Source organism: Taudactylus pleione, unplaced genomic scaffold, assembly GCF_031769625.1.
Source record: "Taudactylus pleione unplaced genomic scaffold, aTauple2 ptg000887l, whole genome shotgun sequence".
NCBI classification, from domain to species: Eukaryota; Metazoa; Chordata; class Amphibia; order Anura; family Myobatrachidae; genus Taudactylus; species Taudactylus pleione.
The window spans coordinates 1694541-1809884 of NW_028285288.1; the positions used below are offsets into that span (position 1 = coordinate 1694541).

Genomic DNA, 115344 nt, shown 5'->3' on the forward strand with positions numbered 1-115344 from the left:
CACCACAATATTCATAACTGGCTTATCAATTTTTACTACTGACCGACATCCAATAGGTGCTGCAGTGCTGGTTAGCTGAACCTAAACCCTGATCCAGTGCAAACACTGCAGCCTGCATAGAAAGTGGTAAACTAGATTTGCCACCTGCCCCAGGGGCGTTTCTAGAGAGGAGGGGGCCTGTGTACAGTCTCCGACACGGGCCCCCTTCTCTCCGCCGGGCGGCCGTCAGCGCACTGAGTTGTAAGCGGCCAGCGCCAGAGTTATAGACTCTGGGCACTAGAGTGTGCCCAGAGTCTATAATGAATGCACAGGTCACCGGGAAAATGGCCGCGACTGCCATTTTCCCTGTACTGCGCATGCACAAATGATGGGAAAATGGCCGCCGCGGGCAGTTTCCAGTCATTTTACAGCGCCAGACGCCAGCGTGGGACTCCGGAGAGGTAAGTAATTCTATGGGTGCAGGTTGTGCGGTGCGGGGCCCCTGCACCCATTATAGATACGCCCCTGACCTGTCCCCAGGTCTAGCCAGGACAGAGGGGCAGCCCTCGACAGACATTGGAGCCCCCATCACCTGTGTCACAATAACAACCACTGACAGACTAGCAGCACAGCCTCTTACATTAGGGGGCACTGATGGGGCAGTTTGGGTCACTGGAGTGGACGATCACAGCGTCTGAGGTGAATAGCTGCGCCCCCTCCATTACCTAAAATGTTGGCCATGACTCGCGGCAAAGCCACGCCCCCTGCGCGGTCCGCGTTCTTGGGCATGGGACTTTCCCGCAGCCAGACCCATCAGCAGTGTGATCAGCGCTGCCCGTCGCTGATCACTCACTACACAGATGGAGCCGGCGGATACATGCCTAGCTACGGCTCCGTCTGACTGCATAGAGCCAGAGCGGGGGTTATGGCAGCAGCGCCGGGATACCCAGGAGCCTACAGGGACGGGGTCGAGCCTAGCGCTGCCCGCCGTCCAGTAAATGCAGGGCAGGGACGACGGCCATGTTAACAGCCGCCGCTGTGTCCAGCTGCGCATGCGCGCCCGCCACCCAAGGCCTAACACACACCAGCGTGCGGCGGCCGTGGCATGGACTGAACTGCAGGCGCAGCGCTAAGAGGCAGCAAATAGCAGAGATGTTGCAGGAAGGGACAAAGGCCCTCATTCAGAGGCGGTCGTTAGATGCAAGCGGTCGCACTGAATCAGGGCGGCCGCTTGCAACCTGAACGGCCGCCTCCTTGTCGGTCGTTAAGCTGTGGATTACCACCCACAGCTTAACGACCGACCCGGTTGATGGTCGCGATGGTGATCACCATCGCGACCATCGGGGCTTACGACCAGACCCTAAGGTTGGGTCTGGGCACTCGTAAGCCCCAGTGAGCTTTCTGCTCTGATGGAGCATGAAGCTCCCCACTGACATCACTGATGATGTCAGTGCGGCCGCCCAGAAAACGGTAGGCATTCGTAAAGGAACGCCTCCGTTTTGGAAACCACCCCCCTGGCCCACCTACCAAACGGGGGAAGCTGTCGATCAACATCGACAGCAGCCCCTTTGGTAGCGAGCTCCGGAGCGACAGAGTTTCTCTGTCGCTCCGGGGCTTGCGCACGCGCAGTGCGGCTGCTGAGCGTGCGGAGGCCTAACCATCGAGTCGATTACAAAAGGCGCTCGCGACCGATTCTGAATAAGGTCCAAAATGAGGGAGGTAGTAAGAAAAAGAAGGGTGGGGGAAGACAGAAAAAACTGGGAGAGAAGGTCGAGGGAGAAGAAAAATAGAGTGGAAGTAGAGGAAGAGATTAGGAGAAAGAAAAACAGTAAATTAAGACTTATTTAAGGTAATTAAGCTGATAAAGTGCACTTCTCTGTCCTGGCAGAAAAAACTGGAACAAAGAGGCAGATTTCCATACATCACTCCATTATATACTCTTAGACCACTCCCCATGAAACATTCATTGGCTGCATAAGACCAGCTAAACTTAAAGGGGCAATATCCAACACATTATTAAACTGGCAACGCTCAAAACACTTGTGGTTTAATGTCCCTCATGTTTACATGTCATCCTTCGGGCTTACATAGGCTGCAATTAGGATTAAGGTTAGGATGTGGTTAGGTTTATATGAAAAGGGTAAGGGAAATCGCATTATCGACATATCGACTGATGTCATTGTGAATGTCGACATTGGCTAAATATATCACATCACACCCTTCCTCTGCTAGATATGATTGTGTTGTACAACCCATGTCTTATCTCACGGTAACACAAACTAACAACAAAACAACAAAACCTCATATACATGCATAAAGCTCTGTATGTTTAGTAAATTTTGCAGGAAGACGCTCACAAGCCAAGAAAATAGTTTCTGATGGTTAAATAAAAACTCCTTTATGTTTTATCACAAAAAAATAATTTATTTTCCCCCTGGCATTTTTAAAGACCTGGGTGTCGATTCTATTAGGCGCCAAGTAGTCGCATCTGCGAGTAAGTGCAGCTATATGCACTTACAGTGCCACCGCCGGACTCATGGATTTTTGTTAGCTGCCCAATAGGGGCGAGATCAGGCTGCGAGGGGAGGCTAGTTGCGGGGCCATTTGGCGGTGCTTCCACGCTGTGGCAACTCGACCCTCTCCCATCTGATTGAGTTCACCCCCTGCACTTTTGAAGATTTTTGAATAGAAATGATCACAAAATATTTTTTAATTTACACCACTTTAGAGACGTCACAAACCATTTAAACTAAATTCTGTACAGATTTTTGTGTATATGTATCAAAGCTTGATGTGAGATAAAATTGTGAGCTATACATCACCAACCAATCAGCTTCTAACTTACATTTTGCAGGCTGTGTTTACGAAATGATAGTTTGGAGCCGATTGGTTGCTGATATATATTTCACAATTTTATCTCACACCAAGTTTTGATACATAGGGCCTGATTCAGAGCCGCTCATAAGCGGCCGCTCATTCGTTCCGAGCGATGTTTGCCCAACTGCGCATGCGTACGGATTGTACTATGCATGTGCGAACCAGTCAGTGCGGCCGAAAATCGTTTGTTCGCTAAATAGCGAATGCCTGATAATATGGGTGACAGGAGGAGGCGTATGTGGGTGGTAACAGGGGAAGGTGCTTGAAAACGGGGAGTGCGTGCTTAAAGGTAAAAACGGGCGTTTTATGGGTGTGCATAATTAATACAGCAGCGTCACTGACCACGTCACTGGGTTATTTTATAGCCAGAACTGCTCGCAAGATTGCGGTAGGAAAAACCAACCACAAGAATAGCGAGCAGTTCATACGCTGGTCGATGTACTCGATTAATCTAATAAATAACGGACATGACGTAGGATGCGAGCGGCCAGGGGGTGTAGTTATCCAAAAAACGACCGCAAGTTTTGTTTGCTCGTTCAGACATAGAGGCGTGAACAGACCGCAAAGAGCGAACGGTTCATTTGAATAGCCACCCCTTTTTTCTGAACGAACGACCGCAAATAGCGTCCGGCTCTGAATCAGGCCCATAGGCCCCTTATACAAAAAGATGGACAGCTTGGAAGTGAAAGAGGGAGAAACAGTAGTCATATTGGAGATATTCTTAATTCTCCCCTCTGTGCTGTGTGGCCAGTGAGTCATTGCTGAGACCTATATAGTAACCTATCAATTTAATCACCTATCCTTCTACGCACATTATTTTAACAGATATGGCTGGCCAGGGACTCTCTAGCTGTTGTGGAACAACATGTGCCATAATGCCCTCCCAGTACAGAGCTATGGATTTTAATGCTGGCATGATGGGTAGAGTTGTTTTGATTCACCACAAGCTGAGACAAGTATTTCCACACAACTATAGCTAGAATATTTCCTACCCTTTACTGCCGGACATCTCACAGACTAGAGACATAGGACCTGATTCAGAGCCGCTTGCAAGTGCTGTGCTCTCGCAAGCGGCCCGATGGCATGCGAATGCGCATGCTTCGTTCTACGCGTGCGCAAACTACTCTGTGCGATCGCAAACCGCTCACTCGCCAAGCAAAGACAGCCCAGTGAAATGAGTGACAGGAGAGGCCGATTGTGGGTGGTGACGGGCTGGCCACTATAAATGGGGGAGTGGAGCATACTTGCCGACAATCAGCTCCAGCCTTCCGGGAGGGAGCTGATTGTCGACTAATAGCGGGGGCGGGGCCGGTCATTGGGGGAGGGGGCGGGCGACCATTTTGGGTCACACTGGGGGCGGAGCCGCACGATCGCGTCATCATGACTCCGCCCCCTCTTCACAATGCCGTGATTTTCGGCATTGTGAAGCAGAGGGCGGGGCCACGATGACGCGATTCTGCGCGAATCGCGTCACCGGGCCCCCCGCTGCGGGGATTTCTGTTTTTTTCAGGGGGGAGGTGGGGAGGGTGTGAGACTTCCGGGAGGCTTGCCTGCCTTTCTGGGGGGCCGGGAGCGGCACCCAAAAATCGGGAGGCTCCCGGCCAAATCGGGAGGGTAGGCAAGCCTGGAGTGGAGGTGCGAACGCAGGCGTGCCTGAGTGTGATAACGCCGTTTCTAAGGCGTGCATAATTAACAGGCAGCGTCATAGTACGCGTCACATGCCTGTTTTTTACACCGAAGTCCTCGCAGTGCTTGCGGCAGGGTAAGGCAACCACAAGCACTGCGTTCGCTTCCGATGGTCCTCGATGTACCAATGTTTTAAAACACTTCCTGGAGATGACGTGCGCTAGTGGGCGTCTCAACATATATACGGTTATGGGTGTCTGCATACACAGAGCGATCGCTCGCACAGCCAAAGTGGGCGTGCTAATGCCTTTCCGAGCGAGCGCCTGCCATGGCGTCACTTTGACGAATTTGCATATGCTGGATGCGAGCGATCGCAACTGGCGAGCGGCTCTGAATGAGCTCCATAATCTAAGCACTTTATTAGATTGCAAGCTCTTTAGAACGGAACTATCTTTTCATTATTTGTGATCCTATTTAGTAGAATCTATTTATTGGTATTGATATACTTTTATGTAACATTTTATTGTTGTGCCCCCACGTAAGGCGCTATGTACCCCTTTGTGGGGCTATCCGGCAGATGGAGGACGAGGATTGGGCCCCTGTAGAGAGAAGCCGTATTATTGGCACCACATTAAGCACTAGCTATGTCCCCTAATTACCTGAGTAATGAAATGTGACAGGTGGCCCGGTATTGCAGACCCAGCCTTGTTCTTGGGGACTAGCCCTGTCGCTCTCTGTACGTCAGGAGATTTATCAGACACATCCTTATACATAATAAGATTGGAGACTGGGACACTAATGTAAAGTACATGTCTCAGGTTTGCTATATTTAACCACGGTTGGTTTATCAGGCTGTTCCATTAATCCTGCAAGCAGCTTTCCCAGATACCTGGGGCTGGGATTAGTCCCTGCGAAGATTGCAGCATCCCACAACTCGAGATGATTGTGGGCGACGGCAGTTACTTCCCAATACTTCAGCTTTAAGTGGCTCCTATTAAAAAATAAAATAAAAAAATGTTCTGCCAAGTTGCATTCCAGCTAACCCAGTCCTGGAGACTCGGAATCCCATGATGTCACCTGTCTCCCCATTTGTGGTTCTTACATATGTTCCTGTTTTTAGGAACAAACCCACAGCTGACGCACAGCCCACTCCAAATACACCAGAACACTTTGTGCTTTCCCTAAATCACGTACTCATCAGAGTTTACTTATATATCTATACTTTTATTTTAATGCACTATTATATTTTGGGTTAGGCACACTGGGCATACACCTAAGGGCATCTAGAAAAGGGGGGTTCTCCTGTCCCGGGAACCACAGCTTGTAATAATTAGTTTACCATACGCTTTGCAACAGAATAAGCAGCCGTTATTGCAGTGAATGGCGCATTATGATTTGCAAGCCTCCAGTGTCAACAGCCGATTCAAGCATCCATGCACGCTTGGTGACGGGTCTGTCGGCGCATCATATTCAATCTCACGAAATGCTCTTTGTCCAAGAATACTTTCTGCTGCACTGTCTAATGAGAGGCAACGTCTCCGGGGCCTCTCATGCTCAAAAGAGACATACATTACCCTTAAGCTCAGTAATATAATAAAACAGTACATTACATACAGTAATCTAAGGCACAGTGGTCTATTTACTTTGATGACGATAAAGGCCCTCATTCAGACCCGCTCGCAAGTGCTATGCGCTCGCAAGCGGGTCGATGGTGGGGCACTGCGCATGTGTTGTGTGTGCGCAAGCCCCGGCGCAAGTGAGAAATTCACTCGCTCCGGGGCTCGCTACAAACGGGGCGGCTGTCGATGTTGATCGACAGCTCGCCCCGTTTTGTAGGCGGGGGGGGTGGCTGGTCAAACGGAGGCATTCCTGAAGGAACGCCTGCCATTTGTGGGTGGCCCTACTGACATCACTCGTGATATCAGTAGTGAGCTTCCGGCTCTATTAGAGCAGGAAGCTCACTGGGCTTGCGGCAGACGAGACCCTACCACAAGGGTCTTGTCGCAAGCCCGATAGTCGCAATGGTCGCGACCATCACCTGGTCGCTCTCAAAAGCTGTGGGTGGTCACCCACAGCTTAGCGAGCGGCGAAGAGGCCGGCTAAAAAAAAAGCGCCCGCCCTCATTCAGAGCGAGTGCTCGTTTTTTTTTTTAAAGTACCAGCCAACCAGCTCCTGTCATTATTCAAACACAGCTTGTGACATGCCAGCTAGGAGCTGATTGGCTGGTACATTATCTCCATTGACTTTATCTCCATCCTAGGCTTAGTAAATAGACCCACACAGACATCTAACTGTAATAACAAACTGGCTGTAGCTGGGTGCGCTTGCGTTGTCGCCGCCCCAAAACCGCCAATATTCACGGAAACAAAGCCGAGTGTGGCAAAGTCATGGACAGTAGACTAAAGCCGTGTAGCAGCGCTCAAAGTAAATTCATCGCTCAGCGTTATCTGTGAAGTTATTCAGAGCTTTTGAAAGCGGCGTTAATCATTATACCACCTTGAGATTTTATGGTGAAGAAAGTTCTGCAATCTCAGGATCACTAAACTTGTAACATGCTAAATATACATCATACTATAGTCAAGTGACTGGCCAGGATTTACAGCCCTTATATATATATATATATATATATATATATATATATATATATATGGGAGGTAACAATTTGTATAAAATGAATTGCCCCAAGAACTGATGCTGATCCGGGTGACTGGGAGTATTGGAGAGTAATAAACGCGGCTTCCCACATACGCAGAGAGCACATGGTCACTTCTGTGTTTGCTAATGTCAGAGAGGTTACAGTAGACTGTGGTTTCCCAATAATTACACAACCCGAGTTTCTGACAAATCAGTGATATATTCCAGTGTTTTACAGCATATGAAAACGAGTTGTGTCTCAATGCTCAGGGCAGAAAACCTGCCCCATTCGTTTTTGACTTTCCCAATCCCATTCCCGGCAACATATCAAATGATAAAAGAGGGAACCTTTAAAAAGTAGGAGTTTACGGCTTGGGAAATCTTGCAAATAATTCATAAAGCTGCAGAATTAGTGAACCCTCTGTAGACTCGTCTGATTGTTTCGACTGTGAAACCATCGGTAACAGTGAGTACCATCGCAGCCTCACGCACACTTGCACAAGCTCTGACCTTACTCAGGAATTGCCGTGAGTACTCAGGCTGCGTAAGGCATCGCAGTGGATAATTTATGCACGCCCCTGCAACGGCGTTCAAACTCCCTGCACGCATGAGTTTTGCCGACGACTCCCTCCCCCGTCAGCTCCTGCAAACGGCACTTCCTGTCAATCACTCTGCGATAGGTCTGCGTAGCCACTGCAATCGCTATCCCAATCGCAGTGGCCAGTTTGCGCACGCGCACTGCGATGCATACGTATGCGCAGAACGCGACAATCATCTGACTGCGTGCGTAATCGCAGTTGCGATCGGTAATGACTCAAGCCCTATGTGCAGAACAGCATATGATGCAATTACAATATTTAAAATGTTTTGGGCGGGGCCACGCTGCGTGTGAAGATGGCTACATGTAAGCTGAGCAGGACGCAGTCTTTCCCCATTGCAGCTAGAACCACCCGCCATAATAGCTCACCCAGATACGTGTGGCCCACTCACAAACCCAGTTATCAGCCCTGGAAGCGGATATATTAATTGTTATGCGCTCATCACTTTGCGCGGTGAAAGGTGAGAGACCAGTCTGAGTCATACTTGGCTACTCTCCGGGGAACATCCAGGAGACACCTAAATTTCGGGCAGCTCTCCCGTGTGCCAATAGAGTGCACCAGTCTCCCAGATCCTGCTCACCTCCCCAGTGAAAGGAGCAATTAGAAAGCTTGATGATGCGTTTGGCAATGAACTGTGTTTTCGTGGTCCGGGAACCTTGGGGACTGGGCGGGCGCAATGATGCGATTTACAGGGATGTTGTTTGGAAGCTGACGGTCTAAATCGCGACCGCCGGCTTCCAGACGTTCTAATCCCAGCGTGGTACTAATGACAGGCGTCTAAATCTAGACGCCTGTCATTAACCAGACGCCGGAAAACCGACACCCGGCATCCCGATCTAAGTGATGCTGGGCGCCGGGCGCGGACAGCCACGCGGGGGGGGGAGGGTTAAGTTTAGGGCTCCCGGGGGGGACAGGGTTAGGCACCCCCCTGGGAGGTTAGGGTTAGGCTAGAGGAAGGGGAGGTTAGGGTTAAGCACCCCCGGGGGGGACTTAGGTTTAGGCGGCGGGGAAGGGGGGGTTAGGTTTAGGCACTTAGAGGGGGGATTGGGGTTAAGCACTTGGGGGGAGGTTAGACACCCCTACGAGAGGGTTAGGGGGGAATTAGGTTAGCGATACTTACCTTAGGGACGATCAGGATTTTCACCCTTGCCGAGTTGCCGCTGTTGGGATTGCGTCCGGCGGTAATATCTACTACACCCAATTTACAGTGCCATATCCCTGCAAATCCCACCAAGACCACCTCCTCAGGGATCTCCCAGAGGATGCCTTTCATATTTGGACAAGTCTGATCTGAGCAACTGAAAACCAAGATGGAGGAACTTTGTTTCTTGTCATGGCTGCCCGACAGCTGCACTGAGGGGACAGGAGCTGATACACGAGGGGGGAAATTGATAGAGCCAGGGTAAGGATAAGTTACGCAGTCACAACCTAAGGCTGCCGTGTATCCCTGATACAGTGCAAAGCTCAGTTGTAAACACACGTCAGCGCCCTATTCAGAAACCTCCTGCCTCAAATGTCAGGTCATGAATAAATGATACACCGAATACTAAGAGCATCGCCACCTCACAGAAGGTGACCCCCACCCTGCATCGTCCTGTGGAGACTCCATTCCTTTCATATAAGAGAGTGGATCATTAAGGCGGCATGCCAGGCCTCAGAACTTCCCACATCTTTCCCACTTTACCCAGATTATTTTTTATGGTCACTGCAGCCTCCCAGGAAGCAGGAATGACGTACAGTACATATGGGGGTTTCCAGTAATGCGTCTGGTGCAGAGAAATGTCCGCTATCGTCACCTGAGAGAAATGATTTATGATGAATATGTCTTATTCTTTTCCCATATGTGATATCACTGATTTATTTTCTCCCTCCGGGTTATATTCCTGGATGCCGTTGTCTTACTCACTCCAAAACTTCAAATGTCATCTGAGGCAGCTTATTACTTCATTGATGTGTTGTATAAACAGTGAGGTGTAGTTATATTGTTGGCTCTGCTATTTATCAAACACGAGAAGAAATATCAACAAAGAAATAAATGCATTAAAGTGTTATTGCTCAGGTACATGAGTCCTTGTTCTTAGTGCAAAAAGTCTCTGCCCACATGCCACTCACCATACTGCCTACATGCCACCCACCTACCAATGGTGAGCCAAATGCTAAGGCCCAGACTATCCCCCCTTTCCGATTACAGCAATGCATCTGTTTTTAAAAAATATGCCACATTGCGAGTCTATAAATTATAGGGATCCACGATCCCTACACTTAGGTCAACATTTCATTCAACTTGACGTGAGCAAACCTAGAAGGGGCATTTGTATGCCAAAGGCCTATCTATTTTCTCTTAAACATTGTCATATTGATTAAAACGGGTTGGGTAGGGTATGCTGGCGCTCAGGAACCCGGCGGTCAGAATCTCGGCGTCGCCATCCAGTCAGGGTTAGGATACCAACAACCCTCCCTTCCCACTGCCTAAACCTAACCCACCCCCCCAGTGCCTAAACCTAACCTCCCCCCCGCAGCCTAAACCTAACCCTCCCGCCCTAGTGCCTAACCCTAACCCTCCCCTAGTGCCTAACCCTCCCCCTAGTGCCTAATTTCAGAATATCAGGTGGCTCTCCCAGACTCCTGACAAAGATGGCCCGTCTCATGCATGCCGCCCACCTCCTGGATGAGTTGGGCGGCACGAGGGTTGAATGAGGTGATTTGCATTGAATCACGTCACTGTGCACACGACCCCTGCAACAGAAATCAGCAAACCCCTGGATTTGAACGGTGTGAGGCGGAGACACCATGATGTGATTGCGGCACCACACACCCCAGCTCATCCAACATGGCTGCCCTCTCAGGGACTGTCCTGGAAAGGGGCCAGTAAAACATTGGCAGATACGCACACTTACATCTGAGGAGGCGTAATTGAAAGTCACTGGCCGTTCTCACATAGACGAAGTTCAGTGAGGGCATTGACGCAACTGTGGGCTATGTTGGGTTGGGCATAAGAGCAGATATTCCCGGCTTATTATTTACTTTCAGTATAGGTCTGGTGCAAGTGCGCACTGGTGACGGGTAGCAAACTCTGCATACGGGAACTTTTCCCATGCACATAAAGCTGAAGCAACATGCGCACGACTACCATCCAACATCAGGTCCACAGTCTGTGAATAGAACTCATTAACATTGATTTGTGCAGCCATGCAGCGTGGATCTTACCATTGACGTGTGCAGCCATGCAGCGTGGATCTTACCATTGACGTGTGCAGCCATGCAGCGTGGATCTTACCATTGACGTGTGCAGCCATGCAGCGTGGATCTTACCATTGACGTGTGCAGCCATGCAGCGTGGATCTGCTCATTGACTTGTGCAGTCACGCAACATGGATCTTTCCATTGACTTGTGCAGCCATGCAATGTGGATCTTTCCATTGATTTGTGCAGCCATGCAGCGTGGATCTTTCCATTGATTTGTGCAGCCATGCAGCGTGGATCTTTCAATTGATTTGTGCAGCCATGCAGCGTGGATCTTTCCATTGACTTGTGCAGCCATGCAGCGTGGATCTTACCATTGACGTTTGCAGCCACGCAGCATGGATATTTCCAATGATTTGTGCAACCATGCAGCGTGGATCTTTCCATTGATTTGTGCAGCCATGCAACGTGGATCTTTCCATTGACTTGTGCAGCCATGCAGCGTGGATCTTTCCATTGATTTGTGCAGCCATGCAGCGTTGATCTTTCCATTGATTTGTGCAGCCATGCAGCGTGGATCTTTCCATTGATTTGTGCAGCCATGCAGTGTGGATCTTTCAATTGATTTGTGCAGCCATGCAGCGTGGATCTTTCCATTGACTTGTGCAGCCATGCATCGTGGATCTTACCATTGACGTTTGCAGCCACGCAGCATGGATATTTCCAATGATTTGTGCAACCATGCAGCGTGGATCTTTCCATTGATTTGTGCAGCCATGCAACGTGGATCTTTCCATTGACTTGTGCAGCCATGCAGCATGGATCTTTCCATTGATTTGTGCAGCCATGCACTATGGATCTTTCCATTGATTTGTACAGCCATGCATCGTGGATCTTTCCATTGACTTGTGCAGCCATGCAGCGTGGATCTTTCTATTGACTTGTGCCGCCATGCAGCGTGGATCTTTCCATTGATTTGTTAATCCATGCAGCATGAATATTACCATTGATTTGTGCAGCCATGCAGCGTGTGTCTTTCCATTGATTTGTGCAGCCATGCAGCGTGGATCTTTCCATTGAATTGTGCAGCCATGCAGCGTGGATATTACCATCGATTTGTGCAGCCATGCAGCATGGATCTTTCCATTGACTTGTGCAGCCATGCAGCGTGGATCTTTCCATTGACTTGTGCAGCCATGCAGTGTGGATTTTTCCATTGATTTGTGCAGCCATGCAGTGTGGATCTTTCCATTGATTTGTGCAGCCATGCAGCGTGGATCTTTCCATTGATTTGTGCAGCCATGCAGCGTGGATCTTTCCATTGATTTGTGCAGCCATGCAACGTGTGTCTTTCCATTGATTTGTGCAGCCATACAGCGTGGATATTTCCATTGATTAGTGCAGCCATGCAGCGTGGATCTTTCCACTGATTTGTGCAGCCATGCAGCGTGGATCTTTCCATTGATTTGTGCAGCCATGCAGCGTGTGTCTTTCCATTGATTTGTGCCGCCATGCAGCGTGGATCTTTCCATTGATTAGTGCAGCCATGCCGTATGCACCTCAGCTGACATCTCTGCGATTATCATCCGGATGTTGCCACGTTTTCACAAGATATGAAAGGTTCCTCTTTGCCCCAATAATGTAATCTTTTGTTTTGGATCAATGTACTCACTGATCACCAGAGCTGCTGCTTTGAGCATATTCACAGATTCACAGATGACTACAAGGTGTAGCAATGACATCCCAGCGATTAATCCATACTGGAGCAGTGACTGCTTTATTCCCAGGGAAGGGGGGGGGGTTTGGTGCTTGTGAGCTCTTGACCCACCTATGACATGGGGGTAGGAGCTATTTAGAATTTGGGGCCAGGTGCATGTTGAGAAGTGACAGTGTGATGTCAGTAATTCCAAACATCTATTGGAATGCTCCGGGTAACCAGAAGATGGATTGTTTGCCTCCAGCCTCATATCTGCATTTAGCACTTGCCATCGGTGGAATTTGACTTTACGTGTTCTCAGTTCTATCTCAACCTGACTACACAGAGCAGCACATTCATTGTCACGGCCCCAGGTCTATTCCTATAGACTGTAAAGTCTGCAAAGTCTGTATTTACAAAGACAGGGAAGACGGACAAGACAAAGCGGAACGTAGTGATTTTGTCGCCAGAATTTCACACCTCTATAAAACCTCCGGTTCTGCGCTGAAACTGGATTTGCGTTCGAGTTTGTGGTGATTTCGCTCATCTGTAAATTTCAGGCATGGAAGACGCATCTGTTTAAGTTGCTATGTACTAATTTAAACTAGACGTGCACTTTGATGATGTTAGCAGCTGTGATAGCTAGTGCATCCTCTGCTGAATAAGCCCTGCGACACGTGCCTGGCATAAACCAGACACATACACAACCGGAATGCATCTCAGCCCCTGCTTATGGACTCTACTTTGCGTTTACTTCATTCTAAACATAACCCTCTCCTCCCCTAACCCTCCCTTAGTGGTGCCTAACCCTAACCTCCCTTTCCTGCACCCTAAACCCAACCCTACCGGGGGGGTGCCTAGCCCTATCTCCCCCCAGTGGTGCCTAACCCTAACCCTCCCCTCCGCCTAACCGTAACCTGCCCTGGAGGTGCCTAACCCTATTTTTCCCATGGGGGTGCCTAAACCTAACCCCCCCATCCCCGGGGACAATGCGCTACTTACCTCCATCTGGATGTTCGGCATTCCATCGTTTGGGATGCCGACACCGGTATCCTGATGTCATTTGGGATAGCGGCGTCGGCATTTTGCCAGCCAGTATCCTGTCCGCCTGCATTTTAACTACATCCCGTTATGGTCAAAGTCATCTTTCAAAGTACCTCTTATGGAATCTCCATTGGTAGAAAGCGTGGTAATGAGGTCATTCTGCAGATATAAAATTATTATTTTTAATGGGTTTTTGCATATACAGATGGGGCCCCGGGGTCACCAGGCCGCGCTCAAAATGTGCATCTGATTCCAACAAATAAAACATCTGGGAGCAACGAAACTCCATTGCTAGCTTACACTTAGCAATTTGATGTGTGACGTTTGTACATCTGTGTGACTAAGGGCCTGATTCAGACCCGGACGCTATGCTGCACTCGCTCGCATTGAGCAATTTTTCGCAATCTGCGCATGCGTATGAGTCGCAATGCGCGTGCGCGAACCAGTCATTGCGATGGGAAAGTGCTCGCCTGTAGCCCGCAGTCGGGCCGCTATTTTGAGTGACAGATAGTGCCGTTTGTGGGTGGTAACAGGGGAAGGTGCTTGAAAACAGGGGTGTGGATGTGCGAACACAGGTGTGCCCGACCGTCAGAACGGCATTTAATGGGTGTGCATAATTAGCAAAGTAGCGTCATTACACACGTGACTGGGTTGTATTTTAGCCACAACTGCTCACAATGTTGTGGTGGGAAAAGGCTACCACAAGCGCTGCGAGCAGCTCCGATGGCTCTCGATGTTCCCGATTAATCCTACAACTGCCGGAGATGACGTGTGTTGCGAGTGGCAAAGGGGCATCTTTATACAGGTGCGAGCGCATAGTGCGGCCGCTCGCTATTATTTAGTGGGCGGCTTTACGCGACGCAGTGCGAGCACATGATTTAAATAGCCGGCCCCTTTTAGCCAGCGAGCGGACGCAAATAGCGCCCGAGTCTGAATCAGGCCCTGAGTCTGAATTTATGCAAAAAGGGCTGCCGCCACTTTTCGCCGCGCCAAGTCCCGTTGCGCTTAATATGCGACTTTGTACATATGTAAAACCAATTCCTGTGCATTCAGCGTCTCTAGTACACTGCGAGTGTCTTTACACTGTGCCTGCGAATCGATGCGTATAAGATGCATATTTAAAAAAAAGTTTGCTCGTGGCATCTTGCGCAGTATGGCGTATGGATGCTAGGCCGCGTATGAGGACACATCTGTAGAAATAAAATCATCATTACTCTTATTATCAGTATTTATTTTATTCCAATAATACCAGGAAGGTTACTGACCCTGCCCAGCCTCTGTGCCCGCCCTATGCTGGGTGTAGCATGCCCCTGAGCGGATGGAAGCATTGCCATGACACAGTTGGAGCCAGAGAGGGGGCACCGTATCCTCCTGATGAAACCAGCAAAGGTCACAGCCTGTAAACTTCCTGAGATAGCCGGAGAGTGAGCAGGGCAGAGGAGGGAGCAGTGAGGGAGTTAATACACAAGACAGGGGGTGGAGAGGCGACCGGTATGGGTGGAGAGAATGAGAGATCACACAGGCTGGGGAACTCCTGCAAGAAGAGGCTGGTGATGTACAGACCCCCTGGCTGAGCAGTGCCAGGGGTCTCCTGGGGCAAGGGGCAGCACCTCTGGGTAAGTACCGCTGCTCTTAGAGAGAATGTGGCTCTGGCTCTGCTTCCAAGCCAGCTAAGGGGTTAAGTTAGGAAATAAATAATAATAGGTCAGAATTTGTGCCCCTGTGTATAAGTGCATGGTTTATATTACTTGGATTGTATGCGCATTAAGTTGTTTATGTATTTATTTTACTGTATGTGCAGCTTCTGCGACATCATGTGTTTGTGTGTTGCGTGTTTATTATTTTACTTTTCTGTTGTCTTTTCTGTTGTATCTAGTTATTGGAGTGAGTACGCTGAGAACTGACACTGACATCCCCATCTGAGTCATTGATTGGGATGCTGTATGGGAGGGGGGCTGTTTTACTTGGCCTCCTGGCTTGGACCACACTGACAAGACATCTGTCCACTAAACAACCCCCACTTCCCATAATGCCTACCACCGTAACCCAATATCCATTATTAACATCTATTAACAACTACTTATATAGCTCCATTATATTCCATTGTACGTGACAGCGTATTTAGCGTTATGCGATGTTCCTACAGTGTCACTACTCACTATATACCGGCAGTCTATTCGTATATGACACAACGTTACATGTCTAATGTCTCAGGTATGTACCCGCTCTCTGTGTATTATTATAGGTGTTACCAATGTTTTACTATGTAGAGGCTGCCGTATGGATGAGTAACTTCACACGGGAACTTATAAAGAGGAACTAGGGTAAAGTGATTAAAGCAGGGAACCTGTGTATACTGGGCCTGATTCAGAGCCGGACGCTATTTGCGAACGGTCTTTCAGAAAATATTTAAATTGAGCGCTCGGTCTTTGCGGTCTGTTGACGCCTCTATGTCTGAGCGAGCGAAACATGCGCTCGCTTTTTTGTAAAGACGCCCCCTGGGCGTTCACATCCTACGTCATCTCCGCTATGTATTAGATTAATCGAGTACAGCGAAAGGCGTCTGAACTGCTCGCAGTGCTTGTGGTAGGATCTACTTCCCGCAATCACTGCGAGCAGTTCAGGCTAAAAGACAACCAAGTGACGTGGTCGATGACGCTGCTTTGTTAATTATGCACACCCACTAAACGCCCGTTTTGACCGTTTGGCACGCCTGCGTTCGGATCTCCACTCCCCGTTTTCAAGCACCTTCCCCTGTTACCACCCACAAACGCCTCATTCTGTCACTCAAATTAGCAGCCCCTCGCTGTTTTGCAAGCGCACGATTTCCGACCGCAATGACTGGTTGGCGCATGCGCATTACGACCCATCCGCATGTGCAGATGTGCGAACATCGCTCGGAGCGAGCGAGCGGCCGCTTACGAGCGGCTCTGAATCAGGCCCACTGTGCGCGCTGACCATGATGGATTTATATCCTTGCTCACTATTTAGAATTCTGAGTGTAATTAAATGCTATTCACCATCCAGAGCCGAATCTGCTCACATTGTGGGAGACCCGTGCTCACATTGTGGGATACCCGTGCTCACATTGTGGGATACCCGTGCTCACATTGTGGGATACCCGTGCCTTGTTACACTACGGGCCTGTTCCAGAAATAGACGCTTAATGATTTTTAAACAGCTGAGAAACCGAATTGCAGCAACTTAGGTCAATACATTTCCACCACTGTCTGCCTATGGCAGGTGCAGTTTTTCCATTAGTATCACCTGTGCGTCTTGAACGCAGCTGCTTATAATGATGCACCCGCGTCGGCTTCGTCACCCCCCCTCTATTACCTCACATAAACGCACAGTAAAATACTCAGACCCTGCATCCGATTCATTGCTGCATCTCTGCGCCCAGACAATCGGGGCGCAGACGCGGTGCGACTCAGACGCATGAGCAGTACAAAACAACATCGTTCAACTCCGCACATGTCTGCCATCTTTGAATCAGGCCCTTTGTAAGGGAGAATTGTCATTAACATTTAATAATATAGCGTCAGTTTATCCCCTGACACATGACGATTGTTTTGATGCTTTAAGAAATGATGTAATGTGATAAAAATAAATTCAGACATGTAACAACCGCATCCGATCGTGTATATGGCCGTCGCCTGCCGGTTGTCATGGTGCCTGGATGATGCGACTGTTCGGCTCCAGCACACAGGACTCCCGGACAGTATTGGGCGCCATAGTTATGCTATGTGTATGGGGAAACTTTCTTCGGAATACACAACTTTTGATATATTAATGTGAAATAACATTGTTACTCAGCGCCTGATTCACAGGTGACGCTAATGAATGCGCGGCTGTGATGTCTTTCGGGTCCGCTGCTGCGATAATATGGCAAATGCTATTCTCAGGCTTCCCCTTATGAAATTGCGAGCGCTGGGCAGTGATAGCCTTGAGGCGCCCCCTTTCAAAGTTCGGGGACAGTGGCAATCGGCTGGTAGGCTCAAACGATCACCATCGACACGACGCCCTATGGCTTCTGACTTACTCTAATCATGGCCTCGGTAGCTGCGGCTCGGGACACGCCTGCGCTTGTCTAGCAATTCCCCACCCCTGTTACCTCCCATAATCGCTCACTAGCTGTCACTCTCTCTGTATCTAGATTCTCGGGACCTCATTCAGAGTCGGTCGTTGCGGCCGCACGGTCGTACGCCACCGATGTTCGCTAAACTGCGCATGCGTAAAATTCGCAATGCGCGTGCACAAACTAGCTATTACGATCAGAAATTGCTCTCTCCTTCAACTTGGCCAGGTCGTTAGTTTGAGTGACAGGATGAGGCGTTTGTGGGTGGTAACAGGGGAAGGTGCTTGTGAACGGGGGGGTGGAGATCCGAACGCAGGCATGCCTGACTATGCAAACGGCGTTTTATGGAAGTGCATAATTAACTAAGTAGTGTCATGCCACATGTGACATGGGAGGTTTTTACACTGACTTGATCGTAGTGCTTAAGAGACGGTATGGTCAACCTTAAGCTCTACGAGCAGCTCCGATGATTCCCGATTGTCTTGATTAATCCTTATATGCCCGGAGATGACGTGTAATGCGAACGAAAAGGGGGCATATTTTTAGTCTTACGGCCGCATCCTCCCCTCGCTCGTCCAGCTAACGATCTCATCTTAACGACGCAACTTGCGAGCGCTTCATTTGCATATCCGGCCCCTTTTACCTTACGACCGTGCGGCCGCAACGACCGACTCTGAATGAGATCCTCAGTGTGGTCATCAGTCGAGGCGCAGGCGCAGTACTAAATGAAAACCGCTAAACTTCCCCAAACATCGGTATGTCGTTTACCTCAGAATCAGGCCCACAATGCCCTAGGCCTCCGTGATGTCACTAACTCCCGGTGAATTGATAAGCTGCGTGCTCGAGATTATTGGTTCAACCATAAAGGGCAGATTTCACCACAGCCTCCTTGATGGTGCTATGGGCCTCGATCGTACACCTAGATGGCGGCGTTAGCAATTAGGCGGAAGTTGACCTTGGCCGATGGATGGACCTGGCAGAGCGATAGCATTTCTTGCGCAGCAATAAGCCAAGTTTTACAGCTGGTGCAGAAACAAAATGTAAATTTTGCTGGGTGAGGATTTTGAAATCAGGTAAAGGGGGGGAGAGGGGGCATTGTTCAGAGCAGCTCCTTATGGCGGGGAGAGGCGCCCAGCTACAGTTATGGGCACAAAAAGGGCACTCAATCCTCATCTGGCGGCATTACATACTGATTCCCGTGTCATCCATCTGTATACATGTGTGGCCAATTCTGAGAGTGTGTGGCCAGCTTTAGTAAGAGCACAAAACTTTTAAATTGATCCTTTCTAGTGGTATAGTTACTTTATGTAATGACACCAGGCTGAAAGTGCTTTATACAGTTATATTTTTTGCTACAGTATGTTGAACATTTGCGGAATCAGTCATACAGATGTGTTCTCAGTCACCTAGCATTTTTGTGCCATATGGTGCGGGATAATATACTTGGCACGGTCTAGATGCTCTACCATGGGTGGCGAGTCTCATAGTATCATACTTTTTCCTGAATGTTGTGTCTCATTCGCATCCTACAATGTCGCTCACAGTGTATCGCGGACACTAGATTAGTACTTTTGTCTCAAGGGAATTGGTATAAAGTCGCGGATTACGCACAAAAATGCGTGCCGTGAGTTATTGCGCAGGCCACTCATAACGGAACTCTGGGGGTCATTCAGACCCGCTCGCGAGCGCAGGACGCTCGAAAGCGGGTCGATGTTAACCCAATGCGCATGCGCACGACGGAGGGAGCTCCGTCGTGCGCATGCGCGAGACCCGGACAGCGACGGGCTCTCCGTCGCTCCGGGTCTCGCACCAAAGGGGGCGTGCTGTCGATGTTGATTGACAGCACGCCCCCTTTGGTGGGCGTGCCGGGGGCGTTGCTGCCACACGGAGGCGTTCCCATGGGAATGCCTACCGTCTGAAGCCAGCCCCACTGACATCAGTAGTGATGTCAGTGGGAGTGATTTTGGCTCTGATAGAGCCAAAATCACTCCAGGGCTTGCGGCAGCGAGACCCTACCGCAGAGTCTCCGTCGCAAGCCCGATGGTCGCGATGGTCTTGACCATCGCGACCATCATCATGGACGCTCGCTATAGCTGTGGGTGGTCACCCACAGCTATGCGAGCGTCCAAGAGGCTGCTCCATTGTTAGGTAGGAGGGCCCTGATTCAGAGCGAGCGCTATGGTCAGAGCGTCCGGCTCTGAATCAGGCCCTCTGTCGATACATGAATGGCATCATTTGTATTTAGGGTACCTGTGCTTTGTACTTTAATTATCACATTAGAGACGCAAATAAGACCCATATTTTGTGGAATACGGTGGGACGTATGGCGCACCTAAGCTGCAAAGTCCACAGCGTGCCAAATGGGGCTCTTTCATGCGATTTGAGGAAAGGTTTATGAGGACACAACGGCATAATGGGATAACAATGGGTCAGTTAATTCGGGGGCCTATTCAACTACACTAAAATAACGGTTTTAAGGACATATTTCTTTAATTACCTTTTTTTTGGGTATTCATTAACACACTGATATCTCCTGGTTAAGTCCGTCTGCGTTACTTTCCACACTCCTTATACATTATTATGGGGATGTAGAAATGAAGCTATTCATCAAATTCCGAAAAATTATGTATTATTGGAATTTGATGGTGTTACTATTATTATTATCATCATTTATTTATATGGCGCCACAAGTGTTCCGCAGCGCCTTACACAGTACATAAACAAATAGGTGACCAGTGACTTACACTACAATACAATATAGGACATAGATAATATACATTGATTGCTACATTAGTGACCATAACACCTAGATATGCAACAGAACATAAGCAACCAAGTGTTAGGTGCCCTGGTGGGGAGTAAGAAGTAGATGAAAGTAAAGTAGGGAGAAGCACAAGAGGGTAGAGGGCCCTGCTCGTAAGAGCTTACATTCTAAAGGATACGCCACTCTCAGGTGGCGTACAGCGTGATATACTTACCAGCTGGGCAGGTCCTCCTCCGTCTCGCTCCGTCGCGCCTGGTCCCTCAGTCTCCGGCTGTGTGTTATCCCCGCCGCAATGCTGCTGCTGGTGCTGCCGGGCAGCGTCTCCCCCCTCTGTTCCCCGATGGCACTTGTAAGTGCTACTTCAATTACTATAATCAGTTAAATAAAGAAGCACTTACAAGTGCCACCGGGTAACAGAGGGGAGGGGAGACGCTTACCGGTAGCAGCAGCAGCAGCAGCAGCAGCATTGCGGCGGGGAACACAGGGTAAAGTTATATATAATAGAAAAAAAAAATGTACAGCTGCATCCCGACAGCCGGCCAGGTATCTGGGGGGCGCGGGGACATAGAATTTTATGTTCAATTACCGCAGCTGTAATCAGTGCTGCGCATGCGCTGCTTCTGTGAGCGTAACGGCGCATGCACGGCACGGATTCCAGCTGCGGTAAGTTAGAGCAGAGAGGGATAACTATCTATTTCCTGAAAAGCTGAAATCGCCAAAATGACAGCTTTTGCGGAATAGATAGTTATGGAGAGGAGGAATGATGAATCCTCCAGTACTTAGGTAGAACTCCATGCGAGATTTAAACCTAATTACCTCCATCGATTTTTTTAGCAGTGATGAATAGGCCCCTGTGTATGGTGTGATTGGGGTAGGACCAAATTCCATCAGCTAGAGGTGCAACATTTTACAGCCAGGTGCGTAAACTTTTTGAAGCTTTCAATTATATCTATTACTCAGCAATGCAAATGTTCTGCTGACTGTATGAATAGCTAATGCAGGCAAAGGCAGCCTGTGGCTTGCCGGGCAAGCTGGGACCTGTAGTACCACAGCAGTTGATAAACCACAGGTTGGTCCGCTGTAGTCCGCTGACTTTAGTTCTGGATTATAGTGTGTCTGGATTATAGTGTGTCTGGATTATAGTGCATTTCTGATGATAAATAGGTCAGTGTTCTAACACTGGCATTGGTGTCTCTTGTGCAGAATTGGCTTTGGCAGTTTAGGAAGAGGCCGGGGGGAGGATGGGAAGCCACCTCTGACCCTAATTCCTCTGTCTCCTCCGTCCCTCCCCCAGCTGTGCCGATCCCCTGGTGACCTGGCAGATAGTACCGGGAGACCTATTTGTAAATATCAGTTTAAAGTTCATAGACTGAGCTGCCGGCTCTATGACACGAGAGAAGCTATTTGTCTGCACACTGTAAATGATCGCATCCATTCCATACTCCAGCGCTGGGCGGGTCTGCGCCAGGTTATTTTAAATAAATTGGAAGAATGCAGTCTTCATGCGAGAGGCAACTCGATTTAACGCGATTTCATCGCTCTTTGCCCTGCTGACTCTGCGCAGGGGCTCGGTGCATGTGTGTGTCTGAGAGCTCGGTTTCAGCTTCCAGTTTCTATAAAAGTTTTAATTAGGCTTATATTACACCATTTCTATTATGGGATGCTGGCGATTGGGATCCCGGCGGTTAGAATCTCGACACCGGCATCCCAACAGGGTTGTTGGTAAGTCTCCTAACCTTACCCCTACCCTTACCTCTAAACCTAACCCTCTCTGCACCCTAAACCTAACACCCTTCCATCCTAGTGCCTAACTCAGGGGTGGGGAACCTTTTTTCTGCCGAGGGCCATTTTGATGTATATTACAATATTTGAGGGCCTGGTGCAGGCCACACCCCCTCTGTGTGATGTCACATGGGGGCAGGGCCACAATCACTGATGACTACAGCAATGCCCGAAACATCCTGAGGATGCTCCGGGGAGCTGTAAGGGCAGCAGTGTGACCATCTGAAGCGCCCAAAGGATGCTCCAGGTGGCACTGCTGCATAGATTCTGGCTGCCGGGTGCCATTCTTAGCACCCTGCTAGCCAGGTGAGGCTAGCAGCAAAATGCTCCAAGGGCCAGGCCAAATGATTCCGGGGGCCTTATAGGGCCCCTGGGCCTGAGGTTCCCCATCCCTGGCCTAACCCCTAACCCTAAACCCACCACATACCGTATGGATGCCGGTGCTGGGATACTTACTGGTTTCGGGATTTCGACACCGGCATTCTGACCGCCAACAGCGGGAATTTCAACTTCCTCCAACATTCTTTCCACCCACCTCAATAGCGCAAAAAAAAAAAAAAAGTGAAAGTGCCGGCAATCGACAAATTCATTTATATCAACAAATGATTCTTTCAGTCCTCTCTGTTAGCACCGCCCTAGACGGCGAAAGGTGGCAATGACGACTTAGCTTTTTGCGGCTTGTCTGCAGTCGCTATCATGTAGACTCTTCGCCGGGACAGACTCTTATCGGAGCCACTCTCTCTACGTTAGTTTATTAAAAAACGAGTCAGGACTTTATTAACCTTTTATCTCTGTGTGTAGAAATCCAAATCCACCCGAATTTCGTGAATCCGGGTAAATCTGACTCGCGGTCCTGATCTTTTTCGTGGTTCGGAATTCAGATTTTAAATCTGAATTTCTGGTTTTGGATTGCATAAATTACATGATTTTAGTTTTTTTTTTTAATAAAAAAACTTTATATCTATTTAAAAAGGAAAAAAAAAATCCAGATACAAAACCGAAACCAACACACTTAAGGGTGGTTTTGCACAACCAGATGAATCTAAATCCAAAACCAAAACATGGGGGTCAGAGCACATCTCTAGCGAATAGCAGCTACAGCTGATGATAACGTTTCTGCAACCTTCCATAAATAGGTCCCTAACTTTTAATCTGAGTCACTGCAGCAAGAAAGATAATTGTTACATATGTTTATGGTATAAAAACTATTGTTCTACAAAGCCATTAAAATCAAAGGTATAGTTAATAGCACGTGCATCGTGGTATTCTGTAGAATGGCGGTATACTGTTTGTAGTGGGAGGTATTCTTTAGTTTAATAAGATGCTGATGTTTGCTGTAGTTTGCGTGGGCAGTTTATTACATACCCTACATTATTCAATTAGCAGGAAGTGCTACCTTTAATTAAAAATGTATTTCTGCTTCTAAAAGAAGAATCTATGGCAGATAGGCTAGGGATGGCCATTGAACATGTTTGAAAATTATCTATGGTTTGCCACCGATAGTCAATGGTTTGCCATCGATGGCGGAGATCCGATGGTTTGCTAAGGCCCAAAGGCTGCCATTCTGATCAGTAGTTCTACAGGAACAATAGGTCAACAGGTACAAATGGCAGATACACAAAAGGTTGACATGGGAACAAAAGGTCACCATTGGAATGGTCGACACAAACATGGGTGACATTTTTTTCTTTACAGTTAGTAATAGGGTTAGGTAGTTGGAGGGACGGTTAAGGTTAGGCACTTACACCAACGGTTAGGGTTAGGTACTAGGAGGGACAGTTAGTGTTAGGCACCAAAGGGGGTGGGTAAGGGTTAAGGTGACGATTAGGGTCAGGTAAACAAAAAACCCAGTGGTCGACCATTTTTTTGTTGACCATACCCATGTTGACCTTTCAACCCTGTTGACTTTTTTTTACCTGTCAACCTACATCCACGTCGACCCTTTGTGTGCCGACCTATCCCTGCTGACCTATTGACTGTCGGCCTTTTTCTTATTGTCGATTTAATGAACCACACCAGGTTGTAGCATATGGGTGAAGTATAGAAGATCGACAGTATCTACAGTAGATAGAGACTTAATAGATCAACACCAGATGGTAGACAGGCATTAGGTCCATATGGACTAAAGGTTGACAGGTACATATGGTCGACATGCACAAAAAGGTCAACAGTGTCACATAGCTGACAAAAAAAACAGTTCTACTTTTTTTTGTAATTTATGCCTAATCTTCACCTGGACTCTCCCCTGGTGCCTAACTCTAACACTCTCCCAAATGCCTAATCCCAACCCCCCCTCTGGTGCCTAACCCTCCACCAAGTGCCTAACCCTAAACCTCCCCCAAGTGCCTAACACCAACCTTCCCCTTCCGCAGCCTATCCCTCCGGCCTAACCCTAACCTTGAAAATGTTGAAAGTCGACCTATTGCCTGTCGAACATATAGTGTCGACCTATCGAGTGTCTATCTAGACACTGTCAATCTTACATTCAGGTACCGTAGCATACCCTGAGGCTTCTAGCAAGGCAGTTTATGTAAACTATGGCAATTATACAGTCACAGGCAGTGATAACACACAGAGGAGGCAGCAAATAAAAAAATGAATTTAAGCTATTATATATATATATTTTATCATATATCTTGTTTTTGTTTCATACGATGTGTAGTGAGGCTAAACTTCAGTGTGACTTACCAAGTGTTCAGAGCTATTCTCATAGCCAAGGAAAGACAGGGTGGCAGAATCAGCCCTCCAGTGACCATATCAATGCCACTCTACCAGGCTCTGTACAAGCAGTAACTGATTAGACAGGATATTTGTAAGTTCAGTCTTGCTCTGCCGGTTACCCATGCATGTACAGATTGGGCCACGCCGGGCGCTGGCTGCCATTCTCACATGGACAGTTTCCATATTCATGTGCCAGTCAGAGAGCCCAGACAGAGCTGTGACATGGGGCAAACGTTTGCTTTTCAAGTTTGTCAAATAATATAAAGTCGATTATAGGTATTAAATATCTCTTGTGTTTCTCTTTCACTGGACTTTCTTATCTATTATTCGTCTGCTTTATTATTCTTTTATAACACACGTAACAGCGGTCAGATAGTCGTATTGTGCCAACTAAAGCGTCATGAATAGAGCTGGGATTTTTGTATGTACGGCAATTGGGTTCCAGTTAATAGATAATAATTAGATAGATAATGTCTAGATCAGGCATGTCAAACTCAAAATCCCAATTGGGCCAAATCATCAAGGTCTTAAGTCTCATACACACTTAACGATATGCTCCATAAGCGATATCGTTAAGTGTTTCCCCTGCATTGCTGGGCTCAATGTCGTTAACAACATTGAGCATACACATGGAACCATATCGTTCAGTGACAGCACCCACCCTCATGCCTGTTCTTACAGAACCAGGCGATATCGTCAGGTTGCCCTGCAAGTGTGGGCGATGAAAGACATCATTAACGATCCACGGGAGCGCGCATCGTTAACGATGTCTTGCATACATACTGGGTGATATCGTTAATTTCGTCCAACTTATCGTCTAATGTGTATGCGGCATAAGCCTGTGTGGGCCGCAAAAAAAAGATAAAGTCTTATATGCAATTTGTAAGGTTTATTACAAAAAAACAACAATAAAGTTTAACGTTTTCTTCCTGATACTAGACATCTCCTCTCTGCCACCAATTGTTCTATTTCAGGACAAATCTTATTGGATGTGGTCATTTTTGAAACTGAAGCAAAATGAGTCTGTCAACTGGACCTTGCAGGAGCCTTGTTCTCACCTATACAGTGCTTAAAGTGGTCCAAGAGAAGTGGTGGAACTCACCCCCACCCACACCTCGTTTTTTTTGTTTTAAAAGGGTCAACACGCAACATATAAAGGGGCGTGGTAACACAATAGTATTCCCCATTAAAATTCCGCCACACAGTAGCACAATCTTGATTCACATTACACCTCACATAGGGCCTGATTCAGAGCCGGACGCTATTTGCGGACGGTCGTTCAGGAAAAGGGGGTGGCTATTCAAATGAACCGTTCGCTCTTTGCGGTCTGTTCACGCCTCTATGTCTGAACGAGTGAACAAAACTTGCGGTCGTTTTTTGGATAACTACGTCCCCTGGCCGCTCGCATCCTACGTCATGTCCGCTATTTATTAGATTAATCGAGTATATCGACCAGCGTATGAACTGCTCGCTATTCTTGTGGTTGGTTTTTCCTACCACAATCTTGCGAGCAGTTCTGACTATAAAATAACCCAGTGACGTGGTCAATGACGCTGCTGTATTAATTATGCACACCCATAAAACGCCCGTTTTCACCTTTAAGCACGCCTGCGTTCTGATCTCCACTCCCCGTTTTCAAGCACCTCCCCTGTTACCACCCACATACGCCTCCTCCTGTCACTCAAAATAGCAGGCATTCGCTATTTAGCGAACAAATGATTTTCAGCCGCACTGACTGGTTCGCGCATGCGTATTACGATCCGTACGCATGCGCAGTTGGGCAAACATCGCTCGGAACAAACGAGCGGCCGCTTACGAGCGGCTCTGAATCAGGCCCATAGTGCCCCTGATTCACATTACCCCACATAGTAGTGTCCCTTATTTATGCATGACACATAGCAGTACCCCTTTTACACAATGCCCACATTTGTGCCCCTAATACACATATTGCCCACAGTAGTACTGCCCCTTATACAATGCCCACAGCAGTAGTGCCCCTTACACATAATACCCACAGCAGTAGTGCCCCTTATGCAATGCCCATTGTAGTTGTGCCCCTTATGCAATGCCCCCAGGAGTGGTGCCTCCTGTAGTAATGCCCCCTGTAGAAGTAATGCCCCCAGTAGTAATGCCCCGTGCGAGCGGTGCTGATGCACTGACGCAGAGCTCTGTGGGCAGCACCGTCGCTGCCCCACGGTCCATCGCTGCTGCGGTGCCGGTTCTGGCGGGACAGTCCCGCTATTCAGGGACTGTCCCGCCATCCCACCCGTGGGCCGCCGTGTCCCGTGGTGGGGAGGAAGTTAGGGGAAGTCACTCTCATGCCGAGCATGCGCACTACATCTCTTCACTGTGTGGGGAGAGCTTGGCGGGCAGCCTGGCATCTTTGGGTGTGCTGGGCTCGTCCCCAGAGTGCTGAAAATAAGGGCGGCTGCAGCTTGGGTGGACCGCGTGCAGTCTCGTAGAACGAGATCTGCACATGCGGAGTGTGGCATATGCGCATTCGCAGATCTGACACCATCAGAGATAAATGTAAGCCATCAGGTTGGCATACTTCCCTGCAGGGCCGGATTAAGGTCTGTGGGGGCCCCTGGGCAACAAACATGTGGGGACCCCTATTACGTGCCCTTTATGCAGTGCACCCAGTAGTAGTGCTCCCAGGAGTGTTGCCCCTTATGCAGTGCCCCCTATGCAATGCCCCCTGTAGTTATACCCCCAGTAGTAGTGTTCCCAATAGTAATGCCCCTTGTATAAATACCCCCAGTAGTAATACCCCTGTAGATGTGCCCCCTGTGTGTGCCCAATAGTAATGCCCTCAGTAGTAATACCCCTGTAGTTGTGCCCCCTGTGGTAGTGGCACCTGTAGTAATGCCTCCCCACCGAGTAATGCCCCCAGTAGTAATGCCCCCCCGTGTAATGCCCCCAGTATTAATGTCCCCCCCGAGTAATGCCCCCAGTAGTAATGTCCCCCCGAGTAATGTCCCCCCCAGCAGTGGAAAAGCCACTTGCGCTAAAGAGAAAAAAAAAATCATACTTACCTGCTGCCTTCTGATCCGCTCGGCTGGCGCTGCTCCTCTGCACTATGGGAGAGACGCATGACGTCTCTCCCATAGTTCACTACCTGAGCCAGAAGCCGGAGCTCATGAGTGAGCTCTAGCCTCCGGCTCTGGCTGCCGCTGCGGGAGGGAGCTGGGCGCCCGCTGAGATTGTAACAATCTTAGCGGGCGCCTGGTGTCTCCGTGCGGCACCGGGGTTATGTGTCCAGAGGAGGCAGAACTGGTTCTGTCTCCTCCGGTTCACTTTAACCATGATGGCTGGGGGGCCCTTCAGGTGTGGGGGCCCAGGGACAATCGCCCCTGTCGCCCCCCCTTTAATCCGGCCCTGCTTCCCTGTATCAGGCCCTGTGACTGAAGATGCCCTAGATTAGTGTTTGTACACCCAACCTTCCCATTATATGAAACTTGTATAGCAGAACCTGCCTGCCTCAAAAGGGGGCGTAGCCACATCACAGTGGGTGTGGCTCCATCCCCGGGTGCGTGTCCGGTGTTTCTGAAGCAATATAAAAAAAGTTAAAAGGACAAGTGTATAAAATGGACAACAGAGAGGGTCCAATAAACTGTCCAAACACAACTCGATATCTATCCACACTTATGGGTGGGCTTACAGAAAACGGACCATCCATGCTGGCTGGAGGGGGAAATTCATGACCGTCACCTCTCAGTGCATTCCTGCCGAGGCCGTGGATACGGCTGCAACAACCCATAGCGCCAGGGTCTCACCTCGGTCTTTAGCCAGTGCCCAAAGACAAAAGGACGAGAGCCGGGCGTACAGTAATGTAATGATGCCCGGACCTGATGACTTAGGCCCTGATTCAGAGCCGGACGCTCTGAATCAGGGCCGGGTTTTTTTTATTTTTAGAACGGCCTCCTGGCCGCTCGCATAGCTGTGGTAAAGCCGCGTAGTTTGCGGACTGTGTTCTCTCTCTCTCATTTCATCACCCTCTTTCGTGCGATCGTTTCATATCTAACCTCTCACTTCACAAGTCGGTTTCTATTGTAATAAAACAAAGGAGATCTACAGATTACAGCTCAGCAGTTAATTATTAACCGTATAAAAGCTAATCAGCTAAAATTCTGTAAAAACTCTACTCGTGACTTCTCGTGTGTGCACATCTTATCTGACAGCGTGCGCAGGAAAAGTACTCATGTCAATATAAGAGACATATCTCAAGCACTTAGCCCCACTTTCATCTAGATAAACTCTTCACAGACTCTACAGAATAACCCAGGTTTATCACCGAGTGATGTTCTTGTTATCACTTGTTATTGGTGCTCCAGCCAACCAGCTCCTGTCATGTGTTTAAAAAATGACAGTTAGGAGCTGATTGGTTGGAGCACAATTTAAGATGAGTAACGAGTGGTAACAAGCATTAACAGTCGTTGATAAATCTGGGCCTAAGTTTGTCACGTATTTATCTCTCGCTACGTGTAAATCGCAGATGTCTGTTGCAAACAATTTAGTTCCACTTGGGACTAAAGCGGTTCACAGCTGTCATTTTCCTGAAGATAGAAAATAACCCATGATCAGGTCCTATATATGCATGAACGTTGCTTCAGGTCGAGGCTCATTACATGCTCGGCTTACTGGGGTCAGGAAAGATGTGTAGCCCCTTTTATCGCCGATGTGTACTGTGTAAGTGCCCAACCAGACTGGTACCTATACACTAGTATCACAGATATCTCCTGCTTACCTTTCTCTGGCGGAATGGCCCACTGTCCCCATACACTAGTATCACAGATATCTCCTGCTTACCTTTCTCTGGCGGAATGGCCCGCTGTCCCCATACACTAGTATCACAGATATCTCCTGCTTACCTTCCTCTGGCGGAATGGCCCGCTGTCCCCATACACTAGTATCACAGATATCTCCTGCTTACCTTCCTCTCCCGGAATGGCCCGCTGTCCCCATACACTAGTATCACAGATATCTCCTGCTTACCTTCCTCTCCCGGAATGGCCGCTGTCCTCATACACTAGTATCACACATATCTCCTGCTTACCTTTCTCTCCCGGAATGGCCGCTGTCCTCATACACTAGTATCACAGATATCTCCTACTTACCTTCCTCTCCTGGAATGGCCCGCTGTCCCCATACACTAGTATCACAGATATCTCCTACTTACCTTCCTCTCCTGGAATGGCCCGCTGTCCCCATACACTAATATCACAGATATCTCCTGCTTACCTTTCTCTCCCGGAATGGTCCGCTGTCCCCATACACTAGTATCACAGATATCTCCTGCTTACCTTTCTCTCCCGGGATGGCCGCTGTCCCCATACACTAGTATCACAGATATCTCCTACTTACCTTCCTCTCCCGGAATGGCCCGCTGTCCCCATACACTAGTATCACAGATATCTCCTGCTCACCTTTCTCTCCCGGGATGGCCACTATCCCCATACACTAGTATCACAGATATCTCCTACTTACCTTCCTCTCCCGGAATGGCCCGCTGTCCCCATACACTAGTATCACAGATATCTCTTACTTACCTTCCTCTCCCGAAATGGTCCGCTGTCCCCATACACTAGTATCACAGCTATCTCCTACTTACCTTTCTCTCCCGGAATGGCCCCCTGTCCCCATACACTAGTATCACAGATATCTCCTGCTTACCTTCCTCTCCCGGAATGGCCCGCTATCCCCATACACTAGTATCACAGATATCTCCTACTCACCTTCCTCTTGCGGAATGGTCCGCTATCCCCATACACTAGTATGGGGACAGAATTTACCAAGTTCCGAAAATATAATATTTTCGGAGCTTGACTGTGGGAGCCTTCGCCATCTTCAGATGGCGAATGCTCTTGTTCCGGCATCGCAACCCGACCCTTCCCGGTGTCGGGGCTCTTGTGCGCATGCTGAGCTGTAGGTCAAGCTTGTGCACTCCTGAGAAAAGGAGCAGTGAAGCGGCTCTCGGGGACAGCCGATTCCGCATCAGTTGTTGCCGCGCTGGAGCAATGATGAATTGCTTTGGTAACCGCGACGAGTCAGAATATTAATTATCAGGGTCCGTTCAAACCCCTATAATTAACATCATGAATAGGCCCTTCAATCTTTCTCATGTCTGTGAGCTCTATGAGTTAAATGGGGTTAAAGGGATCCTCACAAACTAATTATTGAAACCCTGTCTAGTGGCTATATTTACTAAAGTGCAGGTATTTAGAAGTATCAGATTCTACTTATCCTTTATCTAGCACCTTCTAGGAGATAATAGCTAGAATGTGAATGGGCAACATCTCCACTTCTAAAAACCTGCACTTTAGTAAATATACCCCTAGATGTTATTAAGTCACATGTTTATCTGATTCACAGGTTTAACACAAGAGCTGACACTCCTTGGCTCCAGGATAGTCACTCTCCCTTTCGACCTCTATACTGGCTACTCTGAGTGTCCTAAAATAGGATACAAAATGATTCAGATGTGACATTTTACACAAACTACACAAGTGTTAGTGACATTAATGACTGATTACAATTAGCAGATGTTTAAAGGATCACCAGCTTGCCGCTGTCAGTGTGAGGCATCATTACATCAAGGTTCCTATTTTCTGAAACTCCTTTGTTGAACGTTTGTTCCGTATAATATTTCTGGTATTTGTGGTCTCAATGACTGTGAAATACAATGAATAGATGACACAGAGCTGCTCTGTGCACCTACTGATAACATTGTGTTGGTTATAGGGAAGTATCATCTATTTGAGAATTTAGTTTCATTGTTTAATTAATGATCACCTATAATTACCCTTCCCTATGGTCACAATTATTTTGTCGCACCAACCCGGTATTTGTTCTACACAAGCAGGCACAGCACTATGCAAGAGTGACTAGTATCTTGGAGAGACGGATATTTCCAGCGACAGGAGTACTGCTGTTTAGTTAACTATATCTAGTGTGAATGCTTTCGTTTCACTCATTGGGAAGTGGGCAAATAAGCTTCTATAAATAAAGTGGCTCATTTGGTCTTGAAGTGTTACTTCTGCAAGATTATAAAGTTCCTTCCTTCTTTTGCACATCAAGAGTGCCTCCTGACATCTGATTTGCATTAACACGTTGATGCCCCCTGATTAAGGTTATTTCCTAGGCGAAATGCGTTGATTAATTTTAGAAAATTTTAGAAATCTTTGGACACACTTTTGGGCACTTTTATAGTAGTTTTCTCATGGATTCATGGCAAAAGATTTTTAGATAAGCTGATTTAGCTATTCATTAATGTACGTGCAATACATAGAGGGCTCTATTTATTAACATTATTTTTACTAAAATAAAGTGAAAAAGGGTGTTTTCACACCCTTTTCACATTATTTTAGTATCACCTATAGTTATTACAGGGCAATTGGAGTAAAATTCATAAAATTCTACTCCAACCCCTAAGTATCACTTATTTTTAGTAATCAGATTGCATTTCCCAAAGTTACTAAAAATAAATTGTAAAAAAATACCGGGGAAAGCCCTGTGATAATAACGCCACCTGGAGGTGGCGTTATCCAGGGTCTCCCACGGTTACCGAACTTCTGCCCTGCTCTAACGGGGAGAGCAGAGCCGGGAGTCGGTCCCAGTAATCAGCTGTGTGGTCTAAACAGACCACAAGCTGATCTCTGCTATAAACAAAAGTAAAAAAAAAAAATTTACTCACCTGACTCCAGGGACCGGTGGTTGGTGCTCCGGTGATGTTCTCCCTCCGGTCAGCTTGTCTCCCATGGTGCACTGCGGCCAGGTCATCAGGTGATCGGGTCCCAGTGCAGTATGGGATATCAGCTGACCGGAGGCATGGAGGACATCACCGGAGCACCGATGACTGCAGGTAAGTGCTATTAAGGGAGGGGGGCCGCGGTGGGGGCGCAATTGCGGGGGCGGGGCTTAACAACAGGGGCGGGGCTTAACACTGGGGAGGTAGAGGCGGCGGCCGGACGGCGCATGCGCGGGCACTTTGTCATGGTATTTTTTGTGAAAATACCGTGACTAGTGTGCGGAGGGGATTCGCAGGGTCAGAGCTTTATCACAAGCTCTGTCCCTGCAAGGGATTTGTAGTAAATCCCTGTGATATTGCCTGAACTCACAATGCGAATTCAGTAGATAATATCACACTACAATCTGCATTACAAATGCGGATTGTAGTAAATAGAGCCCTTAGTGTTTTATGTAAATAAATATTGGTTTATCCTTCCATAAACCAGGTGGAAAAAAAATCAATGTGGCGAACGATGTGGGATATCTCATACCCCATATATACATGGGGTATATACATCACCATAAGTATACTCATGTAGTATGACAGTAATTCTGACTGTCATAACATCAATTCTTGTCCCTTAAGCTATTAAAATTAAAAAAAATAGAATAAACTATTTAATCTTTTAAAACAAGAAAACAAAAGTAAATCTATTTTTTATGAACTAAACATATACGTTTGAAAAATTGCTGCATATATGTCTTCATCCCGAAGTTGAGAAGACATTTCAAAGTCTATGAGCCAAACCAAACATAGGGCCTGATTCAGACCCACTCGCGAGCGGCTGTCCGCTCGCAAGTGGGTCGATGTTCTGGACTGAGCATGCGCACGACGGAGGGAGCTCCGTCGTGCGCATGCGCCAGACGCGACGAGCGAAGGAAAGTCCTTCGCTCGTTGTGTCTGATCAAAGGGGGCGTGCTGTCGATGTTGATTGACAGCACGCCCCCTTTGGTAGGCGTGCCGGGGGCGTGCCTCCCTGACGGGGGCGTTCCCACGGGAACGCCTCCCGTCAGAAGCCGGCCCACTGACATCACTAGTGATGTCAGTGGGAGTGATTTTGGCTCTGATAGAGCCAAAGTCACTCCGGAGCTTGCGGTTGAAAACCTCAACCGCAGGCTCCGGCTCGCAGTTTCGATGGTCGCGATGGTCTTGACCATCGCGGCCATCAAACTGCACGCTCGTATAGCCTGTGGGTGGTGACCCACAGCTATACGAGCGTCCAGGAGGATGCTCCATTTTCATGGAGGCCGGCCCTCATTCAGAGCGTGCGCTCTGCTCAGAGCGTACGGCTCTGAATGAGGGCCATAAAACAGTAAAAGTAACAAAATATGTATAATAAAAGTAATAAAATCTAAAATATTGTGTGCCAAACCAGGTGGAGTATGAGATGACCACAAGCACTTAATGCATGTGTGCTCGCCGCGCTAAACTGCCATCACTACGCAAACTGGCAGCATCGCAACTCCAACTATGCGAAACAGCAACCTGCGCACAATATTTTTTCAATTGTTATAGGTGTATAAATCTAGCTGGGACATGTCACATCCCACCTAGTACCGAAGGTTAAACATAATATATATATATATATATATATATATATATACTCAAATGTCCTGACTGACTGACTCATTAATGTCCAGCCCAAACCCTTGGACCTAGAAACATGAAAATCAGGGAGTGTATTCCTTCCAATGACGTAGGTGCCTACTAAGAAGAGATTTTTTTCTAAATTCGACTCCTAAGGGGGTGAAAAGGGTTAAAATGTTTCCTCCCCCTGTGCAATGTGCTGACTGTCTCATCGTGGCTGTAGCACAGTTCATATTTAAACACCAACTGTCACCCCAGGTGCTGCCAAACATCACTAGCAGTTGGTGTGGCTCACATATTTGACTAGTGAGGGAAGGGAATGTGTTACTACAGAGGTGAGAGAGGAAAATGTGTTATAACACAAGTGAGGGAGGGGAATGTCAAATGTGTTACTACAGGGTGGAGGAAGGGAGTTTGTTACAACACTAGCAAGGGAGGGGAATGTGTTACTACAGGTGTCAGGGAGGGGGATGTGTTACTCCAGAGGTGAGGGAGGGGACTAACTTACTACAGGTGTGAGTGATGGTAATGTGTTACTACATATGTGAGGGAGGGATTGTATTTCTACACAGGTGAGGGAGGGAAATGTTGAATGTGTTACAACACGAGCGAGGGAGGGAAAGGTGTTAATACCGAGGTGAGGGAATGTAATGTGTTAGTACACAGCTGAGGAATGATAATTTCTTACTTTAGCAGGCATGCATTTCTATAGAGGTGAAGGAAGGGAATGTGTTACTACAGGGGTGAGTGGGGATAATGTGTTACTACAAAGATGAGGGAGGGGAATTTGTTACTACAGGGGTGAGCAGGGGTAAGGTGTTACTACAGAGGTGAGGGAGGGGAATAAATTACTACAGGTGTAAGTGAGGGTAATGTATTACTACAGGTGTGAGGGAGGGATTGTATTTCTACACAGGTGAGGGACGGGAATGTTGAATGTGTTACAACATGAGCGAGGGAGAGAAAGGTATTACAACAGAGGTGAGGGAGTGGAATGTGTTAGCACACAGCTGAGGGATGATAATTTCTTACTATAGTAGTTATGCATTACTATAGAGGTTAAGGAAGGGAATGTGTTCAGGGGTGAGTGGGGTTAATGTGTTACTGCAGAGGTGAATGATGGGGATGTATTACTACAGGGGTGAGTGGGGGTGATGTGTTATAGAAGGGTGAGGGAGGGGAATATGTTACTCCAGAGGTGAGGGAGGGGAATAAGTTACTACAGGTGTAAGTGAGGGTAATGTGTTACTATGGGTGTGAGGGAGGGATTGCATTTCTACAGAGGTGAGAGAGGGAAATGTCAAATGTGTTACAACATGAACGATGGAGGGAAAAGGTGTTACTACCGAGGTAAGGGAGTGGAATGTGTTAGTACACAGGTGAGGGAGGGTGATGTCTTATGACTATAGCAGTGAGGGAGGGAATGCATTATTAAAGAGGTGAAGGATTAATGTGTTACTGTAGAGGTGATATGGAAATGAAAAAAGTAAATATCTAAGGTCTACCTGGGTGAAACCGGCTACATCTGCTAGTACACTATATACACCTTTTATTATTGGCATATCCTTGTATCGTATAGAGAAAAGTCACCATCTCACACTTTTCTAAGAAGGAGCGCCGTGATTGATGAGCGCTCATTTCTCAACGTTTGCGATACATTTCCGCATGTTTTTTTTACCTGGTTTGCATCAAGTATTACACTTTGTTTTGGAATCCTTATTATACCAATAAGGGAGAGCTGAAAAGACAAAGTTATACAGATAAGCTTATTGATTGTTTTATTTGATACAATTCAAAATGAAAAAACAAAACAAACTATTGTTTATTTATTACATTATTGCACGCTGTCTTTACATTATCTTTGACAGCACAGTCTATAAGAGCTGCTGTCCCGGTATGAATTCTCTAATAAATAGGTCCAAAAAAAAAAATCATCCCTTATTGCCGCTATACAGTATGCCGCACTAAGGAATAATAGGAAAGGAAGGAAAAACAATAAGAGATAAGTAGAAAAAAATTCTAAAAACCATTTAATGCTGCCCATGTAAAGAGCTGTTCTAGGCAGCTGTCTAGACGTCTAATGCAGTAAATACAGCCCTGACAACACACACCCAGCCCAACTCCAGACTAGGAAGAACAGAGTCTTAAACAGTAACCCTGGGTTTAGGAAAGTGAAAACTAGAAGTCACATTTTAACTTCTCTAAGACAACACATAACACACACAGATCTGTCTATGCAAACAATCTTCACACTCACACTATGGGTCTGATCCAGCAAGGATCGCAATTGCAAAGCTGCTCGCAGGCTATAGATATATGATATATGCATGCAGGTTATAGGTATATGATGTATACACACAGGCTATAGATATGATGTATGCACGCAGGCTATAGATATATGATTTATACACGCAGGCTATAGATATATGATGTATGCATGCAGGCTATAGATATATGATTTATGCACGCAGGCTATATATGTAGGATGTATACACGCAGGCTATAGATATATGATGAGTGCACGCAGGTATAGATATATGATGTATGCACGCAGGCTATAGATATATGATGTGTACATGCAGGCTATAGATATGATGTATACACGCAGCCTATAGATATATGATATATACATGCAGGCTATAGATATATGATAATACTTCATGTATTTTAAAACTTGCAACATAAAATACATTAATAGCATAAATATTATATATATATATATATATATATATATATATAATTTAAATATAATATAATATACATAATAACAACAAAAACTTAGGTACACATAATATTACCACATATTATGCCCCTCCAAACAAATATCACCTAACTTAACCATATATCATCTAACCCCTATAAATAAAAACGAAGCAAGGATTTATAACACACATCGTTCGGTTCTAAATCACCAACTATCGAACAAACTTAACTCTACCCACCACCATTACCTGCCACCTCTTGGAGGACTTTTCTCCGTATGGAGCCATGACACCGTGCAACTCACGTGTGGTACCTATCCGCTAAACTAACTAAAAAAATTGTGGTCAAATTAAATCAAATCCACCATACCTTCTGACTACCCCATAAGCCCACTCAGGGTAACTAAGACCCGAAAGGCACGGAATGGCCCTTGATACCTCCTCATAAACTTTTACATTAAAGGGGCACTCAAGCAGGAAGTGGTCCATCGTCTCCTCCACCCCTGAACATTCCTCCCGTGGACAACCACGTTCACTGGCACTCCTCCACTTGAGGTTCCCTCCAACATAAAGCTTTCCATGAAGAGAGCCAGGCAATATCTTTAAACTTTGGCGGTATCCTCTGTGAATTTAACAGAGCTAACCCGTCCGAAGCGGCATTACCCGGGCAGTCCCTCAATGACAGCGGGACATGAAAGTGAGTCTGCAAAATTCTGTTCCCCAACTCCCTCCTGGAACAGTTTTTGACTTCACTCACTTCCACACCATATCGCCTTATCACCTTCAAGCTCTGGATGACATAGATCGGGAGGTAACCACGTTGAATCTGAAAACTTTTCACTTGGCCACCATCTATCCATGGTCTGAATCCCTCTACCCACCGAGGGGGAGTATCCAAAAACATACTCCCAACGTTAAATTTTATAAAAGCTGTCACAAAAAAGATCACAGGGTTTACCATATCTAAACCCTCATCTTTCCTCGGTTTGTAGGTAATACTTCTCTTAACTATGTTGGTCCTATTCCCCCACAACAGCAGAAAGAATAAGGAGTTCAATCTAGCCCACATAGATTGAGGCAGAAAGCACACGGAACTGACATACAAAAAAATAGGGACCAGATAAGTTTTGCATAGGTCAACCTTTTTCCCTAAAAGATAACTTCCATCTTTTACAACACTCTACATTCTTGGTAGCATCTTCCAGCCTTTTAACACAGTTTAGAGACGCATAATCACCATGATCAAATTTGATGCCTAGGATTTTAATCTGATTGCTGACCTGGGGGAAGCTGTCCAGAAGGGAAAATTCATCACCTTCCTACCCCATACAAAAAACTTCACACTTTTCCCAATTTACCCTGGAGCACGAGGCTTCAGAAAATTCACAGATAAGATGCCCCATGTCACAGGCCTCTGCCTGAGAAGACAGAACCACTGTGACATCATCTGCATAGGCTACTACCCTCAAGGGACAGTCCGAGCTCAGCTGCACCCCACCTACAGTTCCACTCTCTACCCTTCTGAAAAGGGATCGATCACAAAAACATATAAAAGAGGGCTCACGGGACAACCCTGACAAACCCCAGAGCATACCTCAAAGGCAGGACCCAACCATTCACAAGTGGGAAGCTTTTAGACAGTCGATATAGTCTGTAACCAATTAACTACCCGCCCTGGAAGACCATACCATTCCAGTAAAGCCCAAATGTACTTGTGGTTTACCCGGTCAAAAGCCTTAAGCTGGCCACACATCTAAAGATTATCTGTCCAACCAGCCAACTAGTTGATTGGCTGGAATGAAAATCCGGTAAGGTATGAAAGCAAATGACAATCAACAATTTGCTCCCAAATACTGGAAAATGGACTGAAATTGTTGTTTGAGCAAATTGTTTGATCTAGACATTTAAAAACTTGTCCGAACGACCATTTTCATCTGTTTTCTGGCATTTAGGAGCAAATTGCTGATCATCAGTTACTCCCATCCGTTACCAGATTTTCATTCCAACCAATCAAATAGTTGGCTGGTTGGATGCAAGTTGGTCTAGTGTTTGGCCAGCTTTAGACTGATCCAATGCCAGTAGGTACTTTCCCCACTTCTCAGTCCTGAGCCTATTAAAGAGTACTTTCGCCAAAATCTTTCTGTCTGTATTAAGAAGGGCTATGGGGCGCTAATTCTCAATACGAGATGGGTCTTTCCCTTTGGATAGCAAAATAAGTGCAGATAACCTCATGGAAGGAGGGAGCATTCCCTCATCCAGGCTCTCATTAAATACTTCCACTAGGCGGTGAATTAGGAGGTCTGAAAAGGTCTTAGAAAACTCATATGTCAGACCATCTGGTCTGGTCCTGGTGATTTCTTGGGGTTCAGACCCACTATCGCTTTCCTAATTTCCTCTGCAGTTATATCACAAGCCAAAGAGTCAAGAGATGTATCCTGAGGAATCAGACCAGGAGACCCCCTCAGAAATGTTTCCATCCTCTCTCTAAGAAGAGGCTGCTTTCAACTGTGTTGAAAAAAATCAAAGGCCATCATACGGGCACATTCAGAAACTACGGAAGCCACATTAATCGTGGCGCATCGTATAGGAAGGAGATCCATATTTATAGATTATAAAAGAAACATGACCTTGCTTACTTTTACTTCTCCACGTGAAACATCTAACCATAAAAAAACACAACCAAGAAAACGTAACCCTGCATACCGGCCTCCGATGGGCCAGCAATCTCCACACCTGAAGTCAAGGGCACCTCCTACGTAACCCCTCCTCCACCCCATTGATCGGAAGGCCCTATAACTGGGGGAATTTGACAAAAGATTTACCTCTACAACCACACCACCCGCCACCTGACTAGCGTCCACTACTGATCCTAAAGAGGAATCAGTCACCTCCTCCTCCATCTCTAATCCCTGTGTTTCCTCTATAACATCCGCCTCCATCACCCCATCAATTTTTGAAACATTCTCCATCAACTCGTTCCTACTGGGTCCCATATCAAGTCATTTTGATCTTCTCCTGGTGATACCTCCACCTCTTGTTCTGGTCCTTTTCTCTTTCTACCCTTCTCTCTATCACCATACTTCACTTCACCTCGTTTTGTCACCCTCTTCACTTTCCTTCTACTAACCCCAGATACCAAAACAACTCACCTCCCTCTCTTACTACTTCACCATCTTCATCAGACATAAAGACATTGAAGTTATTTGATAATACTAAGGTCGTATCTTCCCCTTCCCGCTTTTTCTTCCTCGCCACCTTTAACTTTTTGAAAAGGTTCTTCCCCCACCTCTACCCTTCTCACCTCCTCCCTTCTCACCTCCTCCACTCTCTTACTCTGCCCTTCTATTACCACTTCTACCACTGTATCTTCCCTATTTTCCATACCCTTTCTCTCCCCTCTTTCCTGACGAGGCTGTCTAGATTCTGCATTGTGGCATGGTCTCGGACACCTGCTATAAGGGTGCCCTTCTTCCCCACATAAATTGCATTTAACCACATGGCAATCCTTTGAGACATGGCCTATTTTGCCACATAGCGAACACTGTACAATCACCACTGGGATGCCTAAAGTCCCCGCATTTAAAACACATCCTCGGCTGCCCAAGGTAAAAACACTGAACCCTATCTCTCCCTATGTAGGCAGCCGAGGGGACATGCACAAACCCGGCATCTGAGTGGCGCAATTTGATCAATACTTCTAAAGCCCCACACCCCCATTGTGTGAGCGGCCTTCACCATATGTGATTGCACATCACAAAACCTGGATAGCCAGAAATTTATATCCTCAGGCGCCAATGATTCATTTCTGACCAAAACTGAAGCCTTTACCCTATCCTGCTTTGTTACCAAGTTTGCAACAAACTTACTATATGGTTCTGAGGGCCTGATTCAGACCCTGTCGCAAGCGCTGTGCGCTCACAACCGGGTCGGTGGTGGGCCAATGCGCATGCGCACGACGGAGCCGGCTCCGTCGTCCGCAGGCACGAGACCCGGATAGCGACGGGCACTCCATCGCTCCGGGTCTCGTACCAAAGGGGGCGTTCTGTCGATGTTGAGTGACAGCACGCCCCCTTTGGTGGGCGGGCCGGGGGAGTGGCTGACCAAACGGAGGCGTTCCCATGTGAACGCCTCTGTTTGGGGGCGGCCCCACTGACATCACGAGTGATGTCAGTGGGAGAGATTTCGGCTCTGTTAGAGACGAAATCTCTCTGCGGCTTGCGGCAACGAGACCCTACCACAAGGGTCTCGTTGCAAGCCCGATGGTTGCGATGATCTTGACCATCGCGACCATGTTCCTGGCTGCTCGCTCGCTATAGCTGATTCAGAGCGAGCGCTCTGTCAGAGCGTCCGACTCTGAATCAGGGCCTGAGGGCCTGATTCAGAGCCGCTCGTAAGCGGGACGGCCATCTTATCACCATACACTGTCTCTATAATCAGTCTCTCTTCCGATGACACCGTGCTCTTATCCAATATCGGCATACCCGCTCACAAACCTTTGTGCTGCCTCTTGTTGTATATGTCATAGTATCCTAAGTGCCACATTTTTGTTTTCACAGTTTGCTAGAAGCTTTATTTTCACCGCACCCGTTTCATGACCTTCGCAGTCGGACAGACCACTCCCGGTTTTCGCCACCCTGCTGCCCGTATGACTGGGAGTCAGACTCTATTACCGTACTTCACGGTACAATTCAGCAAAATGGGTTCGTTCCGACGTCCCCGGCCTCGGTTCATGAGTTCTCCAGCGCTGAGTGACTTGCCGCGTTTCTACGCCAGTAGACAATCCATACAGCTCAACTCCAGCGCAATGTGGAACAGGTAACGTGCATAAAAAATAAATCTAAATATATATATATATATAGTGAAACTGTACTATTGTACTACATTCTGGCTGTCCGCTGTAGGTTACATAACATAATATTCTTGTTAGGACACTGTACCTGATTCATTATGGAGCATAGCTGCAACAGCGTACGCAGTTGGCCGATTATTGCGCACTGCGCATGCATCGCAGTGCGCGAAGGCTACTCTGCGATCTCACTGCGATTACGCAGAGCACAGTAAGCCATTGCAGAGTGAGAGACAGGTGGTAAGCATTTGGGGGTGGTGACGGGGGAGTGGTTGGAGAAACGCCAGTCCGTCTGTACACCGTTACATGGGCGTGCATAAATTAGTCACTGCTACGGAATACGCAGCTTTAGTACTTACTACGTGCAATGAGGTTAGCAATTTCTGAGTAAAGGGCGGTGTCTAGTGTGTACCGACCTCGTTAGCGATGCGTCCCGGCGGGGTGACAGAATCGGCAAGTGCATACACGCTTGCCGATGCCGGGAGCGACGGAGCAAGAGCGGGGGCCATGCTGATGATTTCGCGATGACCGTCGATGTCACTGACGATGCTCGGGAGTGTGCATCGTCAGTGACATTGAGGGTACACACTAGACGATGTGCCCGATGTGTCGCCCGATCTGGCCAGATCGGACAACATATCGTCTTGTCAGTGTTTACCCGGCTTAAGGTCAGGGCTGTTGTAATTGTGCGCGAGGTGCCGATGGTACTCTGGCCCTGATTCAGAGCCGGACGCTCTGACAGAGCGCTCGCTCTGAATCAGGGCCGGCCTTCTTGTTTTTTAGAGCGGCCTCCTGGCCGCTCGCATAGCTGTGGGTGACCACCCACAGCTATAGCGAGTGGCCAGGAACATGGTCGTGATGGTCAAGACCATCGCGACCATCGGACTTGCGACGAGACCCTTGTGGTAGGGTCTCGTTGCCGCAAGCCCCAGAGAGATTTCGGCTCTCACAGAGCTTAAAGCTCTCCCACTGACATCACTCGTCTGTCAGTGGGGCCGGCCCCAAACTGAGGCGTTCACATGGGAACGCCTCCAGTTTGGGCAGCCACTCCCCCGGCCCACCCACCAAAGGGGGCGTGCTGTCACTCAACATCGACAGCACGCCCCCTTTGGTACGAGCCCCAGAGCGACGGATTGCCCGTCACTATCGGGGTCTCACGCATGCGCACGACGGAGCCGGCTCCGTCGTGCACATGCGCATTGGGCCACCATCGACCTGCTTGCGAGCGCATAGCGCTCGCGAGCGGGTCTGAAATCAGGCTCTCTATGTTTTCGATGTGTACGCAGGACTGCAAGGTGTTACGGATGTGAGATAGTGGTAGTGGGAGGCAGTGGGCGTCTCTATGCTGGGAACGCGACGGGATTGCGGTAGCAATTATTAGCATATTTTCGCACCAGACCTGCGCGTGGTTACAGAGCTGCGATCACATTAGCGATCCGTAATGAATCAGATCCAGTGTATCTTTTTAAATATAATTTTCAGATAACCATGACGGAGCCATCCTGGCGCGTACATCCTTTGCTGCGTGTTTTATTTTATCTTCCTTCCTAAATATGGGTCATAAAGTGTCATCTTTAATCCTGCAACTAATCCCTGAAACGATCTCAAACGTTCTTTATTTTATGAGATTAGGATTGTAAGGACAATGGGCCTGATTCAGACCCACTCGCAAGCGGCTGTCCGCTCGCAAGTGGGTCGATGGTGTGCACTGAGCATGCGCACGACGGAGGGAGCTCCGTCGTGCGCATGCGCCAGACGCGACGAGCGAAGGAAAGCCCTTCGCTCGTTGTGTCTGATCAAAGGGGGCGTGCTGTCGATGTTGATTGACAGCACGCCCCCTTTGGTGGGCGTGCCGGGGGCGTGCCTCCCTGACGGGGGCGTTCCCACGGGAACGCCTCCCGCCAGAAGCCGGCCCACTGACATCACTAGTGATGTCAATGGGAGTGATTTTGGCTCTGATAGAGCCAAAATCACTCCGGAGCTTGCGGTTGAAAACCTCAACCGCAGGCTCCGGCTCGCAGTTTCGATGGTCGCGATGGTCACGACCACCGCGGCCATCAAACTGCACGCTCGTATGTGCTGTGGGTGGTGACCCACAGCTATATGAGCGTCCAGGAGGACGCTCCATTTTCACGGAGGGCGGCCCTCATTCAGAGCGTGCGCTCTGCTCAGAGCGTACGGCTCTGAATGAGGGCCAATGTTATTTTCCTGCCATTTATTCCCCCCTTTCTCTGCTCTCTCTATACAACGTTCCTCCTGCTTCCATATCTCTGCTGCTGTCGTGTACATGATTGATCTCACTCCCTCTGAATAGGTTCTAATGTTGAAATGAATATATGTACATTAGCGGCAATGACCTTGAGTGGTATACAACAGGCTGCTTCTATCAGTGGGCCTGATTCAGAGCCGGACGCTATTTGCGGTCGGTCGTTCTAAAAAAGGGGCCGGATATTTAAATTGAGCACTCGCTCTTTGCTGTGTTTTGATGCCTCTATGTCTGAGCGAGCGTTCGAAAAATGCGCTCGCTATTTTGTAAAGACGCCCCTTTGCCGTTCGCATCACACGTCATCTCCGGTATTTATTAGATTAATCAGGAACATCGAAAGGCATCTGAACTGCTCGCAGTGCTTGTGGTAGGTTTTTCTTATCGCTATCACTGCGAGCAGTTCAGGCTAAAAGACAAACAAGTGACATGGTCGATGACGCTCCTTTACTAATTATGCACTCCCATTAAATGCCCTTTTTACCGTTTGGCACGCCTGCGTTCGGATCTCCACTCCCCCGTTTTCAAGCACCTTCCCCTGTTACCACCCATAAACGGTACATTCTGTCAATCAAATTAGCAGCCCCTCGCTGTTTTACGAGCGCATGTTTTCCGACCGCAATGACTGGTTTGCGCATGTGCATTACAACCCATATGCATGCGCAGTTGTGCGAACATCGCTCAGAGGGAACGAGCAGCCGCTTACGAGCGGCTCTGAATCAGGCCCAGTGTCAGTGTTATTAGCCATCGAACAACCAACGCTGGGAAGGATAACTACGAAGTTAGGGCCTGATTCAGAGCCGCTCACTATTTGCGAGCGCACGCTCTGAATCAGGACGGGGAGTATTTTTTTTTCCTGTCCGCTCGCTAAGCTGTGGGTGCCCACCCACAGCTAGTGCGAGTGGGCAGGAGATGGTGGCGATTATCGCGACCATCGGCATTGGGAGGAGACCCTAAGGTAGGGTCTCAGCACTCGCAATGCCGAGTGGACTTCATCTCTAATAGAGCCGGAAGTCCACTACTGATATCACGAGTGATGTCAGTAGGGCCGCCCACAAACGGCAGGCGTTCTTTCGGGAACGCCTCCGTTTGTTCAGCCGACCCCCCTACCCGCCTACAAAACGGGGCGAGATGTCGATCAACATCGACAGCCGCCCCGTTTTGCTGCGAGCTCCGGTGAGAGTGAAGGTCTCACTCGCTACGGGGCTCATGCATGTGCGTGTGCACTGGGCCACCATCGACCCGCTTGCAAGCGCAATGCGCTTGCGAGCGGGTCTGAATCAGGCCCTTAATCCTGATACTCACAGCGCTGTGAAACATGATTGCACTGTATTTGGCAACATTGTAAAGGGTGGTTAATGAATGATACAAAATAGATACTGTATAGCTACTAATATGTCTGGATATTGAGTTGTTCACACAAGAACGATATATGTATGACCCAGGATTAACTGCTGATGTGGGCGGTATATTAGAGTATAAATGCCAGTATTAGAAATCACAAGCGATTATATATGATGTGAAGAAAAACTGATATGACCACTAAGCCTATCCTTATGATTACACTGATATTGTTGTAAGATATAAATATACTATATTTGGAAGTTTTATGAGTGAATAACTAATGATATAAATAGATACTATATATAGGGTTGCTATTTGAACATAAACACTATGAACCCCTGATATCTATATAGGGGAAATCTATATATAAAAGGAGAAATAGCCCAGACATTGGACTTAGGGCCTGATTCAGAGCCGGACGCTATTTGCGGTCGTTCGTCCAGAAAATAGGGGTGGCTATTCAAATGAACCGTTTGCTCTTTGCGGTCTGTTCACGCCTCTATGTCTGAACGAGCGAACAAAACTTGCAGTCGTTTTTTGAAAAAATACGCCCCCTGGCCGCTCGCATCCTACGTCATGTCCGCTATTTATTAGATTAATCGAGTACATCGACCAGCCTATGAACTGCTCGCTATTCTTGTGGTTGGTTTTTGCTACCACAATTTTGCGAGCAGTTCTGGCTATAAAATAACCCAGTGACGTGGTCAATGACGCTGCTGTATTAATTATGCACACCCATAAAACGCCCGTTTTGACCTTTAAGCACGCCTGCGTTCGGATCTCCACTCCCCGTTTTCAAGCACCTTCCCCTGTTACCACCCACATACGCCTCATTCTGTCACTCAAAATAGCAGGCATTCGCTATTTAGCGAACAAACGATTTTCGGCCGCACTGACTGGTTCGCGCATGCGTATTACGATCCGTACGCATGCGCAGTTGGGCAAACATTGCTCGGAGCGAACGAGCGGCCACTTACGAGCGGCTCTGAATCAGGCCCTTAGTGGAGTAGTGAGAAACAATATCTCGCTGATACATAATATTATGCCTGACGAATTGAAACCATATATGTCGTGGAGAAACGGGACACATACTGTTGTTCTGTATATATCCATATTAGGTGACAAATATTTTTAATGCAACGATCCCAATAATATACCCATTACGAGAGATAATAGAGGAGTAATAAATTGTTAAACTGATTGAGTTGGGCAAATAACTACATTACTACCGCTCTATGGGCCTGATTCAGAGCCGCTCGCTCACGCTGTGCGTTCGCAAGCGACCCGATGTTCTGCGTACGCGCATGCTTCGTTCTGTGCGTGCGCAAACTACACACTGCGATCGCAACAGTCTCGCTAGCCCAGCAAAGGCAGCCCAGGGTAATGAGTGACAGGAGAGGCCATTTGTGGGCAGGATACTAATAACGGGGAGTTGGAGATGCGAACGCAGGCGTGCCTGGGTGTTTCAACGCCGTTTTAGAGGCGTGCATAATTAACAGGCAGCGTCATAGTACACGTCACTTGCCTTTTTTTTTTTACACTGATTTCCTCGCAATGCTTGCGGTAGGGTAAAGCATGCATGCACATTAGACAATATGGACGATATTACGTTACGATCCGCATCAGAACGACAAATCGTCCAATATATCGTCTAATGTGTACCTAGCCTTATCTGCATTATAGCTACACACTTATGTGCTTATAATGTCTTATGTGCTTAGAATTAGTGTTTTTGTCACAAAGGAATTGGTACTGTACACACTGGTTATGCATAACGAAACGTAGCGCAAGCACGGCGCAGGTAACTCGTACAGGACCTATGTCTTTTGCCTTTTTACCCAGGTTAGTGACTAAGGGGCTGATTCAACAAGTAAGGCAGATGAGAATTCTCACACACCTGGCCGATGTATTCGCACTGCACGTGCGGCGAACTAGCCAGTGCGAGCGGGTAAGGGTACACAGACTACACGCAGTGTGTACGTGGACCCTTCCGATAATGATTGACAGGAAGTGCCGTTTGTGGGTAGTGACGGGGGTTGGTCGGGCGAACGCAGGCGTGCCTGTGCGTTGGGATGCCGTTATAGGGGCGTGCATAATTAAGGCAGTGTGGTGGCATATGCAGCCAGACGACTCGATGCACGCAGGAAGTGGCCAAAATCCTGCACGACATCAGGTCACGCTCTATTGTGCGTATGGTTCCGATGTTACCGCTGTTTTGCGGACTACTCAGGCTTTGAGTAAAGTGGGCGGCGTGGTGTAATGTTGGGCGTCTGCACCTTATGCTGTGGTTGCCGTGCGTATGCACTGATTAGCATATATTCGCAGCGGCCGAGTGTGTGTGTGTGCGCACACTTGCGTTCCTTGCTGAATCAGGCCTTAAGTGGCACATTTGTTCTTTTGCGGCATTAGTGATGCGACTTAGACGCTTATTTTGTGATACAAGTCTCTGGCGGGACACGTGGCAATACAGTTGGGTCTGTTTGAGGATAGGTATATGTGGACTGATCTGTATAATTATTATTATTATCCTTTATTTATATGGCGCCACAAGTGTTCCGCAGCGCCTTACAGAGTACATATACTAATAAGTGAATAAGAAACAAGTAACTTACAGTACTTAACAAGGACACGGTTTATATACATTGCTGCAATAGCGATTAAAGCACTCACAATAAGCAGCCGGGAGTCAGCAGTCACGTGTTAGGTGCCCTTATGGGGAGTAAGGCGTAGAAGAAAGTGTAAGGAGAAGCACATGAGGGAAGAGGGTCCTGCTCGTCAGAGCTTACATTCTATGGCTGCCTCTATGTTTCTAGGGAACGTTTGAACTTCCATTTGTGTTTATATGCTTTCATTATCCCTCTTATTTAGGGCCACTCTTCCTCCGTGACATAATAGGACGCTGTCCCCAGGGAAAAGCAGCAAATGTTTCTTACAGAATTTTTCAGATTACTTTTTTTTTTTTTTTGCCTTCGCCTCGTGTCTAACCACAATTGCACGTTGCATTGCATGTAATTACTGCCGTATTCTTGTGGGACAGATGTGACATACTGAATGTCTAGCGGTTTCCTTTCTCAGTGTGCAGAGCGCAGTCATCAACGTTTTCAAAGGAGGAGGTCTGCAAGCAAATGAGCTCTACTCTCTGAACGAGAGCGTCAGGTACTGTACAGGGTGACCCAGCTGCGAGTGACACCAGCCCAGGGGACGTGACCACAATCTCACATATACCAGTGGCTTCTCACACAGGCATGTTACACTCTCAGCTGCCTGCCAATGTCCTCATGGCACGGTAACTGCTATTCAACAGGTCACCCGACTGCCCGGAATACACGTCTGGAGGGTAGAAGAAGTTAACTGAAAGTGGGTGCGGAAAAGGAGGAAGTCAGCGTGGTCAGAATGGGAGGGAGCTTGTGAAAGCGAGAACCAAAGCAGTGAAATGAAGGGGGAAAAAAAACAAATGCAAAAAGTCATTTGTAGATATTAAAAGACGTTGTGCAGAAATTTCAATATATACATATTAAGGCAGAAATGTCACCGAACTGAGGGGCCTGATACACAGGGGGACGGACGGCTAACGACGGACGTAGAGAAGGGATTTATTTTAGCCACTGCGCAGTACGCACGCATCCCGATTGTCTACGTACAGAAATGCAGTTGTCTTTACAGGCGCACCAGGGACAACTGTATTGAAAATGTTTTGTCCGTCCCTGGGTGGGGCCCTTAGGGGTAGATGTACTAAAGCCTTGGAGAGAGATAAGGTACCAGCCAATCAGCTCCTGTCACTTTACAGGCTGTGTTTGAAAAATGATGGTTAGGAGCTGATTGGCTGGTACTTTATCGCTCTCCACTTTCTCTCTCTCCAAGGGCTTTGCCCCATGCACACTAGACGACAGAAGTGAACGATAACGATATCGTTCAGCGATATATCGTTCATATGGTCTAGTGGGTATGGTCTGAACGACCAACGATGCGCACTCCCGCAGGTCGTTAACGATATCCCCAGTCGGATGTACGTGCAGCTCAATCTGGGGATATCGTTAACAATGCCAATGCATGACCCCGCCCCCTCCCAGCCGTCGTTCGTTGCCGGCAAGGTCGGCTCATACACACATCGTCTAGCGTGCATGAGCCTTTAGTACATCTACCCCTTAGTAAAGTTGAGAACCATCATAATAAATTCACTGGTCATATACACAGTGAGCGGGGCAAAAACAAGATCTGACCAAACTTTGACTCGATCTGCCCACCCTCACCCAAAATCCTTTTAGGCCCCACCCACTTTCCTTTAGGCCCTTCCTCTTAGGAGTCCCAGCAGCTGGACAGTTTAAAAAAATGGTTAGAATACAGATGCGGCAAGAAGCACTGCTAAAAAAAAAAAAAAGCCATAAGGAGCGGTATGCCAGGGGCAGATGGGGTAACAGAGTCGGGATGTGGTTAACTTACCGCCGCCCGGAATGCCATCCATAGGAATGCCGACGCTGGAAGTCCGACATGGTACTATAGATAGGCGTCTAAATCCCAACGCCTATCTTTAACTAGACGCCGAAATCCCTACAGCTGGCATCCCGAACGAAGGTAAGCGGGGACTGTTAGCTGTTAGCCGTGGGTTTCATTTTAGGCACCCCCGGGGAGGTTAGGGTTAGGTACCCCCCCAGGAGGGTTAGGTTTAGGGTGCAGGAAGGGGGAGTTAGGGTTAGGCACCACCGTGGGGAGGTTAGGCTTAGGCACGAGCTTCCCCCCCCCCGGAGCGTTAGATTTAGGGTGCGGGAAGGGGGGTTAGGGTTAGGCACCACCGGGGGGACTTAAGGTTAGGCACCACTTGGGGGAGGTTAGGGTTAGGCACCACTAAGGGAGGGTTAGGGGGGGAGAGGGGAGGGTTAGGGTACTTACCAGCCCCAGTCGGGATCTCCACTGTTCGGGCTTCCGGTGTCGGTATTACATCTGCTGGGAATAGATCCGGCGGCATTACATACCGATACCACAGAGTCACCTTTAAGTGCAGTTCAGGATATTTTAGGCTCCAATTGGCATATAAACGTCTTCATTTCTCGAACCCTAAGGGGTATATTTACTAAGCAGTGAATTTCCGAAACCCTCGATTTTTGCCGATTTTGCCTGCCAGATTTAAAAAGGCGATGATAGTTAATGTAACAGAAGCCTGATTTTGCATTTACTAAATACTATTATTAAATATGGCAGGCAAATAAATCTCGCAGCTGTGTTAATGGTCACTAGTAACTTTTTATTACTAAGATCTTCAACTTTAAAAGCTTGTAAACACCACATTGTGTGGTGTTTACAAGCTTTTAAAGTTGAAGATCTTAGAACTTTATTTTAACCGTGATATAGATCATGTGTGGTCCACACATGAGCTATATCATGGTTAAAATAAAGTTGTAGGGAGGCTATTGATGAATTTAGTGCCGGAGTGGGCAGTGGATGCATTGCTTTGTACTCTGAGCAGACTTATTCGTAGTAATCCTCGAGGCAGATACAGATTACAGTACATATGTCATGCGAAGCCACCTGATGTCACTTCCTGTTTTGTTGCATCATTTCCTGTTGCACACCATGTCATTCCCCTGTCGTTTTTCATTTGTTCTTGGCACTGCAGCTTGTTCAGCTCAGGCCGTGCAAACTGGCAATATTTGTGCAAAACCTGAGATTGTCTAAACTGGTCCATTAGGTTCACAGCCAGGAAAGATGATCATCATGTAGACAGGTTTAGAAGGGAAAGCCCCCAGCTTAATGCACATGTCACAGTGAATTTCAGTCCACCCCTCATCCTCAGAATTATTCTGTATTGTGATGTCCCCGATTGTTTTATCCATCTTTTCCCCATGATTACTTTCTTGAGTTAAAACGATGAGATCAGTGTAGTTTAGAGGGGCCCTATGTGCGCTGTGCAAGTCTTAATTCCTCTAACACCGCCTTTTCCTGCTAACTAGAGATGAACAAAGTTTCCATAACTGTTCCATGCTCTACAAACTGTTTTGCCGGCAGACTTTGGCCCTAAGTATCTGACTCCTAACCCTACACATGGTGGAGCCTACTGACCGCCATCGTCCCGGCTATATTCAGCAAAACACAGACTTATACATACAGGGCCTCATTCAGAGGCGGTCGGAGGATGCAAGCGGTCGTTCAGAAACTGGGCGGCCACTTGCATCCTGACCGCCCGCCTCTGTTGCGGTCATTAGGCTGTGGGTTAACACCCACAGCTCTAACGCCCGCTCCGGTGATGGTCCCATCGGGGCTTACGACGAGACCCTAGGGTAGGGTCTCCCTTGTCGTAAGCCCTGGAGAGCTTCTGGCTCTGTCTGAGCCGGAAGCTCTCCACTGACATCACTAGTGATGTCAGTGGGGCCGCCCCCAAACGGTAGGCGTTCCCATGGGAACGCCCCGTTTGGCCTGCCACCCCCCCGGCCCGCCTTCCAAACGGGGCGAGCTGTCAATCAACATCGACAGCTCGGCCCCTTTGGATCGAGACCCACTATGACCGGCGCTGTCGGTCGTAGCGGGTCTCACGCCGTGGCGTCTCACGCCGTCGCGCGCATGCTCTGTGGGGGGCCATCGACCCGGTCCGAGTGCATCGGCGCTAACGACCGTGTCTGAATGACCCCCACAGTGCGGAATGACATCACAGATGACATATGATTAGCGGCAGCAGAACAATTGGATTGAGCATAGTCACTACGGAGATGGCGCTTATGCTGCATAATACAAGATTCATTAGAATTTTACTATTAAATATAGAAAGATTGCCCCGGCCACTGTCCTGTAGGAAAACAGAGGGCCCGATTTAGAGATGGACGCTAAAGCGATCGCAACTGCGATTTCGTACGCAATGCAGCTGCGAAAATATGCTAAATGGTTCCAAAGGTCACCTGAGCATAAGGACGCCCCATGCTGCCTTCTTACATGCGTAGGACATCGCTTACCTGCATAAATATCGGTAACATCGACGCACATGGAGCGGCCGTCTTGCCCTTGCGGCAGGTCTGATATGCCGCAGCCTTGGCAACTCTACTGACAAGCAGAGCTGCATAGGAGATCGCAAGGGCTAGTTTATGCACGCCCATGTCATGGCGTTCAAACGGTCAGCCGCGCCTGTTTTTTCTAACCAACCCCCCCCGTTACCATCTACAAACGCTGACTATTTGTCATTCACTGTGCAATGGATTCCACTGGGCATCCACAACTGCAATGCGATCGCCGCGGACTCGCGGTGCGGCATATACGCATGCGCGAAGGCTAACCATCGCTCGATCTGCGCCCGTAATCGCCATTGAAGTCATCTGTGAATCAGGCCCAGAGACACAACATAAAACTGCGAGTCTCTCCCTCAGTCCTCCCTACAAACACTCATCCCATCTGAAAGACCTCCGGGCAGTTTTATGTAGAGAGCGAAAGGTCCACGGAGGGGAATATTGGAAAGCGGCTTCGTCTGTTTTCTTTTCTACGTTCATAGTTGGTGTTTTGTTTCCAAGAAAAATGGAGAGATAACGAGGGAGGAAGATTTAGAGAAACAGAGGAGTCTTTGTTGTGTGTTACTGAAGACACTGAGGGCCTGATTCAGAGCCGCTCGCTCTGAATCAGGGCCTGACATTTTTTTTTTTTTAGAACGGCCTCCTGGCCGCTCACATAGCTGTGGATGACCACCCACAGCTACAGCGAGCGGCCATGATGATGATCGCGATGGTCAAGACCATCGGGCTTGCGACGAGACCCTTGTGGTAGGGTCTCCAGGCCGCAAGCCCCAGAGAGCTTTCGGCTCTAACAGAGCCGGAAGCTCTCCACTGACATCAATTGTGATGTCAGTGGGGCCGCCCCCAAACGACAGGCGTTCTCATGGGAACAGCTCCGTTTGGGCAGCTACCCCCCCGGCCCGCACACCATACATTGACAGCTCACCCCCTTTATTGCGAGACCCGGAGCGACGGAGTGCCCGTCGCTAGCCGGGTCTCGCGCATACACACGACGGAGCCGGCTCCGTCGTGCGCATGCGCTGTGGGCCACCATCGACCCAGTTGCGAGCGCTCAGCGCTTGCGACCGGGTCTGAATCAGGCCCTGAGATCACGCACTTCACCACAGCACCACCCCAGATGGGACATAACCCTCACTTTTCTCTGTTTAAGGGAACACAGAACATGCTCTGGGTGATCCAGCGCCATGAAATGAGGTTGATAGCACCTTCCTGCCCACGTTAGCCATCAACTCCCCAGTAAACTCACAAATGTCCGGGATAGGGTAACATATAACTGAATGCTTCAATAATATAATGCAGTAAACATTCATTGAAAACAAAAATAAAACACTTTTCTGGATTTACCATTGCAGGATGGGAGGGAGTAGGGTCCCGATGGTTTAGCGCATTTTTGTTCTGCATTTCTCATGCTGGTTTTTTTTGTTTGTTTTTGCCAGACATTTGCTGAAAAGTGAACTTGGATCATTTATTACAGATTATTTTCAAGTAAGTGATGAAAAAAAAAAACTGTCAAGTGGAAATCTGCAGGTTTTTTTTTCACCCTGTAATTTCGCAGCGAGGGCCGGCGTCCCAGACCACAGCAGCTCTGAATCAGACGGTGTAATAACTGCTACAGGTCTGACTCTTGCGGCTGGCGTCTTCTGCTCTCTGTGGCTTTTGTTTATCCTGTTATTGCTAGATACACGGGCTGTGTCCTAGCTCCCCTCCCCCCCCCCCCCCCGGGCCTGTTTCATAACCTGTGTGGTAACGTGCAGCCCGCCAAGTGAGGATCCCTCAGCAGATTCTTTACTTGTTTCTATTACAGATTATTTTTTCCAATCCTTACTTTATTAGGCCTCTAACGGTTTGTCCTACGCTAATATTTAAATTTTTTCACTTTTCCATGATTCCTCCTGTAGTGACTTTTGGGCCTGATTCAAAGCCGGACGCTATTTGCGGTCGTTCGTTCAGAAAAAAGGGGTGGCTATTCAAATGAACCATTCGCTCTTTGCGGTCTGTTCACGCCTCTGTCTAAACAAGCGAACAAAACTTGCGGTCGTTTTTTGGAAAACTACGCCCCCTGGCCGCTCGCATCCTACGTCATGTCCGCTATTTATTAGATTAATCGAGTACATTGACCAGCGTATGAACTGCTCGCTATTCTTGTGGTTGCTTTTTCGTACCGCAATCTTGCGAGCAGTTCTGACTATAAAATAACCCAATGACGTGGTCAATGACGCTGCTGTATTAATTATGCACACTCATAAAACGCCTGTTTTGACCTTTAAGCACGCCTGCGTTCAGATCTCCACTCCCCGTTTTCAAGCACCTTCCCCTGTTACCACCCACATACGCCTCCTCCTCACTCAAAATAGCAGGCATTCGCTATTTAGCGTCCAAACGATTTTCGGCCGCACTGACTAGTTCGCGCATGCGTATTACGATCCGTACGCATGCGCAGTTGAGCAAACATCGCTCGGAACGAACGAGCGGCCGCTTACGAGCGGCTCTGAATCAGGCCCTTTGTGCGATTACAGCAGCCTCCAAGTTTTTGTCCCGTATTTTAAGGCTTAATGCAGTAACAGGGTCCAATTACTATTGCCCCTATAAGGGTGTAGTGTGAATGGTCACCTGTCTGAGCAAATAGTCATTAAAGGGAGAATAGAGGGTGGGGGATTGGAGTAAAATGTAGGAGGGTTTTTTTTTTATTTGGAGGAGGGGGGATATTTTTGGCCACATTTATTTTGCACGACATTCGTGCATTTTTGTGTGTGTATCACCCACAATCCAATATCGTAGCTTTGTAAAGTATTCAGCCCCTTTGACATTTTCTCGTATCTTCATAATTCACAGGATCAAAAAAAAAAACAAAACTGCAAAAGTTTCATCATCATTCATTGCAAATAACAAAAACAGGCAATAAATACATATGGGATGTCCCCCTTTCTAGTTTAACACATGGCAGAAGAGAATTTTCGCTGCAATTACAGCTGTGCGGCTATACCAGCTTTGCCCATTAGGCACCGTTTGGGCATCCTGCTTTATCTTTGCAGCATTTCTCCATTTCAATTGGGATGCGTACTTAAAGGGGTATTTCATCATTGTGCAGATACTGAATGGGATTGTGATCTAGGGGAGATGTATCAAAGCTTGGAGACAGATAAAGGGGGAGATGTATCAAACTTTCGAGAGAGATAAAGGGGTCTATTCACTAAGCCTTTGGGGGAGATAAAATGGAGAAAGATAAGTGCCAGCCAATCATCACCTGTCAGTTCACAGTCTGTGTTTGAAAAATGACAGTTAGGAGCTGATTGGTTGGTACTTTATCTCTCTACAAGCTTTGATACATCTCCCCCATATTACTAACCAATCATCTTCTAATTGTTATTTTACAGGCTGTGCTAGAAAACTGTCAGCAGTCAGGCCGGTTCCTACAGTCGTTTTACTAATTCCGGTTATAAAATGAGAGCAGAGATCTGATTGGCTGCTGCCCCCATTTTGCATTGTTGTCTGTGCACTGGTTTTCATACTCTGCCGACCCCCTACTCCACCCCCATCCCTGATACGCATATACACCCGTACATCATCACCTGCATTTCCCAGATTTATGCACAATTTACAGTATGTACTAATGCTTATGCAGCCGGAATTCACAGTAATAGTACATTAAAGTAGTCTGTAGACACGTATGTGTAAATGTGTATACAATTGTCCTATTCCATATTCCAGTGGTTCTCAAACTCAGTCCGCGGTCACCACACACAGGCCACGTTTTCCAGGTCACCCAGCAGGTGCACAAGTGTAGTCATTACTCACTGACACATTTTAAAAGATCCACAGGTGGAGCTAATTATTTCACTTGTGATTCTGTGAGGACAACTGCAAAACATGCACTGTTTGGGGTCCTGAGGACCGAGTTTGAGAACCTGTGCCATATTTAAGTGACACTAATCCTTATGCCAGTGGTTCCCAAACTCGGTCCTCAGGACCCCACACAGGTCACGTTTTGCAGGTCACCCAGCAGGAGCACAGGTGTAGTCATTACTCACTGACACATTTCAAAAGATCCACAGGTGGAGATAATTATCTCACTTGTTATTCTGTGGGGAGACCTGGAAAACATGCACTGTTTGGGGTCCTGAGGACCGAGTTTGAGAACCTGTGCCTTATGCATTCATTAATTAATACTCCCCCAATTAAGATCAGCTAAGCTGAAGCCCAAACTGTTTCTTGTTCTTGCAGAACCAGCTGCTTTCAAAGGGTTTGGCCTTCATGGAAGAGAAAGTGAAGCTGTATGAAGGTGAGAGTCACTGGCGGCATCTGGGAAGCATATATTACAGAACATAATGGGGGAGATGTACCAAGCCTTGGAGAGAGATAAAGTGGAGACGTAACTGTCCTTTAGAGGTTGCTCTGGGCAACCTCACCACTTTCTCTCTCTCCAAGCTTTGATACAACTCCCTAATGTAAGAACACGCGATAAACCAAATGACTCTCCGGTCACTGCGGTTGGTGGAGTGTAGATAGGAGTGACATCACCGCGCTGGCTTCTGTCCACCATTGCACCCACATAAGGGTGTTGCCAGATTGTTTTAGGCGTCCCACTGTTATGGGAGACTCTCCTGGAAATTCCTGGCAAAATAGGCAAGTATGGTCTGGCTAAAGAAAGAGAAAGTATTAGACATAGGGGGGATGTATGAAATTTTGGTGAGAGAGATAAAGTACCGACCAATCAGCTCCTGTCATTTTTCAAACACAGGCCCGTATTCAATTTGAGCCGAGCCGCGATACTTTTTCGCCTCCCGGACTTGTCGCCTACATCGCGTGTTCTGCAGGCGGAAAAGTATTGTGCGTATTCCCACTTATCTCCGTATTCAATTTAAAAGTAGGCGAAAACGGGATCTGGCGAAACTTAAACAAGCGGAAAGTGCTGTTAGATTTGGGGAAATCCGCCTCACACCAACCAAAAGATGCTCTGACATGGGGGTTCCCTATGATACCCCCGATTTGGCTTGCTGAAGGTATTTGGTGTTTTTAAACGGGCTCAATAGCTGCTAAATAACGTTTTTGTATAAGTGGTGCAGAATAGTATTCAGGAGGATTTTTTGCAGAAAATAACTTATCCCAGGAAATTTGGGGTACGTGTAAATGGGGGTCAGCATATTTTAAAGTTGCTAAAGTTAAGTTTAAAAAAACGTGAAAAATCCACCTGCAGCATACTTGGGGACCCCCCCCCAGAGTCAATTTCGCTAGTTTTTAACTTTGTCCCCCCAATTTTTTTTTTTCGCCCCTAATTCAAAGTGATTTTTTGGGGTGTCCTTAACTGTTTTTTTTTTTTTTTTTTTTTTTTTTACACAGTTTACCTTTGGGGGACTGTCTGAAGGCTGCACGGGGGTTCCCGCAACGTTGCACCCCAAAACCCTAATTCTGCAAAACATTTCCGCCTATTACATTGCATTGACTTTCCGCCCAGGCGGAAAGTCTTTCAAATTGAATACGGCGATACTTTTCCGCTTGGCGAAATGACGTCATCGGCAAAAAGTTTTCGCCAAAAACACGCCAAAACGGCTTTTCACTCCAAATTGAATACGGGCCTAAGTTTGAAAAACACAGTCAGGAGCTGATTGGTTGGTACTTTATCTCTATCCAAGCTTTGATAAATCTCCCCCATAGTTCCACGCGCTATCTGTACAGGCTAACAAGGAAAGTTAGTGTCTTTGTGGCTAACAGAGTTGAAGGCATCTTGCCTGTAGATGTTCTTACCGTATTAGTAGATCAATAAATCACATTCATTGTGCAGACTGAGGAAACGTTCTCATCCCATCCTTATAGAGTCTACAAAAGAAGAAAAAAACGGTAATATAATAATGACACTACATAAAAGAAGGGGGAACATTACATATTAATTTTATAATGGCACAAATATTAATATTAAAATAAAGGGGCAACTAATAATATTGTAAAGTGGGAACAGTACAGATATTAATTAAGATTCATAAGGGAGCACAGTGCAGATAGAGAGTAGGGGGTATATTTACTAGTGAGAGTTTTGAGAAGTGGAGATGTTGCCCATAGCAACCAATCAGATTCTAGCTATTATCTTCTAGAAGGTGCTAGTTAAATGTTAAGTAGAATCTGATTGGTTGCCATGGGCGACTTCTTCATTTTTAAAAACTCTCACTTTAGCAAATATACCCTTAAGAGAGAGACAGACAGAAGCGGGGGTCCTGGGTACCTGCACTCCCACCAGTCCTATACTTAGCGGTGGCTACATCGGTAGATGGGCCACCATGGCGGGGAGTCACCTCTGGACTCCATACCCAACTGGTGATAGTTTGGATGCTAATGACAATATTAAATTGCATTGTATTCCCAGAAGATACTTAGTTGTGTTACAATTGTACGTTTATCATTCTGGGCGTCCTATTGTACTTAAATAAATGGAAAAAAACAGGGGATCGCCTTCACCGGGCCAGAATTCATATTTCATCATCATTTTGAAATGTTTCCAAAACAACTGGTAAAATGTAAAATGTTCATGATGAAAAGTTTCCGCTAACCCATAGGAGTGGTCGCCCCCAGGCCTCCTGGCCGCCATCAGTAATAGCCGTCTTCTTTGTGTTTCCCTATTCAGGTGAGAACCGCGTCATGATTCTGTCCGAATTGTGGGACCATTTCTTCACCGAAATCCTGCCAACACTCCAGGCTATATTTTACCCTGTCCAGGTATTATGCCGGCAGCTTTGTGGTGGCTTTTTTTTTTTTGTAGGTCAAGTAAGCCTAAATCACAAATGGTGAATTTTCAAATATCATTCACAAGTAAATCTTTCCTTACCTTGACAGAACTTGTTATCTCACTATGGGGCCTATTCAGTAACACTAAAATAATGTTTTTAAGGCCAGTTTCCTTAAATAACGTTATTTTAGTATTCATGAACACACTTAGCACAGGAGATAACACTGATATCTCCTTGCTAAGTCCCCCTGCGTTAATTTCCACACTCCCCATACATTAGTACATTAGTATGGGGGTATGGAAATCATGGTATTCATCAAATTCCGAAAATTATGTATTTTCAGAATTTGATGGAGTTACTATCCATCACTATGAGGTGGTGAATAGCAGGTAACACTTACCTGTGTCAGCTGGGCAGGTCTCCCGGCGTCTCCCTCCAGCGCTCTGGTCTCTCCTCTGGCTCCGTCTGCTATGCTGTCATGTGTTCTCCCAGCAGAACACAATAAAGTTTAGAAAACAAAACAAAACACACTTTAAAAAAATTTTTTTTTCTAAACTACTGTGATCAGCTGGGAGAACACGTGACAGCATAGCCACCGAAGCCGGAGGCGCTGCAGCGGGCAGGTAAGTGCGGGGACAGGGGAAGAGCAGGTTGGGGGGGGGGGGCACAAACTTAATGCCGCTGTAGGTAGTACTGCGCATGCGCTGGTTTTATGGATGTAATGGCGCATGCGCAGCACTGATTACAGCTGCGGTAAGTTTGTGTCCCCCCCCCCTCCCCAAACTATAGGGATAACTATCTATTTCCCAAAAAGCTGTCATCACAAAAATGACAGCTTCCGGAATAGATAGTTATGGGGAGGAGGAATGATGAATCCCTCCGGTAATTAGGTAGAACTCCATGCGAGTTCTAATCCTAATTACCTCCAGAGAATATTTATGTATGATGAATAGGCCCCTATGTACTTACATATGTGGAGCAGGTCACGGCATCTGATTATTCTGTGACCGGGCAAGATAACACAAGCTGACTGCGCTCTCTTTTTCAGCGTCAGAACCCTTAACCTGCCACCTATGTCATCACCTTGCAATGTGGGGGACCACAAAGTCCTTACCTTAGGGACTCTCACTGTATTCAGCACTATATCTTATATATAAAAACCCTTCACCGATTGGGATGAAACCAACGCGAGGTGGTCCAGTTGGATCCTGGGCAGGTTTTAGGGGGGGTTTGGGTCCCGGTCGGACCTCCCGTTGGTGTACGTTGGGCAGAACTTTGACTCGTGGAGTCTGCTCTGAGCCTTCCACTGGCTGGATTTGGATGGGAACTTAACAGAGTGGTGACATTGGATCCCAGAAGACATACTAGGGGTGTTAAGGTTCCGGTCGGACCTCCTGTTGGTATACGCTGGGCAGAAATTTGACCGGGGAGCCTGTTCTGGTTCTTTCTCTGGATGGGTTTGGATGAAACTCCACAGAGGGGTGGCAATTGGTCTGGGATGCCTAACTTGACAATTTGAAGATTTAAACCCAGGCACCGCCGGGTACTGCAGCTAATCTATATATATATTTTAATCATTAGTCAATTATGCGCACTTTGGAATCCTTGGTAAAGTCCAGATCATATACTGAACAATCACATAGAGCAGCTCAATCCAGAAACTCCTTGCCACCAGAGTAGAAAGGTTCTGAAATAAATGGATACAGGAGAGCGCACTCAGTAATAAGGTTAAACACACTCTTTACTTCACAAGCCGCACCTCAACAGGTCCCTCATGAAGTCATTGAGTGACCAAACATGTTGAGGTGCGGCTTGTGATGTGGACGCTGTAACGAGATCCGCCTGTGTCCAGAGCCGACGTTACTCGTGGAAGAGGTCTCATTCCTGGAGCTGCTGCTATCTGCCAGGGACTGAAATTTCACGTTTGCTGTTTTAAACTTTAAATGTATGTGGATATTTACACAAGTAAACAGTGCGTTTTACCTTATTACTGAGTGCGCTGTCCACACACAGATGGATCGAGAGATAAAATATTTTGTTGCCCATTCCTAAGAAAACTTGGGCCTGATTCAGACCCACTCGCGAGCGGCTGTCCGCTCGCAAGTGGGTCGATGTTCTTCACTGAGCATGCGCACGACGGAGGGAGCTCCGTCGTGCGCATGCGCCAGACGCGACGAGCGAAGGAAAGTCCTTCGCTCGTTGTGTCCGATCAAAGGGGGCGTGCTGTCAATGTTGATTGACAGCACGCCCCCTTTGGTAGGCGTGCCGGGGGCGTGCCTCCCTGACAGGGGCGTTCCCACGGGAACGCCTCCCATCAGAAGCCGGCCCACTGACATCACTAGTGATGTCAGTGGGAGTGATTTTGGCTCTGATAGAGCCAAAATCACTCCGGAGCTTGCGGTTAAAAACCTCAACCGCAGGCTCCGGCGCGCAATTTCGATGGTCGCGATGGTCTCGACCATCGCGGCCATCAAAATGCACGCTCGTATAGCCTGTGGGTGGTGACCCACAGCTATACGAGCGTCCAGAAGGACGCTCCATTTTCATGGAGGCCGGCCCTCATTCAGAGCGTGCGCTCTGCTCAGAGCGTACGGCTCTGAATGAGGGCCCTTGTTTGCAAAACCAATGTTCATGCTGTACTGCAGTTAATGGGACCAAAGGAATTTAGCTCACACATTAACTGCGTACAGGTTGCCCTCATTAATCCGCACATGCTTGTAGGTCCTAGTTGTTAATTAACACTAAATCATATTTTATTCTTCTGGTCGGCATTTAATAGCTGCATTTATCTCCTAATGAATTAATGATTAGCAACTATTGAAATAAAAACCTAAAGTTTCCAGTTGCCTTTATAGAGGAGCCGCAGATATAAATATGAAAACAACGGGAAGAGAGATTAGTTAAAATAAAAATAAAAACAAAAAAAGAATGTGATAGAAACATAGACAAGATCTAAGGGCCTGATTCAGACCCGGTCGCAAGCGCTGAGTGCTCGCAACCGGGTTGATGGTGGCCCAGTGCGCATGCACAACACCCGGATAGCCGACGCGCACTCCGTCACTCCGGGTCTCGCACCAAAGGGGGCGTGCTGTCGATGTCGAGTGACAGTACGCCCCCTTTGGTGGGCGGGCCGGGGAGGTGGCTGCCCAGACGGAGGCGTTCCCATGAGAACGTCTACTGTTTGGGGGCGGCTCCACTGACATCACAAGTGATGTCTGTTTGAGCCGAAAGCTCTCTGGGGCTTGTGGCCACGAGACCCTACCACAAGGGTCTAGTCGCAAGCCCGATGGTCGCGATGGTCTTGACCATCACGACCATCTTTTTGGCCGCACCCACAGCAATGCGAGCAGCCAGGAGGTCGCTCCATAAAAAAAAAAAGACGCCCTGATTCAGAGCGAACGCTCTGTCAGAGCGTCCGGCACTGAATCAGGGCCTAAGCCCCCAAACAACTTTCTTTTAAGATGATCGAGCGTTTTGCTAAATAGTTCTGTGTGAATGTGCCCCTCGCTTTCTAGCTCTGCTGCGACAGAGTCTTAGATCTCTGTAATACTTTTAAAGCGCTTCGCCCGCAACGACATTTGTATGGACCTACCCCGAATCGGTCAGGTTCCTCGCAGCCTGTGATAGTCCTGCTCTGTACTGTGGGCCTGATTCAGAGCCGGACGCTCTGACCAGAGCGCTCGGTCTGAATCAGGGCCCTCCTACCTAAAATTGGAGCGGCCTCCTGGCCGCTCGCATAGCTGTGGGTGACCACTCACAGCTTATGCGAGCGGCCAAAAAGATGGTCGCGATGGTCAAGACCATCGCGACCATCGGGCTTGCGACGAGACCCTTGTGGTAGGGTCTCGTCTGCCGCAAGCCTTGAAGTGCTTTCAGTTCTATCAGAGCCAAAAGCACTCCCACTGACATCACTAGTGATGTCAGTGGGGCCCGGCCCCAGACGGTAGGCATTCCCATGGGAACGCCTCCGTCTGGGCAGCAACTCACCATCACTCACCATCGACAGCACGCCCCCTTTGGTGCGAGACCCATAGCGACGGCTTAGCCATCGCTATGCGGGTCTCGCGCATGCGCACGACGGAGCTCCCTCCGTCGTGCGCATGCGCACTAGGGCACCATCGACCCGCTTGCGAGCGCTCGCAAGCGGGTCTGAATCAGGCTCAGTGTCCGTGCACCAATACTATACTGGCCAGGTGGGGGTCAGTGCCCATCATCCATGGATTTTCCATTCATATGATAGTCATAGACACCGGCTTTTTGGTGCCAAGTGCCAAGAGCCCCGATCACAGCAGAGCGGGACCATTATAGTTATTGGCAACTGCGGTGGGTGAAGCTAATGGCGCAAACTACTGTCTACGATTTTGGGTGACGTAAGCCTTTTAATTCAGTGACGAAGAAGCAACCTGTAACCAACTAGTGGGTTGTATAAATAAATAATAGGGTATAGACCAGCTGGGCAATGCACTAAGCCGTGGAGAGAGATAAAGTCCCAACCACTCAGTTCCTAACTGTCATGTTACAGGCTGTGTTTGAAAAATGACAGGAGCTGATTGGTTGGTACTTTATCACTTTCCACTTTGTCTCTCAACAGGGTTTAGTGCATCTCCCCAAAGGGCTTCTTATAAACTAGCCATGATGAGACCCTGTATATGGAAGAACACACAAGTTGGAGGGCTCCGCTAGAGGTTACTATGGCTCCTATATACTGTATTGTACCTAATGGTACATACACACGTAACGATTGTAGTAACCAACGGTTTTCATTCAGATTTTCCCATGAAAAAGTGAACGATTTTTTGAAGTGTAATGAACGATTTTTTCAACGATTTTTACAACGATGAATGAAGAACTCTCTCCTTAATGAAAATCGTTATGTTGGACAGTCTGAAGGGACGATGAACGAAAACTACAAACAACAAACGGGAGCGCGCTTTGACGATATTCGTTCATCGTTATACCTCAGATACTGAACGATTTAACTATAACGACGTTGTTATCGACAAATCGTTTGAAAAATCGGAACGTGTGTAGGCACCTTAATATTTACCTAGTCTAAAGCTGGGCCCCTGATGTTACTGTTTCAGTGTCCGACAAGACGCTCCTTAGTAGGCGCACAGTACTTGTGGGTAATTTGTTAAAAAAAAAAAAATACAAATCTAACAAAACAAATATTTTATTAATATAGAGTTAAAATATTACTGTAATAAATAAAATAATTATACATTTTATTCACATATAACTTCTCTTTATTTCATTATTTCGCTGACATAAGACCGTATTGCAGTAATAATCTGATAAAGGTTATACACACTTTTGATATTGCATTAATATTTTATTTATATTTCATAAAGGTGAAACCAGCCTTGGTAGCGCCCTGATCATTTATTTATACTGCCTGTATTTACGGAGTCTCAGAATAAACTATATCTCAGGAGTATACTGTTGACAAAAAAAAAATAATAATACGGAAATATAATGAGCTCTGATTTGGGAAAATCGCAGATTTCTGCTGTGGGGGTTTACGAGACGATTGCTATTAAAGGAAATATCAGGCTGGTTTTGCCTTTTAAACTCTGCTACAAAAGTTTCAGACAATGCAACTTGACCAATTCCAACATTGGCCCGTATTCAATTAGCAGTGAAAAGTTGGAATCCGCGAAAAAATATCGCAGGTGACATCATTTTGTCAGGCGGAAACCTTTCGCTGTACTCCAATTCCAAATACTTTTCGCATACGCGGAAAGTCAATGCAATGTAATAGGCGAAAATGTTTCACCTATGAATAGCAGGCGGAAAATAGTGCAAATTGCGGTTTTGGGGTGCAAATGTCGGGAAACCACTCAGCACCCTTGGGACAGCCCCCCAAAGCTGCGTCAAAAATTCCCTAAAAAAACACCCCAAAAAATGACTTTGAAAATGGAGACGAAAAAGTGCATAGCGGAGGTACAAACTTTAAAACTAGCGAAATAGACTTTTTGGGGTATTTTTTTGTTTGCAGGTGCTTGCTGAAGGTGCGTTTTTTACGGTTTTTAAAACTTCACTTTAGCGAATTTAAACCATGCTAGCACCCATTTTCAAGTACCCCAAATTTGACAGGACTTCTTATTTTCACTCAAAAATACAGTTTAATGCTATTCTTGACCACTTGTGCAAAGACGCTAATTAGAGGCAATTGACAGCACTTAAGTACCCCCAAATATCTTCAGTAGGGCTGTTCGGGAACATATATATTGATCCCCAATGTTAGTACATCTTTTGGGGGGTCTCTGGCTGATTTCCCCATTTCTGAAAGCACTTTTCATCTGTTACAGTTTCGCAGGGACCCATTTTCGCGTGTTTTGTGATTGAATAAGGCGAATAGCGGGGGCGCGCACGAAAAGTTTTCGCGTCCAAAACACGCGATGTAGGCGAAAAGTCCGGCATGCGAAAAAGTATCGCGGGGGCAAAACTAATTGAATACGGGCCATAGTGACTTTCTATGCAGATGGACCCTTAATGTTAGAATGCAATTTATTCTTCATTATGTTACAGGGCCAGGAGCTTACGATTCGTCAGATCGCTCTGCTTGGCTTCAGGGACTTAGTGCTGTTGAGGGTTCACCTGGAGAAAACGCTTCCCTTGTTGCTGTCACCGGTCCCACCACCCGTCCTGCAGATGCTGCTGGTCCTACAGGTAGGACTTCTCAGATGGAACAATGTTTGGGCCAATTCAGCGCGGCAACTGGGTTAGGCAACTGTATAGTAGGATCGGCAATTACCACATTACAACATTTCTATATCTCACCAGCCTGAAGAGCTGATGCTTCATTCTTGCTCCACCATTCTTTTCAGAGGGCATGATTCAGAGACAGACGCTACGGCGATTACGTACGCAGATCTAGCAATTGTTTTCTATTGCGCATCTGTATAAGCTGCACTGCAAGTGCGCAGCGATTGTATGGCGATTATGAATGCACAGAAAAATCTATCGCAAAGTGAGTGACAGGTAGTCAGAGTTTGGGGGTGGTAAAAAGGGGGGGTTATAAAAAAACGCAGATGTGTTCCCATTTAAACACTGTTACAGTGGCGTGCGTAAATTAGCCCTTGCCTCCTGCGCAGTATGAGAGCTCTATGCGTGTCAGGAGAGCTGCCAAGGGCAAGATGGCTGCTCGATGTGCATTGATGTTACCCATATTTACACAAGTAAGCGACGTCGTACGCATATGAGAAAGCAGTGTTGGGCGTCCTTATGCTCGGGTTAGCTTTCAAACTATTTGCATATTTTTGCAGCTGCGGTCCATGTGAAACCACAGCTGCATCCGTCTCTGAATCGGGCCCAGAGATTACGCCCCATGTTACCAAACATCTAATTTTTGAGGGCGACAACTTTGGCTCCTATTGTCATAAGACCGTAATATACCAGCTGGGATTGGTTGTTAGAAAGAGAAGGGATAGACCTTGTGCAGTCGTCACAGTAGAACAGTTTAAACAGATAATTGGCAAACGTTCAACAGCAAAGTCTACAGTATGTCTGGTAAATGGCACAAGCATTGCCAATACTGCTTCCTGCATATTAGACTCATTATATTTATATAGCTTTAGTGTCTCTTGTACGCAATATAAAGAGCATTATAATTACAAAAGCACGACACGGCTCTATGATAAACTCATGAAAGCTTTGTCGTGTAAAGGTGCGTACACGCTAGACAATTAAAATTAGCGATTGAACGATTATGACAATGTTATCGTTCAATCGCTCATTAATCCTTCATAAATCGTACAGTAAAATGTCGAAAATGACCAGCGATGCGCGGAGCGCGCTGGTCGTTTTCCACATCAATCATCGCCTGAACATGCTGGTCAATCTGCCAATAACGACAGGTTGTGCATGTTCGGGGATGTGGGAGGGTGCCTGCACTGAGCGACATATCGTTCAGTGTGGGCACAGTATCCACTGCACTAGATGAAGAACGATTGCACAATTACAATGATTCAAATCGTGCAGTCGTTCCACTGTCGCCTAGTGTGTACGCACCTTTAGATTGGTGAAATAAGTTATTACATGGCCAGGTAAGTTTGACTGAAATAAAGAGTTTTGGGGGGCAGGTTTAAGGCTTGGAAGCTGTGTTGTTACCAGTGCAGTGAGGCAGAGAGTTCCAGAGAATAGGTGCAGCACGAGAGGAGACCTGGAAGTATGAGTGAGAACTGTGGGCAGTGGGGCTCTTACAGGTTCAACATTAGATGTAAACAGCATTAGTATTGAGGAGTGTTGTTAAAGGCTGTAAATGTAAAAGTATGTTTACTAACCAGTGAATGTCAAAGCCATGTACATCTGCGTTTTGGACAGATTTAAAAGAGCAATAGAAATACAGTATATGCTAAATCAGGCTTGACTAGTATTAATTTCTATTGCCATTTTAAATCTACCAATTTACAACCCGCTGCTTAGTAAATATACCTGTAGAACACTAAATTGTACTCTACGTTTAGCTTATAATTGTAGGTAACCCACCATACTTCATGGATTTATTCCACCTGAGATGGAGTTTTGTGCACCTACTTATTGGTTATTGGTATCATTGCAAAATGTTATAATGGTTTATGGCCCTATAGTAGACAAAATGGTGACACAATTATTTATTTGCAGGGTATTCATGAGCCTTCGGGTCCCGGTGAAGGTTATCTGAAGCTGGAGCAGTTGGTGAAAATGGTGGTGTCACCGTACCTGGCCACATATGGAGACAGGAGTTACAGCCACAGCAGTACGTCCTGTATGCTGGGTAAGAGGAATCCCTTCCGTCAGTGGGATAGGCTGCAGTTCAAGATATAGGGGGTACATTTACTAAGCGTCACTTTTCAAAACTGCCCAGTCTTCGGCGGGTTCAACTGATGGATTTAAATGGGCAATAACATTATATACAGAACACACCTGGTTTTGTTGTATTTAATGTTACTGTCCTCTAATCCAGCGTTAGGAACTGCCAAAGATGTGGCGTCTTTGAATAGAGCCGCTTAGTAAATGTACCTCATTGTCTGCTACAGATGGGTCCACATACATCTAGCCTCCCGGCACATTAAACAGCCCTTCGAGTCGCGCCATGCCGTGGCGTGACTCAGTAGCGCCGAGCGTCTTTTCACCTTCAAATGCATCTTATTTGCACAACTGTAACAGTGTTACAGCCGCTGACACTGTAACGTAGCGTTCCGCATGCAGATACACCCGCAGTCACACACAGGATATAGGCATGCAGATACACCCGCAGTCACACACAGGATATAGGCATGCAGATACACCCGCAGTCACACACAGGATATAGGCATGCAGATACACCCGCAGTCACACACAGGATATAGGCATGCAGATACACCCGCAGTCACACACAGGATATAGGCATGCAGATACACCCGCAGTCACACACAGGATATAGGCATGCAGATACACCCGCAGTCACACACAGGATATAGGCATGCAGATACACCTGCAGTCACACACAGGATATAGGCATGCAGATACACCCGCAGTCACACACAGGATATAGGCATGCAGATACACCCGCAGTCACACACAGGATATAGGCATGCAGATACACCCGCAGTCACACACAGGATATAGGCATGCAGATACACCCGCAGTCACACACAGGATATAGGCATGCAGATACACCCGCAGTCACACACAGGATATAGGCATGCAGATACACCCGCAGTCACACACAGGATATAGGCATGCAGATACACCCGCAGTCACACACAGGATATAGGCATGCAGATACACCCGCAGTCACACACAGGATATAGGCATGCAGATACACCCGCAGTCACACACAGGATATAGGCATGCAGATACACCCGCAGTCACACACAGGATATAGGCATGCAGATACACCCGCAGTCACACACAGGATATAGGCATGCAGATAAACCCGCAGTCACACACAGGATATAGGCATGCAGATACACCCGCAGTCACACACAGGATATAGGCATGCAGATACACCCGCAGTCACACACAGGATATAGGCACGCCGCATATCATTTTAGTCAGCATAAGCTGCTTGTGCCTCCTATTCGCATCGTTGTGTGAATAAGACTCATTTGAAGGTAAAAAAGACACCCAAAAAGACAATCAGCACTACCGAGTCACACTGAGCTCCCGCGTTATGTATGGTGCGACTTGTTGTAGCGCACAGAGGATAGATTTATGTAGGCACATCTGTATATGAGGACTGCTGGGTGGGCAGGGCATCCTGCAACTTATAGTTCCACAACGATTGGAGAGCCAGAGGCTGCCTCAACAGAAGTAATAGAGAACATTTGTATGTGACGAGTTGTAACACATCTATGCTAGTGCAGCGCCCCTAACTGTACACTTAATCAAATAGCCGTCATCAGTATCAGCATTTTCAGATGGATCTATGGCCCCAGCCCTATATCTGATGCCAAGAAATATGAAAAATACGATGAATGTGTTAGCGCAACCTACTATAACCCAGAATTCTGACTACTCAACATGGAACAGCCTTCGTGCCATCATCCCGTTGATGCAGCGTAACGTCCAGTTGTGACTGGATGCCTGTGACTCTGGTGCGATTACAGATGCGTACCATGGACTACAGGGCACGCACAGTGCGAAAAATGGCGAGATCCATCCCAAAACAGACGCAAAAAAACTGGACAGGGCCTGCAAACTGCAAATATGCAGGTGAAGCGGAGTTTATTGCAGTATACACTGTGACTCAGGATTAAAATATACATAACCTCATTCCTAATTTGATTTGTTTGTTACAAAAGAGCAGTATGGCTGAACTTATGTCCTGACATTCTGAGAGGGGGGGTGGGAGCGTTCCATGACAAAAGTGGTACACCATACAATTTTGCCACAAGTCCGGCTGCAGGTCCGTCTTGTTTCCAGGGTACTGCATGTGACAATGCACAGGCTTTCTGACCAGTTGTATGCTAGATGCACTCTCTTGTGGAGTGTAGCTAACCCTATTGTTCCGTCAGTTTTTCGGTATTCCATAGATGTAGTGAAGGGGTATTCAACCCACAGCCCTCCAGCTGCTGTGGAACTGCACATCCCAGCATGTCCTGCCACAGTTTTAGCATGCCCTAATAGCAAAACTGTGGCAGGGCATTCTGGCATGTGTAGTTCCACAGCATATAAAAGGGCTGCATGTTGAACAGTCCTGGTCTAGGTAGTACGGAGTCTTCTCCGTCATTCATTGCAGTAAACTCCACTCCATCTGCATAGAAGACCTAAATTAAGTGCCTGTCCATACTGTACAGTCACGAAAATGGTTGGACATGTGTGAATGGGCCAAATGACTTCTATAATGGAAGCCAAGCACTGAGATGCTCATTTACATACAGTAATACCCAGAGTTCTTTAGAAGCCAGCATGAGGCGGATCGGATGGTGTGTGAACGTAACTATCTCAGCCTCTATGGGGGGAGCAGAATAACCGCAGGACACGTGTTGTTTCCCACACTCCGCAGTGTGAGAATTCAGCAGCTTGTGTTATTTAGGTGCCGGTAATTAACCCCGTTTGCTGTGTTTATGTAGGGCTAGAATTGCTAATCCAACCCATTTACGACTGGAACCTTAGTCAAATATTAATCTTCCAACTGTGTCAGCTGGATATTGCCGATGTGTCTGACTGAGGCAGGCGCTAAAGGCTATTTGCACCCAAACCTGAAAATGTATGTTGGATCTAGTTCTGTAAAAGGCAAATCAGATTACTTATTACATGGGGTACGGAGGGACCCCTAGATCTCTTGATGGTGCCTGTACAATAATTGATTGATCAGACAGATTGAGGCAAACACTTCAATTCTACCGAGGCGGGCTTCTTTCACTCACGATAACCATGCACATGGCTGGGAACTTGGCATTAAATGAAGACGGTGCCTTAGTGAAAGCACCGGTCCCTAGTCACATGGTGTGCATGCAGGCAGGGGCGTATTTACTCATTGGCTAGGATGGCACTCGCCAGGGGTGCAGACCAAAGGGGGGGGTGGGGCGCCGTCCGGCAGTGCCATCAGCAGCCAAGGGGTGGACTACCCCCACTAGTCCCCCGGTCCCATAAGTGTACCGCAGTGAGAGCGGTCTGCCCTCCACAGTTTACAAACACACAGCCGCCACGTTAGCGGTGGCTGTGTGTTTGTTATAGCAGCCAGCCGATGAGAGCCAGACAGACTCTCATTGGTTGCTGCGTCGTCCACGGAGGGAGCCGGCTGGAGCTCACTCATGAGCTCCGTCTTCAGGCTCCCCCCCCACAGCGGGTGATGGGAGAGGTGTCATGACGTCTCTCCCACAGTGCAAGAGAAGAGCCGGGACTCGGAGCGGAAAGCGGCGGTCGTGCCAGGAGCAGGGATCAGGTAAGTTGTAGTTTTTTTTCTTGTGTGTGTAAGCCTGGCAGAGCAGGGGGGGCACTGTATAGTGGGACTACTACAGGGGGCACTGTATAGGGGGACTACTACTGGGGGCACTGTATAGGGGGGACTACTACAGGGGGCACTGTATAGTGGGACTACTACAGGGGGCACTGCATAGGGGGGACTACTACAGGGGGCAATGCAGCATAGGGGGGACTACTACAGGGGGCAATGCAGCATAGGGTGGACTACTACTGGGGGTACTGTATAGGGGAGACTACTACAGGGGGCAATGCAGCATAAGGGGGACTACTACTGGGGGCACTGTATAATGGGGATTACTACTGGGGGCAATGCAGCATAGGGGGGACTACTACTGGGGGGGCAATGCAGCATAGAGGGGACTACTACTGGGGGCACTGTATAGGTGGGACTATTACTGGGGGCAATGCAGCATAGGGGGGATTACTACTGGGGGCAATGCAGCAAAGGGGGGATTACAACTGGGGGCACTAGTCCATTACATTGCCAGGGTTGCTTGGATTTCTAGATACACCCCTGCCTGCAGGTGACAGGTGCACCATTAGAAGTATTCTAGTGTTTCAGTCCGGCTGAGGAAACCCCAGAATGTGCTCGTGTGTTGGCACAAATTTCAGCCTCACAGACACTTGTCCACAGCGCTTAGAAGAATAGAATGTTCTCCTGGGCTGGCAGCCCGATATGATGGAGGAAGTGTATGCAACACTGACAGCCACACTAAATAAGCACATTCAATCCAAAGCAGCTGTACCATTAATTAGTGACCAACAAAATGTACTCTGGTTACAGCACTCTAGTGTTCCAATTTACAAAGAAGGGATGGGTGGCGGGAGGGGGGGATTATTATGAGCTCGCAGCTATTTGGGGACTAGGTCCAGACTCTGCAGCATTCCCAGAATCCTCTGAGTAAACAAAGAAATACCCCAGCCCCCAGTTGTGGATGTGTGGGGCTAGGGTACAGCATACCAATCAGGTGCCATTGTCACCACCTGCGATACAGGGAGAATTAAAAATCATCACTGATTCTGTAGATAATTTTATTTATTGAGTTTTTTTTTTTTTTTTAATCGGAAATGTATCTCTCTGTAATTTGGAAGAGGAGTGCCAGCATATTCATAAAGTTCGTGTGCTGTGAAGCAGCCGTTTTGTGGCTTCAATTAGAATGCAGCCTATGAATTCCATTGGAATAACCATGGCTGTAGTCCTATAAAGGTGTAATGATGATAACACTAAAGGCACGTTGGTTTAGGTGCAATATTTCTACTGAGCCACATCAGTCAATCAGGAACTTACTTTCATCGTCTTATGTGCAGCAGGCAGATAAAAGCCAATTGCTGATTGGTCACTGTGGTTCAGTGCACATCATTCTTCACTTCAACGCAGCGACAGCTAACAAGGTAACAGAGGACTTTGGGCCTGATTCAACAAGGATCGCAATTGCAAAGCTGCACGCAGGCTATAGATATATCTATAGCCTGCGTGCATACATCATATATCTATAGCCTGCGTGCATACATCATATATCTATAGCCTGCGTGCATACATCATATATCTATAGCCTGCGTGCATACATCATATATCTATAGCTTGCGTGCATACATCATATCTATAGCCTGCGTGCTTACATCATATATCTATAGCCTGCGTGCATACATCATATATGATGTATGCACGCAGGCAGCTTTGCACTTGCGATCCTTGCAATAATGTAAATGCAGCAGGAGGTGTATGACAGCCCATGTTTGCGATCCCAGCACTGCAACAGTGGTCACAGGCTGGAATCACCATTGCGACCATCGGTGGTCGATGGTTGTGATGGTGGACTGCGCCGGGCAGCTGAGTAAAGGTGCCCACACACATAACGATGTCCTCACGATACGATTTTATGGCCAATTTCCTCATGAACTTTCACGGGAGCTCCCTTGCCGTCGTGATCACGATTTGGAGTTAAAAATGTCCAATCTGACTAAAGATCTATCTTGCAGCCAATGCATTGTATCCCAGATTGGCTAATCTGCCCTACAGCACGGCAGATCAGAAGATGCGATGTACGATGAGCGGGGACGCGCATCGGCATCGTGCTCGTGAGTATAAACTCACGATTTGTACTTTTTTTACCCGATTCGGCGAAATCGGCCAAATCGTGTAAAATGTCGCTATGTGTGTGGGCACCTTGAGCCTCAGCTTACTCAGGCTGGCCGGCTTCCGAGCCCAGAAGGCTGCGTACTTCCACGCCCTTTCTGGGCTGGCCACTCCCGGAAAATGGTAGCAGGTACGCCGGCCACCCCTGCCCCTTAAATGACTCATACAAGCAGGCATTCAAGGGTTTGCGTGCGATTGAGCAGGACCCATTCTGCACGCTCGCAGATTGGTTGTGCACACGAGCAGATTCCCGATAATCAGGAACTTGCGTGCACTGCTGATTCAAGCCCTTTGACACTGGCATAGTTTAACACTGAATATTTATTTTGATAGAATGCAGAGAAATGTCTAAGAAGAATAGGATGCATTAATAACTTTACTGACATTGGTGCCTGATAAGGGGAAATATCAGTTTATTGCAGCATTTGGGTTTTGGAGCCAAACAACAGTTTAAAAACTACTTCTGACAGCAACAGTTTGGGAGAAGTTTGAAAGCGAGTTGGGACAGCTAAGGCTGTAGAGGGCACTGTCTCATTGATTGTCAGCGATCAGTAGAAGTAATCGGCCTTTACAAGAGAGAAGCTGCTTTAAATCCACTAGAAAAAGAAATAATTATTAACGTCTAAAGAATGCGCATAGAGTTCAGTAAACAGAGGCAGAGAAAGCAGCCTCCGCCATGCTGAGTAAAATGAAGGCACCAAGGGTCTCATTCAGACCGATGTGCTCGCAACCGGGTTGATAGTTAGCCCTGCGCACGCGCAGCGGCCGCACTGCGCGTGCGCAAGCCCCGGAGCCAGAGATAAACTCTCTCGCTCCGGAGCTCTCTACAAAAGGGGCGGCTGTCGATGTTGAACGCCTACCGTTTTGTGGGCGGCCGCACTGACATCATCATGGATGTCAGTGGGGAGCTTCCTGCTCGATCAGAGCAGGAAGCTCCCTGGGGCTTGCGGCTGCCGAGACCCAACCTTACGGGTATGGTCGCAAGCCCCGATGGCGTTCACCATCGCGGCCATCAACCTGGTCGGTCGCTAAGCTGTGGGTGGTAGGGGCGTGGCCTGGAGTAGCTGGGAGAGGACAGCTTTTCTTTAGCCGTCCTGCACAAATCCTGAAAAAATCCTTTTTTCCTGGATATATCTACTTCACAACCAGGGATTTGTTGGCTTATCCTCTCCTGTATGTATTGGAGTGTCGCAGCTGGCTCCTGTTGTGTACTTTAAGGCACTATTACCCGGCGACTTGAGGTGGCTTTCCTTCTCCTGCTGGCCCGGAGTCTCCATTCCTGCTCTTAACTACTGCTTCTCAAAATACTACTTACCTTGTGGATTGCTTTCGTTATCCGGCTGTTCCTGGTGCTCCGGTCCCTCTGCCGCTGACTGCTTGCCTGGTCTCTACTCCCTGCTGCCTTGCTCCGGCGAGTTGAAGACAACGGCCGCCATTTTGGGACTGCACCCTACATGAAGTAGCACTGCTACTGATCCTGCTGGTACGTTGATCTTGCCGCTGCTGCTCATTATTCAGTGGTTTCTACCTGTTGTTGGTACCTCTAATCTCCTGCTACTCACCAAGGGATTCTGGGCCTCATTCAGAGGCGGTCGGAGGATGCAAGCGGTCGCTCAGAAACTGGGCGGCCGCTTGCATCCTGACCGCCCGCCTCTGTTGCGGTCGTTAGGTTGTGGGTTAACACCTACAGCTCTAACGACCGCTCCGGTGATGGTCGCGATGGTCAGAGACCATCGCATGTCAGTGGGGCCTCCCCCAAAACGGTAGGCGTTCCCATGGGAACGCCTCCGTTTGGGCTGCCACCCCCCCGGCCCTCCTTCCAAACGGGGCGAGCTGTCAGTCAACATCGACAGCTCGCCCCCTTTGGATCGAGACCCGCTACGACCGGCGCTGTTGGTCGTAGCGGGTCTCACGCATGCGCACGACGGCGCCGCCGTGCGCATGCTCTGTGGGGGGCCATCGACCCGGTCCGAGCGCATCGGCGCTAACAACCAGGTCTGAATGACCCCTTCTGTTACTGTGTCTGATAATCAGATTAGACAGTTGGCAGCCATTTTATTTTAAGTGCCTTTGGTGGTGGGATTGAGCTCCTCATAACAACAGATCCTGATGCTGGCTGCAGTATATAGCTGTTGCTAGAGAGCATAGGTGGTGTGTTAGCCATCACCATTTAGTCTGTACCTGCTTACAGCTACTGCGGATACTTGAGACTTGACGGCCTTACAGATGGCTAGTTCAGTGCAGCTGATTCCCCAAGCTATTGCTGCTTCCACACAGAGGCTTCGCAATAAACTTGGAGAAGTGAAGGCTGAGTCCCCAACTGATGAGGCTACCTTCTGCATGTCTTATAAGAAAGAACAAGTCTGGAGCTTATCCTCACCTAGGGAAGTGCATATTCCCATGCTGGATACCCTTTCAAACCCTAGGTGGTCGGGGTCTACTGTGCTTTTCCCAAAAAGTGCTACATTCCTTATGGAGGGTTCGGGGCACCGGGCTTTGCCATTCAAGTTTTTCATATTATTTTCTGTGTGCCCTTGGAAGGATGGATGTCTTCAGGATACATCATTAAAGCATTCCAAGTACTTTTCCGTAAGTCTTTGGTCGAATGGGGATGGAACTATGCCTCTATTTTCACTGCCTCCTGAGGCCTGGCCGGATTAATTAATGATTAATAATTTGGTGCCCCTTATAATGCTTTCATGTCCCAATATTTCTCTGTCTCGTTGGTTATAATATCCTAGTATATAAATTATTATGTTGCCAAGCTTTAAGTATGTGAAGAACATTTTATCTCTATAGTATGTCTGTGGAAAAGGTTTTATCCTTACTATGCGGGAGAGCTGGGTTTAGCATAGTCTAGCCTCGCTAAGGTCTACAATATATTGCCCTTGTCATATATGTGTTTTATTATCCTTTGTCTGTGTGGGTGGGGGGAGGGTGGTTATAGGTTAGGATATTGTAGGTTGGTTAAGGGGAATTGGAATCCAAGTATGCCTGGGTTGGGGTTAGGCCATACAGGGTGGGGGGTTATAGGATGGGTTATTTTGGAGGGTTTTGATTTGTTTTGATATATGGCAGATTATTATTAATATTTGTTAATTTTATTTTGTCATATTTTGCAATTATTATGTATCAGGCTTAAGATGTAAGGTACTTTTGTGCTTGTATATGCCTCTAGCACTGGCTATTTGTGTTTTATATTTGGTAAATGAGCCCATATGGCGCCTATGGGCTCTTACTGTTTATTGATATAATATGTGGTACTCTTTATATCCTGATATATTATTTGTCTTTACGTATGTTTATTGCCTGATTATATGTATTTTTGTATATTGTATGTGGTACTCTGCCACTTATTATTTGTTGTTGGGTGTTTTACTCTATGTTCTCTATTGGGAATTCTGCCATTTAAGAAGGTGATACCGAATATTGGGCCTGATTCAGACCCACTCGCGAGCGGCTGTCCGCTCGCAAGTGGGTCGATGTTATGGACTGAGCATGCGCACGACGGAGGGAGCTCCATCGTGCGCATGCGCCAGACGCGACGAGCGAAGGAAATTCCTTCGCTCGTTGTGTCCTTCGCTCGTTGATTGACAGCACGCCCCCTTTGGTGGGCGTGCCAGGGGCGTGCCTCCCTGACGGGGGCGTTCCCACGGGAACGCCTCCCGTCAAAAGCCGGCCCACTGACATCACTAGTGATGTCAGTGGGAGTGATTTTGGCTCTGATAGAGCCAAAATCACTCCGGAGCTTGCGGTTGAAAACCTCAACCGCAGGCTCCGGCTCGCAAATTCGATGGTCGCGATGGTCTCGACCATCGCGACCATCACAATGCACGCTCGTATAGCCTGTGACCCACAGCTATACGAGCATCCAGGAGGACGCTCCATGAAAATGGAGCCCGGCCCTCATTCAGAGCGTGCGCTCTGCTCAGAGCGTACGGCTCTGAATGAGGGCCATTATTCGTTGAGTCAATATCTGTGCAAACTGTCCTACACCTGAACAAAAGTAGGCTCCATATGTTCGAGATTTTGCTCATTACCGTGTCTGTAAGAGGCATAATTTGTAACGGAGTCAATATATGTGTACTCGTCTTGTTTATGTTATTATAAAATCAATAAAAAATGATTGAATTTAAAAAAAGCTGTGGGTGGTAACCCACAGCTTAGCTAGCGACCAGGAGGCCGCACTTCAAAAATGAAGCCTCCGCCCTCTTTCAGAGAGAGCGATCGCTTCTTGCGACCGCCTCTGAATGAGGGCCCAAGAAATTCGAGACACCACTAAAGCTGGTCACTTGGGGGTACTAGTGGTCACAAGGGATGGCGAATGAGTTGCCTTACTGCAGAGGATGTAGACTTGTCTTGACACTCAGATGAGAGACACAGATCATCTCCTGACTGTCTGAGGAAGAAGATCTAATGTGAAGATCTGCAGGGAACCAGGATGGCTACAGAGATCCAGAGAGACAGGCCTGCTCCTCCTCCGCTCCTCCGTGCTCACCCCCTCCTCTCATTCACTCCTGTATGAGCTAGAAGTGTGTATGAAATCCCTTAGCGTCAGGAGGCATTACCCTGGAATGTCAACTTAGTGTACAGGGCCTTGACACATATCCCACGGGCTAAATGCTGGGTTGAAAAGTTCAACATTTCAGTGTTAGCGGTTCAGTGTCACAGCAAGTGTGAGCTCATCTCAGCCCCAGTGTCATATCTTGCATATCTCTGCGATAGCCGTCCATACACTACACCATCGGCTCGCTGGTAATTGTCTCACCCAGACGGCAGAGTGTCAGTGACTACAGCTCGCTGGGTGTCATGCATCATGTGGCATCGACCCCGTTGCCATGTGTACAATAACATTCTGTGCAGTAGTGAAGACCATCGACGGCTACGCCATCGATGACCGATGGGTTTTCTTCATCGGTAATTCACCATCAATGGTTAGAATAAGCACAAGCGCAGACGGCACCTGCACATGGCAGGGTCGGCGCTCACCACTGGGGATCAACCGACAAGGTTTCACCATTGGTGACCATCGATGGTAAAACCACTCATCATTGCCACCAGGCCACTAATGATCGATGGCCACCCAAAGTATACAGTGAAACATTAATGAAACTGGTTCCAAGTAAAGAATTAGGATGAGTTTGTCATGGTCAACAGTGTAGCTACGTTTTTCCTTACTGGTTTCAAATGGGAGCGTGATGATGTTTAGTTAATAATTACCAGTAGTCAGTAAATAGGGGCATTTTATATATACCACTGAGTGATGCCCACCATTAGACTGCAAGGGGGAGACTTATCAAGCCTTGGAGAGAGAGAGTGAAGAAGTTGCCCAAAGCAACCGACTGTGCTAAATAAAGGACTGTTAGAAGCTGATTGGTTGCTATTGACAACTCCTCCATTTTATAGCTCCCCAAGGCTTGATACATAAGAGGGTTCATTTTTATTATCCGATTAGTGAGGGAAAGTAATACATCATTTATCGGGGAGTGGAGATGTGTTTGCTGCTAATATGGGAGACAGACCAGTGAGATTGGCTAAACCAGTGGCCAGAACAGACCCCTCACAATTTGAAATAATTCATTCATCATGGCACAAGTGAGTGTTTTCATAAAGAAACACTTTAAATATAATGACACACTAGGCCTACCAAGACTCTGCATTTTTATTACCAAATAGGCGACTCTTTTATATTCAGTTCATCTTTTTTTTACGGGGAGCCCTAAACTCCTATTTTTGGAACGTATACGCTTAATTGAAGAGTGCGATATAATTTGGGTGAAAAAAAATATTTTTTGTAATAAATTTGCATATTTAAAAATAAAAGTCAAATAAAAGCCACAGTATTAAAACAGTGGCATCTACAGGCCGTTAGAGGTACTACAGTCCATGCCCTAAAACATAGCTTTGCTCACTGTTTTTTAAAAGCTACATTTCCAATGGGTGTCCGATCCTTTTTTTTTTTTCATTTCACAGGGTAAGACTGTTGATATTTCCATATTTCCAAACAGGGACTGCTGGCTTACAGTAGCAGGAAATATTAATACAGTTGTACAATCTGCAACCTACCTATAGTTAGAACAGGTTCTATAGGATGCCCCGCTGTCCTGTTCCTCAGGGGTTGTTTTGCTTCGGGTACTAAACGTACAGTAAGGATATAAAGTTTATTGCTCTCAGATCTTTCACCCACAATAAACCTCTCTGTCTTTTGACTCTATAGATCATCGGTTCCCGAAATGTCACTTAAGGTCGGACTCGCTCCCCTACACGCCACACGCTGGAGCCTCGCTGGCCGTGGAGCGCTCCTTGTCCCCACTCACGGAGCAGGAAGGGGAGGCTTACCTGGAAAAGTGTGGCAGCATCAGGAGGCACACGGTGGCCAACGTACACACGGACATCCAGTATCTGGCCATGGCCTCCATCATGCACCCCAGATCCGAGGAGGCGGAGCTTTCGGACCAGTGCCTGCTACTGCAGCCCAGCTTCACCCAGCGGCAGTTCAGCAGTGAGCCGAACATCGCAGACAGTCCCACAGAGCTGCTCGCCGGTTCCCTATCCGGGAGCTTAGAACACAACTGCCCGTCACCCAGCTGACCGGCAGCCCTACAGGGAGAACAGAGATTCCTATCTGAGCAATAGCATGTACGTAGAGTGGAGAACCCTCGGACGGGATGTAAGAGGCCCGTCAACGGGTTCCTAACAGCGGGTCGGCCCAGTGGTTAAACGACTGATCGCACCATGTCTCGGTGTATGGAAAGTTGTTCTTCTACACTCAGCGAGATGTCAAAACGCAACGCAAAGAATAAAACAGCCGATGATATTAAAAAGAACTATAAGAAGCAGGACTGTACTTTGCTAGTTAGTGTAAAATAAGGTATTTTTTAAGGACATTTTTTCAAACGGTACCCCCGCCTCGCCCCTCCTGTCCTCCCTTGGTGTGAGTAGCCCCACCCCTCCTGTCCTCCCTTGGTGTGAGTAGCCCCGCCCCTCCTGTCCTCCCTTGGTATGAGTAGCCCCGCCCCTCCTGTCCTCCCTTGGTATGAGTAGCCCCGCCCCTCCTGTCCTCCCTTGGTATGAGTAGCCCCGCCCCTCCTGTCCTCCCTTGGTATGAGTAGCCCCGCCCCTCCTGTCCTCCCTTGGTATGAGTAGCCCCGCCCCTCCTGTCCTCCCTTGGTGTGAGTAGCCCCGCCCCTCCTGTCCTCCCTTGGTGTGAGTAGCCCCGCCCCTCCTGTCCTCCCTTGGTGTGAGTAGACACCTTAGATCAGGAAGAGGCTGGAACGCTGTGACTGGCATTGGGGAGTTTTCGGTATCACAATCCACATTTACTACGCTCACACAGAAATTGGTGCTGCTTTTTTTGCAAAACTGGAAAGTTTTTATTTTTTGTTTAATGTCGCTGGCGTGGTGCAGCGGGGAAGGTGAAGAAAGCCGAATTGTTATTTATATTTATTTGAAAATTTAAATCTAAGTTTTTATTAGCACTTTGTATTTCAAGATGGCTTCTGTACAGTGATTTTGGCGTCCAGGTCCAACTCCTTCATGGTCAGTGGGGGGGGGAAGGGTGGTACCATGGGTACTGGCAGGGGTACTATATGGGCAGAATAAATCTTTTTGTTGTTGTCATATACCATCTGCACTTCATAGGGAACCTGTGGGGTCATCTTGTACCTTTCCTAACCACACAGCGTGGCTCCACCCAATACCAAATCGGGATGCGGTCAGGATACAGATGAGCGCTATCCCGCCTGCCGCTATCCCGACACTTACGGCCCGACAGGGGACTAAAGACAGGCGTCGAAAACCCGACGCCTATCATTAGCCCCATCACAAAATCCCGACACTCGGCATACCGAACGAAGGTAAGCTGCGTGTCTTAGTCTCTATCCGTCTGGCCGTACGGGGGGGGGGGGGGGGAGGGTTAGGTATAGAGACCCCTGGGGGGACTTAGGGATAGGCAGCCCCCCCCCGCGAGGGATAGGGTATGGAAAGGAGGGTGATAGGGCACAGCTAAGTGGGGGGAGGGTTAGGTTTAGGGTGCAGGGAGGGGGGTTTAGGTTGAGGCACTAATGGAGGGAGGTTAGGATTAGGCTCTAGGGGGGGTTGGTGAGGGTTAGGCACCACTGAGACAGGGTTGGGGGGGGTGAGGTTTAGGATACTTGCCAGCATAAGTCCCTCAGTGTTCTGCTGTCGGTATTTGATCTGGCGGCTATTCAGTCGCAGGCATTAAATACCGATTCCCTTGGGAACAGCTGACCCTCCCACAGGCCACGCATTACAAAACCCCCCTGCCCTATTACTTCCACACTGCGGTCGCCTTGGATTTGTTATGCGTGGCCTGTGGGAGGGTCAGCTGTTCCCAAGGCATGGCTTCCCAAATTGTGAATTCTTCTAATAGTAGGTCGGAGACATCTCTTTCACCCTCAGGTGTTGCCATTCAAACTTCCCAACCCCTGACGCTATGTCCGAAAAGGGAGACCAAAAAAAAAAAAATTGAAAAAAATCCCTAAACGTAAGTTAAAATAAATGCATCCGGAAAGTGGCTAAAAAAAGCACTTTGCTATTAATGTATGTTATTGTGCTGACATCACATCGTCCAGGAAATTCCTTTTATGGGACCCAAATTTTATTTATTTTCTGTTTTGTAATGCATTAAATATATTATTTCAGGATTTCATTCCGTTTCTACGACGAGACCATTGTCTGCATGGTGGTAACAATGACATGAAGTTGCCGATATTTGACTTTTTGATCTCTTTAATTCCCCCTCAGAGCCCTACTACCAAATCTCCTCACACTGAAATAACTTTTGGGGGTAGTTTAGGGGTAAATGCTCAGATTTGGCAATTGATTCTTCAGCTATTCCTGCCATGGCATTTATAGGGGTGATTTCCTTGTACAAACAAATTGCTCATAGTAAGGATGCAAGCAACACAATGCATAAATAAATATGTGAGATCCGGTATGTATGTATCAAGAAAAGTGCAAGACAATGGTATAGGGCATATCCTAAATTAAACGATTAATTTATGAGTCAGTAAGGCGTTTTACAACCATTGCCATAGAGAGTAACTTCTGTCAATCTTACCCTCTACAATAGGGGTTACGTCATCAAGACTACGCATACCGTAACAACATAGGTCAGACGATAGACAATCAGGAGATTTAGGAGGCTTTGCCCAAAATTGAAAATTACATTTTAGGTGAAATTAGGTTATTTATTCTCGCAGGGCCGTAGCTAGGGTAGTGCGCTGTTTGGGCCTGTCACATTTCTGTTTATTATCATTCTTGCTTGTAGCTGCCTCTTATCTCATCCCCAGCATCTCCTGGCCTCCCCCTATCTCTTCCCTGGCCCTTCCCCATGAGGCCATGGCCCTCTCTCAGGTGCACTATATTATGTCCCTATTTATCCCCAGCATCTCCTGGCCTCTCCTATCTCTTCCCTGGCCCTTCCCCATGAGGCCATGGCCCTCTCTCAGGTGCACTATATTATGTCCCTATTTATCCCCAGCATCTCCTGGCCTCTCCTATCTCTTCCCTGGCCCTTCCCCATGAGGCCATGGCCCTCTCTCAGGTGCACTATATTATGTCCCTATTTATCCCCAGCATCTCCTGGCCTCTCCTATCTCTTCCCTGGCCCTTCCCCATGAGACCATGGCCCTCTCTCAGGTGCACTATATTATGTCCCTATTTATCCCCAGCATCTCCTGGCCTCCCCCTATCTCTTCCCTGGCCCTTCCCCATGAGGCCATGGCCCTCTCTCAGGTGCACTATATTATGTCCCTATGTATCCCCAGCATCTCCTGGCCTCCCCTATCTCTTCCCTGGCCCTTCCCCATGAGGCCATGGCCCTCTCTCAGGTGCACTATATTATGTCCCTATTTATCCCCAGCATCTCCTGGCCTCCCCTATCTCTTCCCTGGCCCTTCCCCATGAGGCCATGGCCCTCTCTCAGGTGCACTATATTATGTCCCTATTTATCCCCAGCATCTCCTGGCCTCCCCCTATCTCTTCCCTGGCCCTTCCCCATGAAGCCATGGCCCTTTTTTGGGTGCATTATGTCCCTCTGAAAAATGAGGGGGGCGCCAATGCTCTTTCTGGCACAGGGCACCAAAAAGTCTAGTTACGGCTCTGTATTCTCGGTTATCTTCAAGAGAGGGAAAGATTTTTTTCGGCTTGCTAGTACAGTTGTCAGAGCCCCTCCCACATGAGCTTCTGATCCAATCATGGTGGGAGGCCGGTTAGTTATCACTGTATCAGTATTTGCGCAGGTACAGATGTGACCTCAAATATTGTTGCTGCAGTCGCTCCAAACAGCCCCTTACGGCACGCCATGTGTATATCTGTATGCGTCTGAGTCTGTGTAGAATGCAACGGCCAAAACTTTTTTCCACGTCAAGTTCCACTGTACTTCATTTACAGACTCGGTCGCACACAGATATAGAAGTGTCACGTATGAAAGTAACCAGTGCATTCCCCTAGTGTCTCTTGGTCGCATTGCGACTAAGAGGCATTATTGGCTGAAAAAGACGCTGGGTGCTAGCAGGGTCGCACGGGACCCGGTGGCTCACTCAGGCCAGGCATGGCGCACCGCATGGCGTACTGAGGCTAGATGCACGAGGACACATCTGTAAAACAAAATTCTGCCACCTAGACCCACCCAAAACATGTCTTTTGTTTCAGTTTTGAATGGAATGATGCAAACAGGTAATTCCATCTTTGTATGACGCTTCTTATAAATCAGCGTATAATCGGTTATTATGGCTTTGTGTGCATTAAAAGGCAGACCATGGAGAAATCGGAGATCTTTCAAGCCGCGCCTTTGTCTTCCCTTAATAACGCCGTCGCCAAATAGTGCCGAAGTGTATTGGCAACTTGCCAAGTATTTTGTCGCTTTTCAAGTTACACGACGCCACCGTACAGCCGCCTCCTCCGAACGCCCAGGCTTGTAGGTGCAGTCTTGAAATCAAAAGCGTAGTGTGCTATTTTATAATCTCGCGCATGTGTCTATCACATCAGCACTAAGCTAATACAATACAGTGGGGGCAAGAGGCCGCCGGAAGGGGACGTTTTCTTTGCAAATCACCTCTCTGGCGATTGTTATTTTGACACATTACAGCGCAAAAGCATCCTACATCGCTGCAATAACCGCTGATGCGGGATGTTTCTTTGTGCTGAGCTAAAGGGCTTTATAATACAATGATCCCTTCATAATAAACGGTAACATAGTGATACTTGTACAGCACCAATAAAAAGCACTTGAAAAGTATTTTAAAAATATAATTTATACCTTCCAACATTTAAAAAATTTGTACTGTGCCAGCGAAAAGGGTGAGGGTATGTCTCACAGTGCTGTCACCTACCCGAAGGTAGGGATGGCCATCGGTGGGTTAACCAGCAACTGTACAATCAGCGGTTAACATCGATTGTGTGTAACCATTGGCGTGGAAACCATTGCTTGTTTCGCCCACCGATGGTCAGCCCTATTCAATTAGTCAGCCCTGCTCTATTGGGCAGTGGGCCAATCAGATTTGGGGTCGGTACTTTTGCGGACAGCGCCTGGGGGGCAGAGCTATGCTCCGTGTCCCAATGCCAGGTAGAAAAAAACAACTGCGGGGCTCTGTGCCATCGATGGTGGCATACCATGGGTGGTTACCAGCCTTAACCAAAGGGGCATCACTTGGGAACATATTTCCAAACTGACCCTAAATCTGAATAAAAGTCCCATTTAAAATGGATCGGCAGTAACAGTCCCACAGTTGGGTGTTACAGTCTATACATTAAATTGCACCTGGGTTCTAATACCGAACGACTTTTATATAAACAGAAAAAACTGTAGTGTATTTTAGTTTGCGCCGTCATTAAACGCGGTGGCGAGCTGCGCACTGTAGATTCCCTCCCTATTTGTTTATAGAGTCTGTAGTGACGCACAGGGACTTATCTGTGGCAAGCTAGTACAGATCTCCATTGGAACCGGTGATTATACAAGACAAACCAGTTATGTAAATGGATTTGTATCTCTTAATGGAAGGGATTTAGGTGACTGACACATTGTTGTGGCCACTACAGCAGACTTACAACTCGAGGGGTGAGGTTTTTATTTAAGTGACGTTGTCTGCAGAGATCTGAGGGGAAATTCGCCCGACTACAATACTATCCAGGTTTGTTTATGAAAAGACTAAATTTTCTTTTCATCCACAGTAGGAGAAAAAAATAGAAAAAGCAATTAAGACTGGGATTATATCAAACAGGACGGAGGCTGCGAACGCTTTCTCTGAAGTGTGTAAGAGAATGGAAACAGAGATAAAAAGAAATTTGAAGTATAGGCGGAAATTTGTAAACCTACTGATTTTTCTATCTGGGCTCATTTGCTGTAAAACGTGTTTGATCTCACAACTAATGCCGCCAGTTCTAACGCACTTCAAAGAGTCAGATTTTTAGTAAGATAACGTGTATTTGAAAAGTAACACACGTCACTTGGTGGATTAAACCCAATTTATATTTTTAAAACTCAGATGAAAACTGCAGTCATGATTAGCGCCGAGAGGTCGCCATTTAAACATGGACATGGGCGGGAATGGAAGGGCCAATAAGAATCTATGAGCTACATTTTGCGTTGGTCTAGGTGTCCACACACCCCTCGGCAATGTCCAATAGTTTCATCTTACCTCCAAGGCTGGACGACAGATCCCCATGAAACGTGGTTGTATGGGCTCCGGGGGGGTGGAGCCGAAACGTTGACATTTTCAGTTAAAACCTCGACCAATGAAATGTTGACACAGTCAAATGTTGACAATAAAAATTTTAGGGTAGGGCTCAAAATTTGGTGTCAGCATTTGTATCACACATGCCAACTTTCCTGCAAAATGCTGGGGGGCTCTCGGCCCCCCGCAGGAGGTGGCAAGTCTCCTGGTCCTGCAGCCCCCCTGCTTCTCCACGCACACGCTGCTTCCCTGCGCAGCCCCCCCTCACTTGCCGCCCCGAAGGGACGCATTCTTTTAACCACCATACGATACAGAATGCACTGTTAGAACAACCATACAATCCTAGTAACTGATATACAAGATGGCATTCCAGTGACTGTCATATATTACAAAGAACATTCTAATGACCGACATACAAATACTGAAAGAATTCTTGTGATGACCGTATACTACAGAAAGCTTTCTTGTGACTGCCATACAATACAGATAGCTTTCTTGTGATTGCTATACAATAGAGAGCATCGCTGTGACCACATACAATACAGAAAGAATCCCTGTGACCACCATACAATACAGATAGCTTCCTTCTCAACACCATACATAGAGCATCCCTGTGACCAAAATGGAATTCAGAGACCATCCTAGTGACCACCATACAACTTAGAGAGCATCCCAGTAACTGCTATACAATACAAAGAGCATCATCATGACCACATACAATACAGAAATCATCACAATGACTGCCATTCATCCTAGTGTCATACACTACAGAGAGCATCCCAATGACTGCCATACAATACAGAGTGCATACTATTGATGTACTTCTGAAAAGGTTTGAGCAGATCCTCCAGAGACCATCTAAACAAATGGGTTTGGGACATGTGGGAATGAAAACCTGAACGTTGGCCTTTAGCATTGTCCTTGTAATGATTAATTCTATAAGATTTGACACTGAATTAAGAAAATCAGTAGGTGGACAACTTAGATTTAATTAGAAATTATATTTCAACTTTCATGTGTACCAAAGTCGTCATTATAAGTATGAAGGTAGAATCCTGGGGTGCAGTATTATTATAAAAAAAAAAAAAAAAAGGATTAACTGAATAAAAGGCCCAATGGGGCTGCAGTAAACATAATTACATCCTTACCTTTGCTTTTGGAACAACATATATTTCATTATATATTACAATGATGCAATATATAGTAATGTTTAGTAGCCATTCATGTACACTTATCTCTCCGACGTCTTTGTGCGCTGTCCGGCCCCTCCGCGATCCCTGTATGCAGTGAGAATACAGACATATCTGGTGCCCCATATGCCTGCTTCTCGCTGGGTATGCTCTGGCGTCTGAGGGCAGAGGTTCAGGTCAGACTTGCTGTAAAGGACGCTGGGCAAACGGAAGTGGAGCCAGCGCTGGGTAGAAAGCATTGAAGTATTCATCGTCCCTGCTCTGTTCGGCTTGCAGTACGGATTATGCCATCTTCAGAGGAACGGAAAGTTGAGCTTTAAGTTCTATGAATCGCACTCGCCATACAAAAGTATGGTGATGCCATTCATACATGAAGCAGGGGTGCCTCTGGGGAATTAATCACCTTCTCCACGGTAACCCCCTTTATGAATTGCCGAAGGCAGTGAAAAGCCCTGTTCACTACTCTCTGAATAGACACCTAGGGGGTAAATTTACTAAAGTCAGAGTTTTTAGAAGTGAGTTTTAAAAGTGATGTTGCCCATAGCAACCAATCAGATTCTACTTAACATTTAACTAGCAGTTACTTTGTAGACGATAATAACTAGAATCTGACTGGTTGCTATGGGCAACATCAGTGGCGTCCCTCCCCACGGTGACACCCGGTGCGGGGAGGGACGCCGTGTGCGCGGCACCTGCCAAAATCGGGGCGTGGTCTTCGTGAGGGGGTGTGTTGGGGGCGTGGGCTCGCATGGCGGGCCTTTGGGAGGGGCGTGGCCTCACGACGCGAACCAGGCCCGTGGCCGTGGTTAACAAAATTATACATTAGGTATCAATGGGGTGGTGCCGGCGGGGGGTGCAGGAGGTGCGGGCATGGGCAGTGCCGGCTCCCTCACTGACAGGAGCCGAGTGCTGCACTTAATGCTATAGTGCAGCACCCGGCTCCTGTCACTGAGGGGGATCCTGCACCTTGGTGTTACCCCTCGGCGGGTGACACCCGGGTGCGGGCCGCACCCCCCGCACCCGCCTTGTGACGCCACTGGGCAACATCACTTTTAAAACTCACTTCTAAAAACTCTCACTTTAGTAAATTTACCCCTTAGTGTCATCCTGAATTCATGTTTCTTACCCACATTCAATCTGTATCCAAATTCTGTTACATGCTGTACTGTACATCTAAGAGTCATCTCCAGTATATGCCCACATATTACACAGGACACAGCAAATACTATTAATGCTCTCACTATCTCCCACATTGCTTATCTGCAATAGGCCCCTTACTGGCCGTCCCCTAACCAGAGTGTCACCCCTACATGGGGCCGCAGAGAGACAGCCCAGGGAAAGGGGCGTGGCCTAATCACGGCAGGCGTAATCACGCCCCCTTACAGGGGGGAAAAAAACGTTTTGCGCTGGGGTGGGCATGCTGTGAGCCTCTCAGCCAGGCGCAAACCCAGGGGGGATGGGGGGGAAGAGGCTGCTGACAAGTAAGGGGGAGGGGGGCGGCATCGGACCCAGGGCCTATCCAAAACCCCCTTTCCCTCCCCTGCCCCTCCAGTCTATTCTAAATGCAGTGGCCAGGCCGATCTTCCTTGCAGCACGCTCTGCTGCTCCGCTCTGTCAGTCCCTTCATTGGATGACCGGATTTTCCAAAGTTACAAAAATAAAATACTTCTGCTTACACATAAGTCTACCAGCATAAACTGCACCAGCATCATACATCTCTTCTCTTATCTCCAATATCTCCCAGCTCAACCCCTCCGCTCTGCGCCTCTTGTCGACTATAGCTGCTCCCAATCACAGTAAATGGACAAGTCACCTGATAAGGACCTCAGCTCCGCCCCCTCCCGTCCTGTTATATTTACCCCTCTTCGGCCTCGTGAGGTGTGAGGTGTACGCAGACGCGCTGCAAACGTGATGACATCATTTACATCAGGGTCTCATTTTATAATTATAGATACAGGACTTTTAGGGACTGTATCGGCTGCTGCTACTTCTTCTCCGCCTGTACAAGCGGTGATGTCCATACACTCTCAGTGTACCCGTGGGTCTCAGAAGAAAGCGGTTTGGCTGTAACCTGCAGTGAATGGGAAAATCTGCCGGGAGCAGGGGACAGGAGCCTCGTGATAACTTTAATCTGCACAGCAAGAGATTACAGACACAAAACCCTGATGTGCTTTTAAAAAGCAGCAAACATTGGAATATGTCTGAAGCTTTACATAAATGAATGTATCCTCGCACATGTGCTGCTGTATCCACAACAACATGATTTATCAAAGTATGGAAAGAGAGACAGATAAAGTACTGACCAATCAACTACTGTCATTTTTCAAACACAGCCTGTAAATTAACAGATGCTGATTGGTTGGTACTTTTTCTCTAAACTTCCATGAATCTGCTCCTTTGTATTTTGTTGAAAACTGGTGCAGTCATATTATCACAGGCAGAGGGTGATGCCAACCGACCAAGCAGAGTACAGTATTATAGACGTGACACAAGTATTCCTGCCAACACTATACCATACTTGCCTACTCTCCCGGGACTGTCGGGAGCCTCCCGAAAATCGGGTGCCGCTCCCGACACCCCGCAAGACTAGGCAAGTCCCCCGGAATAGATGCCGGCTCCCCGCTAACCCCCGCGCCAGCTGCAAAAGTGGGCGGTGCGGGGGTGTGATGCGATTCAGCGTGAATCGCGTCATCGGTGCCCCGCCCCCTGCCAGTAATATTGGCATTATAAAGCGGGGGGCGGGGCCACTATGACGCAATCGCGTCAGCACGCCCCTGCTCCGCCTCTTTGACCCGCCCCCATCCTCCCTGCTGGACCTGCCAGCCCCCTCCCGGATTCCCCTGCCGAGATGTCGGCAAGTATGCACTATACATCATTACAGAGGGGAGTCATTACGGAAGTCATTATGCCAACACATAACAGAGGCCATACCTGCTGTACTGCCAGCACTGCACCACTACAGAGGTCATACCAGCAATCCTATGCCCATTACAGATGCCATGCTGCTGAGATCAGGCCACTACAAAGTCACACATTAGAAAGCTATCTTATAGGGACACATAGGGCTCAATCCAATTAGACGCGAGCCACGGAGCATGCGTCACCTTCCATCACCGCTGCAGCACTGTACGGTGACACCATCCGAGGGGGATGACCTTATAATAGCAGAGCAGCTCTGTCGTGGCGTAACCCAGTGCAGGCAGCCTGCACCTCCCTAGTGACACCACTGATTGTAACCCCCAAATGCTCTAATCAGAGGCTCAGATACAGAACAGCCGCACTTACACTGGAGCCGCTCGGGATCAGATTCCTAAACAAAAATGGCTTGGTGCTGCACATTATCATTGTGACAGGATGACATCGCCCCATCAGGCGATCACAGATATTTTGATCCACTGACCTAGTATTAGGGATTCCCTCTTACCATCAACCACCTTTTACTGATGCCACCCACTACGCAGTGGGCAAGTAACTTGCTGCCACCGTCAAGCTCCTACCACTGGCACTTGGAACAGCTTGCTTCCTACACTGGCACCTGGAACCACTTCTCCCAGGCTCCTACCATTAGCACTGTATACTCCTGGGTATGTGCATGGGCACACTGCTGCAACACTTTCTGGTTGGTGTCGACTAATTCTCACTGGTTCCTCATTATGGACCAGTCTGCACGGGGTAGCTGGCAAAGGGCTTTAGCTTGAAGACACTGGGCTCAATCCAGAACAGCCGGAGAACATAACATGGTTTTGTGCTAGTCTGTTAGTCACAGAATAGAGCGGATGAGCAGTCTTAAACGTAAGATGCTTAATGTTCAGAAGGATACAGAATCAGGGCCCGCATGCCTCTTTTATCCCATTCTAACATAATACCCACCCGGGGTCCTTTAACCAATAAAGCTAAGTGCATGCACTGTGTCTGAGACCTCTTGCACTCATATCAATCAACCAACTCTATATATTAGATATGTGTGCCGACCCCTGTGTTTTGGTTTTGGATCTGTATCTCCCTTGGTTTCGGATCTGGATTGGTTTTGCCAAAACCGCCCTTCCGTGTTTTCTGTTTTGGGGTTTTAGTTTGAGATCAGTATTTTTTCTAAAAAAAAAAATAAAAACAGCTAAAATCACATAATTTGGGACTGTTTTTGTTCCTACAGTATTATTAACCTCAATAAGATTTATTTCCACTTGTTTCCAGTCAATTTTGACCACCTCACAGCTCACTATATTGTTTTCATCCAGTTTAGGCCCAAAATTTGTACCAAGCTAGCTGGCTGACTAAGCTAAGTGACAGCAGTCGGCGGCACAAACACGTGGCAGTTCAACTTCCAACATGGCACATTAGAAAACAAATGTTTTATTATTCAAGAAAGGCCTGAGGGAGTTGGAGAGTGTATGTATTTGAAGGCAGGCACAGGAAGGGTTGATTGGTAGTAAATTGTATTAAATTTTTTGATTTGGAAGTAAATTTTTGAGGGAGAAGGGGAGGGGAGGCATTTACTAAAAAAAATTTGACTCATTCACATCAGTCCTTGCCCCAGAAGAATCCTTGAGCACCATGCCTGCTGCTGGGAGTGGATTTTTTTTCATCCCAGAAGGGGACCGGGAAGACTTTTAGTATTGCTTTCCAAAACAATTGACTGTTAAATAATCCTTTGCAAAGCTTCCACATGAAAAGTATTTCCCAACTTGTACAGGGACATAAAAAAACATAGTTAGTTAGTGGCCTTCAAACTGCCATTGTACCCAATGTCCACTTAACCAGAGCAGATATGTGGACAAGTGGAACAGAGCAGCAAATGCAACATTTCAGATTTAAGGTTTAAGTCTTATGTTGTGTCTTTCTTGAGAATTCTTGAGCACCATGCCTGCTGCTGGGAGTGGATTTTCATCCCAGAAGGGATGAAGACATTGTTTCGTCTTCCCAACGGACACAGATCTGAAGAGATGTAAAGAACTACTGGCAGGAAAAAGAGGCAATTTGGAGGCCCTTACACAAACTGCTTTGCTTTACGTGAGCTGCCCACCTTTCAGGGTGTACTCAGAGAGAGTTTTCAGCACAGCCGGGAACCTTGTCAGTGATCAGCCTGAGACTACTTCCCCAAAATGTGGAAAAGATGATGTCCATCAAAATCAATTACGTGCATAAATTACAGAGGCACCTGTAATGGTGGATTCCAGTGGGGACAAATTAATATTGTGTGAAGATGATGTATACATCACCCCAGATTATACCATCACCCAAGCCTATATCGTCATCCCATCCTGTGTTATGTATAAATTACAGCTGCGCTCCCTGTTAGATTGGGGATTCCTTGCCCACTTCATTGGATGTGAGCTCCATTTTAGACCATATCATCACCACAGCCCCTAAACATCTTCTGACCTGGGCTACAGGAGGAGCAGCTGCACTCTGGAATACGGTTGCATGGAGTTGCCCCTCTGACTCGCTGAAATTCAGGTAGAGGTGCCATGGGTAGGGACTGGGCGTAGGGACACTATAATCAGAGAACGCAGTTTTAGCTGCTTTATTCCATTTTTTAAACCATATCCTCTGTTTTCATCTTTTGAAAATGTTTATGCGAATCTCAGCTGAGGCGTTTGTGATGTCATTATGTTTTATATATAATGCACGTTATTTAGCACTTGCTGTGGTCTTGTAGTCGGCGTGTAGACTAATAATTTATTCATGATTGAGGAAAGTAGTGAAAAGTTGCATTTTTTTATTGGTAACTTTGTGTAATTAAATTGTAGAATTGTGAAGTTTCCACTTAGTGTCACCAGATTTTTTTTTATGAATAAGAAAAGAATAACACACTGCGCTACCACTTACAGTATGACAATTTTTTTACGAATACACTGTGTTTTCCACTTAGTGTGACAATATTTTTTATGAATAGTAATACTGTTACACCCCTGCAGCCCCTGCCCTGGATGGACACAGCAACCCCTGGATGGACACAGCAGCCCCTTGATAAATGACACAGACAGCACCCCTGCACAGCTACGTTGTTGATAAGTGCAGCAAATGCGCGCACGCACACACACAGAAAAAAAAACACTTTTATTAATTTCTTTTTGGCACTTTCGGTGGGAAAGCACCCTTGAACGAGGCAGCAGCCCCTTGATAAATGACACAGACAGCACCCCTGCGCAGCTACATTGCTGATAAGTGTGGCTAATGTGCACACACACACTGGGGGTGAAGGGCACCCCTTTATGGACTGCAGTGACACAGGAGCCACTAAAGCCCCACTCCTCTTCTGTCTGCAGCACAGCTCCTATAGAGTATAAACAACACAGCCCTTAAGGACAACAGCACAGACCAGCCAGCCCCTATGGACAGCAGCCAGCTCCTATAGACAACAGCAGCAGCCAGCCCCTATAGACAACAGCAGCCAGCCCCTCCCTTGCGTCCTCTTCACTCTCCACAGCCGGAAAGAAAATGGCGGCGAGCGTGGGGAACCTTTATACAATCCAAAACCCGCGATAATCCGACAGCGGGATGATGACGTTTTGCCTTGCTTTGAGATCCGAGCCAGGGGGGAAAACCCGAGCCGGCTTGGATCCGACTCGGATCTGTAAAATTTGGGTGGGCTCTGATCTCTGAGATCCGAACCTGCTCATCTCTAGTAATATAATATAAGGATCGCAATCGCAAAGCTGCACGCAGGCTATAGATATATGATGTACGCACGCAGGCTATATATGATGTACGCACGCAGGCTATAGATATATGATGTACGCACGCAGGCTATAGATATATGATGTACGCACGCAGGCTATAGATATATGATGTATGCACGCAGGCTATAGATATATGATGTACGCACGCAGGCTATAGATATATGATGTACGCACGCAGGCTATAGATATATGATGTATACACGCAGGCTATTGATATATGATATATACACGCAGACTATAGATACAGTATATGATGTATGCACGCAGGCTATAGATATATGATGTATACACGCAGGCTATAGATATATGTATACACGCAGGCTATAGATATATGATGTATGCACGCAGGCAGCTTTGCAATTGCGACCCTTGCCTATATGGTATTGTAGCAGGCATCATGCCCCCTGTGCATTACTTAACTGTGCTGCGTTGTTCAATACAGCATCGGTTAATCTGTGTACCATTGGCCGGCTGCGGTGACCCATAGGGTCCCGCAGTCGGCTGCCGCAGTTTAAAGGAAAAGGCCAGGAAATATTCATCACCAGACGGAGATCCTGGCCTCTTCCCTCCCCCCCAATGGCGGCGGCACACCTCCGTTTTGGGTAATGGAGGCTGTCGCCGCCCCCAAATGGCAGCAGACTGTCAATCACTGACAGTCTGCTGCCAGTTTGCAAGCGTACACGCAGAATCGTTCTGCACATGCGCAGATCGGGTCTGGCGCCTGCGCAGATTCCCGAATCTGCGTTCAGCAGTGCACTAGCATACACTGCTGAATCAGGCTCACAGTGCATGAAATAGAACATGTTATACATTAAAACATATTTGTATCTGCCAAGTTTTATACCTGCAGACCCTGGTACACTAATAATGATATAAATAGATACAGAATCGCTTTCTGTATTTATTTTCCAAACCTTTATAATCACAAATACTGTTACAAGTGGGAAACATAACAGAGCAATAGCTCCCCCTACAGGCTTCTACTAACATCCTAAAATGGTGGTGCTTTCAGCTGTGCCATTATCAGACTGTGGGGCCTATTCATCAACACTAAAATAACGTTTTTAAGGACATTTTCCTTAAATAACGTTATTTTGGTATTCATGTAGCCACTTAGCACAGATATCTCCTTGCTCAGTTCCCCTGCGTTAATTTCCACACTCCCCATACATTAGTACATTATTACATTAGTACATTAGTACATTAGTATGGGGATGTGGAAATTGTGGTATTCATCAAATTCCGAAAATTATCAATTTTCGGAATTTGATGCAGTTACTATTCGCCACTGTGAGGTGGCGAATAGCAGGTGAAACTTACCTGTATCCTCGTGTGCAGGTCCCCCGACGAGTCCCCGATGCTCTGCTCCATCCTCAGGCTCCGGAGGCTGTCATGTGATCTGCTGGGAAACCACATGACAGACCAGCAGGACGGAGCCGGAGGCTGCTGCGCGGACAGGAAAGTCGGGGGGGGTACACAAACTTAACGCATCTGTAGGCAGTGCTGCGCATGCGCTGGTTTTACAGATTTAACAGCGCATGCGCAGCACTGTTTCCAGATGCGATAAGGTAGTGTAGGCAGGGAAAAGTATCTATTTCCCGAAAAGCTGTCATCGCAAAAATGACAGCTTTTCGGAATAGATACTTATGGAGAGGTGGAATGATGAATTCCACCTATAATTATTTAGAACTCCATGAGAGTTCTAAAGCTAATTATCTCCAGAGAATTTTTAGGTTTAATGAATAGGCCCCTGTACATACTATATTACCTGAGGCCCAGGGGCGTATCTATAATGGGTGCAGGGTGTGCGGTGCGCCCATTATCTAAAACTTACCTCTCTGAGGTCCCACATCGGGGCTCCCAATGCTGCTCAAATGCCAGAAAATAGCCGCTGCAGCCAATTTTCCGTTGTTTTGCGCATGCGCTGTGAGGAAATCGTACGAAAAATGGCGGCCGACCCATTTCCCCGGCGATCAGCGCATGTGCAATAGACTCCGGGCACACTCTAGTGCCCAGAGCCTATTGATTCTGCGGTGACCGGCCAACCGTGCCAGTCGGCGGCCGGAGTGAGAGGAGGGGGCCCGTGATGGGGGATGCACACAGGCCCCCTCCTCTTTAAAGACGCCCCTGCTGAGGCCTCATAAGAGGAGAGTCCCAATAGAATGTATTGTGCAACCGCGACAGTCATGGGATCCCAAAAACAGATTCTGGAACCTGCAGGTCACGCACTGCTGCAGCACCGTGTGTAGTGAGATCTAGGCTTAGTAGGCCATACAAAAAATAAAGATCCGTTGTATCTGTCCTTTGATAGGACTTTTGGAATGTTGGGGAAACTTTGATCTAGCACAGGGCTATTCTTGAGAGGATGGGGCATGTGTGTAGTCTTCCTTATGCCCTCCCTCCCCTTCTCTCTCGCTGACACATGGGCAGAGTAGACTGGCACTGTACCAGAGACTAATGCGTATGCACAAATCTCAGTGATAATGGCACAGGCACGGTTTCCTTGGTGATTTCTGCAGCTCTCTGCAGTGACGTACGCACAGCCTACGGGTGCAGGGGCCTGTGTGCACCACACACCCCGCGCCAATTGTAGATACGCCCATGGATGTAGCGGTTTCAGGTGTTTCAAGCTCAAGGGGCTGATGAATAATTGAACATACACCAGCATGCGGAGCGTATCTTGTGTTTTTGCAGTGCGCACGGTTTGGAACTGAGTGTATGTAAGTACATATAAAGCAGAGGGCAGAAGTGTGAGGAGGGAGAGAGAGAGGGCAGAAGTGTGAGGAGGGAGAAAGAGAGAGAGAGGGCAGAAGTGTGAGGAGGGAGAGAGAGAGGGCAGAAGTGTGAGGAGGGAGAGAGAGAGAGAGGGCAGAAGTGTGAGGAGGGAGAAAGAGAGAGAGAGGGCAGAAGTGTGAGGAGGGAGAAAGAGAGAGAGAGGGCAGAAGTGTGAGGAGGGAGAGAGAGAGGGCAGAAGTGTGAGGAGGGAGAGAGAGAGAGAGGGCAGAAGTGTGAGGAGGGAGAAAGAGAGAGAGGGCAGAAGTGTGAGGAGGGAGAGAGAGAGAGAGAGAGAGAGAGGGCAGAAGTGTGAGGAGGGAGAGAGAGAGAGGGCAGAAGTGTGAGGAGGGAGAGAGAGAGAGAGGGAGAGAGAGAGAGGGCAGAAGTGTGAGGAGGGAGAGAGAGAGAGAGAGAGAGGGCAGAAGTGTGAGGAGGGAGAGAGAGAGGGCAGAAGTGTGAGGAGGGAGAGAGAGAGAGAGGGCAGAAGTGTGAGGAGGGAGAAAGAGAGAGAGGGCAGAAGTGTGAGGAGGGAGAGAGAGAGAGAGAGGGCAGAAGTGTGAGGAGGGAGAGAGAGAGAGGGCAGAAGTGTGAGGAGGGAGAGAGAGAGAGGGCAGAAGTGTGAGGAGGGAGAGAGAGAGAGAGAGGGCAGAAGTGTGAGGAGGGGAGAGAGAGAGAGAGAGAGAGAGAGAGAGAGGGCAGAAGTGTGAGAAGGGAGAAAGGGAGAGAGAGGGAGGGAAGGAGGGAGAGAGAGAGGGAGGGAGGGAGGGAGAGAGGGAGGGAGAGCAGAAGTGTGAGGAGGGAGTGAGAGAGCAGAAGTGTGAGGAAGGAGGGAGAGAGAGAGGGAGGGAGGGAGGGAGAGAGGGAGAGAGGGAGGGAGAGCAGAAGTGTGAGGAGGGAGAGAGAGAGAGGGCAGAAGTGTGAGGAGGGAGAGAGAGAGGGCAGAAGTGTGAGGAGGGAGAGAGGGAGGGAGAGCAGAAGTGTGAGGAGGGAGAGAGAGAGAGAGGGCAGAAGTGTGAGGAGGGAGAGAGAGGGCAGAAGTGTGAGGAGGGAGAGAGAGAGAGAGGGCAGAAGTGTGAGGAGGGAGAGAATGAGAGAGAGAGGGAGGGAGAGCAGAAGTGTGAGGAGGGAGAGAGAGAGGGCAGAAGTGTGAGGAGGGAGAGAGAGAGGGCAGAAGTGTGAGGAGGGAGAGAGAGAGAGAGGGCAGAAGTGTGAGAAGGGAGGGAGGGAGAGAGAAAGGGAGGGAGAGCAGAAGTGTGAGGAGGGAGAGAGAGAGAGCAGAAGTGTGAGGAGGGAGAGAGAGAGGGCAGAAGTGTGAGGAGGGAGAGAGAGAGAGGGCAGAAGCAGCGGCGTAACTAGGGCAGGGCGGGCGGGGTTCGTGCCCTGGGCGCCGTTGGACCGGCTGCGCGGGGGGGTGCCGCCGGCCACGGTACCGGCCCGCCCGCCCTAGTTAGCCAGTGTAGCGCCGACCGCAATGAGTGCGGTCAGCGCTACACATTTACACAGGACTGGCGCTAGGCTTCCAGGTTCCCTCCCCCTGAGCGCTTGCCCAATAGCGCCAGGAGGCGGGCTCAGGCTGTGCATAACACACGCATCGCCGCCAGCGCTGGCGGCGATGCGTGTGTTAAACAGCAGCCAATGAGAGTCAGATAGACTCTCATTGACTGCTGCAGCACTTCCGTCCGGCTCCTGCAGTGGGTAATGGGACTGACGTCATGACGTCATGACGTCTGTCCCATTATGCTGAGCGTGCCCGCCCGGGCGGGAGCAGCGTCTCGAGCAGGACCAGGTCCAGAGATTCAGGCAAGTATATTTTTATAGATATATGTATATATATTGTTTTTTTTAACCTATCTGCACAACGGGGGAGGGGGGTGGCTACTACTGGGGGGACCTCTACTGGGGGAGGGGTGGCTACTACTGGGGGGACCTCTACTGGGAGAGGGGTGGCTACTACTTGGGGGACCTCTACTGGGGGAGGGGTGGCTACTACTGGGGGCACCATTGGGAGGACCTACTCTACTGGGGACTACTACTTGGGGGGGGGAACTACCACTGGGGGCATTATAAAAGGGGCCTACTAGAGGCACTGCACTCGGGGGACCACTACTGGGGGCAATAATAGGAAGGGCCACTACGGGGGGCACTGGATAGGGGGGATCACTACAGGGTGCCTGCGTAAGGGGACCACTACTGGGAAAACTGCATTGGGGGGGGCTACTGCTCGGGGCACTATATAAAGGGCACTGCATGGGGGGGACTACTACTGGGGGCACCATATAAAGGGCACTGCATAAGGGGATACTGCTACTGGGCAAACTGCATTGTAGGGACTGCTACTGGGGGCACTGCATAAGGGGGAACACTACGTGGGGCACTGCATTTGGGGGGCCACTACTGGGGGTACTGAGTAAGGGGAACTAATTGGGGGCTGTATAAGGGGGACCACTACTGGGGATACTGTATAAGGGGCACTACTATGGGCCTGCATAAGAGGGACCAAAACTGCATACTGGAGGTACTGTATAAGGGGTACTACTGGGGTTAAGGTGCATATGGATAGGAATGTACAGCGTGAAAATAAAGGGGTGTGTCATGCTGACACGCCCCATTTTTAAGTGACCACGCCCATTTTTTTTCAGCGCGCGCCAAGGGGCGCGCACACATATCGGTATATTGGGGGGGGGCTCCGTTTTCAAATTTGCCCTGGGCTCCAAATACCCTAGTTACGCCACTGGGCAGAAGTGTGAGGAGGGAGGGAGGGAGAGAGAGAGGGAGGGAGAGAGAGAGAGGGCAGAAGTGTGAGGAGGGAGAGAGAGAGAGGGCAGAAGTGTGAGGAGGGAGGGAGAGAGGGCAGTAGTGTGAGGAGAGAGAGAGCGAGAGAGAGTGAGGGCAGAAGTGTTAGGAGGGAGAGAGAGAGAGAGAGAGAGAGAGAGAGAGGGGGGGAAGAAGTGTGAGGAGGGAGAGAGAGAGAGGGCAGAAGTGTGAGGAGGGAGAGAGAGGGCAGAAGTGTGAGGAGGGAGAGAGGGCAGAAGTGTGAGGAGGGAGGGAGAGAGAGGGCAGAAGTGTGAGGAGGGAGAGAGAGAGGGCAGAAGTGTGAGGAGGGGGAGAGAGAGAGAGAGAGAGAGGGGGGGTTGAAGTGTGAAGAGAGAGAGAGAGAGAGAGAGAGAGAGAGATCCTATAGCTAGCTGGAAAACAATTTTATAGAAACTTATTACAAGAGTCGCCATTACTTATAATGGAGTTGCAACAAAGGGGATCCTTTAACCCTTGACAGGCGCCCGTTAATCCGTTAAGGGTTAATCGGCATTAGCACCTAATTAACTCAATTCTAACACTCTTAAAGTGATTAGTGACCTTCATTAGGATGTACAAAGAGAGAATATATGAAAATCTGATTCACAAAACCACATTTATTAACCTTAAAGCAAGTAAAACAAAAAATACAACATTTTAAGAGGTGCAGTGTGCCTGAGGCCACCCTGGACAAACCTACACATTTCCGCAAAATACCCACAACCTTTGTAATTTTCATTCATAAAATGAGCAAAATACACAAAATGGTGAGAAAATAAAAAGAAATACATACCTTCAAAAGTCGGACGAGTTCGGGCGCAATGAGCCGAGAGGCCAGGAAGGTCACTACTGCACTCCACACAGGCGGCAGGAAAACTGACTAGGGGGGGGGTTTCAAATAGCATCTAGAGATAGAAAGATACTACCTTGCAGCAGAGAGGTGAGCGAGAACAGCTTTGTGGCGCCTGTCAGGCCAGCTGCGCCTGACGCAAGGTTAATGTGCACCAACTTCATAAATAGAGACCGGTCTCCTAGAGGGGGGTAAATGAACTAGTAAATATATCTGTGCTTTAACCAGTCTCAGTTATATTTAATAGCATATTGTATATGTATGTGTGTATATATATATATAGATATATATACACACACACACATATACACCATACTTACCTACATTGCTGGGCAGCTTTCCGGGAGCAGCAGGAGGGGACCTGCTGCTCTCCTCTTCGGGGGGCGGGGCCAGACGATAGACGGCATTAGGCCCTGCCCCCTTTACAGAAACCCCCCGTGATTTGCGGGTCCAAGAGGAGGGGGCGGGGCTAAACGACGCGATTTGCCTAATTTAGCCCCGCCCCTTCCCGACAGACCCGATAATTTCAGACAGATAAAATCTCCCCATCCTGCCCACTTCACTAGGAAGTGGGCGGGATGCGGGAGATATGCCTACTCTTCCGGGATCGTGGGGGGTTACCCGAAAAATCGGGAGCCTCCCGCGATTCCCGGGAGAGTAGGCATGTGTGATATACACACACTAATTATCCCTCACCAAAATGATGCCCACTCGATCCACGAAACTCTATGGTTTACCTGGGCAGAAGTGACCCTGTTAAGTGGGCAGAATTAACTTTACTGGCATAGAGAACTCACCTGGACGGAAGTGAGGTCCCTTCCAGTTTCCGGTTTGCTGAAATACAAGTTGGCCTGGGTCAATATGCATGTTTTAGCCGGATTATTTTGAACTCGTGTCCTCTATTGAAGGTGACAATTTCTCATCAGCCCCCAAACACATTGGCGCTTCCGCGGATGTTGTTTGGACGTCTCCACACATCCATCCCAAAGCACCTTTCATTTCCTGTCCAGAGACTGGTTTCCTGGCTGGTTTGTACAGATAAGCGTTTATTATTAATGTGCTGCCATTTTTATATGTAATTGTATGGCATTATATTTTTTATTTTGGAAAAGCAGAAAGTGTAATTCTCTCAGCACTCTAACATGTGATGCCATCAAAATTCAAAAACAGTTTGTATAAGTTGGAGCATGAAACAGAAAAATATAGCATAATATAATATGAGGGGGGGTTCAATAAGTGAGGTAACAAGGCCTCTCACGTGTGTAATGTTCTCTATTTCATTCTAGTTTCCCACCAGGCCAGAGCAGGTAATCCACTGCTTCCCCTCACGGCCGTTAGACTGCGCCTCATATCAGTGATACTGTCCCAACATCAGCTGTAAGAGGGCGGGCCTGGAAGAACTATGGTCAAACATTGAGGTGCGTAGCGTGATCAGATTTCTGTGTCTAAAGGGCACATCAGCAGCTGAAATTCAATTGCCAACTTGCAGAGGTATACGCAGGGGCGTTTCTAGAGAGGAGGGGGCCCGTGTGCAGTCTCCGACACGGGCCCCTCCTCTCTGCCCGGCGGCCGACAGCGCACTGAGCTGTGCACGGCAAGTGCCGGAGTTATAGACTAATGTATGCACAGGTCACCGGGAAAATGGCCGCGGCGGGCATTTTCCCTGTACTGCGCATGCGCAAATGACGGGAAAATGGCCGCTGCGGCCATTTTCCAGACGTTTTACAGTGCCGGACCCCCGCGTCAACGTGGGTCTTCGGAGAGGAAAGTAATATTATGGGTGCAGGGTATGCGGTGCCCCCCTGGACCCAGGGGCCTGTGTTCCCCGCACACCCTGCACCCATTATAAATACGCCCCTGGGTATACGGTGATAACATCATCTCACAGAAACAGGTTTGGTGCATTGCCTTTGACAATAGTTCATAACGGCAGGACAGGACAGAAGTTCAAGATGACCAGTTTATTTCCCCACCAAGGGAGATACTGTGACAGTGGGCAATTCGTGAAAAACGACCTGGCGTGCTGTGAACAGGCATCGTACTGCTGCACGATAATGCCAGGCCACAATCAGCCAACCGCACCAATGAGTTGTTATTGCGCTACCATTTGGGGGTCAGGGCCATCCTCCCTACAGACCTGGCCTGGCACGAGTGATTTCCATCTCTTGGACCACTGAAGTAGTACCTAGGTGGAAGGCAATTTGCAACCGACTGTGAATTTCAGCAAGTCGTCATGTCCTGGCCTCAGGCACTTGGCACTGATTTCTTCTATGCTGGGCTAGATGCCTTGGTGTACCACTGGAACAAATGCTTAGACAAGTATGGGGTCTATGTGAAAAAAGAATCTGTCCCAAGGCCATACTATTGATTATACGTATATATGTACGAGTTGAATAAATTTACACAAAGACAATTCTTGTTACCAGGGGCGTAGCAAGACCTATGGAGGCCCCATAGCAAAAATTTCCACAAGCCCCTCCCATGCAAATTATTTTGCTGCTTAGCAATTTATTTTGTAAATGATCTGATACTCTGCCTATTTAGCTGGCATACAGGATTAAATGAATGGTGATTAGCATATATAGTGAGTATTATTAACAAAAAATATATATTTTCTAAAAATTATATAGTCTCCATAATCCTAAATGTTTATGATTATAAAGCTATATATATATATATATATATATATATATATATATATATATATATATATATATATTTATATATATATATATAAGAAGGGTATGATTAACTAACAAATCAGTCAGTGAGGAGAGAATGAAGCGGCCAGGCCAGTGACAGCAGATGTCCTGCAGCAGCACTCTGGTGAGGATAGAGAAGCCTGGGCTCAGGGCAGGTAGGAGGCCTGGGCCCTGTAGCAGCTGCACCGTACTGTAGGATTGGACAAGTGTGCACCCATCTTATGGCACGCAGCATCATATCAGATGGATAATTGGCTTTATCCATTGGTTCTAAAGTAAAAACTACAGATAAAATGGAGGGAGGTGTATGAAGGGGTAAGGGTGACAGGCCAAAATGTGTTATACAGTCCTTACCTGAAGATGTTATTCAGATTATTTTTCTGATTATGTTGATGTTCAGGACCTTATTGGAAGATGTCAACCAAATTCCATATCAGTAGTCATTATCCAAAGTTGCTTAAATAAAGCAGGAACTGCTCAGAGAGCATCAATGTAGGCCAAAATGTCACCACAAAATGGCTGCCAGTAGCTGGGCATCCTTTATATAGGGCTGTGACCTGCATTGTGACATCACAATACATGCAGGCAGCAGCTAGAGATGGCTATAGCCACAAAATGTCTGCCAGTAGCTGGGCATTCTTTATATAGGGCTGTGACAGCACAATGTATGCAGGCAGTAGCTAGAGATGTCTGCAACTTAGATCAGCTCAGGGCCCAGACGCCCTGCAGCAGGGCCGCAACTAGGGGGAGGGGCTAAGAGGGCACGTGACGGGGTGCCGAACTTGAGGGAGTGCCAGGGAGAGGCTGCAGAGAGGCTAGGTTGCTGCTCTTGTAAGTTTGGAGCCGCATCCCGGCCTTTAGATGCACAGGGACACAGTCAGTCTAATGTGGTGCCGGTCGCAAGTCTATCAATGCTCACAAACCGGCAGCCAATCAGCAGAGGCTGCCGATCCGGGAGCTCCAATTGGTTCACGAGAAGTGCCACGATACAATGACAGTTCCCCAGCGTGTGGCAGCGCTGTCCCGCGCCACCCCGATCTCACCCACCGCACAGCCTTGGCAGGTAAGAGAAGGGAGATGGAGCCTTACTGTGGCATAATGTGTAAGGGGCCTTACTGTGGCATAATGTGTATGGGGCCTTACTGTGGCATAGTGTATAAGGGGCATTACTGTAGCTTAATGAATAAGGGGCCTTACTGTGGCATAATGTGTAAGGGGCCTTACTGTGGCATAATGTGTAAGGGGCCTTACTGTGGCATAATATGTAAGGGGCCTTACTGTGGCATAATGTGTAAGGGGCCTTACTGTGGCATAGTGTGTAAGGGGCATTACTGTGGCATAATCTGTAAGGGGCCTTACTGTGGCATAGTGTGTAAGGGGCCTTACTGTGGCAGTGTGTATGGGGCCTTACTGTGGCATAGTTTATAAGGGGCATTACTGTTGCATAAATGTATAAGGGGCCTTACTGTGGCATAGTGTATATGGGGCCTTAATGTGGCATAGTGTATAAGGGGCATTACTGTAGCTTACTGAATTAGGGGCATTACTGTGGCATAATGTATATGGGGCATTACTGTGGCATAAATATATAAGGGGCATTACTGTAGCTTAATGAATAAGGGGCATTACTGTGGCATAATGTGTTGTAAGGGACATTATTGTGGCATAATGTGTTGTAAGGGGCATTACTGTGTTGTATAAGGTGTTGTGAGGGACAATACTGTGGCATAATGTGTTATAAGGGTCATTAATGTATGGCATAATGTGTTGTAAGAGGCATTACTGTGGCATAATGTGTTATAAGGGTCATTAATTAATGTGTGTGTTATAAAGTGTTGTAAGAGGCATTACTGCGGCATGTTTTATAAGGGGCATCACTGTGGTATAATGTGTTATAAGGGGCATCACTGTGTCACAAAACCACACATCCTTTGCTATATATTCTTTTTTTTTTCTGGTGGGGTGGGGGTCGCCAAATTATGGCCTTGCCCCGGGTGACAAAAATCCTAGTTCCGGTCCTGCCTGCAGCAGCACTGTGGTGAGAATAGAAAAGCCGGGGCTCAGGAGATGGCCGTGTAACTCGGTGCAGGAGAGGGCCGGGCGCATATAAGCCGCACTCTCTGCACATACTCTAGCTACACCCTATAGCTTGTTACCATAATTACTGAACCACCCCCATACATTAAAAACAAAGGGCCTGATTCAGACCCACTCGCGAGCGGCTGTCCGCTCGCAAGTGGGTCGATGTTCTGGACTGAGCATGCGCACGACGGAGGGAGCTCCGTCGTGCGCATGCGCCAGACGCGACGAGCGAAGGAAAGTCCTTCGCTCGTTGTGTCCGATCAAAGGGGGCGAGCTGTCAATGTTGATTGACAGCACGCCCCCTTTGGTAGGCGTGCCTCCCTGACGGGGGCGTTCCCACGGGAACGCCTCCCGTCAAAAGCCGGCCCACTGACATCACTAGTGATGTCAGTGGGAGTGATTTTGGCTCTGATAGAGCCAAAATCACTCCGGAGCTTGCGGTTGAAAACCTCAACCGCAGGCTCCGGCTCGCAATTTCGATGGTCGCGATGGTCTCGACCATCGCGGCCATCAAAATGCACGCTCGTATAGCCTGTGGGTGGTGACCCACAGCTATATGAGCGTCCAGAAGGACGCTCCATTTTCATGGAGGCCGGCCCTCATTCAGAGCGTGCGCTCTGCTCAGAGCGTACGGCTCTGAATGAGGGCCAAAATACAGTCCATCTTTCAGTGTAATTAATCATATGGGAGAATGAAGAATGTGAAGTGTTTTCTATCTCCAAGAAAAAGAAGATCTGACCCAGCCACAGAGATGTTTGGATTAAATACTATATAATGACTTTGGTAATTAGCAGGTGCCCCTTCTGTATAATAATCGGATGAGACTCCAGCATGGAAAGAAACATAAAACAATAATTTTCATTAATACAAGAGGCAAAGAACAAATATTATTATTTAATCCACTCGATTGGACTCTTACCGGAATTGATAAGGAATATGACATGCACCCAGTCTCTTGCCAGAGCTCGGACACCGCAGAACTGAGGCGCGTACATGGCAATCTGGCTACGTGTATGCACACAGTCATTACCGAAGACTACAGCGCCCAATACCATAAAAAAAAACAACCATTAATTATCAGGTGGACAGATAAATTTAGCCCACTCGCAGACTTCTATGGGATCTGCATTTCTGATAAAGGCCCGTATTCAATTTGAAGCAAAAAGCCATTTTTGCGTGTTTTTGGTGGAAACTTTTCGCCGATGACGTAATTTTCGCCTGTTTTGACTTTCCTCCGTATTCAATTTGGAAGACTTTCCGCCTAGGTGGAAAGTTAATGCAATGTAATAGGCGGAAAAGTTTCGCCTATGAATAGCAGGCGGAAAAGAGTGCAGAATTGGGGTTTTGGGGTGAAACGTGGCGGGAACCCCAGTCCAGCCTTCAGACAGTCCCCCAAAGGTAATCTGTGTTAAAAAAAAATCTCTTAAGGACACCCCAAAAAATTACTTTGAATTTGGAGGGGTAAAAAAAATGTTGTGGGACAAAGTTATAAACTAGTGAGCTTGACTCTGGGGGGTCCCCAAGTATGCCCCAGGTGTTTTTTTTGATGGCAGGTGGATTTTTCATGATTTTTTCAACTTAACTTTTGCAACTTAAAAATATGCTGACCCCCATTTTCAAGTACCCCAAATTTTCTGGGATAAGTTATTTTCTGGAAAAAATACTCCTGAATACTATTCTGCACCACTTTATACAAAAACGCTATTTAGCCCGTTTAAAAACACCTAATTACCTTCAGCAAGCCAAATCAGGTGGTACCATATGGAACCCCCATGTCAGAGCATCTTTTGGGGGGTGTCAGGCTTATTTCTCCAAATCTGACAGTACTTTCCGCCTGTTCAAGTTTCGCCGGGTCCAGTTTTCGCCTACTTCCATATTAAATACGGGGTAAAGCAGGGACGGCCGCGATACTTTTCCGCCTACAAAAGACGCGATGTAGGCGAAAAGTCTGGGAGGTGGAAAAGTATTGCGTATCCGCTCTAATTGAATACGGCTTTAAATATCAGAGGTATCTGCTGTATTATCCTGGACTTCACAGACGCAATATAATTAATACAGAAACCTGATATTTTTGGAGTATTTTCTGCAAAAGGTACGTCATAAATAGACCCCATAGCGTGGGGAAAGCAGCAAGGTAAGTTACAAGCGGTGCTTTAGAATAAGTATGTGTCGATGGTTGAAGAATTTTACTTTAAAATAAAAAAGGGAAGTAACGGGGGAGATTTTCCTACAAGCTGTAAGTGATCTCGGTCACGACGGGCTTCAGTACAGTAATCCACCAAACAAACAGTGCTGCAGAATAGTTTGATGCAATATAAATATTGTAACACAGCCTATAGCAAGATGGTTATTTGATTATTTAATAAAGTCGGCTTAGTAGTGCACTGGCATCTGCTGCCCTCTGCAGGCCATTGGTAAACTTGCATGTTCACTGTATTTTTAAAAACTTTGTACAGCTTATTTTAAAAGGTTCGCTAACCCCATGTTTAAAGCTTTCCGGTATCTTTTGTCTAATAGACAATGGTCTTCCCAGCAGTCCAGGTTTTAAGGATATCCATGATAGTGCACAGATGGTATAATCAAACTGAATACTAATAGTCACCCATGCTTAATTATGGCTATCCATAAAACCTGAACTGTTAGGGTGCCTTGAGGACCGAGTTTGGGCACCACTGTTAGGCTAAGAACACCAGCCCATGTAAAGCATAATTATTGTGCTTGTTGTCTTTCCAGTTAAGTCATATTTTATAATTATGTTAAGTTATACTTTGTAATTATGCTAAACATGTCTAACCCTATCTGCCGGGCTCCCCTTCCCAGTTCTAGGTAGAACATACCTCCCATCATTTTTATTTGAGGTCTTGGTACATTTGGTGCGCTGCCACATGAGAATGGGGTGTGGCCAATATATATTGGGGCAGAGCCACTCTGTGGTGAAGCCATGTGCCCCTCATCCCTTAATAACACCCTGCCTGCAGCAGCACTAACGGGGTCTCAGTGAGTGGGACATGTCTCCCAACTGTTCCCGAAATTGGGGAAAAAGTCCTTTTAAGAAGCGCTCTCCCCCCTAGATCAGGACAGCTGGGAGGTATTACTAGGGTTTACAGCAGTGGTGTCAAACTCGGGCCCTTCAGCTTTCGTGGGACTACATATCCCAGCATACCCTGCACAGTTTTAGCATGCCCTAACAGCAAAACTGTGGCACTGCATGCTGGGATGTGTAGTTCCACTGCAGCTGGAGGGCCTGAATTTTGACACCACTGGTTTAGAGGGGAAGAGGGTGGCAGAGAGCAGGGGTGATCTAGTACTAGAGAACTGTTACAGATCTGAAAACAAGGCACAGCTCGCACAAGTTCTGGATGGCATATAAACCACTGCCTCCTGGCGCCAGCGGCCATTTACACTACGGAGCCTGTGGGCAGGTGGCTGCCTGGTATCCTTTCCACTGTGGTTTACTTAGAGAGTGGGAGAGACTGGGCCAGAATAAGGTTTGCGGGGACCCTACTAATAATTGTTTTTAATAGGATAGACTGGCAATGTTGTTAAAAGTATATTGCTCCCAGTACTACAAGTCATACTTGCCTCCCCTCCCGATTCAGCTGGGAGCCTCCCACTCCCGCGGTTACTATAGAAACCCCCGCAGCAGGGGAACCGGTGATGCGATTCGCACTAAATGACATCATTGCGGCCCCACCCCCCTGCTTCACAATGCAGTTAATCTCGGTGTTGTGAAGAGGGGGGCAGGGCCGCGATCGCACGGTCACGTCCATGCTCCGCCCCCAATGCTGCATCATCACCGCATCACGTCCCCTTTGAGCTGCGACCCCCCCCCCCCTCCTCTCCCCTGTCCCAGAATTCTGATAGCTCGCTCCAGGAAGGAGGGAGCTAAAAGTCGGCATGTATGCTACAAATGTGTGTTAAACGCACTCTAGTGCCCAACGTTCACATTATGCCACACAGCCAGATGCTGGTGATGTGGCTATGTGCGGGTGGCCCCAGTCTGTGGGGGCCCCCTGGGAGGCTGTTTATCCGGCACTGGGCAGAGACATGGAGAGGCTGATAGCCTTTACACTTATTGTGAGCCATGGAACCGAAAGGAGCTCGTCCCTGCGATACGGCAAAAGTGATCGCTAATGAGATGTTCTTTTTCGGAGGCCGGCGACGCTACTGCGCATGCACCGGCTGCAGACCGCAGATGTGCAGGCCACCATTGTTGGGGAGGGATCCTGGGGATCCCTCTTCCAGTAAATGGTACAGAAAGTAGCCCATAGGCTACAATGATTAAAGATGGCGTCAGCTACAGGGGCCACATTCCAGAGATTCGGCAAAAAAGCAGCCCCCATAAAAACCTATAAGGGCTGCACTTACTGTCAAAAATGAATGGCCGCAGCAATCTCATATCTGCTGCGTTCCCCTGTACATACATACCGGGGATACTTAATATTTGTGGGTACCCACAAATATTAGGTGATAAAAAAGGCCTCCAAGAACACTCTAGACATTCAGCGCTCACTGACTCCGAGATCTTAAGGCGGGTTATCCACTTGCCGATTAAGATGAGCGATTGAACGATAACGATATCGTTAAATCGCTTGTTAATCGTGCACAAAGAGGATGAAAATGACAGAAACGATCAGCGAGGCGCGCTCCCGCTAGTCGTTTCCGACATCTATCATCGCCTGATCACGCTGGTCACTCTTCCAATAACAACAGATTGATCATGTTCAGGTATGAGGGAGGGTGCCTACACTGGGCGACATATCGTTCAGTGTAGGTACATTACAGGATGAGGAACGACTGTACGATTACAATGTTGTAATCGTACTGTCGTTCCTCTATCTGCTAGTGGATACGCACCTTTACACTCTGACAATGTAATTACAGCGCAGTCTCCGTCCTCAATTACGCAACCACTAGGAAATGAGAGGATGAGAAGTAACGATGATGACTTAGACACAGAACACGAGGATGTTACTTTGGAACTTAATGAGGAGATCATGGAGGATCTGTCAACAATGAGGATAATGATGATGAATGCATTGGACTTGACAAAAGATAATGAGGATGTTGTTGTTGATGGTGTTAAAGTAAAGGTGCCCACACACACATACCGATGTCCTCACGATACGATTTTATGGCCAATTTCCTCATGAACTTTCACGGGAGCTCCCTTGCCGTCGTGATCACGATTTGGAGTTCAAAATGTCAAATCTGACTAAAGATCCATCTTGCAGCCAATGCATTGTATCCCAGATTGGCTAATCTGCCCTACAGCACGGCAGATCAGAAGATGCGAGGTACGACGAGCGGGGACGCGCATCGGCATCGTGCTCGTGAGTATAAACTCACGATTTGTACTTTTTTTTTACCCGATTCGTCGTCATCGGCCAAACCGTGTAAAATGTTGCTATGTTTGTGGGCACCTTAAGATAGCCAGCATTGGTACCATGTCATGCCTATGATGAACGCACTGGCATGCCTGGGCAGAAGACCAAAAAAATTATCCTCTAGCTGGTGGACATATATTTATCCCAGTGGACATATATTTATCCCAACCCAGACAACATTTGTCATTCTAGCTTCAGCCCTTGTCATGTTATGGTAAGTAGAGGAAAGGATGTTAACCACAGAGGCACCTACTCATTGCTACGTCATATGCAGCTGGTGTACAAATACAGGATCATGATGTACAGTGACCGACTTCATCATCATCTACCTCATTAGGATATAGGGCCTGATTCCGAGCTGTATACTAATGCTGCCGCGTATGTGTACGCAGAGGATATCTGAAAATATGCAATGTCGAAGACGCTGGGATTGGCACTGAGACGCTCCTGGGTGCCATTGCAAATCCATACGAATACGCAGATCCTTTGATAACCAGCCTCCAGAGTGACTCCACGGCCACACAGGATGGATGTCTGAACGGAGACTCCAGAGACATGTTTTGTGCGCACAGGATTCGCAGACCAAGGCAGCGACGCGGCTGCGTTTTTGAGCGGCGCACCTTGCTTCCTCTTCCAAACGGCCCTTAACTGCCCATCACTCTGCAAATAAAAAGTTGCTGCTTGCAACTATAGTAATGGCGAACTACAGCATGCGCAGAGCGACTCAGATACATGCACCGAGTTCCGTTAATCGCTCAACTATGAAAAACATCTGCATAGCCTACAACTATCAGCAACTATCTGCATAGCCTACAACTATCAGCAACTATCTGCATAGCCTACAACTATCATGCCCATCCATAGTCCTACATACAAACTGCAAATGCAAACTGACTCCCCGAATGCAATTCCCAATATAAATCCTTGCGTGCCAGGGCTGCTGCTGCTGCAACTTCAGACCAGGACAACCAAGAGACTCAGAGCCGTATTCAATTTGAGGGACCCGCGATACTTTTTCGCCTCCCGGACTTTTCACCTACATTGCTTGTTTTGCAGGCGGAAAAGTATCCCCGTCTTCAATTTGAAAGTAGGCAAAAACAGGACCCGGCGAAACTTGAACAGTCGGAAAGTACTGTCAGATTTGGGGAAATCAGCCTGACACCCCCCAAAAGATGCTCTGACATGGGGGTTCCCTATGGTTACCCCCGATTTGGCTTGCTGAAGGTATTTGGTGTTTTTAAATGGGCTCAATAGCTGCTAAATAGCGTTTTTGTATAAGTGGTGCAGAATAGTATTCAGGAGTATTTTTTGCAGAAAATAACTTATCCCAGCAAATTTGGGGTACTTAAAAATGGGGGTCAGCATATTTAAAAGTTGGTAAAGTTAAGTTTTAAAAATCGTGAAAAATCCACCTGCCGCAAGCCCCTGCAATGAAAAAAACACTTAGGGCATACTTGGGGACCACCCTGGAGTCTAGTTCGCTAGTTTTTAACTTTGTCCCCCAACATTTTTTTTTTTCACCCCCAAATTGAAAGTGATTTTTTTTGGGGTGTTCTTAAGATTTTTTTTTATGTAGTTTACCTTTGGGGGACTGTCTGAAGGCTACACGGGGTTCCCGCAACGTTGCACCCCAAAACCCCAATTCTGCACTTTTTTCTGCACTGCTATTCATAGGCGAAACTTTTTCCGCCTATTACATTACATCGACTTTCCACCTAGGCGGAAAGTCTTTCAAATTGAATACGGCGATACTTTTCCGCCTGGCAGAATGACGTCATCGGCGAAACTTTTCAAACTGAATACGGGGCCATAGTTTCAAATAACAATTGTCTGTGAAACAATAATTTTTAACAGGAACCGAGCGTGACAGTCAGCATCCTGTTAGACAGCGGGTCACTAAAGCCATGTGACAGCTATGTGAGCATAGGATTGAGGTCTTGTGTCCTCGCTGCCAAACTCTGTATCGATTCCATTCAAACTATCTATGGGTATGTGGACAAGTGGTACTGGTCAAACTAAATCAGACATGGCTGTGACAGAGCACTGGGTAGGAGCATCTGCTGTAACAGTATCAGCAATGCTAGCATCATCCTCTTACTTATCCTGTCAGCATACAGTAGCAGAGCTAGCACACAGTGCCTGGGCTCTCACAGGCAGGCTGCTCTCTGTATCACTGGCTTCACCAAGAAACTTACTGGTGTCAGTCTGCCGGATAAACTAAGGAATGCCATAGTAAAATGGCTGACCCCTGCTGACTCTCCTCAGTATTCCTCATTACCGAGAGAACATTGACCCTGATTCAGAGCCAGACGCTCTGACAGAGCGCTCGCTCTGAATCAGAGCTTCTTTTTTTTTTTTTATGGAGCGGCCTCCTGGCTGCTCGCATTGCTGTGGGTTGCCACCCACAGCTAATGCGAGCGGCCAGGATGATGGTCGCGATGGTCAAGACCATCGCGCTTGCGACGAGACCCTTGTGGTAGGGTCTCGTGGCCGCAAGCCCCAGAGAGCTTTCGGCTCAAAGAGCCGAAAGCTCTCCCACTGACATCACTTGTGATGTCAGTGGGGCCACCCCCAAATGGTAGGCGTTCTCATGGGAACGCCTCTGTCTGGGCAGCCACCCCCCCCGGCCCGCCCCCCACCAAAGGGGGCGTGCTGTCACTCAACATCGACAGCACGCCCCCTTTGGTGCGAGACAAGGAGCGACGGATTGCCCGTCGCTATCCGGGTCTCGCGCATGCGCACGACGGAGCCGGCTCCGTCGTGTGCATGCACTCAGGGACACCATCGACCCGTTGCGAGCGCTCAGCGCTTGCGACCGGGTCTGAATCAGGCCCATTGCGTGGGCGCTTTACTGGGGAAATTTCAACATGTACCAATACATTGCACACACAGCTTATACTGTATTCTTCAGCAACAGGAGGGACAGCAAAAAGCCATCAGGACCTACACACCGAGCCATGCGATAGGGAGGGGGGGACTTGTTAGGACACGGTCATCCTGAGTCAGGTCAGACCACTTATTATACTTCTGGAAAGGATCTAGAGTAGCCAATGGATGAAATATTAGTACCTGATTCTGCCAAGTATGTCGGCATTATTGATCAGGAACGATAGGGTTTGCAGGTTCTTAGGTGATTACATTTTGGCAACCATATTTGATCCTGGGGTTGAAGACATCTCATTAAGGCTTGATACATCGATACATCTCCCCCTATAACCTGTACGCTGTAGGATCTCAGCCCAGTTCCACCGATGATCTCGCCATAAAAATTAGGTGCTAGCGATTGTGAAGCTGGAAAAAGCGCCCATATGCCACCATAGAAGTTATTGGTTTGGCTATATAGAAGAGTTCGGATGGAGGGTGAGACAAACAGAAGCAGGACGGCACCTATACAAACAGCGGCAAGGACAGCCCGGGAGGGTTCACAACACAAACAGCCTCTGACCTGTTCCGTTTATCTTCCTGTTCTATGCGGCCCTGAGAATAAGTCACCATGTGATAAAATATTACAGAGCCCCAAGTCCAGAATTACCCCCCTCCAGGGAGGGAGCATAAGACTTGACACGGTTTGAGCCAAGAATATCATAGAAAACAGTAGTGACCTTGAGCATCAATGCTATGGGAGTGTTGTGCTGCCCCCTGCACTAAAGAGAGTCAGGCCCCCTAATGTGCCTCCGCGCCCCCAATCCTGAGGGTCTTTTCCACCCGCCTGAGACCACTTGCCGTCTTCCCTCACAGAGATGGTAAGAAGACTACCAAGCACGGCAATTTTTATAATGGACCCGTAAGATTCACAGGAACTTCTCGTCTCAGAGAGTATTACCATCTCCAGCACGTATAGGCCACAATACTCCATCTACAAACGTACGGAAATCTTCTTCTGTTCTTATTAAGGATAAAAGTAGAGTTTTTTTTTTTTTTTAAATTGAAATATTTTTTGTCTGCTTCTGAAGTCAATTTTTCCGGATGAGCACATAGGGGTATATTTACTAAAGTACAGATAAGTGATGTTGCCCATAGCAACCAGATTCTAGCCATTATCTTCTTGAAGGTGCCAGATAAATGATAAGTAGAATCTGATTGGTTGATATGGGCAACATCTCCCACTCTAAAACTCTGCACTTTAGTAAATATACCCATTACCTCTGCAACCATTTTATTTGGCAAATAATATATATTAAAATCATACATAACACTTAGGGGTCTATTTACTAAGCAGTGTTAGGAGACAGAGTGAAAAGTGATAAGGTACCAGCCAATCAGCTCCCAACTGTCATCTCACAGGCTGTGTTTGAAAAATGACAGTTGGGAGCTGATTGGCTGGCACCTTATCACTTTCTTAACACTTTTCACTCTGGGGGTCATTCAGACCCGCTCGCGAGCGGCAGTACGCTCGCAAGCGGGTCGATGTTCCCCACCGCGCATGACGGAGGGAGCT

The 115344-nt window shown here is 47.7% G+C and overlaps 1 protein-coding gene and 1 long non-coding RNA gene across 3 annotated transcripts; both read left to right on the forward strand.

The window, feature by feature from the left end:
- The first annotated feature begins 15152 nt into the window (after nt 1-15152).
- On the forward strand, nt 15153-81639 carry PRR5L (proline rich 5 like). Of its 2 annotated transcripts, XM_088459042.1 has the most exons (9): nt 15153-15254; nt 41618-41876; nt 48590-48670; nt 53937-53985; nt 56722-56779; nt 59114-59205; nt 65748-65888; nt 67842-67974; nt 79967-81639. In XM_088459042.1, exons 2-9 carry the CDS (start codon nt 41653-41655, stop codon nt 80338-80340), a joined length of 1152 nt encoding a protein of 383 aa, XP_088315168.1. In that variant the 5' UTR covers nt 15153-15254; nt 41618-41652; the 3' UTR covers nt 80341-81639. The 2 variants fall into 2 exon arrangements, with proteins under 2 accessions (XP_088315168.1, XP_088315170.1); XM_088459044.1 differs by lacking the exon at nt 48590-48670.
- A 226-nt stretch (nt 81640-81865) lies between these two features.
- Nucleotides 81866-82420, forward strand: LOC148474146 (uncharacterized). The gene is made up of 2 exons (XR_015872920.1): nt 81866-81924; nt 82091-82420. It is a non-coding gene; the product is annotated as an uncharacterized LOC148474146 (long non-coding RNA).
- Nucleotides 82421-115344: the final 32924 nt, after the last annotated feature.

Coding starts and splice junctions, on each gene's coding strand:
- PRR5L (XM_088459042.1), top strand. CDS start 41,653: ATGACCTTCGCAGTCGGACAGACCACTCCCGGTTTTCGCCACCCTGCT. Junction 41,877..48,589: donor TCCAGCGCAATGTGGAACAG/GTAACGTGCATA, acceptor TTCCTTTCTCAG/TGTGCAGAGCGCAGTCATCA. Junction 67,975..79,966: donor CAGTACGTCCTGTATGCTGG/GTAAGAGGAATC, acceptor TTGACTCTATAG/ATCATCGGTTCCCGAAATGT.